Source organism: Sus scrofa, chromosome 13, assembly GCF_000003025.6.
Source record: "Sus scrofa isolate TJ Tabasco breed Duroc chromosome 13, Sscrofa11.1, whole genome shotgun sequence".
Lineage (NCBI taxonomy): Eukaryota > Metazoa > Chordata > Mammalia > Artiodactyla > Suidae > Sus > Sus scrofa.
The window spans coordinates 103,550,883-103,695,061 of NC_010455.5; positions in this window are offsets into that span (position 1 = coordinate 103,550,883).

The following is a 144,179-nucleotide window of genomic DNA, read 5'->3' on the forward strand; positions in this document are numbered from 1 at the left end:
ATGGTGCTTGGTTGCAATGCCCTCTTTTTTCCTTTTTGCAAACCCCTGAGGTAATTGGGGTCACTAGTGGAGCCCACTCACAGACCCCCATTGGTGGCTAGCAATGCCTCCCTCTGGCCTCCGAGATGACCACTGCAGTCTGTCCCTGCCACCTGTAGATCATGCAAAAGGCGCCACATTGCACTTAGCCCCCTGATGCCCTTAGCCCACACAATAGGTGCCTGGCCACTGATAGCCTGTACATAAGTGCCTGCTCTCCCCTAAATGAGCAAGAGGCTTCTCGCCACTCATAGCCTCTGCAGAGCCACCCAGCCCTCTAAGCCTGCAGGCATGCATGCTCTGGCACAGGGAGTTTCCTATGGTGGTCTGCCCCTCCCCTTCTCCCCTCCCCAACAAAGGCACCTTGCCTCTCCTGTGGCTCTGGACCGTCTCCCAGGTTCCCTCTGCCATGGTGTTCCCCTCCTTAGTCTGTGGTGCACTGCTCCTTAGCCCCTCATACCATCCCCAGTTCTCTCCCTAGGACTGACCTCCAGAACCTGAGTCTCAGTGCCCAGCCCCCACCCGAGGTCTCAGGCTATGGTGTCCAGGCCTGTGATTCACATGATCTGTGTAGCTCTCACTCTGCTTTGGTGTTCTCAGTCTAGCTGCTGAGCTTTTCTCAGTGACTTGAGGTCCCGCCTACTCAGCCAGTCTTTGGTCACTTAGGTGGCTTCCCAGGAGGTGGGTTCCTCTTCTCCTTCACAGATCCGTCCTGGGAATGCTAGTCCCATCCTGATTCCTTTTCTCTCTCTCTTTTCTTTTGTTTTACCCAGTTATGTCAGGAGTTTCTTGACCTTTTTGCAGGTTTAAGTTCTTCTGCCAGCATTGAGTAGAGGTTCTGTGCAAATCATTTTACATGTAGATGTGTTTTTTTGATGTGTTTATGGGAGAAGGTGTGTGCAACCTCTTACTCCTCCACCATTTTTCTCTGCTCCCTCCAGTTCTCTTCTTTCTCAAGATTGTTTTGGTTATTTGAATTCTTTTGGATTACATACAAATTTAAAAAATATTTGTTCTAGTTCTTTGAAAATTCTCATTTTTATTTTTATATAGGGATTGCACTGAATCAATAGACTACCTTGGGTAGCATGGTCATCTTAATATTGTTTCATTCAATCCAAGAACAAAGCACGTCTTTTCATCTGTATCATCTTCAACTTCTTTCACCAGTGTCTTACAGTTTTCAGAGTATAGGTCTTTGCCTCTTATGTATGTTATTCCAGGTATTTTACTCTTTTTGGAACAATGGTAAATGGAAACAATGGTTGTTTCCTTATCTTCCTGATATTTCTTTTTAATGTATAGAAATGCAAAAGATTTCTGTATATTAATTTTTTATCCTGCAATTTTACCAAAATCATTGATGTGCTCTCAAAGTTTTCTGGTGGCATGTTTAGGATTTCATGTCATCTGAAAACAGGGAGTTTTATTTTTTCCTTTCAAATTTGGGTTCCTTTTATTTGCCTTTCTTCTTTGATTGCACTAACTAGGACTTACAAAATTAAGCTGAATAAAAGTGATGAGAGTGAGCATCCTTGTCTTGTTCCTAATTGTAGATGAAATGCTTTTTCGGTTTTTCACTTCTAAGTATGAAGATAGCTGTTTATCACATACGGCCTTTATTAAGTTGTGGTATGTTGCCTCCATGTCCACTTTCTGGACAGTTTTATCATAAATGGATGCTGAACTTTTATCAAAAGATTTTTTTTGCGTCTATTGAGATTATTGTATGGCTTTTATTCTTCAATGTATTAATGTGGTGTATCAATTGGTTGAATTGCAGATATTGAAAAATCCTTGCATCCTTGGAATAAATCCTACTTGATCATGGTGTATGATTCTTACAATGTATTACTGGATTCAGTTTGCTAGTATTTTGTTAAGGATTTTTGCATCTATGTCCATCAGTCTTATTGGCTTTTTGTTGTTTTGTGATATCTTAGTGTGTCTTTGATATCAGGGTGATGCTGGCCTCAGAGAATGAGTTGTATGTTCCTTCCTCTGCAATTTTTTGGTACAGTTTAAAAGTGATAGGTATTAACTCTTATCTAAATATTTCATAAAATTCATCTATGAAGCCATTTGGTTCTGGACTTTTTGTTTGTTGGTTGTCTTAATTATTGATTCAATTTTATTACTGGCAATTGATTAATTGGTGTACTTCTATTTTCTATTTCTTCCTTGTTCATTCTTAGGAGATTGTACCTTTCTAAAAAATTGTCCATTTCTTCTAAGTTGTCCATTTCATTGCCATATATTTGTTCACAATAGTCTCTTATGATCCTTTGTATTTCTGTAATATTAATTGTAACTTCTTCCTCATTTCTGATTTAATTGATTTGGGTCCTCTCCCTTTTTTTCTTGATGAGTTTGGCTAAATAAAGTTTTATCAATTTTATCTTCTCAAAGAACTAGTTTTAGTTTCATTGATATCTTCTATTGTTTATTTCATTTATTTCTATTCTGATCTTTATGATTTCTTTCCTTCTACTAATTTTGGGTTTTGTTTCTTCTTCCTTCTCTAGTTGCTTAGGTGTAAGGTTAGTTTGGTTGAGATTTTTCTTGTTTCCTGAGGTATGTTTACATCATTATAAACTCCCCTCTTAGAACTGCTTTTGTGGCTTCCCATAGGTTTTGGATCATCATGTTTTTGTTTTTCATTTGTCTCCAGTTATTTCTTGATTTCCTTTTTGATTTTTTCAATGATCTTTGGTTGTTTTAAAGCATATTGCTTAGCCTCTACATGTTTGTGTTTTTTGCTGTTTTTTTTTTTTTTTCATTTTTTTTCTTGTAGTTGACTTCTTGTCTCATAGATGGACATTGTGGCCAGAAAAGATACTTGATGTGATTTCAGTTTCCTTAAATTTACCAAAGCTTGTTTTGTGTTCTATCCTGGAGAATATTCCATGTGCACACAAAAAGGATGGGTATTCTGTTGCTTTTGGATGGAATGCTCTCTCTATAAAAATTAAGCCTATTTGATCTAATGTGTTATTTTAAGTCTGTGTTTCTTTGTTGATTTTCTGTCTGGAATATCCATCCATTGAGGTAAGTGTGATATTAAGTCTCCAACTATTATACTGTTACTCTTGATTTCTCTTTTTATGTCTATTAATATTTACCCTATATATTTATATATTTAGTTGTTCCTATGTTAGGTACATATATATATGATTGCTATATCTTCTTATGGGATTAATCCATTGATCATTATATAATGCACTTCTTCGTCTCCTGTAATCTTTAAAGTATATTTTGTCTCATATAAGTATTGCTACTCTGGCTTTCTTTTGATTTCCTTTTCTGTGGAATATCAATTTTGTTTAACTTTTTAAAAAAACAGCTCTTGGTTTTATTAATTTTTTTATTGCTTTTTGAATCTCTATTTCATTGATTTCCTCTCTGATATTTATGAGTTCCTTCCTTCTGCTGACTTTAGGTTTTTGTTCTTCTTTTTCTAATTCATTTAGGTGGTGGGTTAAGTTGCTGACTTGAGATTTTTCTTTTTCTTTTCTTTTTTTTTTTTTTTGAGGAAGGCTTGTATTGCTACGAATTTCCTACTGAGCACGGCTTTTGCAGTATCCCATATATTTTGAGTGGTTGTGTCTTCATTAGTATTTGTCTCCAGGTATTTTTTAATTTCCTTCTTGATTTCCTCTTTGACCCATTGGTTTTTTGATAGCATGTGTTTTAGTCTCCATGCAGTAATTATTTTCTCATTTATTTTCCTGTGGTTGCTTTCTACCTTCATGCCATTGTGGTCAGAGAAGATACCTGAAATAATTTCTATAGTTTTAAATTTGTTGAGGTGAGCTTTGTGCCCCAGTATGTGATTGAGCCTTGAGACTGTTCCATTTGCATTTGAAAAGAATGTATATTCTGACTTTTTTGGATGTAATGTCCTTGAAAATGCTGATTAGGTCTAACTTTTCTATTGTGTCCTTTAGGATCTCTGTTGCCTTTTTGATTTTTTGCCTAGAGGATATGTCCATTGATGTGAGTGGGGTGTTAAAAGTCTCTTACTATGATTGTATTCCCATAAATTTCTCCTTTTATGTCTGCTATTTGTTGGAGGTATCTGGGTGCTCCTGTATTAGGGGCACATATATTGATGATTACAATATCCCCTTCTTGAATGGATCCTTTTATTGTTAAATAGTGTCTTCTTTGTTTTTACAGCCTTTGTTTTAAAGTCTATTTTGTCTGATATGAGTATTGCAACTTCTGCTTTCCTGTCTGGTCCATTTGCATGAAATATCTTTTCCCATCACTTCATTTTCAATCTATATGTGTCCTTTGCCCAAAGGTGAGTCTCTTGTAGACAGCAGATAGACATGTATTTATTTATGTATTTATTGCCATTTTAAACCTTGTTTTCCAGTTGGTTCTATGTTTTTCCTTTCTCCCTTTTTTTAGTTGAATGATTTCTATTTTATGCTGTGTAATTTTAAGTTTTTGTGAATGTAATGTTTAGTTTTGATTTGTGGTTGCCCTAGTTTTTAATTATGTTAACACCTTCCTGTATCTACTTGCATTAGCCTGATAGTCATATAAGTTCAAACACATTATTTAAAAAAATCTATATTTTCTTATTTTCCTTCCCCACAGTCTATGATTTTGAAGTCTTTTTTTTTTTTTAACATCTTCATGTTTGTCCTTTTGCTGTTTCTTGTGTTTATCAGAGCTATTACAGTAGTTTTTTTTGTTTTGTTTTGTTTTCCTTTCCACTTTTAGATCTGTATGTTGGCTTTTTTAATGACTGCTTTCCAATTGTGCTTACCTCCATCCTATTTCTTCTTTTTTATTTAGAGAAACCCTATCAGTATTTCTTTTATAATGGGTTAAATATTGCTGTACTCTTTCAACCTTTGTTTTTTTTTTTTGATAAATTTTTTATTTCCTCTTCTATTTTAAATGACATTCTTGTTAGACAGAGTATTCTAGGTTGCAATTATTTTCCTTTCTGAACTTCTAATATATCTTGACACTTTCTTCTGGCCTGTAGTGTTTCGGTAGAGAAATCACCTGATAGCTTTAGGGGGCTCCTTTAAAATTGATGCTTTTTCTCCTGCTGCCTTTAGAATCCTCTATTTTTTTTGCCATTTTTATTATAACATGTCTTGCTGTGGGCCTTTTTGGGTTCAACTTTTTTGGGGCCCTCTGTGCTTCCTGTATCTTGATACCACTTTCCTTTAGATTTGGAAAGTTTTCAGACATAATTTCTTCAAATATATTTTCATTCCCCTTTTGCTTCTCCTTCTAGAATTCCTTTTATACATAGATTGTCCCGCTTTATATTATCCTGTAGTATTGCAATTTTTTAAATTTGGTTTTCTGTCTGCTGTCCTGATTGGGTGACTTCCATTATTCTATCTTCCAAGTCACTAATTCATTTCTCTGCATTATTCATTCTGCTCTTTAGTGCCTTTAGCTCAGTTTGCATCTCTGTAAATGAATTTTATAATTTTTCTATGTCCCCTATATTTTGTAGTTCTTTTCTAAAGGAATCTGCATAATTGCTCATATCTGCTCTTAATTCCTTGATATTCATCCTTAATTCCTTCAGTATTTTCACTATCTCTCTTTTGAACTCAATGTCTGTCATCCTGCAGAGGTGTGTTTCATTGTTTGCTGTTTCATGTGAATTCTGTTCCTTTACTTGGGAATGGTTTCTGAGCTTCTTCATCTTGCTTATGTTTTCCTTTGTCTGTGAATTTAGGGAAGCTAAAATGTGGTCTTGGAGGGATAGTTCTATGCAGGAGCACCCCTTTGTATTTTGTGGGGGGTTACCATTTATTTTGGGTGGGGGGGGTTGAATATTTGCCATCTTTTTCTTGGTGTGAGCAGGCTATTAATACCAGGGTGCTAATTGTGTTTCCAGAGAGGAGGCAACGGGTAGGGCTAGTAGTAAGTGCCTGGTTGCTGGGCTCTTGAGAGCAGCAAGGACCTGTAGGAAGGTGACACACACTACTCCTAGTTGCAGGGCCCTGGGAAGTGGTAATGAGCCTTAGGCAGATTTACAAGGTACCCAAAGCATTTGGCACTGGCAGTGGCAGGGTGTGTGAGTTCCCAGGGGAGTGAGAGCAACAAGTAGTGTTGGATTGCAAGGCCCTTCTCTGATGTAATTGGGGCCACAAGTGGTGCCTATTCAAGGATCCCTAGTGGTAGCAGGCCACGCCCACCTCTGGAGTCAGTGATAACTGTGGTGGTTTGCCCCTGCCACCTGCAGACCACACAAGAAGCACCCCATCTCAGCCCACACAGGAGGTGCTGCACAGGCTGCTCCTAGTTGCAGGATCCTGGGAAGTGATAGAGATCAAACATGTGGGCACTTCCTAGAGCATTCCCCAGTGGCAACAGCAGGGCCAGTGTCCTCCCAGGGTGCAGAAGCAACAACAGGTGGTGCTTGTTCACCAATGCCCTCCTCTGTGGTGCCCTCTGAGGTGACTGGGGCTGCAAGTGGTGCCTGTTCACAGACCCCTAGTGGTGGCGGGCTATATCCACCTCTGCAGTCAAACCTAACTATGGTGGTTTGCCCCTGCCATGTGCAGACCACTTCAGAAGCACCTTGTCCCACTTAGCCACCACAGGAGGTGCTGCACCAGATGCTCCTAGTTGTAGGTTCCTGGGAAGGGTCAGTGATCAAGCACGTGGGCACTGCCCAGAGCATTTGGCAGTGGCAGCTGCAGGACAGATGTGTTCCCCAGGGGCTGAGCACAGTAACATGTGGTGCTCAGTTGCAGTGCTCTCTTTTTTTTACCAACCTCTGAAGTGACTGGGGCAGCAGGGTGGAGCCCACTCACAGGCTCCCACAGGCCATGCCTCCCTCTGGCCTCCAAGAGAACTGCCCTGGTCCATCCGTGCTACCTGTAGTTCACAAAAGAGGCCCCACATCACACTTGGCCTCCCACTGCCCTTAGCCCACCCAAGAGGTGCCTGGCCACCTGTAGCCTGCACAAGAAGCCCCCAGACTCCTTTAGCCCAAGCAAGTGGCTTCTTACCACCCATAGCCTGCACCAGAGCCCCCACCACCACTCTCTGAGAGCCTGTGTGCATGCACATGTGCAGGGAGATTCCTATGGTGGCCTACCCCTCCTTCTCTCTCCCTCCCCAACAATGGTGCCTTGCTTCTCCTGTGGGCCCAGAACTTCTCCTGGGTTCCCTCTGCCATGGTGTTCCACTCCCCCACCCAGAGTCCACCACTCCCCTACCCATGGCACAGTTCTCCTTAGCCCCTTAGGCTGTCCCCATATAGCTATCCCTACTCCTCTCCTAGGACCGACCTCCAGAGCCTAAGTCTCAACGCCCAGCCCTCACCTGAGTGCCTCAGGCTGTGGTATTTGGGGAGGTGGTGCAGATGATCTTTGTAGCTCTCACTCTACTTTGTCCTCCTCCGTCCAGCTGCTGCACTTTTCTCAGCAACTTTGAGGTCCCTCTGTCTTGGCTGATCTCCCTTGTCAGTTAGGTGGCTTCCCAGGGTGTGGATCCTTTTCTCTTTCACAACTCCCTCTCAGAAATGCTAGTCCCATCCTGATTCCTTTTTTCTCTTTTTTTTCTTTTGTTCTACCCAGTTATGTCAAGAGTTTCTTGCCCTTTTTGGAGGTTTAAGTTCTTCTGGCAGCATTCAATAGATGTTCTGTGCAAGCCATTTTACATGTAGATGACTTTTTTTTATGTGTTTTTGGGAGAAGGTGTGTTGTCTTATTCCTCCACCATCTTCATCTGCTTCCTTGTTTTCCTGTGTTTTGATGACCATCTTTGATATTATGTTTGAATTCTTTTTATTCTTTTTTCTATTTTGTATGTGTATCTATTATAGATTTTTGGCTTGCAATTACCATAAGGTTTTCCTTGAGCAGTCTCTCTCTTTCTCTCTCTGTATGTGTATACGATTGCTTTAACTTGTAGATCTCTTAATTTTAAATGTATTTTTAAAAGCCTGCATTTGTCCTCTCCTCCCCTCACAATTATAATTTTTGATATCATATTTTACATCTAATTGTTTTGTGTATCCCATTAACTGCTTATTGTGGATGTAGATGATTTTACTCCCTTTGCCTTTTACCACCCTACAAGCTTTGTGTGTGAAAGGTTTCGTACTTTTACTGTATGTTTGCCTTTATTGGCAAACTTTTTCTTTTTTCTTTTTTCTTTTTTTTTGTTTTCACTTTGTGGTTTCTAATTGTGGCCTTTCTTTCTTTTCTTTTTCACTTAGCAAATTTATACAGCTGGTTTGGTGGTAATGAACTCATTTATCTTTTGCTTGTATGAGAAGCTTTTAATTTCTTCATCATATCTTAATGACATCCTTGCTGTGTATTCACAGATGTAGATTTTTCCCCTTTAATCACTTCAAACATATTGGGCCACTCCTGGCCTACAGAGTTTCTGCTGAAATATCATCTGATAAACTTTTGGGAGTTCCCTTGGTGGGAGAACTTGTGCACTATAACTACTCCCCAGTTTATGAGTTGCCCAGCTGAGAAATGGGACTTGATTATATCATTAGTCTGCCCCTCCAATCCATTTCATCATGGTTCTTTCTTTATGTCCTTAGTTATCAAGTATCTTTTCCTGATGGGTTCTGGTCTTTCTCAATGATGGTTGTTCTGCAGATAGTTGTGATTTTGGAGAGCTGTAAGAAGAGGTGAGCTCAGGATCTTCTACTTGACCATCTCACCTCAGTCTCATAAAAGTGATATTTTCACTTTTATCCTGACATCTTTTTAAGCTAGTCAATTTGATGACAGATGTCAGGTCAGCCTCCTACCTAATCACTTAGCCCAGACTGCTCAGTATCTTCAACTGAGCCAATCCCAGTGTCTTTCATCTAGATCCCCTCCCCCACTATCTTCCAATTTCTTTCAACTGGGCTCCCCCAGTAGCTTTCAACTAGGGAGCTTGGTACCTGTTATATACCACCAAATAAAACTCATGATCATCAACCAATAATTGGGAGATCTGAAAACCAGGAGAGACTCACCAAAATTCAAATGGGCTCTCCAAAGAGGTAGCAGGGCATAAGAGGCCTCTGCTGGTACTAGGCTCTGGATCCTCAGGCAAAGGATAGAAGTCTGTTCTGAATCCCCTCACAGTCACCAAAAGTGTTGACTTTTTTTTTATTAAGTACTACCTACAAGTTGAGAATTATGTTTTATTTAGCAGACTTGCTTAGGACTTAAGCCCAGAAAAAAGCCTCTCAGATAACTCTGTGGGACTGCTCCAAAGAGATAAGGGAGAAGCCAGGATAAATAGGTTTGTAAAAAACCAGATGGGTTGAACATCAAAAGATTACTATTAAATAAAATATATCAAATGAATGAATTTTAGTGCTTTTCTATGTATGAGAAGATGCCAGACTCTCGGCTCACTGAGATTGTTCCATCGATATGCACATTAACTATCTAGGACCAGTATCCTGTTTTTCTCCATTGTGAATGCCCTCAGGGTGCACAGTTGAGAGTGGCTGCAGTGGATGATGGCTTGATGGCCACAACATCCTTTGTTTACTGATATGGCAGGTAACATATTTTGTCCATGCTTCCTCACATATAAGCATGCATAGAAACCCAGGGACTAGGAGAATGTATTACAATTTAAAAGACAGATTAAATAGTTTTACATGTTTCCTTTCACTGAATAAGTATCATCCAAAGATAATTTATTTTGCATCAAATTATTCACTGCTAGTCAGTGCATTTTCCCTGAATTATTTTTTTTTTCTTTTCCTGTTACAGGCTCACCAGTAGTACTACGTTAGTGTCACTGTGGATAAATTGCTATTTTTATAAACTTTAAACATAGTACTAGTTTCCCTAAGAAGATTAGCTCATTAGAAATATTTAAACATTGTTTCACATTTTAGGATTAACTGATACATAAGAGTTCCATTAATTGCTATTTACAGATTAATGATATCAATTTTATTTGACATTATGTACTGGAGGTAATTTCAACCCTAAGACTAATAGTCAACTAATAGCTAACATGCTAATAATTTTGAGATTAATATTGCATATGTATGCATATATGTGTGTGTGTGTATATATATATGATTTAATAAACATAAATACTTTACTAAAATTTAGGAAGATTTAAAAATCAAAATGACCAATGTTTCTATATTCAAAGACTAAATATGCTGCTCTCTGGTTTCTGAATATATAATAGGAATTAAAACTAGGTCATAGTAATTCTGTCCTATCAATTCTCTAATGCCTTTTATTAACATTTATCACATTTAGGCTATGCCAATCTAAAGCATTTGCATGAAATCTGAAAAATCTTAGCAAGAAATCTGTCATAGAGGAAATAGGGCATATAAAAATGATTACAAAAATTACCATAATTTTAACTTATTACCCATAAAACCATAGGCTGCTTTTCCTTAACAGATTAATTTAATGGCTTTTACTAGATTATTCTTCCTGTCTATAAAAAAAATTAGACTTAACAATATGGAACCTAACACTGTCGATTATGTTTACAGAAATGTCACATCACATAGACAAAAATAAAATGATGTATCTGTCTTGACTAAACACATTACATATTTCCTTATAAACTTAAGAAAAAAATCTAATTTTCTTCATATAATCCTCCATTCTTCAAGATTATTTACTTTGTAGCTTATTATCCTCCCATTTCTTCACAAAGACTCTTATTTTACACCATACCCAAATAGTTGCAATTTCTGGAAAGGCAAAAAGCCATGCTTTATTAACTTTTTTTTTACCTTTGTATGCGATATTCCACTTTGCTCCTTCTAGTGTATCTGTTTATACAAAGCATGTAAATTTCTGCTTAGCCTTAATGTCTCAAATCAAACATTGTCTCATCCAGGAAGCCACGCATGCTATAATTAGTTAGATATGTACTCTCATATCCTCATCCAACATTTGGCTAAGAACATACTCCAAAATTCCAAGTGTTTGTTCCCACATCTCTCATTCCAGTTAAACTATGGACCTATCAGATGAAGAACCCATGTTCAAATGTTCTTTTTAAAATTCTCTTTTCTGCCTTTCACAGGGCCTAACATTTTGTAGTATTCTTAATAAGATGTAGAAAAAGAAAATGGAACAGATGAAAAAGTTTGAATTGCTAAGTTACTTTCTTATTTGGTTCAAAATTAGAGAAAAAAGTACAGTTAATATAAAAGTTATAGCTAATTATAGTTGAAAGTAAAATTGCTAAGTTTGAGAAAATAAAAGGAAAATTTTGGAAGTTAGTTATTAAAAATACCTCAAATGGGATTTCCCACTGTGGCTCAGCAGCCTCTCTGTGAGGATGTGGGTTCAATCCCTGGCCTTGTTCAGTGGATTATGGTTCCGGCATTGCTGTAAGCTACAGTGTAGGTTACAAATGCTGCTTGGAGGCTTGTGGCATAGGCTGCAGCTGCAGCTCTGATTTGACTCTTAGCCTGGGAACTTCCATATGCTGCAGGCCATAAAAATAAAAAAATATATATAGGTAAGAAACTTGAAGGTATATGTTTCAAGAAAAAACATAACAATTCTTATATATATTAGTTTAACTTATATAGTGATGGAAATGAAGCTGCAGTATTATATAGTGATCTCAATTCATAACACAACCTGACTTTATACCAAGATTAATCTATAAAATTGAAAATAACATTTAGAAACTTGATTGCTATAACAATGATAAGATGAGGTAAAAGCTGGTATTTTTCTCTGTTTGCAAATAAAAAATAATGATGCTTAATGAAATTACAGTGTGTTCAGGTTAGTGTTCTGAATTTTACAATGTTTGAGGCAGTGGATTCCTTATCTGTTAGTGCATCACTTAACATAAATGATTATAACCATGAACCATTTTTAAAATTATAAATGTCAAAATTCTAGCTCAAAATATGTACCACAAAATTTAGAACTTCTAGGAAAAAAAAGTAGAAGCATGTTTAGATATAACATATAGAAGTCTAGTCTTGGATCTCATTTTGGAAAAATAGCTCTAAAGACAGATCATGTCTCTTCCCAGTAGCATTCCTGTTGTTACTGGCAAAGCCCATTAACCATTCCCAGAAAATAAAAAATAGAATCTAGGTATTAAAGTCTAACCAATTTTTAAAAAATTTTCCTTTGCATTTCATCTAGTTTTACTTGCTCATGGGGTGCTGCTTGCAGAGGCCTTGCATTGGGCACTTCAGATAAGAGTTCCTAGTGGCAAAAGGTTGTTCCTGATACCTCAGCTCAGTGGGCTATGTGCAGAGATGCTGCACATGACACCACAATTCAAGGTGGGCAGTGTACAGAGATGCTGCATCTGGCACTACAATCTGGAGCTGTGAGCAGCACAGCTACCCAACCAGCAAGAACTCTGCCCCCATCTCCACTGATAAGACCTCTACAAAGTTGCTCTGCTGGGGACAGTGTATAATCAGAGAAAGGGTATAATCTAGAACATGGGCTTGTGCTTCTCCATTCTTTAATCAAAGAAAAAAAGCTTTCCTTTGCTTCTGAAGCAAACTCAGTCTTGTTATATTGGCTTAAATGACCCTGGGCTGGAGGCACCTTATTGGGAACCAACTCAAGAGAGTCAGCAACAGCATTTTGGCACACCATATGGGACAGACAGTGGCCTTTTCACCTACACCTTTCTACTAGGCTTGCCTTGGCTCTAGGAGAAGGACAGCAAAGGTTTCTGGAATGTTTAAGTGAGATGACTAACTCTGGTCTATAAGTTCATTCTGTCATGTAGATTGGCAACAGCTTTTGGCTGAATTCAGAGCAACTCTGTCCATAAACCTGATACCTTGCTGTGGTGCACACACAGTCACACAGTGTAGCTCCCAGTGTCATCTGAGTGGTTCAGCCTTGAGGGGATCACACTGTTGGAGATCAAAGCCTAAGACTTACACATATCTGCCTCTGGGTAGCCTTCCCACAGTGCCAGACATACAGGGATGATGTAGACTTACAGATAAAAGCAAGCCACAGTAGTCTTGCCCACTGTCTCGCCAACAGTGCCATCCTCTTGACCCCTGTACAAGGCAGTAGCAGCTGTACCAGGGCTTTCCGCCTTCCTTTCCCACCTCCAGGGATCAACTGTATTCTCTATAGCCAGTTTTAGATTGATAAAGAAAAGTGGCCAGCCCAGTGAGCCAATAGGCAAGACTGGGAAAAGGCTAAGGTTATAGAGACCACCTGACAAAACAGAATGAGGACAATCTGAGTTCAGGAAAAGGGACCAGGAATGCCTGTGTGCAAAAGGGTCCTAAGGTAGGTATATGAACAGTGACATTTGACCTCTTCTGATCAGCTCTAGTTTTTCTGAAGTAGGATGGGGAGCCCTGTGAGCCATTTGCAAGATCAGGAACCCCATTATAAGTAAGCCCTGTGATGTGCTGCCAAGAATAGGAAATATCCACTACCTGACCTTTCCTCCCTCCTCTGCCTGTGGAGTAAACTTTAGGTGATGCATTATCAACCAAGGTTCCATGGGCTCTTGTCCCGTATCAGTTCAGAATACCAGCTGCTCCAGTGATATGGTGAGTACCTTGTGGGAACCCCTTGTGCTTTTAGCTCTTACCAAGTGGGAAATCCAGAAACTCCTCCTTTTTGGCCAAAAGAAGGAAAGAGAAGACCCCCCACCGAGACAGGTGTGCCACTCCCTAATGGACTAAGCTGGCCAGGAACTAATAAGGATAACCTGCCCAAAGGCAATCCTGTCTAGCCTCCCATGGGGCATTCTGACAAGTAAGGACTATTTTAAGTATAGGCCATTATAAATTCAAGGGAACCACCCAACTATACCTATATCAGCTATATCTATATCAGTCTCTTGGTGAATTCATTAATAGTTTGGTGCTGGTCCCAAATTTCCCAAACTAGAGATCTTATCTGGGTCAAATCTTGTGGCACTTGAGTGCCAAACTTTCAGTAGTTGGAAAAAAGTCATAGTTAAGTGTTGAGGGAAGATCCAGAGGTGTTACTGAATCTGATTAGGGGATCCCTGACCCAAGGGATCAGACCCTTGACCCCTTCTGGGCTGACATCCAGAGCCTCCTCAATGTACTCCTTAGGGTCTTTTCAAAACCCTAAGTGGAAGCAGACAAAGAGAACAGAAAAAATGCAGGTCATATTATTTTCAGACTGGGGAATCAAGTGGTTGCAGATAACAAATGCAACTGGAACCACCAAGACAATGGAGAGGGGAATGGAAGGCAGAGGCTGACCTATTATAAACACATGATCCTGAAGGGAATCTAGGCAGCAGGAAAGAAACTTGTCAACTGGAATAAGATAAAGGAAGTCAAACAGGAGCCAAGAGAAAACACTTTGGCATTTCCAGAGCACCTCAGAGAATGTCTTTGAATCTATACTACAACTGACCTTGAGTCATTGGAAAGGAATGCAATCCTGATGTTGTATTTCATTTCCCAAAGTGCCCCTAGTATCATGCATAAACTTTAGAAACTGGAAATAGAAACATAACACCACTATCTCTTGCCAGGTTGAGGTTGCCTACTAGATGTTTAGTAACTGATACATAGATGAGGAAGAGTCAGAGGATAAAAGGTACAGGAGGAAAGCCCACATACTTATTGGCTGTTGCCCTGCAATGTCATCTGGTTGGTACAGAGCCTAGACTAACTGCCCACAGAGACTCTTGAATTTTGTGAGTGATCCCTGGTCCCCACTGAAACAGAAAGCCAAGGAAACTAGCACTCAATCAGTGCCAGTGTGCCATATGTAAAAAAGAGGGACAATGGAAGAGAGAATACCCTTACCACCCAAAAAGGGGACAGAAATAGCAGATCCTGGCTACTACCCTCTAAGGCAGATGGTCCAAAGAGATGAAGAATGACAGGGTCAGGAGGCTCCTAAGCTGGAACTCCAACTGACCTGTGAGGAGCTTCAGTTGACACTGGACATGGAAGAAAGCCAGTCAGATTCATAGTTAACACCAGTGACACTTAACACAGTCCTGAACACCAGATGAAGCAAATCTGGTCATGAGAGTTGTAAAATTATGGGGCATCAAGGAAGGCTCAAGAATAGGCATTCATAGAACTATTAGACTGAAAATTGGACACATACTCATATATTCCTTTCTATATGCTCCTAAATGCCCTATACCCCTGTCAGGAAAGGATATCTTACATAAATTTGGAGCTACTATTCACCCAGTGGGAGAAAAACTAGAGACTGGCATTCCCCTACACAGGGGGCACAAGAAGATAATGTTAATGGCTGAGAACAAACCTCCCCATATAGAGCAAGTTGACCTTCCTGCAGTAAATTATAATATATGTGCTCAGGGACAGGTAAGATGAGCTTCAGGAACCAGTCTTGTGCCAGTCTTTTTAAAATTTAGACATACATGGCCCAATAGAAAATAGTACCCTCTCTGACATGAGGTATTGTTGGCATTGCCCCTGTTTTAGAGAATCTAATTGACCACAGCCCTATTAGACCATGCCAGTCAGCCTAAAATACCCCAATTCTCCCCTGTAAAGAAACCCTATGGGGACTACCTGGTACAGGAACTCTGGGCAGTCAGTGAAGCCATTGAGGCTAAACATCCTTTAGACCCTAATTCATATACGCTCCTGGCCACATTACTGTACAGCAGGACTTTGTATTCTGTATTACATTTAAAGGATGCTGGGATGGAATAAAGATGGTGGAGAAGTAAGACGCAGCACTCAACTTCTCCCACAAACACATCAAAAAAAAATCATCTACATACTGAATGAATGAATGATTCACCCAGAACATCCACTGAATGCAGGCACAAGACCTCCAAAAAGGGCAAGAAACACTCCATATAACTGGGTAGAAGAAAAGGGGAAAAAAGAGAGAGAAGAGAGAGAGAGAGAGAGAAAGGAATCACGGTGGGACCAGCATTGCTGAGAGGGAACAGTGAAAGAAGAGAGGAATCCACACCCTGGGAGGCGATCTCCCCAAGATGTAGGGACCTCAAAGCATCCTAGCAAAGCACAGCAGCCAGACTGAGCAAGTCAAAGGAGAGAGAGAGCTGAACAGACCATTGGTACCACTGATGCTAGACACCACTGCCCGAGATGCTTGGGTGGGGGCTGAGTGCTAAGACTCATGTTCTGGAGGTCAGTTCCCAGGAGAGGAATAGGGTTGGCTGTGTGAAGGCAGCCTAAGGGGATAGGGAGTGGTGTGCCACATGCTGGGGAGCAGAGCACCACAGCTGAAATAGTACTGGAGGAGGCGTGGGCCCACAGGAGAAGAAAGGTGCTTGGGGAGGGTGAGAGAAGGAGGGGAATGACCACCATAGGAATACCTTTCTCTGTGTACAAGTGGGTTTTTGGGCAGAGGGATGCCTCTTGTGTGGGCTATTGAAGTGGGGGCAAACCTCCTCAGCCATCCCAAACTCAAGGTAGATATGACCTACCACCACTAGGGGTCTGTGAATAGGCACCACCTGTGGCCCCAGTCTCCTTAAGGGTCATTGCAGAGAAGATCACTGCATCCAAGCAACTGCTGTTGTTGCTCTCACTCCCCTAGGAATACCCATGCCCTGCTGTTGCCACTGTTGGAATGCCAGCAGCTCTGGGCACTGCTTATACCTGCCTGAGGGTCACTGACACTTCCTAGGGCCCAATCACCTCTCTGCAGGTCCTTGCCACTGTCAAGGGCCCAGCAACCAGTCACTGGATATAGGCCCTACCTATTGCCTCCCTCTCCCTGGAAGTACATGCAGGCTGTACACCAGCACAACCCCTGTCAAGGGGATAACAGCCTGTACACACTGAGGAAAGAGACAGCAAGCATCCAAATCAAAAGCAGCCCTTAAACAAAAATAATGATAATAATAATGATAGTAGTAGTAGTAAGCCCTCACAAACTGCCCAGTGGCATTCTTACATATACATAGCCCTCCAAGACTACAGTAGTTGTTGTCCCTTAATTCACAGAAAAAGAAAAATATGAGCAAAATGAAGATGCTCAAGAACCATTCCCAGTTAAAATAAAAGATTTCCCCTGAAGGAGCAAACAATGAAACAGAACTCTGCAGTCTAACACATACCAGAGGGACATATCCTAGAAAAGTCTGGCACATTGATATCACTGTCATGCCAAGAGTATCCAGCAATTTCAGGTATCTCTTGGTGCTAGTAGATACATTTTCTGAGTGGACAGGAGCATTCTCTGCTAGAACTGAAATGGCAGCTGATACGGCTAAGGAATTGCTAAAAAAAAAAAATCTCCAGATTTGGGTCCCTGGGTTTCTTACAAAGCAATAATGGTCCAGCATTTGTCTCTCAAATGACAAAGGGTCCCCTGAACATAGTAAAGGTCTTGCACTCAGCCTGGGGACCCCAAAGTAGAAAGATCTAAGCAGATCTTGAAATGAGCCTTAGCTAGGCTTTGTCAGCAAACCTGAGAAAATTGTATTAAGTTTCTTCTGATTGCCCTGCTCCACATGAGGTTAGCCCCAAGGGATAAACTGAGGTTCAGTGCTCATGTATGGTAGACCCATTCTTCAAGCCTGAAAAGAAAGGACACATTAACTCTTGAAATGGAACATCTCAAATATGCCTCAGATATGAGAAACCATGAAAGCTCTCAGGGAATATGGTAAATAGATGCTGCATATACTCACTGACTTTATGCCCCTTTAGGGTAAACCTAAAATCCTGGCAAATGAGCAGCTCATAAGATTAGCCCATTTCTAAGTGGAACAGGCCTCACTTAAGGAACTTAACCACCTATTCTTCCCTGAAGTTGCAGGGATCACTCTGTGAGCACATCACACTCAATTAAGGGTAAAGAGGGCCCTCCCAACCTTCAGAGAGACAACCTGATTCTGTGACTACTTGTGTGAACCTCTCTTGGACCTGAAGCTTCTCTTCTGAAAAACAACAAAAGTGACTAGGGATATTCAGGCCATGGCAACAAGTCTTAACATCAGGGCACACTTTTAGCTAAAGGCCAAAGACATAGTTACCTTCATTTAAAAAATTTGACATGTAACCATTATTCTCTTGCTAATATTTAGTCCATGGATCATTTTTTTCCCCTTCTTTTAGGGCCTCACCTGCAGCACATAGGGGTCAAATTGGAGCTATAGCTGCCGACCTATGCCACAGCCACAGCAATACAGGATCTGAACCACGTCTGTGACCTACAACACATCTCACAGCAATGCTGTATCCCTAACCCACTGAACAAGGCCAGGGATTGAACCCGCAACCTCATGGTTGCTAGTCGGATTCATTTCCACTACACAACAATAGGAACTCCTAGTCCATGTATCTTGAAGTGTCTATTGTCCTTTGTCTCCAAAAACTTAGACAAACTGGTCGCTCAGGGACACAAACAGGGCTAAAGCCTGGTTACAAAACAAACAGATATGAAGGTAGCTGGAGAGAACTTCTGAAACTCTACCCTTAACCTTATTTAAAACAGAACCCCAAATCAGCAGGTATCAGCTGTAGAAGATGGACTTTTGTCCCTCTGTGCCCCTCAAGAATGAGGAGCAGGAAAAAACACAGAAGAGGGTTTTGTTGCTGGAAAAGCTCATTAATAATTCCCAGAAAATAAAAATAGAACATGGGTAATAAAACAAAATCTAACTTTTCTTTTCCTTTGTGCTTAGTCTAGTACCACTGCTCACAAGGTCTTCATGAGCCATTGTGGTCAATACTTTAGACCAGAGTGCAAAACAGCTGCAACAAACATTTCAGTTCAGTGGGACTGTATAGAGATGTGGCACCTGGCACTTGGATCTGGAGGCCTAAGTAGCACAGCTGTGTCCAACTCACAAGAACTCTGCCCCTTGCACACTGACAAGAACCCTAGAAAGCAGTCCTGTTGATGAGTTGTTGGGGACAGCATGTACTTTAATGAGCGCACTCCCCCCACTCCATTCTTTGATCCAAAAATAAAGTTTTCCTTTGCTTCTGAATCAAACTCTGTCTTATACTTTTGATTCAATCTGTACTGGGCAAAGAACACTTGTAGGGGACACACACAGGAGGCTTAGTAACACTGTCACTGTAATTCATAATCCCAATATTAATGTAGATTCTTCTTCTTCTTTGTCATCTCAATTCCATAACAACCTAGTTTCCAATGATCCTGTCTACCTTAACCACCTCATTACATCATCATGTTCTTTGTTCTAAATTATAACTACAAAGCTTCCTACATCTCAACTTCAAGCATTCCAAACCTGACTATAACTTTTCAGTTTTTAGTGTGCTCCTTTTTATATACCAACAATTATTGTCTCTAGGAGACATTTTAATTGATTTCCTCACACTACCCTCTATTGTCCCTTATCATACCCATAATCACTCTTCCCCTTCAAATACTTCTTTCAGTTACAACAATATGCATTTAGACTTACTTATTCCTCTTTGGTTGCTCCCACTCCACTTCAACTTTCTCTGCTGTTTTTTCCTGTCTTCCTAACAATAAATATTGGCATAACATAGCAATCGTCCTTTTGATCTTTTCTCTTTTCCACCTTAACTTGTCAAGGTGAGTTCATCAAGTTGGATAGCCTTAATTATTATGCTAATAATTGTCATATTTGTTTCTCAAGCCCCAACAAGCTCTCCTGATCTCCAGAGTCTTAACCCAACTCTCTACTCAGATATCTCTACTTGGATATTTAACAGACGTCTCACACTTTAATGTATCAAAACCAAGCATGTGATGTTCCTTCTTACCTTCATCCTGCCTTCTTCATCTTGTTTACTGGCAACTCTGTTCTACTCTTTTCAAAGCCCCAAATCTGGATTTATTATCGGCTCTTCTCTTTCCCACACATAACCCTTTCAATCTGTCAATAAGTGTTGTTAATATACATTTAAAATACCCAGAGTTTTACAATTTCATATAACTTCCATTTGGTCTGTTTCCTTCTCCTCTCCCATTCCTGGCTTTAGTTTATTCTGAGGACAAAAAACATGATGGGTCTGCAGATACAGCTCCAATTTGACCCCTAGCCTGGGAACCTCCATATGGCATGGGTGCAGCCCTAAAAGGACAAACAAAAAATGATAATCCTGAGACGTCTAGAAATGTACTTATTTTAAATAGATCTTCAGACTTCTAAATATTATGAACCACTACTTACAGCAGACAGTTGAATACCTGAAGGTGATTTTAGCAAAATATAAGGAAATAAAGTTTTAAGATTTATTTTACCTCCATATATTAATAATTAAAACACATATTGATGATGATCACTATACAACTATAAATGTAATAAAATTCATTGAGTTATTAAAAAAAAACCCATACACATTCATAATGATTATGGTTACTTCTTGGGGGGGTCCTAATTCTGATCTTCAAAAGTTCAGAAATATTTCTCAACTAGTTTATCTAAGCACTAATTTGAAGGTTTACAAAAAGTCTCAAGCTGTCAGAATTATTTAAAAATGATTGTTCTTTTTAATTCTGTTCTAAGGTACACCCTGAATACTTTCACTTAAAAATTCCTGGAAGTATACAGATTAGTAAGTAAATATTCCTTTGTAAATTACTTCATTTTGTCCTACTTAGGCTGTTTGGCACTGCAGTCTGATTTCAAAATTAGACTGTTTCAACTGAAGCTGGCTTGCCTTGGAATATAATCTAAGCTGCCATTGTTGGTGCTTGCAGGACAGAGAAAGTCCACCATAGAAGAGTCCTATTGTCAGCCTGTTCATGGTGAGATGTGGCTCCTGAAGCAATTGGCTTTTGGAGTGCACACATGCTAGGGGTAGGCCTAAAATCCAAGCCTAATGTGAGTGCTCCCTCAGTGTAGGTGAGTCCAGGACCAGTGCCAGCAGCAGCAGATATAGTTGGAGCACACACAAGGCAGAGGACAGCATCATAGAATCACACGTCTCTGGCAGACAGACTCTGGGAAGGAATATGCAGTCCCTCCTTTCCCAGTGAGGGTTCTCCAATTCTTCCTACCTCACAGTGCAGCTTAGAACCAGATTTGGGGGCTTCTACTCCAACTGGGGAGTACATCCTACCCTCAACAGGTCTGTGATATCCATAGATTAAAAAGGAAACCCTGCTCAATATCCAGTGCAGGCTCTGGTCATAACACAAAGCACATTCCACTATCAAAGGGACAACAGTCAGCACACTCTGAGGAAAGACATGGAAGGGATCCTTCTAAAAAACAGTTCTTGCACCAAAAATACTGGACTCACAGTCTACACAGTGCTGTTCTCACATAAAAGGAGCGCTTCAAGTTCACAGTAGATAACTTTATACTAAATTCATTGAGTCAGAGGAATATAAGTAAATATAACTTAAAAAGCAGAGGAACCACTCTTAATTAAAAGAACAAGAGAAATTTCCTGAAAAAACAATGAAACAGAAAACTCCAGTCTACCAGACACTGAATTCAAAACAAAGGTAATAAAATACTAAAGGAATTAAGAGAGTTTTTGATGGAAATGCAGATTACTGTATCAAGAAACTAGGAAACTAGAAACTAGGAACTGGGTGGAGGAGGCAAGATGGCAGAAGAGTAAGAGGACATGCTCACTGTCTCCCACAAACACATCAAAAAAATACATCTATATGTAAAATGACTCACATAGGACATCAACTGAATGCTGGCAGAAGAACTTAAACCTCCAAAAAGAAACTCTTGACATAATTGGGTAGAACAAAACAAAAAAAAGAGAGAGAGAAAAGGAATCAGGATGAGATAAGCATTCCCAAGAGGAAGCTGTGAAGGAGAAAGGGAACCCACACACTGGGAATCCACCCAACTGATGGAAAGATCCCAAGGTGGAGGGATCTCAAAGATGCCAAGGAAAGCACAGCAGCAGGTCTGAGAACCAAAAAGCAGATTGAGTGAACAGATCATCTGAACCACTGGTGCAGACACCACAGCCTGAGAACTTTGGGTAGGGGCTGGGCGCTGAGACTTAGACTCCAGAGGTCAGTCCCTGGGAGCAGGCTGGGCTTGGCAGTGTGGAGACAGCTTAAGGGACTAGGGAGTGGTGTGCCATGAGCAGGGGAAGCAGTACACTAAGGGTTGGGAGTGGAAAGCCACGGCAAAGGGAACCTGGGAGAAGGTCTGGACCCACAGGAGAGATAAGGTGCAATTGTTGGGGAGGAGAGAGGAGAAGGAGCAGGCAACCACCATAGAAAACTCCTTGCACACTTGCCCCCCCCCACCATCGCAGAGGGTGGAGAGTCCTTGGCACAGCACCCTGCCCCACAGGAAGCCACGGGCCACTCTGCATCACTCTGGACTGCCTCACCCCACTGTGGGAGAAGCTGTGCACTGCTTTGTGGTGCTCCAGGCCAGGCCCCAACCCACAGGAAGCCGTTCACTCTTCCCCATTTCTCCAGGCTGCCTTGCCCTGCCCCTCAGGAATCCGCATGCTGCTCCACATTGTGCTGCCTACCCTGCAGTGCTCTGGCCACAGAAGCCCCACTACCTGCTCTAGATTGTGCCTCTCTGGTGCAGCCCCTCGCAATCAGAAGTTGCTTGCTAGCCCACTGTAGACCTGGTATCTCCAGCAGTGGGAAGCCGCTTGCTAGCCCACAGTGGACGGGACCTGCAGGTGGCAGGAGCAAACCACCACAATTATCCCTGACTCCAGAAGTGCACATGGCCTACCACAGCTAGGGATATCTGAACAAAAATCACTTGCAGCCCCAACCCCTTCAGAAGGCATCACAGAGAAGGACACTACAATGGAATACCACCTGATGTTGCTCTTGCTCCCCCAGGAGCACACACATGCACTGCAGCTGCCACTGCCAAATGTTCTGGGAGGGGGCCCAGATGCTTGATCACTGTCCCTTCCTAAGAACCTGCAACTAAGAGCACCTTGTTCAGCACATCCTGTGGGGGCTAAAGAGGACCAGGTGCTTCTTGCATGATTCACATTTGGTAGAGGCAAACTGCCGCAGTTATCTCTGGCTCCAGAGGTGGCAGTGGCCCAACACCACTATGGGTCAGTGAACAGGCACCACTTGCAGCCCCATTCACCTCAAGGGCATCAGAGAGGAAGGCATTATGACCGAATCAACTATTGGTGCTCATACACCCTTGGAAACACACCAGCCCTGCTGCTGTGACTGCTGTATGTTCAGGACAGTACCTATATGCCAAATCTCTGTCACCTCCCAGGGTCCTACAACTAGGAACAGCCTGTGCAGCACCTCCTATGTGGGCTAAGTAAGACGGATCACCTCATACATGGTCTGTAGGTGGTAGAGGCAAACCACCACAGTTATCACAGAAGCTAGAGATAGTCATGGCCCACTCCAACTAGGGGTCCCTGGACAGGCACCACCTGTGGTTCCAATCACCTCAAAGGAGGGCACTGCAATCAAACACAAGCCTTTCTTGCTCTCAGCCCCCTGGGAACTCATGCACTCTTCTGCGGCTACAGCCAAATTCTATGGTCACCTTGTAGATCCTTCTACAGCTCATTACCACTGCCCAGAGCCATGCAAATAGGAATAACCTGTGCCACCTTCCTGCAGTCTCTGCTTCTGTTGAGAGCCAATGACCAGGCACTGAACGCTGACGGTACCCATTGCCCCCTTCTCCCTCAAAACACACTTGGCGTACTGGGGATTACAGACTGCTCACACCAAAGGAAGAGAAAGCAAACATTCAAACTCCAACACCAAAAAAAAATAAAAAACAAACAAACAAAAAAAATAGTAACCTCCCCCCAAAAATACAAAGGGGTATTCTTGCATAGAAATAGACTTAAAAGACTACAGTTTGGCTTCCCAAATTCACAGGGAAAAAAAAAAAAAACACACACACACACAAGCAAGAGGAATAAGCTCAGAAACCATTCCCAGTTAAAACAACAGGATTACTCACCTATAGCAGTCAACACGAAACAGACCTCTGCAGTCTGAAAGACTTTAAGTTCAAAGGGAGACAGTGAAAATACTGAAGGAATTAAGAGAGGATATTAACAGTAATGCAGATTCCTTTAGAAAGGAACTAGAAAATATAAGGATGAGCTAAGAAAAACTAGAAAATTCATTTGCAGAGATACAAACTGAGCTTAAGGCAATAAACAGCAGAATGAATCATGCAGAGGAACGAATTAGTGACGTGGAATAGGAATAATGGAAATCACCCAAACAGGACAGCAGACAGAAGACCAAATGAAAAAATATGAAAGCAATGTAAGAGACCTATGGGATAATGTAAAGTGGGCTAATCTACGCATAATAGGAATTCCAGAAGGAAAAGAAAAGACAAGGGGATTGAAAACATATTTGAAGAAATTATGGCTGAAAACTTTCCAAATCTAAAGGATAGTGATATCAAGATACAGGAAGCACAGAGGACCCCAAACAAGTTGAACCCAAATGGCCATACCAAGACATATTATAATAAAAATGGCAAAAGTTAAAGATAAAGAGAGGATTCTAAAGGCAGCAAGAGAAAAGCAAAGCATTAATGACAAGGGGACCTCAATAAGGCTATCAGCTGATTTCTCTACAGAAACACTACAGGCCAGGAGGGAGTGGCAAGACAGATTTAAAGGGCTGAAAGGAAAAAGTTTGCAACCTAGAATACTCTATCCATCAAGAATATTTAAAATAGAAGGGGAAATAAAGAATTTCTCCAACAAACAAAAGCTAAAAGAGTACAGCAATACTAAACTCATTCTAAAAGAAATCCTGAAAGGGCTTCTCCAAATCAAAGAAAAAAAAAAAAAAAAGAGGAAAATCTAGGATGGAGGAAACCATAATTGGAAAGCAGTCACTTAAATAAGCAGCATATAGATCTAAACATGAAGATTTTAAAAGAAAAAGAAAAAAAAAGACATCAAATTCATACAGTATGGTCAAGGGAAGTAAGAAAAATTAGATTGTTTCACTTTTTTTTAAGGATGTGTTTTGACTACTGACAAAAGCAAGCAAATATAGAAAGGGCTTAACATGCTTAAAAAACAGGGCAACCACAAATCAAAACTACATGTTACATTGACAAAAACTAAAAAGAAAATACTCAAGCATAAAATAAATGGAAATGATCCAACCAAAAAAAGAAAGGAAGAAGAGAGAAACATAGAATCAGCTGGAAAACAAGGATTAAAATAGCAATAAATAATCATCCATCAATTATCACCTTAAATGTCAATGGACTAAATGCTCCAATCAAAAGACAAAGAGTGGCAGATTGGATAAAAAAGTAAAAATTTTCAATCTGCTGCCTGCAAGAAACTCGCTTTAGGGCAAACGACACTTATAGATTGAAAGTGAGGGGCTGGGAAAAGATATATCATGCCAATGGGCTACACAAGAAAGCAGAAGTTGCAATACTCATATCAGACAAAATAGACTTTAAAACAAAGGCTATAAAGAAAGACAAAGAAGGCCATTATTTAATGGTTAAAGGATCCATTCAAGAAGAGGATATTAGAATCGTCAATATACATGCTCCTAATACAGGAGCACCCAGATACCTCCAACAAATACTAACAGACATAAAAGGAGAAATTGATGGGAATACAATCATAGTAAGAGACATTAACACCCCACTGACATCAATGGACAGATCCTCTAGACAGAAAATCAGTAAGGCAACAGCGATCCTAAAGGACATAATAGAAAGTTTAGACAATCGACATTTTCAGGACATTACATCCCAAAAAAACTACATGATCATTTCAATAGATGCAGAAAAAGCATTTGACAAAATCCAACATCCATTCATGATCCAAACTCTTACCAAAGTGTGAATAGAGGGAACATACCTTAACATAATCAAAACCATTTATGATAAACCCACAGCAAATATACTACTCAATGGAGAAAAGCTGAAAGCCTTCCCACTCAAATCTGGAACAAGACAGGGATGCCCACTCTCACCACTGTTATTCAACATAGTACTGGAAGTCCTAGCCACAGCAATCAGACAAATAAAAGAAATAAAAGGCACCCAAATAGGAAAAGGAGAGATAAAACTGTCACTGTATGCAGATGACATGATACTATACATAGGAAACCCTAAGGACTCAACCCCAAAACTACATGAGCTGATCAACAAATTCAGCAAAGTAGCAGGACCTAAGATTAACATTCAGAAATCAGTCACATTTTTGTGTACTAACAATGAAATATTAGAAAAGGAATACAAAAATATAATACCTTTTAAAATTGCACCCCAAAAAATCAAATACCTGGGGATACACCTGACCAAGGAGGTAAAGGACCTATATGCCGAGACCTATAGAACATTAATCAAGGAAGTTAAAGAAAATGTCAAGAAATGGAAAGATATTCCATGTTCATGGATTGGAAAAATCAATATTGTAAAAATGGCCATACTACCCAAAGCAATCTACAGAGTCAATGCAATCCCTATCAAATTACCCAGGACATTTTTCACAGAACAGGAACAAACAATCCAAACACTTATATGGAACCACAAAAGACCCAGAATTGTCAAAGCAATCCTGAGGAACAAAAACCAAGCAGGAGGCATCACTCTCCCAGACTGCAGGCAATATTACAAAGCCAGAGTCATCAAGACAGTGTGGTACTGGTACCAAAAGAGACAGACAGACCAATGGAACAGAATAGAGAACCCAGAAATAAACCCAGACACCTATGGCCAATTAATCTTCGACAAAAGAGGCAAGAACATAAAATGGGAAAAAGACAGTCTTTTCAGCAAGCATTGCTGGGAAACCTGGACAGCTGCATGCAAAGCATTGAAACTAGAGCACACCCTCACACCATGCACGAAAATAAACTCCAAATGGCTTAAAGAGCTAAATATAAGACAAGACACCATCAAACACCTGGAAGAGGACATAGGCCAAACATTCTCTGACATCAACCTCATGAACATTTTCTCAGGTCAGTCTCCCAAAGCAACAGAAATAAGAGCAAAATAAAGCAATGGGACCTAATCAAACTGACAAGCTTTTGCACAGTAATGAAACAAAAAGACAACTTACAGCATGGGAGAAAGTAGTTTCCAATGATGCAATGGACAAGGGCTTAATCTCTAGAATATACCAGCAAGTTATACAACTCAACAGCAAAAAAGCCAACCACCCAATGGGAAAATGGGAAAAAGACCTGAATAGACATTTCTCCAAGGAAGATGTATAGATGGCCAACAAGCACATGAAAAAATGCTCAACATCCTGATTATAAGAGAAATGCAAATCGAAACTACCATGAGATACCACCTCATACCAGTCCTAATGGCCATCATTAATAAGTCCACAAATGACAAATGCTGGAGGGGGTATGGAGAAAAGGGAACCCTCCTGCACTGGTGGTGGGAATGGAAGCTGATACAGCCACTATGGAGATAAGTATGGAGATGCCTTAGAAATCTATACATAGAACTACCACATGACCTAGTAATCCAATCTTGGGCATTTATCTGGAGAAATCTTTCCTTGAAATAGACACATGCAACCACATGTTCATTGCAGCACTATTCACAATAATCAAGACATGGAAACAACCCAAATGTCCATTGACAGATGACTGGATGAGGAAGATGTATATATACACAATGGAATGCTATTCAGCCATAAAAAAGAACAAAATAATGCCATTTGCAGCAACGTGGATGGATCTAGAGATGCTCATCCTGAGTGAAGTAAGTCAGAAAGAGAAAAACAAATACCATATAATATCACTTATATCTGGAATCTAATATAGAGCACAAATGAACCTTTCCACAGAAAAGAAAGTCATGGACTTATAGAATAGACTTGTGGTTGCCAAGGGGGAGCAAGAGAGAATGGAGTGGTTGGGGAGCTTGGGGTTAATAGATACAAACTATTGCCTTTTGAATGGATTAGCAATGAGATATTGCTGTGTAGCACTGGGAACTATGTCTAGTCACTTATGATGGAGCATGATAATGTGCGAAAATAGAATGTGTACATGTATGCGTAACTGGATCACCATGCTGTACAGTAGAAAAAAAAATTGTATTGGGGAAAAAACTATTAAATAAAACAAAAACAAAAACATATAATAAAAAGAAAGGTACAAATGAATTTCTTGCAGAACAGAAAAAGACTCACAAACTTTGAAAACTAACTTTTGGTCACCAAAGGGTATTTTCGAATCCAGCAGGGAGGAATGGACTGGGGGTTTCGGATTGGCATATGTACACTGTGGTATATGGAATGGCTGGCCAACAAGGACCTGTTGTATAGCACAGGGAATTCTATGCAATATTCTATGCTAATCTATATGGTAAAAGATCCTGAAAAAGAATGGATGTTTGTGTGTGTGTGTATCTATCTATCTATCTATCTATCTATCTATCTATCTATCTATCTATCTATCTATCTATCTATCTATCTATCTATCATCTACCTGAATCACTTTGTTGTACAGCAGAAATTATCACAACACTGAATATCAACTATACTTCAATAAAACTTTTTAAAAAATGAAAACAAGAGCAAGCTTTGCCACAATAGCTGAAATATTTTCTGAAGTGAGTGCAATACTAATTTCTATTGATAGTTTGAGGCTTCCCAATGTTATTAGTAGTCGAAAATTGCCTTGATGCAAAAGAAGATTTTAAGATTAATGGGGCAAATTATTAACAAAAGATAAAATGGTTCCCAAAGCATCAGGTTCTTCTTCCTTGGCTTTTTTTTTTTTTTTTTTTTTTTTTTTGGCTCTCCCTTTGGTGCTTCTCATCTCTTCTTCGGCTCTTCGTGTCCAGAAATCCAACTCCTCATCCTTCCCTTTTATTCTGCCTATGCCTTCTTTATACCATTAATTCCCCATGCCAATTTTCTTACCAAATGTTCCCTCTTCTTAGAAACTCTCATCTTTTCCTCTGAACCTGTCAGATGCTTTCCCCTATTAAAATAAACCTTCTGAGAGTCCAGAGGCTAAAACTTCTCATATATTCCCTGGACCAAAGCTGAACTGCAAGCCATTGTTAAAGATTTTTCCAACATGAATGAAGTTTCTCACAAATTTGCTGTTGATTTCAAACTAATAAACCTGGTTTCCCTGAGTTATATAAGCTTATTGACATGCTTGTCAGTGAAAGCTAGACCCAGCACTGGGTAAAAACCACAAACAGAAAGTATTGAAAGTCTCTAGCACTGTCAATAGAAGAAGAACCTGCTAATTTATCATATGATCAAGCTTGGGCAATAGGTAGGTAACTTCATCAAGCAATACTTAGGGCTCTTCCAAAGCCCATTCATTGGAACAAAATTCAGGCTTGCAAAGAAAATGTGATGAAACTATTCATATTATTAAAATTAACTTCAAATTATTTTTAAAGAAAATTCTGGATTCCTTCAGACCTTGATACCAGCTGGGTAGCTTTTAAGTCTATGTCTATTAATGATCTAAACCAGAACCTTTTTCTTGTAGTAAAAAGGACCTAGATGAAATGGGAAACTATGTCCACTTCAGATTCAGTTTATCTGGCATACTAGCTATCTTGAACTCTAGATGAGTCACCTCCAAGGATGACTGCCACAGTTCTTAATTTTCGAATCCAGCAAATGAAGGCCAATAAATTAAGTCAGAACCCTCCTTTCTTATATTATTTAAAAAAAAGGAAAAGCACTTGTTATAAATTTTAATTATTTTTTTTCTTTTTGTTATCTTTTTATGGCTGCACCTGCAGCATATAGAAATTCCCAGGCTAGGGGTTGAACTGGAGCTGCAGCTGTAGGCCTACACCACAGCCATGGCAGCATCACATCTGAGTTGCATCTGTGACCTTCACTACAGCATACTGTAATGCCAGATCCTAACCCACTGAGCAATGACAGGGATTGAACCTGCATACTTGCAGATACTATGTCTGGTTCTTTACCCCATCAGCTACATCAGGAACTACATTAATCAGTATTTTCAATGTCCTTCAAATTGTCAATGATGGTGACTTGAGGAACTATGGGGGATTTTCTCAGTCTTCCCTCTTAATCACCTTGGAGAAACATTTCTCCAGTTGGGGATGAATCTCTTCCAGTCCTAAATGAAACTAGAGTGACACTCTCAGCACTTACACTCACTACAATAAAACAGACCCTGCCTCTGAGTAGCAAAATAGTTCAAAGGATGGGGAACACTAATAAACCTCTTCCCTTTTGTTGAGGCCCATTAGAGATACATGCCCTTTTCTCCTTACTTCCCCTGCCCCTACCTATTTGGTAGGTAGAGACTTCTTAGAGAAGTATTATGCCAAAATTTATTTCTCATAAAAGGGAGGAAAAAATTCTAGAATTTTATAGCTGTCATCAAAGTAACCAACTAGGTGAACTGAATGGCCCTTTGATATATTTTACTTGTTCCATCTCTGATGGTACTAGAGTGGATTCTGGAATCACCCATCATTTGTTCCTAATGAACCAGCTACCACTTTCTTGATGGGCAAAACTTCTGATTGATATTCTTAACATTCAGAGTGTTCCTTCTATGAGGATTCAATAGGTCCCTCATAACCTCTTCCAAGAACTAATCATCGCCATCTATGTAAGAAACCCTTAAAGACATTACATTATATAATAGATTATAGGGCTCAAGGCTTCATGATCCTTTGTACCAGCTCCTGTAACTCTCCTTTTTTATGGGTGTGATAACCTCTGGGTCAAGAGTAGAAGTTTTCACAGGACCTCTGATCAGAAACAACATTGTTGAGACAAAAGATCAAGACAGCAAAGTGGGAGGATGTGGAACCCACCTCCTCCCATGAATACATCAACAATACATCCACACAGAAAACTAACTGGAGACTGGCAGAAAGTCTCCTGTTTAACTTAGGCCATAAGAAAGAACCACACTGAATTGTGTAGGAAGGGAAGAGAAGCTATTAGGATGGGAACTGTGACCCTGGGAGGGGACTCAGTAGAGGAGAAGAATTATAGATAGAGGATAAGGATTACAAGGTGGGTGGTGATCCTCCCTGGGGAGTGAGTGATTTGAGCCATATATTGAGTGCCTCAGTCTTCGCATCCAACACTGGGAAGATGAGTCCCCTTAGCGCATTGGTTAGTGGGCCAGTGGAACTAACAAAAGAGATATGGGAATCTTGGACTTCACACATGAGGAGTTCAGGCATGTCTGCTTTCACCCAAAACAAAATGGAGAGGGTAGATCAAAACTGCACTAGATGCTGGATTTTTTGGTTTGTTTGGTTGGTTTTTTTCTCTGCAACTGCCAAATGTGCACCTAAGCCTGAGTTGAGCCACATTTGCTTTCAACACAGCTCCACACTGGGGCAAGGGCTGCCATGGCTGAAGGTAGGATTCAGTTGTGAGAACAATAGCTGGCTCAGACTCTGACTAGCACCTACGCGGGGCAGTGGCAGCCATTGCTGGTGCATACAGAAGAGCAAACACAACTTAAAGGGAACAAAGCCAGTTTAGGGTCAACCCTCAGGGTTTTTGTTCCAATAATTTAGGGTCCAATGCCCACCAATAAGGTGGTGGTGTCCAGTGAACAGAGGAGACACCCTGTCTCACACCTAGCTCTGGCCTGAGCCTTTCCATTTCCAGCCCCAGCTCCTACCAAGGTGATAACTGCCAGCATACCTTTCAGAAAGATGTGACTCGTGCTCATATCAGATTCAGCTCTTCCAACAAAGCCACTGGGGACAAGCAGACTGTGTAGGGAGGCTACTACTCATGGACATACCTTTAAGATTTCAATAAGTAGCTCTTTTCCTAATTTCACAGAGACAAAAAAAAATTTAAGCAAAATAAGAAGAAACTAATTTATTTCAACTGAAATAGCAAGATAAAAACCCTGACTAAAAAAACTGATAGGAGTTCCCATCATGGCTCAGCAGAAATGAATCTGACTAGCATCCATGAGGATGCAGGTTTGATCCCTGGCCTTGCTCAGGGGGTTAAGGGTCCAGTGTTGCCATAAGCTGTGGTGTAGGTCAGCCACTAAGCTCCGATTTGACCTCTAGCATGGGAACCTCCATATGCTGTGGGCATGGCCCTAAAAATACATTTTTAAAAAACTATTAAAACAGAAATAAATAATTTACCAGATGTTCAAAGCATTACTAATAAGAATGCTAAAACTGAATTAGGGGAGATAATAGATGAACATTGTGAGAATTTTAACAAGTAACTAGAAATGTTAAAAAAAAAAAGCCTTTCATAATTAAAGAGTACAATAACTGAAATAAAAACACATGAGAAGAAATTAAAATCAGACTAGGTGATACATAAGAATGCATAAGTAATCTTTAAGGTAGAAAAATGGAAATTTCCCAATCAAATAACAAAAAGAAAAACAGATTTAAAAAGTGAAAACAGGAGTTCCCGTCGTGGCGCAGTGGTTAACGAATCCGACTAGGAACCATGAGGTTGTGGGTTCGGTCCCTGCCCTTGCTCAGTGGGTTAACGATCTGGTGTTGCCGTGAGCTGTGGTGTAGGTTGCAGACACGGCTCGGATCCTGCGTTGCTGTGGCTCTGGCGTAGGCCGGTGGCTACAGCTCCGATTCAACCCCTAGCCTGGGAACCTCCATATGCCGCGGGAGCGGCCCAAGAAATAGCAACAACAACAACAAAAAGACAAAAGACAAAATACAAAAAAAAAAAAAAAAGTGAAAACAGTTTAAGTGACCTCTGGGATAATATAATACCAAACATACCAATATTCACATTATAGGGGTCCCCAAAGTAAAAAGACAAACATAAAAGGGTGAAAATTGTATTTTATAAAATTATGGCTGAAAACTTCCTGAATCTGAAGAAGGAAATAGAAATACAGGTACAGGAAGCATGGAAGGATCCTAACAAATGAACCCAATGAGAGCCACACCAAGAATCACAATTAAAGCATCAAAATTAAAGATAAACAGAGAATTCTAAAGGCATAAAGAAGAAATATATACAAGGGAACACCATAGGGCTATCAGCTGATTTTTTTGCAGAAACTTTGAAGGCCAGAAAGGAGTAGCAGGAAATATTCAAAATGCTGAAAAGGAAAAACCTGCAATTTATTAGCAAGATTATTATTTAGAATTGAAGAAGAGATAAAAACATATACAAACAAAAAATAAAAGAGTTCATTCATATTAAACCTATCCAAAAAGAAATGCTATAGGGTCTTTTCTAAGTTGAAAAGAAAAGAATTAAGCATCTATAGGAAAGGAAAAATCCTACTTGTAAAGGCAAACATAGTGAAGGCTGAGGATCGACTACTTAAATAAGTTTGTATGACAAAAGACCAAAAAATTAAAAAATCAACTATAACTACAATGATCAGTAAAGGGGAAATATCATGAAGATGCAAAATAATCACATAAAAAATGTGGGGAAGGGAAGCTAAAACATGGACATCTTTTAGAATGAGCTTGAACTCAAATGACTGCCAGTTTAAAATGAGTATATATATTAATGGCTGAGCATATATGAACCCCCATGGTAAAGTAACCACGAATCAAAAACCTACAATAGATAGACAAAAACTAAAGAAGATGGAATACAAGCATACTGCTAAAGAAAATCATCAAGCCACAAGGGGAAAAAAAAAAAAAAAAAACCTAAAAGAAGAGGGAACTATAAAAACAATCAAAAATAAGTAACAAAATGGCAGTAAATATAAGCCTATCATAATCACATTAAATGTCAATGTACTAAATGCTCCCACTACTAGACACAGTGGGCTGATTTAACTAAAAAAAAAAAAAAGACCCTTTTATATAGTTGCTTAGAAGATATACTTCAGAGCTAAAGACAGACAGACTGAAAGCGAGGGGACAGAAAATGATATTTCATGCAAGCAGAAAAAATACTCCTATCAGACAAAATAGATTTTAAAACAAAGTCTATAACAAAAGATAAAGAGGAACATTATGTAATCATAAAGGGATCAACACAGGAAGAGGTTACTACATGCATTATCATATATAGACATAACCCAGGAGGTCCTAAATATACAAGTGAATATTAACTGACATTGAAGGAGAAATTAGAGTAGTAGAACAACAGAAGTAGGGGACTTTAAAACCCCACTTACACCAGCAGACAGATCATCCAGATAGAATATCAATAAGGAAACTGTGGACTTAAAAGATACATTAGACTATTTGGACTTAACAGATACCTACGGGACATTCCATCCAAAACCAACTGAAACACATCCTTTGCAAGTGCACATGGAACATTCTCAAGGATGGATGACATGCTCAGTCAAAAAACAAGACTCAAGAAATTTAAGAGTAGAAATATCAAGCATTTTTTTCTGAGACACAATGGTATGAAACTAGAAATAAATTAAAAATGAAAAATGGAAAAAACACAAACATGCTGAGAATAAACAACATGCTACAAAAAAAATCAGTGAAGACAGTCAAGAAATCAAAGAGGAAATCAGAAAATACCTCAAGACAAATGAAAATGATGGCATAACTTTCCAAAATCTATAGGATTCAGCAAAATTGGTTGCAAGAGGAAGTTTATAGCAACACAGATTTACCTCAAGAAACCAGAAAAAATATCAAATAAAACAACCTAACCTACTATCTAAAGGAATTAAAAAGAAGAAAGGAGTTCTTGTCATGGCACAGCAGAAACAAATCTGACTAGGAACCATGAAGTTGCAGGTTTGACCCCTGGCCTCCCTCGGTGGGTTAAGGATCCAGCATTGCCGTGAGCTGTGGTGTAGGTTGCAGACGCGGTTCAGATCCCGCGTTGCTGTGGCTTTGGCATAGGCCAGCGGCTATAGCTCCGATTCGACCCCTAGCCAAAGAACCTCCATATGCTGTGGGTGAGGCCCTAGAAAAGGCAAAAAGACAAAAAAATAAAAAACCAAAAAGAAATAGGCAATATGAACAGAACAATACTAGCAGTGAACATGAGTTTGCAATTAAAAAAAAAAATCTCCCAGCAAACAAAACTCTGGGATCAGGCAGCTTCATAGGGGAAGTTCACCAAACATTTACAGAAGAGCTAATAACTAACTATCCTTCTCAAACTATTCCAAAAAAATAAAGAGGAGGGTACACTCCCAAATTCATTCTACAATGTCACCATTACTCAGATACCAGAACCAGACAAAGATACCACAAAAATAAACAAGTAAAATTATAGGCAAATATCTCTGATGAATATAGATGCAAAAATCCTCAACAATATATTACCAAACCAAATTCAACAATATATAAAAAGAATCATATACTGTGATCAAGTGGGATTTATTCCAGGGATGCGAGGATGTTTCAATATCCACTAATCAATAAATGTAACACAATACATTAATAAAAGAAAGGGCAAAAAATCACATTATAATCTCAATAGATATAGAAAAAGCATTTGACAAATTAACATCAATTTATGATAAAAAAAAAACCTCTCATCAAAATTGGTATAGAGCATATCTCAACATAATAGAAGCCATTTATGACAGGCTCACAGTTAACATCATAATCAGTGATGAAAAACTAAAGCCCCTCATCTAAAATCAGGAACAGAACAAGAATTCCCACTCTCACAACTTCTATTTCATATAATATTGGAAGTTCTAGCCACAGTAATCAAAGAAGAAATAAAAGACATCCAAATTGGAAGGTGGGAAATAAGAGTAAATTTCTACTCTTTGCAGATGACATGCTATTATATGTAGAAAACCCCAAAGTCTCTACCAAAACAATATTAGAATTAATAAATTCTGTAAAGTTGCAGGTACAGTATTAATATACATAAATGTGCTTCTTTTCTATACACTCATAATGAACTACCAGAACGAGAACGCAAGAAAATAATATTGTTTAAAATCACACAAAATGGGAGTTCCCATTGTGGTGCAGTGGAAATGAATCCGACTAGGAACCATGAGATTGAAGGTTTGATCCCTGGCCTCACTCAGTGGGTTGGGAATCTGGTATTGCTGTGAGTTGGGGTGTAGGTCACAGACGTGGCTCAGATCTGGTGTTGCTGTGGCTATGGCATAGGCCAACAGCTGTAGCTCCAATTGGACCTCTAACCTGGGAACCTCTATATGCCGCAGGTGTGGCCCTAAAAAGCAAAAAAAAAATAAAATAAAATCACATGAAATTAGGAATAACAATCAAGGAAGAGAAAGTCCTATACTATGAGAATTATAAGGCACTAATAAAGGAAACTGAACATGATACAGAATAATGGAAAGATATCTCATATTAATGGATTGGAAGAAATTATATTGTGAGAATGTCCATACTACCCTGAGCAATCTACAGATTTAATACAATCCCTATCAAAATACCCTGGACCGTTATTTCACATATTCAGGCCAAATAAGCGTAAAATTTATATGAACCACAAAAGACCCTGAATTTCCAAAGTAATCTGGAGAAAAAAAGAGCAATGCTGAGGTATCATGCTCCCTAACTTCAGACTATACTGCAAAGCTGAAGTAATCAAAATGTTATCATACTAGCACAGAAGTAGACACATACATAGAAAAATGGGACAGAATAGAGTGCCTAAAAATAAACCCAAGCACTTATTGGCAATAAATTGACCCCCAAAATGGCAAGAATATATGGTAGAGAAAATATAGTCTCTTCAATAATTGGTGCTGGGAAAACTGGACAACTACATGTGAAAGAATAAAATTAGAACATTTTCTCAGCGTTCCCATGTGGTGCAATGGGATCAGTGGCATCTTGGGAGCACTGGGATACAGGTTCAATCCCCAGCCTGGTGCTAAAGATCTAGTGCTGCCACAACTGTGGCTTAGATTGTGACTGTGACTTGGATCTAATCCCTGGCCCAAAACTGCATATGCTACAGGGCAACCAAAAAAAACACCATTTCCTAAGGGAAAAGAAACAAAAGCAAAAATAAACAAGTGGGTCCTAATTAAAATTAAAAGCTTTTGCACAACAAAAGAAATTATTAACAAAATGAAAAGACAACCGACTGAATGGGATAAAATATTTTTAAATTATATGACAAATAAGTGGTTAATATCCAAAATATACAAACATCTCATAAAACTCAATATCAAAAAAAAAAAAAACCTGATGAGAAAACGGGCAGGAGATCTAAACAGACATTTTTTTCAAAGAAGACATTCAGATTTCCAAGCACATGAAAAGATGCTTGAAATCACTAGTCATCAGAGAAATGCAAATCACAAGTCATCAAAATCACAACAAGGGATCATTACCTCACACCTGTCAAAATACCTATCACCAAGAGTCTACAAATAACAAATGTTGACAAAGATGTAGAGAAAAGGGAACCCCAGTACATTGTTGGTAGGGAAGTAAACTGGTACAGCCACTGTGGAAAACAGTATAATGGTTCCTCAAAAAAATTAAAAATAGAACTAGCATTTTATCCAGCAATCCTACTCCTAGGTGCATACTTGAAGAACTAGCATTTGATCTAGAACACAAAAAAACTATTTAAAAAGACACATGCATCACATTGTTCATAGAAGCATTATTCACAATAGCCAAGACATGGAATCAACCTAAAAGTTCATCAATAGATGAAATATAAATATATGGTATACAGACACAATGGAATTTTACTCATCCCTGAAAGAGAATGAAATTCTTTCATTTGCAACAGTGTGGATGGACCTAGAGTGTAGTATGCTTATTGATTTAAGCCAAAGACAATATTATGTTATATATCATATATATAATCTAAAAAATAAAGTTGACTACAACAAAACAGAAACAAACTCACGGGTATAGAGAATACACTAGTGGTTACCAGTGAGAAGAAGGGAGGAGGAAGGGGCACAAAGGGGTTGGGGAATTAAGAGATACAAACTATTGGGTTTAAAATAAATATGCAACAAGGATTTATTCTATAACTAGGGAAATATAGCCATTATTTTCAACAACTTTAAATAGAATATATCTATAAAATAAAGAATCACTATGTTGTATACTTGAAACTAATATATTTTAAGTTAACTATACTTCAGTTAAAAAAAAAAGACTTAAAAAGATAAAATTAAGGAGTTCCTGCTATTGTACAGCAGAAACAAATCCAACTAGTATCCATGAGGATGTGGGTTTGATCCCTGGCCTCGCTCATTGGGTCGGGTATCTGGCACTGCCGTGAGTTATGGGTTCAGGTCGATGATAGCTCGAATCCCACATTGCTGTGGCTGTGGTATAGGCCAGCAGCTGTAGCTCCAGTTTGACCCCTAGCCTGGGAATTTCAATAAGCCAAGGGTGTGGCCCTAGGAAAAAAAAAAAAAGATAAAATTAAATAAACAACACTGTTATCCCTTGACACCCTGGTGTTCCTAAACCTCAAACATTTACTAACATTCATTTCTACTGGAAGCAAATTTGTTACTGTACTTGATATGAAGTGTATTCTTTAGTATTCCAGTTGATGCAGCTAGCCAATACCTTTCTGCCTTCACTTGGGGAGAAAAACAATTCACTTGGACAGTAATGCCTCAGTGTTTTACTAAGAGTCCTCCTTCTATCTAACAAATCCTGAAGACTTATCTATATGTTGTAACACACACCAGAGGTTTTACTCTGCTTTGGTGTGTGGATGATTTACATCTGTGTGCCCCTTATCAAGCCTCCTTATAGAAAGTCAGCATTTAATTGCTTAAGCTTTTAGCCTTAAAGAGACACAAATTTGCCAAAGAAAAACTGCAGTTTGCCTAAACCCAGATACTATATATAGAGCTCATAGCATGGACAAAACCTAGCTCTAGATAAAGTTTCTAGTGTCCTAAGTTTTCCAATACCCCCCAAAAATGATCAATTGTGTGGTTTTCTTAAGTTTGTTAGTTATTGCCAAAATTGGATTTCAAATTCCTCTCTTATGGGAAAAACTCTGTATGTTATACTAGACAATAACAACCCCTATCCAATTTTATGGGAAGAACTGGAAACACAGCTTTCAAGACCTTAATAGAGGGTTTGATGATCCCACTGCCCTTGGGCACCCCTTTTTAATTCACCACACTCAACATTTTTCAGGTAGCCAGTTCACCTCCTATGATGTCCTTTTGTTAACTGCACCTTGCAGAACTCTTTTAGGTTGTAAGGACCTTAACAGACCCACTCTTCTCCCCTGTCATTAACAAAATCCCTCATGATGGCTTAATGCCAACAAACTACCTGTTGACTTCTCGTAAGGATCTACTGGAAATTCCTTCAGGTAATCTTGATTTCTCATGGTTCACTGATGGCTTTTATGCTACTCTTTTTGAAGTTTTTGAAGCAGCATCTTTATCTATGGCCACTTTGACCTAACAGGCTGAATTATATGCTCTTACACGGGCTTGTACTTTAGATAAGGACAAAACTGCCATTATTTATATTGATGTTTTTGGAATAGTTCATGAGTTTGGAATGCTGCAGAAACAACATGGCTTCCTTACTTCCAGTGGAAATAAAATTTAAAATGGTTCCTATGTTCAGGAATTACTAAGGCAATACTTTCACCTGTTGCTTTAGATATTATTAAATTTCCAAAGGCATTCTCAACTCGACTCTGGAAACTAAGGGCAATCACCTTGCTAATATTTCTTCAAGGAATGCTGCCATTAAATGGACCAACAGCAGCCAAAGCTCTACCATGGTCCAAAGGAATACGTCCCCAAATAATAATTTAGAAAAACTGTCTAGAAATAGCCAATAATTGGTCTCAGATAAAGAAAAACAAGATGGGAAATTCAGTTGTTGGTTTGTTAAAAAAGAAACCTCTGGAGTCCCCATTGTGGCTCAGTGGAAACAAACCCGACTAGTATCCATGAGAATGCAGGTTTGATCACTGGCCCTGCTCAGTGGGTTATGTATCTGGAGTTGCTGTAGCTCAGACATAGCTCAGATCCTGTGTTGCTGTGGCTCTGGCACAGCGCTGCAGCTGCAGCTCTGATTAGACTCCCAGCCTGGAAACTTTCATATGCCACTGGTATGGACCTAAAAAAAAAAGAGGAAGCTCTCAGTCCTATTAGAGACTCAGAAATCCCCTCTCCTCACTACGGCACAGTGCATTAAACTATTGGTCTAATGACAAAATTATTGCATTCACAGATCAACATTGGTGGGGAAACATTAACAAGACCACAAAAAGGAACTATTTCACTTTTCGTGCTTGTCTTAAATACAACCCAGGAAGCCTATTAATACTGCTCCTATTTTAAACTGCCTAATGGACCACTGGAGGTGTGGCAAACAAACTTCAACAACTTCCTCTTTCATGAATGTATATCTGTATGTTTTCACACTGGACATGAACCCTTCCCTTGAAGACAGGCTACCATCTCTTATTTGGCTAAATTTCTTTGGGGAAAAAGTACCCTTACTTAGGAAACTCCTTTGAAATTTCACAGTGATCAAGGAATTTATTTTGCTGATCAGGTACTTTGACAAATCTACACTGTTTGATCAGTTTTACAACACTTTCACTGTGCTTACCACAGAAACTTCTGGTTTAGTCAAATGCATTAATGGCATTACTAAGATTCACTTGGAAAAATTGGTAGACTCTCTTCAAATACCTTGGCCAAAAGCATTGCCACTGAGCCTTCTAAATCTCAGATTCATTCGTTTTAGAATTCATAAATTCACCCTTTGAAATATAGGACACCCAATAATGCACTTGGTTTTTGCTTCTTTTGACTTACAGCTGACAAAAGGAGAGATATTCCAATATGAAATATTCTTTTAAAAATAACAATGCTTTGATAGAGCAATATTTTCACAGTATATTCTCAGGAGACATCTTAAGCATCACATCTTAAAACCTGGTGATTTTGTCTACTAGAAAAGACACCTACCAAAGAACTCTCTTCAGCCTACCTGAAAGGGCTCCTATCAGGTTCTGCTAACCAACCACTCTACTGCCAAATTCCAAGGTATATATTCTTGGATTCACATGATGCACCTAAAGAAAGCACCAAATTCTGACTGGAATGCACATCATCTGGCGACATGTAAGTAAAGATTTCACAGAACTGAAGTAGTCAACACCTGGTGAGATAGATTTCCCAAGATATCTAAACCAGGCCTGTTGGAAGTTTGCCACCATATCTCTGATGATGACATAATGTTTCAGATGACTCTAATATCTTTTGATCTTGATAATATATGGACTTTAGATAAAAGATGCCCAAGAATTCTCCCTCCTATCCCTCATTACTTCAGTGTGACCTCAATAGATTTCCAACCTGTGTGTTTTCCATCAGATATGAGATACTATACCCAGGAAAGGTCCTTCCAGGGATTGAGGGATGAAATGCCACTGAAACCAGAGGACCTGACTCTTGATCAATTACTCTTTCAGAGAAAGATCTGGATCAAACTTTTGGGATATGACTGTATTTCCAGGCAGAAAATGTCAGAATTTAGTTAATCTCTTGGGGGTGTGGAAAAAACACAAACATTGTCGGTATTCGTGTCAGAATTGACATGAAAATTGGACTACAGTTTACTTATTTTTATGATATTAACTCTTGGCAATGACTAAGGTTAAGGTATTGAACAAAAAAATTGAGTAGATATTAAAAAGCTCTATAAAAACATGTGGTCCCGAGATGGCTTGTGTTGCACAGATTTCTACCAGTCCAGCCATCACAGAATTCAGGATTATTTGAAAAAGTTTTAATAATAACTTGAAGATACACTTGAGATTCACTTATAATAGCTAAAGGAAAAAGAATGAGGAGAACACCTTCCTATTAGCACTGAGAATTTTATTATTTTTATAATAGTTTCACATATTTTAATATATACTTGATTATTCATAACTTGAACTTATAGTGATAAATCAAGTAAAACTATGCATTTCAGAGTATATGATATGGTCATCTATTTCTCTTAAATCATTCAAATATATCCTTCTTATGCTATAGATTAAAATTTATAAAGGAATAGTAAAGATTGCATGCAGTACCACTGGGAATAATTTCTAATAATCAGACTGATTGCTGATCTTTTATAAACTATAATTTTAAATTCCTGTTGTGGCACAGCAGGTTAAGAATCTGGCACTGTCTCTGAGGTAGTCAGGTTTGATCCCTGGCCCAGCGGAGTGGGTTAAGGATCTAGATTTGCCACAGCTGTGGCCCATAAACTTCCACGTGCAGTGCATGTGGCCAAAAGAGGGAAAAAAAAATTGGTAGTACTCATGAGGGAATGAAATTTGTATGATAATTAAGGAGCTACTTTTAGAGTAATGCAGTTCTGTTTATGCACATATAAAATACATAAATACACATATATAAATAATGTTTAATAGAAGAGTAGGTTGAATTAAGAAAACAAATATTTGTTTTGATTATATAAACCATTAAATAAATTCCACAAAAACAGGAATTAGAATATATTCTACACTCAGTAGTAAAGGCTGTAGTCTCTTTCCACTGGCATAAACATACCAATTTCACAAAGGACAAATGGGAGCAATCATTATGGAAAACTGTGATCATACTAGGGGTCTATATTTTTTTAAAAGAAGAAAACATTTTAAATTTCATATCCATTAAAAGGTACAGTGTGTTTTCAAAGGGCAAAATTAAATTTAGGGATATTCCATATCATTCTGTAGTGGATAAGATGATTCATTCTGATTAGGTTTCCTGTTGAGGCTGAGTGGTTTTAATAAAAGAAGGAAATCAATGAGCAGCCATTGGAATATAATGGATCTGTAATACCGTATTTTAATGAGGCAGCAATGGGAAGCCATTAGAATGAAATGGATTGACCATCAACAGTACATAAAATAATTTATTAAACAAGCTGATGTGCAGATAATAGGATCACTAAACATGTTGTAGGGATATGCAAAAAAGTGTGAGGGTATAGTTTTCTTTAAACTTCTACAATGAGGGTTATTACCAGGCAAAATGGAAAAAAACATGGCTTGCTAATTAGTATTATATATTGGGACCTTTCTAATCACCTTTAAACTTAATGTTTTATGTAACTTATGCTACAGTGACAATTCATAGTACTTTGGATAAAATCTACAAACATATGTATGCTCCTTGAAATATGGTTAACATTAGAGGGAGGAAGATGGCAAAGCAGTAGAATGTGAGGCCCACCTACTCCCCAAAAATACATTGAGAATGCATCTACATGTGGAACCACTGGCACAGAAAATTTGCTAAATGCTGACAAAAGATTCTGACAGAGCAAGTGAAGACGCAGGATACATAGTTGGGGTAAAGGTTGGTTTTGTAGATGTTTGAATTGGATATTATAATTGGTATGGTTAGAATAGTGTAGTTAATGCAACTGAGGTGAGTAAGTTTATTCTTTCATTTGGAGTTGCACCAATTTTTTGGTTCCTAAGACCAACGGATAACTGCCATCCTTTAAAAGTTGAAAAAGCCACATTTTTAGGTGTGGAAGCATGAGTTAGCAGTTCTTGCAAACTTCTTCGGTGGATAAGAATATTTAATTTTCTATTACTAGATTCATAATCTAGGGTTTTTGTTAAACTATATCTACAATAAAGGGGCCCTAGAATTATTTTAGGGTTCAGGGTCAGTAATAGTAGTGGCAGAAGGTGGAGGGCCATAAGAACATTTTCTCGTGTGAATGAGGGCTTGATATTGTTGATGTAGTGTGTATATTTTCCTCGTTGTGTTGTAATTAGTATATAGAGGGAGTAGAGGGCTGTAATTAGTATATTCAGTCCTATGAGAATAATTGGATCAGGAAAATGATGCTGTGATAATGAATAATTCTCCGATTAAATTGAAGTAAAGTAAAAATAAAATAAAATAAAATAATAAAATAAATAAGAACCACACATCAAAAAACTATAATGGATACATACATTAAAAAAGAGAAAGCAATCCAAACACAAAACTAAAGATAGTCGGTAAATTGTGAGAAAAGACAACAAATGAGGAAAGGAAGAAAAAGACCCAAAATAACAATCTGAAAAATGTAAAATTAGCAATAAATACATACTTGTCTATGCTCACACTGAATGTAAATGAATTAATAAAGGCTTCAACTAAAAGACACAGACTACTTGAATGGATACAAACATAAGATCCATATATATGCTGTTTATAAGAGACCAACTTCAAACCTAAGGTCACCTACAGACAAAAAGTGAGGGGATGGAAGAATGTATTACAGACTACTGGAATCATAGAAAAGCATAAATAGCAATACTCATAACAGAAAAACATATATTTTAAAATAAGATCATAAGAGACAAAAAAGGACACTAAATAATGATCAAAGGATCACTCCAAGAATAAGATATAACAATTGTAAATATATCAGCACCTAACATAGGAGCACCTCAATACATACGGCAACTGCTAATATCCATAAAAGGAAAAACTGACGGCCAACACAATAAGGGACTTTAACACACCACTTGCATCAATGGGCAGATAATCCAGACAGAAAATCAACAAGGAAATGCAGGCCTTAAAGGACACTCTAGACCATATAGAATTAACTGATATTTATAGAACATTCTATCCCAAAGCAGAAGAATATACATTCTTCTCAAGTGCACATGGAACATTCTCTAGGATAGATTACATCTTGGGCTACAGAGCAAGCCTCTGTAAATTAAAAAAAAAAAAATTATTTCAAGCAATTTCTCTGACCACAATGTGATGAGACTAGACATCAACTACAAGAAAAACAGCAAAAAAAACACAAACTCCTGGAAGTTAAACAATATTCTACTAAAAAACCACTAGATCTTTGAGGAAATCAAAAGATACCTAGAGACAAATGGCAATGAAGATATGGCAATCTAAAAACTATGGGACACAGAAAAAGAAGTTCAAAGAGGGAAGATTATAGCAATACAATCTTAGGAAAGATGAAAAATCTCAAATAAACACCTAAACTTATATCTAAAACATCTAGAGAAGAAAGAACAAAGCCCAAATTTAGAAGAAATCATAAAGAATAGAACACAAATTAATGACATAGAGACAATAAAAACAATAGAGAAGATCAATAAAACCAAAATGTGGTCCTTTGAAAAGAGCAACAAAACTGATAAACCTTCAGACAGACTCATCAAGAAAAAAGGGGAAGGGGTTCAAATCAATAACATTAGAAATGAAAAAAGTAGAAGTTACAACTGACACCACAGAAATATAAAAGATTATGAATGACTGCTATGAGCAACATAATGTCAATAAAATGGACAACCTAGAAGAAATGGACAGATTCTTACAAAGGCACAACCTAACAAGACTGAACCAAGAAGAAATAGAAAATATGAATATACCAATCATAAGCACTGAAATTAAAATGTGATTGAAAAACTTCCAAAAGACAAAAGTCCAGGACCTGATGGCTTCACAGATGAATTCTATCAAACATGAAAAGAAGAGTTAATGCCAATCCTTTTGAAACTCTTCCAAAAATTGCAGAGGAAGGAATGCTCCCAAGCTCATTCTACAAGGCCACCATCACCCTGATACCAAAACCAGACAAAGATACCATAAAAAAAGAAAATTACAGGCCAATATCACAAATGAAAATAGATGCAAAAATCCTCAACAAAATATTAGAAAACCACACCCAAGTATATATTAAAAAGATCATACGCCATGATCAGTACCCTTCATGGCTCAGTAGTTAACTAACCCGCCTAGGATCCATGAGGATGCCAGTTCAATCCCTGGCCTCACTCAGTGGGTTAAGGATCTGGTGTTGCTATGAGCTGTGGTGTAGGTCACAAATGCAGCTCGGATCCCTCATTGCTATGCTACGGCTGTGATGTAGGCCGGCAGATATAGCTCTTTGTTACCTAGCCTGAGAACTTCCATATGCCATGAGCATGGCCCTAAAAGAGAAAAAAAAAGATTGTACACCATGATCAATTGAGATTTATCCCAGGATGCAAGAATTCTTCAATATCTACAAATCAATCAGTGTGATACACCACATCAACAAACTGAAAAAAAAAAAAACCCACATGATCAGTTCAACAGATGAAGAAAAACTTCTGAAAAAAATTCAACACCATTTCTGATGAAAAACTCCCCAGAGAGTGGGCATAGAGTGGAATTACCTCTCCATAATAAAAACCATGTATGAGAAACCCACAGCTAACATCATTTTCAATAGTGAAAAACTGAAAGTATTTCTGCAAAGATCAGGAACACGACAAAGATGCCCACTTTCACCACTGTTATTCACATAGTTTTGGAAGTCCTAGACACAGCAATAAAAGAAAAATAAATAACAGGAATCCAAATTGGAAAAGAAGAAGTAAAACTATCACTGTTTGCAGATCGCATGATACTATACTAGAAAATACTAAAAATATTACCAGAAAACTGTTGCAGCTCATCAAAGAAGTTGGTAAAGTTGTAGGATATAAAATTAATAAACATAAATTTACTGCATTTCTATATAATAATACAAGATCAGAAGGAGAAATTGGGGAAACCATCCCATTTACCATCACATCAAAAAGAGTAAAATACCTAGGAATAAACCTACTAGGAGACAAAAGACCTGTACTCTGGAAACTATAAGGCTGATGAAAGAAATCAAAGATGACACAAACAGAGAGAAAGATATACCATGCTACTGGATTGGAAGAATCAACATTGTCAAAATGACTATACTACCCAATACAATCTACAAAATCAATGCAATTCCTATCAAATTACCAATGACATTCTTCACAGAAATAAAACAAAATATTTTAAAATTTGTATGGAAATACAAAAGACCCTAAATAGTCAAAGCAATATTGAAAAAAAAAAAATGAACTGGAGGAATCAGGCTCCCTGCATTTAGACTATACCAGAAAGCTACAGTCATCAGAACAGTATGTTACTGGCACAATATAGAAACACAGAACAATGGAACAGGAAAGAAAGCCCAGAAATCAACCCAAGAACCTATGGTTAACTAATTTATGACAAAGGAGGCAAGAACATACAGTAGAGAAAAGACAGTCTCTACAATAAGTGAAGCTGGGAAAACTGGACAGCTACAGGTAAAAGAATGAAATTAGAACACTGTCAAACACCATATACAAAAATAAACTCAAAATGGATTAAGGACCTAAATGTAAAGCCAGATACTATAAAACTCTTAGAGGAAAACAGTCACAGAACTACTTGACATAAATCACAGCAACATCTTGTTTCATCCACCTCCTAGGATCATGACAATGAAGAGAAAAATAAACCAATGGGACCTAATCAACTCAAAAGCTTTTAGATAGCAAAGGAAACCACTTAAAAAAAAAAAAGACAACTCACAAAATGGAAGAAAATCTTTGCGAACAATGCAACAGACAAGGGCTTAATCTCCAAAATGTACATAAAACTCATACAACTCAACAACAACAACAAAAAAAACAGCCCAATTGAAAAATGGACAGAAGATTTAAATGGCCCTTTCTCCAAAGAATACATATGGATAGCCAGGATGCACATTAAAAAATGCTCAATATCACTAATAAGCAGAGAAACACAAATCAAAACTACAATGAGGCATGACCTCTCACTGGTCAGAATGGCCATCAATAACAACAAATAACAAATGCTGGATAGAATGTGAAAAAAGTGAATCCTCCTTCACTGCTGGTGGGAATTTAAATTGGTACAACCACTATGGAAAACAATATGGAGGTTCCTCATATAACTTAATATAGAACTACCATATGATCCACCAATTCCTCTCCTGGGCACATATCTAGACAAAACTTTCATTCAAAAAGATACATGCACCCGTATATTCACTGTAGCACTATTCACAATAGCCAAGACATGGAAACAACAATGTCTCATCATCTATCAACAGATAAACAGCTTAAGATGTGGTACATATATGCAATGGAATACTACTCAGCCATAAAAAGGACAAATAATACCATTTGCAGCAACATGGCTGGAACTAGAGATTCTCATATTAAGTGAAGTCAGAAAGAGAAAGACAAATACCATATGATATCACTTATATATGGAATCTAAAATATGGCACAAATGATCCTATCTCAAAACAGAAACAGATCACGGACATGAAAAGCAGACTTGTGTCTGCCAGGAGGGATGGCAGGATGGACAGGGAGTTTAGGGGTGGTAAATGCAAAGTATTATATTTAGAATGGATAAATAATGGGGTCCTACTATACAGCACAGGGAACTATGTCCAATCACTTGGGTTAGAACATGATGAAAGATAGTATAAAAAAAAGAAGGTATATATACATTGCTGTACAGCAGAATTTGAAGGAACAGTGTAAATCAACTATTTTTTAATAAAACATTCTTTAAAAAATCAGTACCTAAAGATTATCATATAAAGTGAAGTAATTCTGACAAAGACAAATATCATATGATATCACTTATATGTTGAATTTTTAAAAATGATACAAATGAACTTATTCATAAAACAGAGACATACATGAAGACTTTGATGTTTTGAAGGGAAGTTTTACTTTTCTTAAATAATGAAGAAATCACTAACTTAAAAAATTCACTTCAAAGAAAACTTAAATATAGCTCACATTCCTTTCATACATAATCCATTCTTGGAGAGAAAAGAATTTTAATTAAAAATTAATTGAAAATTCCAAATAAAGATAACATAAATTTAAAATTTAACATAAATTTAATCTTTTATTAAATTTAAAGATTAAAGATTAAAAATTTAATCTTTAAATTTAACATAAATTTTAAAAAGACTTAAAGATTTTGAAAATATATTTTCTATGGTTAAACCCTGATTAATTCAGTTAACAAATATGCTCTTAAAAACTATTATATATTTAATAGACTGATAGGTGTTGAGGCTTCAAAGATGGCACTACAATCTTGAGGAAAAAAATCTTATTTTATACATATACACATTCAATACAATATAATAACCACTCCATCAAAGATGTGAATACAGTGCTTCTTGAAACCCATTCAGAGGCACACTTGATAGGAAAAAAAAAAAAAAAGAGAGAGAGAGAAGCTACGGCAAAGTCAAGGATGAATAGAACATAATTTATATAATTTCTGAATGGAAAGAACACCCTCACACAATCTTTCTTATGTTCATATATGTATTCACACAAGTAATGGTATATTTGAGTAATTCCATCTTCTCTGTTCTAATGCAGATTTAAAAGACTGAAAATATGCTCATAATTATATCATGAACTAAATCAAACACATACTACTAAGATTAAAATATAAGAACCAATTCGAAATATTAAATCATTTAAATATACATAATAGATAACTATTAAATGGGTCGCATGACTAACAGAATTTGCTATTTTGAATGAAAGTAAACTCAATGCAAATTAGGAGGAGGGCAATAAGTCAGAGTGGCAATATATCATCTTCTTAGATGCATTAGTTCCCTGCACATGACTCAGTAAGAGGTATCTGATCAAATATTAAGTGGTAAAAGGATGCTCAGATTACACATCATTTTTCAATTTTATGTTACTTATCATTTTACCTAGCCATATTTCTTGGTTTGTTCCTCCCAAATTAAGATACTAAATTATGTACACAATTAAAATGTAGAATATATGCTATGAATATAGACTATGAATGAAAAAGTGGAACTATTATTAAATAAGTACATTTTATAAGAAATACAAAAATTTTTCCAAAGAGTTATGATTTTCTTCCAGGCTAGTATATCTTTTCTTTGCTTATGACTTTTTCAAAGACAATGACAATGGAAAATTTTTTGACGTTTATGAAACAAAAATCTGGTCATTTTAGCCACAAAATATGGTCTCAGCCTTATAGTTTGTCAGGTTCTATATAACAGGCACAGCTTCCAAATTTAAATTCACACTTATTACCTCTTATGTTCCTCAGGCCTGATATAGGGGGTTGCCAGTAGAAGGGGAAGTTATGTGATCAACTTCTTTCTTCTCTTTGCCTTTCTTTATCAGCTTACTCTTTCACAGCTTCTGGCCTGCTGGCTATGGAGCAGGTGGAAACTGGTGAAAATCCAAAGAGATAAGGAAGAAATAAGGCAGCTGCATCAACTCAGTTGTATGTAATGGTAATTAGAAAGGTTTACAGGAATACCGAAGGGAAAAGTGAGGTGTTTGACAATATATTCTGCAGGCCTTTCAAAAAGCAGATTGTAAAAATATGAGTCTTGAACTCCTCACATTATTGACTACAAAAGATAAGGTTGTTAGGAACTATAGGAAGAAATATTTGAGAAGTACTTGTTTGGAGAGAACTGCATAGTAACTATCACCTTGTTTAAAAAGGGAGCCTTGGGGTTTCCCTTTTAGTGTTACCATTCAGAAAGCTTTTGTCTGTATCCTGTGATGTTAGTGGACAAGATGTTAATATCTGTCTAAGAATAGTGGAGAAAGTTGCTGCATGAGCATCAGCTGAATCTGAGTGTTTATTACTTAAAATAATTATAGGACTTTTGATTATCTAAAAGTACCTGCTATAATTTCAAAACCTCCTGAAGTGTTTATTTGGAGTTGAGAAATGTATCACTCATTTGTTAAACTGTGAAGGGGCTGTGTGTGAAAGGATAACTATAATTGCTTATCATTTCCATTCTTGAGTTCTGCTTTGGTGTTTATGGTTATGCTTAAACAGCCTTTGCACAAGTCGTCTGTTGGTGCAAGAGCAACAGAAGGGAAAGAGTATTTGTACATCATGTTCACAATTAAGATGAGTTATGGATCATCAGTTCCTCTCTGACATTTTGTGGCCTAGCCTAGCTCAATAATGATTTTTTGGACAATAATACTAAAATTATTATTTATGTCCTGTTGCATTTCATTTAAAAGTCAATTCTCAATATCACAGGTTTCTAACTGATGTTTATGTACTTTAACAAAAAATTTCCTTAAAAAGATAATATATTAAGTAGGACTTTAACATTTTTGTTGTATTAATGACAATTATCAATGTGTTTAAGCATAAAGTATTTTTTAACTGACCCCAAAGTTTTGACTGACCTCATTGTTGAATAGCTTAAAAATATTATTGACTTGAAATTACATTGGGGATTTACTAGAAAAATAAACAGTATTCTAGACTGGTCATTATAAATTCCACCAGCATAATAAATGCCCAAGTGAATGCACAGCCATTTCATCAAGAACTGGAGAAGGAGATGCAAAACATTACATGAAAGAATTCATTCGGATAAAATCATTCAACTTACATATACAAAGATGTCGCCTTCATTTTCAACTTCCTTCTCTTTGCTTTCTGTACAAGATTTTATTTCAGTTCCAGTGTGAGCCACCTTGTTTGAAATGACTACCTGACAATATCTAGGCTGTTCTAAAAATTAGAGATGGTTTTTGCTACGCTGTCTCAGGGGATGAAACTGCCAGCCATACCAAGTCCAAATTCCTACTGCTTGCTGCACAACAGGCCAATTAATTGATAGTTGAGGCAAGGGACAACTTTATTTGGAAAGTCAGCTGGCTTAGAAGATGGCAGACTAATATCCTAGAGAACTATCTTCCTGGAATTAGAAGTGAGGCTTCTTTTAATACTAAAAGGGCAGGGGGAAAAGTCCTGGTTCAGGCCAGACTTCAGAGGAGATGTGTTAGGTTTCTTCCTTTCTCCAGCTATCACAGGTGGGCCTGGTCAGGATGTTTCCTGTGAGATAACCAGAGTTATTTTCACTTAACACTCATTACCTGGCAGGCAAGATTACAAAAGAAGGGTTATTACATATAATTTCAGATTATAGGCAACATTCCTTTAATTATTAACTTATAATGGAATACAAAAGTTCTTCCTCATTATAATAGTGCTAGCTAGTGGTCGTTCAAAACAAAGCAGATTGGATAACAAAGTCATCTATTTCACCTCCTTAGGACTTACTCAATTCCTTCCTTCTAGCTAAAAGTCACTGTTTATAAAATATTGTAATGTTGTCCTTTTTTATTAGTTGGCCAGCAACTAGGATCGCTTTCTTGATCTGAATATGACATGGGCATTTTTAGTCCTTTTATTTTCCTTATTGCTGCTAGCTGTATCCTCTCTCTTTTAGGTCTTTATCTACATTCACTATGGTTTTGCCTTCTGGTCTGCCACTGAGAAGTAAATCCTGACATTTTTGGAAATAAACCTCAACGATCCTATCCATATCTTGCTCTTTTGAGGCAGCAAACACTCATTCTTTGTTTATGATTTCCCATTCTTTTAAGTTTACTTGTAAATGAAATTTGGAATATTGGCTATTGCTTTTCCTAAAGTTTGCCCTTTGAAGAAAAAACTAGAGTTTAAGCAGTTTTCATTAATTATAAGAAGTAGGCTCATTTATATCAGTCTTTACATGCTCTTTTAGAGCATGCTCTATTTTATAGGCTTGGGAAATGGTTTTGTTAGTATATTTTTCTTGCAGGTTTTTTTTTGTGCGTTTTTTCATTTGTTTGTGGGTCTTTTCTTTTCTTTTTTTTTTTTTTTTTTTTTTTTTTTTTTTTTTTTTGCTTTTTAGGGCCTCACTGTGGCATATGGAGCAATGTGGGATCCAAGCCACATCTGTGACCTACAACACAGCTTACGGGAATTCCTATAGTGTCTCAGCGGAAATGAATTTGACTAGTATCCATGAGGATGTAGGTTCAATCCCTGGCCTCACTCAATGAGTTAAGGATCCAGCATTTCCGTGAGCCGTGGTGTAGGTCACAGATGGGGCTTGGATCTGGCGTTGAAGTGGCTGTGGTGTAGGACAGCAGCTACAGCTCTGATTTGACCCCTAGCCTGGGAACCTCCATATTCCATGGGTGTGGGCTTAAAAAGACAAAGCAAACAAACAAAAAACCAAAAAAAAAACCCCAAACAACAACAACAACAAAAAAAACACAGCTCATGGCAACAGTGGGTCCTTAACCCACTGAGTGAGGCCAGGGAATGAACCAGCATCCTCATTGATACTAGTTGGGTTTGTAACCATATGGGAACTGCCTTTCTTGTAGTGTTACAGTATGTTGGCTGTAAAATCATTCTGATTGAAGTCAGTTGAACTCTGAAGTTAGTGACCATTTAAAAAGCTGTAATTTTATAAAATTCAAGCAACTTATTTTTAATGAAAAACATTTTAAAATTATGAATTTGACATACCAATCCTTTTCAATTTAATTTCTTAGAAATATTTAAATCTATATCTCCAAGAAATACATAATTACATCTGTTATCTATATATATATCTCTACATACATGTTTACTTATCACTTAATTTTTTTTACAAGATCCTAAGAACAAATCAGTCAGAAGCAAGATGACACAAGAATTCCCTCACTAATGAAATCTGATACGGTAATCTGTGTCTTGAACAGATAATCACTAAGTATTGTTGTTAATTTGAAAAAAATCTAGTGTTACATTAGCATTATTTTAATAAAATTTTCCTTCATATATTGTGCATATTACCTTAAAAATTAATGATATATATTCATAAATGAGAAAATAATAATAGTCCAAGGCAGTAGTCCATAATTAATAAATTGTAGGTTTATAATTGTAAGTTTATAAACACACAGTGTTTTGCAGTGTCTAAAGACCATGAAAATCTGAATTTGGGCAACCGAAAGAAGAGCCAAGGTGTGATGGGTAGGTCAGACATCCCTTTATTAGCTTCACAAGCAATGTTAGAAACGAAAAGTCTCATCTCTTTTATACCAGTAAAATCTGCCATAGTATTACATAAAAGGTGGTTGTCATCCTTCCCTACTGTGCATGCACCTAGGTAAACATTGTTATATAATGGTTGCTAAGTCAGAATGACAGGGCTATCGACCGGGAAGTTAAGTGAAAAGAGCCTGAACAACTCCACTTTTCCCACACATAGCTACAAAGAAACTTAGAAAATGCACTAGTGATGGTTACATTAGGGGCTGGAAATGAAGATGGTTAAAATGTAAAGCTGGTTACGTTATGGGCTGGAAATGAAGATAGTGGGGTGTAGGAATGAAATGAGTAACTTGGTTTTATCTATCTTCAATTTTTTTATGAAAATATAGTTGATTTACAATGTTGTGCCAATTTCTCCTGTATAGCAAAGTGACCCAGTCATATATATATGCTCGTATCATCCCCCATCATGTTCTATCCCAAGTGACTGGACACAGTACTGTGCTATACAGTAGGACCTCACTGCCCATCCATTCTAAATGTAATAGTGTGCATCTACTAACCCCAAATTCCTAGTCTAGTCCACTCCTTTCCCTCTCCCCCTTGGCAACCATGGGGAGCCAAGGTTTGTTCTCCACATCCATGAGTCTGTTTCTGTTTTACAGATTGGTCCATTTGTGCCATATTTTAGATTATCATATAAATGACATTATAGGATATTTGTCTTTCTCTTTATGACTTAGAATGAGAATCTCTAGTTCACCCTAAACATTTTATTATTATTTTTTAATTAGTGGAATATAGTTGACTTACAAAGTTGTGTTAATTTCACAGCAAAGTAAATCATTTATAAATATACATATGTCCATTTCTTTTCATATATTTACTCATACGTTACCATAAATTTCCCCATGCTATTACAAAGCAGTTCCTTGTTACCTGTCTATTCTATATAGAATAGTGTGTATATCAATCCCAACCCCATAGCTTATCCCCCCTCCACCCAGTGTTTCCACTTTGGTAAATATAAATTTGGTTTCAGAATCTTTGAGTCTGTTTTATACAAGTTCTACTGTATCATTTCTATCAGATTCTACATATTAGTGATCTCATATGCTATTTGTCTTTCTCTGAATTAGTATGATAATTTCTAGGTCCATCTTAGAATTTTTTTTGGCTGCAGCACAACATATGAAAGTTCCTGGACAAGGGATTGAATCCACAACTCTGGCAATGCCAGATCCTTAACCACGGTGCCAGTGGGAACTCCTCTATCTTTGTTATGATGTAGTTCACTTACTAGAGCATGAATGTTTTATAGTATTATGTTGAAAACCAACTTCTTATTATGCAAATACACTGTTAAAATTTTTAAATGAATATTTGAGAATTTTGAATATTTTAGTAAAATAATTTTTATTCTAATGATATGAAATGAATAAAAACTTATTTTTAGCCCAGTTTTTTTCTTTTTTCTTTTTTGTAATTATTATTTTTTAAAATAGTTATTTCCCAATACATTTTTTTTAATAGATTATGAGAGAGAATGGGTATGTGTATATGTATGACTGGGTCTTTGTAGCATAAATTATCACAGCCTTGTACGTTAACTATAATTCAAGAAAACTTTTTTTAAAAAGCCTGCTTTTATTTATAGTTCTTGATATAAAAACTTAAATAACACGATTAATGAGCTATACAATTTAATAGTTTTCATATTTAGAATTACAACATTATAATTTTCCTTATTTATTTACATCAACCAATGCATTAAAGTCTAAACATCTGCCAGTAAACATATGCTTCCCAATCACACTAGCTAATTGTTTTTGTGAGAGTTCTCAGGAACAAATAATTTGCATTGAAAGAGTAAAAGGTGCTCAAATATTCAAATCAATCCCAGTGGAATGAATCATAAATATTCTCTACTCATGCTAAATTGACCATTAAATCCTAAATCAGAGTGCATGGCTGTTATTTGTGACATCTCTCTAACATTTTTCAAGCTAACTTCCTTTATTTTATTGTAAGAATTGTTCGAATTTGCTGCATGGATTTTAATAGTTTGTCCAAAATATGACTGAAGTGAAGGAACATGACAGGTTAAATCACTGTGAAAAACATCTAGTAAAGACAGTAAGCTGAATATATTAAACCTAACTCACTATTGATTTTCAAAGACACATTTTCTTAAAAAAATAAGGGTATCGAAATGTTTAGACATGTTGAACATTACCAATATTTAGAAACATTTATCTATGGTTTTCTTCCCCCCCATCATATTGTAGTAGAAACTATGAAAAAGGGAAAGAAGAATTTGCTTAACTCTGAAAATAAAAATTGGGGGACTACTACTGGTACTTAAAAGAGTTCCTGTGTTTAGATGGTAAAACAAAAACAACAAATGTCACTTCATTTCTTGAATGGAGAATTTCAACATACCAAAAAGCTAAAATTTTGTGCATTTTCGCTATTGTTACCAGAACCTTAGGTGAATATAGAACTACTCCAGATCACCAGTGAGTGAGACCCATTTTTTTTTTTTTTAGTCAGAGAATAGTATAGGCTATCAATACCTTAAATGTAATTAAGTCATATGACTTGTTGATATAGGGAAATCTAAATTTGACTGTGTTTAAGATTGAGTATGGCTTGTCCCTGTTTCTGTTATGAAAAATGGTCCTTCTGCATACTGCAGAATAAAGCTGTTTCTTGCAGACAAATAATCAGTGAGACATGGTCTTATACTTTTGCATAATAACTAATATAAAAACAAAACAAGAGAAAAACATTTTGAGACAAACACATTTCAGAGAAAATGAGAACACTGGAAAAATTACACTATAACATTTTAAGCTTAGCTAGTAATAATGTTAAAGTTGCCACCCTCATTGCTTACTAAAAATTATAGGTGAACTCTCTGTCAAAAGGCATAAAAATCAAATTTTAAATACATAATTCAAAACTCCAATTCACATTGCAATTCACTTACCATGGAATAAATTTAATTTCTTATTGCAGCATTATATTTAAATAATCAACTTCTGTTTATCTAAAAGTCAAATGAAGAATAATTAAACTATGGTTACTTTGTGCTTAAGCTTTGCCTTCAATAATAGTAATATAAATAGTAGATAGCTAAAATGTTCACCGTTCATGTTCAGCCAAGAATAAAATCCTTCAGTAATACAAGTGAGCGCTGACCAATTTTCTATACTCCAAAATTTGTTTAGACATAAAATGCTATATATAGACACCTAATTTTCCATTAATATACAGTTGGTCCTCCATAGCCACTGATATCTCATCCTTGGATTCAACCAACCATGGATCAAAATGTCTAGAGAAAAAAATTCCAGAAAGTTTCAAAAATCAAAACTTGGATTTGCTGCAAATTGGAAAAATTTACATAGAATTTACATTGTATTTGTAACTGCTTATATAGTATTTACATTGCATTAAGTGTTATAAATAATCTATGGGGTGATTTAAAATATACAAGATGATGTGCTAGAATATATACAAATACTACACCACTTTATATAAGGAATATGAACACCTGCAGGGGTCCTCAAAATAATCCCCCTTGGATACTGAGAGATGACTACATATTGAAACACTAGTGATGCATTATTACAGGAAATACATTAATTCAATAACATAATTTGGAATTCTCTTGTGGTGCAGTGGGTTAAGGATCTGGAGTTGTCACTCCTATGGCTCAGGTTGCTGCTGTGGTGCAGGTTCAATCCCTGGTCTGGAAAATTCCATATGCCACAGGTGTGGCTAAAAAAACCCCACAAAAAACAAAAACCTCAATGACATAATTTAATCACTACCTTCATCTAAGGGATGGATGGAGAAACTATGATTCAGGGCAACAATGATTTAAAATCAACTCCTACATCCAATAGAAGAGATTTCAGGCTATAGTTTATTTTTTTATACCTGATTTTCAATTTCTAAAATATTAGCATTTAGGAGTTCCCGTTGTGGCTCAGTGGTTAATGAATACGACTAGGAACCACAAGGTTGGGGGTTTGATCCCTGGCCTTGCTCAGTGAGTTAAGGATCCTGCATTGTCGTGAGCTGTGGTGTAGGTTGCAGACACAGCTTGGATCCTGAGTTATTGTCGCTCTGGTGTAGGTTGGCAGCTACAGCTCTGATTAGACCCCTAACCTGGGAACTTCCATATGCCACGGGATCAGCTCTAGAAAAGACAAAAAGACAAAAAAATAAAATATGAGCATTTAGACTAGACATTCCACTAGGTCCTTTATCTCTTTAATGCTCTAATATTTTCCAAACCAAAGCTATGATTGGTGGCATGCTGGGAGCTTATAGTGGTCACAGACTATGATGACCCTTCCATGAGTCAGTTTCTTGTATAATTCCCTCACTTTGAGTTCATGTGGAATCTACAAAACTTTTTTAACCAATAGAAAATGGCAAATGTGATAGGACATCACTTCCATGACTGTATCATATTGAATAAGACTCCATCTTTAGAGACTGGAATGTGAGATTCTTCTGTTAACCTTAAAGAAGCAAACAGCCATGTGAACTTTCTATGGACATGGCCACATGCCAGGAAATGGCAGATGCCCCCTAGGAACTGAAAATGGTTTTCATTCAAAAGCCAATAAGAAGCTGGGCTCTGTCACATAGCTGCTTGAAAATGCATTCTTCCGACAACCTCAATGAATTTAGAAGAGTATTCTTCACTAAGCCTGCAGAAGAATGCAGCTCTGTTGACATCTTAATTATAGCCTTGTGAGACCTTGAGCAGAAGACCCTGCCCAGAATCCTGACCCACAAAACAGTGAGATTATATGTGTTGTTTAAAAGAACTAGATTTGGGGCCATTTGTTACCCAGCAATAGAAAATGAATACAGGTACATGATAAATAAAAATCCTAAAATATTTGAAAAAAAACAAAGAAAATGAATATAGGAATATAGTCTCAGATCTGTTGTCTCTTTGGAAAATTGCTGATTAGCAAAAATAATAACAAACAACAACAACAAATGAAAGAAACGAGCATGCAAAAAATTCACCTGAGTGTGAAGGAGTCATATTTTTGCTTATTCCAAAGTGGAATTTTTGTACCTTCTCTCATTTTTTTTGCCTAATAGTTCAGCAGAGGAGCAAGTAATAAGAAGGGATGGGTAAATGTTGTACCTCTCCTAGTAGGTAAACATTTTTAGTGTTATAAGCATAATCTTGATATAGAACTGTTTTCCACTTTTGGCTCAGTTTTATAAAATTAAGAATGAATGACAGAAATGCATTACTTTCTTTGCTTAGCTATCCAATCCCTGACCAAGTGTTAGAGTCATAACACTTGAAACTATAACGTTGTCACTTTTCATAATTCCTTACGCGTGGCCAAAAATGCTTTGAGTAAATTCCCAGTCAGTTAGAACAATCATCTGAAGAGGTCAGTCTCAATTACTAACAATCATGTTCACACTTAAAAATTACTCTCTATTTACATTTTCATTATATGCAGTATTTCTAGTTAGACGCTAAGCTAAGAGCTTAGAGCTAGAGGAAACTCAAGAGAGCAGCAATAAAACCATCTCATTTTATAGGTGAGGTTAGTTTCTCAGGAAAGTTGAAACAACTGCTCAAGATTAGTCATAAATAATATCATAGAATTAAGAGAAGCTCATGAGACTTGGTATTTGTAAAATATATTTGAACATTCATATAGTCACCTAATATTTTGCAAATGTTTTAAAATTTAAATAATATTGAGAAATGTAAAATAAAATAATAATCACCTGTATTCCTTCCATCTAAAATGAAGCATTGTTAGCACCTTGACTAATTGCTACCATTTTTTACAGACAATTACTATATTGCATTGCACAAATATGAACTATCAAAAATGGAAGCATAAAAGAGTTATCACAAAATACATATCAAGAAAATACTACCTAATGCAGTTAAAAAAATAACTTTTTAATTGCCATGGCTTTGAAGTGACAAAGCAGAGATGTGAATTGAACACAACCACGTTGATTCTTGAAGCTAATTCTTAATTCTGTAACTCCTTAGGAGGTTCACTTATAAATTTAAATAAGTCTAGCCTTCATTAGGGAGGTGTCCTTTGAAAGAATTGAGGTGATGGGTTCACTTCCTTGAAAAGAACACTGTAAAACATGGAACAATCTGTTCAAAGTCTCTGTGGTGGAACAATACCTCCTATAATTTTTTTATTATTTTTTATTACTCAAAGAATTTATTACATTTATAGTTATACAATGATCACCACAATCCAGTCTTAAAGGATTTACATCCCACAACCCCAGAGCATCCCCCCACCCCCCCATCTCCTTTGGAAACCATAAGTTTTTCAAAGTCTGTGAGTCAGTATCTGCTCTGCAAAGAAGCTCATTGTGTCCTTTTTTCAGATTCCACGTGTCAGTGAAAGCATTTGATGTTGGTGTCTCATTGTATGGCTGAGCATTCCCTTAGCATAATTTCTAGGTCCATTGATGTTGCTAAAAATGCCAGAATTTCGTTCCTTTTAATGGCTGAGTAATATTCCATTGTGAATATGTACCACCTCTTCTTGATCCACTCCTCTGTTGATGGACATTTAGGTTGTTTCCATGTTTTGGCTATTGTAAATAGTGCTGCAATGAACACTGAAGTACATGTGTCTTTGTGAGTCATGGTTTTCTCTGGACAGATGCCCAGGAGTGGGACTGCTGGGTCAAATGTTAGTTCTATTTTTAGTTTTCTGAGGAATCTCCATGCTGTTTTCCACAGTGGTTGCACCAATTTACAAACCCACCAACCGTGTAATAGGATTCCTTTTTCTCCACACCCTGTCTAGCACTTATTGTTTGTAGACTTTTTGATGATGGCCATTCTGGCTGGTGTAAGGTGGTACCTCAGAGTGGTTCTGATTTGCATTTCGCTAATGATGAGTGATGTTGAACATCTTTTCATGTGTTTTTTGGCCATCCATATGTCTTCTTTGGAGAACTGTCTGTTTAGATCTTCTGCCCATTTTTGATGGGGTTGTTTATTTTTTTGGTCTTGAGCTATAGGAGGTGTTTATAAGTTTTGGAGATTAATCCCTTGTCAGTTGATTCATTGCAATTTTTTTCTACAATTCTGTGAGTTGTCTTTTCATTTTGTTTAGGGTTTCCTTTGCTGTGCAGAAACTTTTAAGTTTAATTAGGTCCCATTTGCTTATTTTTGTTTTTAGTGTCAATACTCTAAGAGGTGGATCAGAGAAGATGTTGCTGTTGTTTATGTCAGAGGGTGTTTGGCATGTTTTACTCTAAGAGTTTTATAGTATCTGGTCTTATATCTAGGTCTTTAATCCATTTTGAGTTTATTTCTGTGTATGGTCTTAGGGAGTGTTCTAATTTCATTCTTTTCCATGGGGCTGTCCAGTTTTCCCAGCACCACTTACTGAACAAGCTATCCTTTCTCCATTGTATATTCCTGCCTCCTTTGTCATAGATTAGTTGTCTGTCGGTGGGTGGGTTTAAATCTGGGTTTTCTATCCTGTTCCACTGACCTATATTTCTGTCTTTGTGCCAGTACCACATGGTTTTGATGACTGTTGCTTTGTAGTATAGTCTGAAGTCAGGGAGCCTGATTCCTCCAGCTGCATTTTTCTTTCTGAAGATGTCTTTGAATATTCTGGGTCTTTTGTGCTTCCAAACAAACTTTAAAATACTTTGTTCAAGTTCTGTGAAAAAGTCCTTGGTAATTTGATAGGGATGGGCATTGAATCTGTAGATTGCCTTGGGTAGTATATTCATTTGGATAATATTAACTCTTCCAATCCAAGAGCATGTTATATCTTTCCATCTGTTTGTGTCATCTTCGATTTCTTTCATCAGTGCCTTATAGTTTCCAGAGTACAGGCCTTTTGTCTCTTTGGGTAGGTTTACTCCTAGGTATTTTATCCTTTCTGATGTGATGGTAAATGGGATTGCCTCCCTAATTTCGCTTTCTGATCTTTCCTTGTTGGTATAGAAATGCAGTCGATTTCTGTGTACTAATTTTGTATCCTGCAACTTTGCCAAATTCATTGATGAGCTCTAACATTTTTCTGGTAGAGTCTTTGGGATTCTCTAAGTATAGTATCATGTCATCTGCAAATAGTGATAATTTTACTTCTTCCTTTCCAATTTAGATTATTTTTATCTCTTTTACTTCTCTGATTGTTGTGGCTAGGACTTCCAAAACTATGTTTAGTAGTGCCTAGAGCACACATCCTTGTCTTCTTCTTGATCTCAGTGGGAATTCTCTCAGCTTTTCACCATTGAGAATGTTAGCTGTAAGTTTGTCATATATGGCTTTTATTATGTTGAGGTAGGTTTCCTCTGTGCACACTTTCTGAATAATTTTTATCAGAAATGGGTGTTGGATTTTATCAAAGGCTTTTTTCTGCATCTATTGAGAGGATCATATGGTTTTTATTCTTCAGTTTGTTAATACAGTGTATCACACTGAGTGATTTGCAGATATTGGAGAACACTTGCATCCCTGGGATAAACTCCACTTGAGTATGATGTACAATCCTTTTAATGCATTGTTGGATGCGGTTAGCTGGTATTTTGTTGAGGATTTTTGCATCTATGATCAGCAGTCAAATTGGCCTGTAATTTTTATTTTTTTGAGGTATCTTTGTCTGGTTTTGGTATCAGCGTGATGGTGGCCTCACAGGATGATCCCTTCCTCTGCAGTTTTTTGGAATAGTTTCAGAAGGATAGGTATTAACTATTCTCTGAATGTTTGACAGAATATGCCTGTGAAGCCATCTTGTCCTGGACTTTTATTTGTTGGAAGTTTTTTAATCACAGTTTCAATTTCAATACTTGTGATTGGTCCATTCATCTTTTCTATTTCACCTTGGCTTAGTCTTGAAAGATTGTACTTTTCTAAGAATTTGTCCATTTCTTCTAGATTTTCCATTTTATTGGCCTATAGTTGCATATAGTAGTCTCTTATGGTCCTTTGTATTTCTGTGATGTCTGTTCTTTCTTCTTTTTTATTTCTAATTTTATTGAATTGAATCCTCTCTCTTTTTTTCTTGATAAGTCTGGCTAAGGGTTTATCAGTTTCGTTGATCTTTTCAAAGAACCATCTTTTCATTTCATTGGTATTTATACTGAACGGCTTTTGCTGCATCCCACAGGTTTTGGAGTGTCATTATCTTTATTGACATTTGCTTCTAGGTATTTTTTAATTTATGCTTTGATTTCTCCTGTGACCCATTGGTTGTTTCTCCATGTGTTTGTGCTTTCTGCGGATTTTTTTCTTGTTGTTGATTTCCTGTTGTGGTCGGAAAAGATGTTTGATATGATTTCAATTTTCTTAAAGTTACCGAGGTTTGATTTGTAGCCTAGCATGTGATCAATCTTAGAGATTTCAATTTTCTTAAAGTTACCGAGGTTTGATTTGTAGCCTAGCATGTGCACTTGGGAAGAATGTGTATTCTGTTGCTTTTGGATGGAATGTCCTATAAATATCTATTAAGTTCATCTGGTTTAATGCATCATTCAGGGCCTGTGTTTCCTGATTGATTTTCTGTCTTGTTGCTGTAAGTGCGATGTTCAAGTCCCCCCCTCTTACTGTGTTATTGTTGATTTGTCCTTTTAAGAGTAGTCCCCCACTATTACTGTTATTGTCGATTTGTCCTTTTAAGGTTGTTAGCAGTTGCCTTATATGTTGTGGTGAACCTATGCTGGGTGCATAGATATTTAAAATTGTTGTATCTTCTTGGATTGATCCTTTGATCATTATGTACTGACCTTCCTTGTCCCATTAAATTGTCTTCATTTTAAAATCTATTTTGTCTGATATGAGTATTGCTCCTCCAGCTTTCTTTTGATTCCTGTTTGCATGGAATATTTTCTCCCATCCTCTCACTTTCAATTTGTATGTATCCTTAGAAGTGAAGAGGGTCTCTTGAAGACAGCATATGTATGGATCTTGCTTTTTGTATCCATTCGGCCATTCTGTGTCTTTTGGTTGAGTCATTTAGTCCATCACCATTTAAGGTAATTATTGATATGTATGTCCTATTGCAATTTTATTAATTGCTTTGGATTTGTCTTTGTTTCTCTTTTTGTTCCCTTCTCCTCTTGTTCTCTCCTCTTCTGGTTTGATGAGTATATATCTTTAGTGTTGCATTCGAGTTGATATTTCTTATTTGTATGTATATCAATTGTAGATTTTTTGCAGTTATTCTGATGTTTTGATATAGGAATCTATATATATACATGAGATTGTTTTCAATTTTTGGTCTCTTAATTGCAAGTGCATCTCCAGTGTCCTGCATTTGTACCCACCTCTTCACATGATTTCTGATTTTGGTGGGATAATTGTGCATGGATGATTTTGTATCTTACTGTACATATACCTTTACTGGTGAGGCTTGTCATTTGTGGTATTTTTGTTTCCTATTGCAGCCTTTTCTTTTCTGCCTAGAGAAGTTCCTTTAGTATTTGTCGTAAAGCTGGTTTAGTGTTGCTGAATTCTCTTAGCTTTTGCTTATCTATGAAGCTTTTGTTTTCTCCTTCAAATCTGAATGAGAGCCTTGCTGGGTAAAGTAATCTTGGCTGGAGGATTTTTCCCTTTCATCACGTTAAGTATATCATGCCACTCCCTTCTGGCCTGCAGAATTTCTGCTAAAAAAAAATCTGCCAATAAACTTATCAGGATTCCCTTGTATGTTATTTGTTTCTTTTCCCTAGCTCCTTTCAAGATTTTCTCTGTCTTTAATTTTGGTCATTTGATGAATATGTGTCTCAGTGTATTCCTCCTTGGGTTTATTTTATATGGTACTCATTGTGCTTCCTGGATTTGAGTGAGAGTGGTTCCTTTCCCATGTTAGGGATGTTTTTGGCTATTATCTCTTCAAACATTTTTTCTGTCTCCTTCTCTCTCTCTTCTCCATCTGGCACCCCTAAAATATGGATGTTGGTACTTTTAATGTTTCCCAGAGTTCTCTGAGACTCTCTTCATTTGTTTTCAATCTTTTTTCTCTTTTCTATTCTGCATCTGTAATTTCTACTAATCTGTCCTCCACCTCGCTTATTCATTCTTTTGCCTCCTGAATTTTGCTGTTAGCTGCTTCTAGTGAATTTTTTATTTCAGTTATTGTATTTTGCATCTCTTCTTAAGTTTTATATCTTGTATCTCTTTGCTCAGTGTTTCCTGTCAGCTATTCATCTTTGCCTCCAATTTATTTCCAATGTCTTGTGTCATTTTCAGCATCAACAGTCTAAAGTCTTTTTCCTGGAAGCTGAGAATCTCCTGATCACTTAGCTGTTTTTCTGGGGTTTTTTCTTTCTCCATTCTGAGGTATAGTTCTCTGTGTTTTCATTTTTTTAGGTTTTTGGTGTGGTGACCTTTTTATAGATAATAGAGGTGTAGGCTCTCTTACTTCTGGTGTCTGTCCCCCTTGTGGCTGAAGTTGGTATGGGGGCTTGCTGTAGGCTTCCTGATGGGAGGGACTGATGCCTGCCCACTGGTACATGGAGCTGATTCCTATCCCTCTGGTGGGTGGGGCTTTGTCTCTGAATGTGATTAGGGGTGGCTGTGTGCCTGAGGGGTCTTTAGGTAGCCTGTTTACTGAGGGGAAGGGCTGGGATCCCACCTTGATTGTTGTTTGGCCTGGGGCTTCTCAGCACTAATGCTTGGGGCCAGATTTTCCCAAAATGGCCACCTCCAGAGAAAGGCACCCTGCTGAATATTCCTGAGAGCTTTGCTTCCAATGTCCTTCCCTCACAACAAGCTACATTCACCCCTGTTTTACCAGGAGGTCCTCCAAGAACTGCAGTCAGGTTTGATCCAGATTCCTATGGAAACTTTGCTTTGCCCTGGGACCCAGAGCCCATGAATGTCTGTGTGCACCTTTTTTAAGAATGGCGTCTCCATTTCCCCCAGTCCTATGGAGGTCCTGACACAAGCCCCACTGGCCATCAATGCCAAATGCTCCAGGGGCTTTCTCCCAGTTCCAGATCCCCACATGTGGGAGTTTGATATGGGGCTCAGAACTCTCACTCCTGTAGGTGTGTTTCTGCGAACAAGTTACTTTCCAGTCTGTGGGGTTTCCCACCCAGGAGGTATGGGGTTGCTTATATCACATAGTCACCCCTCCTACCTCTTGATGTGGCCTCCTCTTTTTCTTCTGAAGTAGGATATCTTTTTGAAAGTTTCTAGTCCATTTGTTTGAAGATTGCTCACTAATTCATTGTAAATTTTGTTGTTTTTAGGAGAGAATTTGAGCTCAAGTCCTTCTATTCTGCTATCTTAATCCCATCCCCTCACCTTCTATATTTTAAAAAGGAGGCTGCTGGGGCCAGCTCAGCAGGATGGGGCTGAAGAATGGGTGCTGTGGAACTTAAGGAAAAATAGTTAACATAAAACAAGACACAGAGACATTTATCTTAAGTAAAGGTGGGAACCGGGGGACTCAAGGTCTCAGGGACCAAGAGCACTCTGCCTCAAGAAACCACACTGTTTTTATTCTGAGATCAAGTGAGGAGTGGCTATGGGTGGAGGATACAGGGTTTGTTTACTATTATATAAGTTCTTTTACTATTTAAAAAGCCACTTAGGTGGTAAAGGGTTAAGCTCTTACTCTGACCTCTAGGCACATAACAGTACTTAAGCTTAAGTCACTTATGCCTTTAGGTCTTTGCTCTTAAGCTTAAGTCATTTACCAGCACTGTGACTGTTTTTCCAAGAAGGAAGATGGGATAAAGTAAGACAAGAAGATGGGATAAAGTAAAGAAGGGCAAGATGGAGTTTTCAAGGAAACATGTCTTGCAACAGGAGGCCACTGTGGTGGATAAAGTTTATCTTATACTCTACAGAATAAAATTTAACCAGTGTTGCACTTTTATTCTGGTAAATAAAAATGAAAGATGGTTGAGGGAGTTTAGTGTATATGCAGTGTATATGAGTATAATGCCTGACTAAGGAGTTTAAATACAATGGAAAGAAATTACATTAAAGGTGGCATACTTCCAATGGCTGAAAATGTATTGGAATTAAAAAACTGGTACTCACCACTGAGGAAAACAGTTTAGGAGTCAACAAAGTAATAAATAAACTAAGTAGAAAATAGAAGGTGTTGAAGACAGTGAGATGTGTGTCACATCAGAGCTGGCATGTACTGGTCATGATAAATTTAGGGTAATGAACAAAGGAATGAAAGCCTGGGGTGTAGTGGAGGAAGATCATAGGAGGAAGAGTGCTTCTCTGAGATTAAACCAACTAGCACTTGAAAGGGATACAGAGGAATTGGTGTTGTCAGGATAGTAGATTTCCATAAATGCAAGAACATTCAGGAAGGATACATTCATATAAAATACTATATACATAGAATTTGATGGTTTGTGAATTCCAAAAATGACAGTGAGGATGTTTTTAAAAAAATGAAATGACATGAGAAATGTGAACAAAATAAGGTATATAGAGAAACTTAAGAAATTAGAATTCAAGATGAAATTAGAATTCAAGACATGAAGACAAGACTTTGGAGTCTTGGAGCTTTCATGTGGTGAATGGATCTGTATGGATAAAGAACACAATGCGATTCATATCAGACAACTCAAGGAAGATAGTGCTAATGATATTTCAAGTAGTAGGAAATAAGAGAACTGGGTATCTGGAGTTTCTCATGACCCCTGACAAATGCTGCAAAGAGACTGACTTTTGGGAAGGTGTGTGCTGCTCTGGGTACATGAGCCTCCATTGACTAAAATGTTATCAGTGTTGAGTAGAAGAACTAGGTCACTACAGTGTTTGATCCAATAAAGGGGATCTGATTTTGATCCTTGTTAGAGAACTGGAAAAATTACTTGGAGTTGCTCAAAGTTCTACATTGACTACTACTGATGGAGTTGACAGTGACCAGGGACGCTTCATATGATTTGGGAACATAGGACACAACTGATTCCTACAGACCATTATTGAAGACAACATGCAAAGTAGTATACAGATAAAGTGGTTTTATAAACTATATAAAGACAAAATTGCAGTTGTATTTTTATAATAACTACGACAAAAACTGAATCAGTGAGGCTAATTAATGAGGTTTCAGTACTTTAGCCTATTCTAACATATTCTTTTTGAACATTCTCCTCCAGTACAGGAAATAACTATGCTTTTAGATCTTAAACTATGCCATATACTAAAAATCTCCATTCTTTACATACTGCTATAGAACAATATTTATAAAATGTAAAAGCTTAGGCTCAAATTAAGATTCCACTTGGTAACAGCTTTGCCACACTGGGCAAATCACATAACTTTATTGAACTTGATTTCTTTTAAAGATAGCAGTGCCTTTTTGAAAGTTTTCTTGATCCATGGCCTGTTTTTGTTGCTTTTCTCTATTGTCCTATAATATCCAGAGCACATTTATATTACAGTTAAGGTAACTATACAACCCATCTTCTAAACTATGGTACTTTTGAGAGAATGAAAGCAGATTCTAGTTATGAATACAGAAATTTATTAATTATACTTAAAGATAATATCTAGTTTTCATCACCCCTTTTTAAAAAATGATAATACTTCACTTAAAAAAAAAGAGCATCACTATGGTATAGCTGTGTCTTGAGTACTCAGGATTCTACAACTCTAACTTCAGGAAGCCAATAGTTTTCTACTGAAAGACTGGTGGACCATGCGATACAGAAGAGAGTCACAAGGGCTATAATGGAGTAAATTAACAAAATCTATGCTTTAACATGAGCAAATTATCATTAAATTTTAACTGTTTATAATAAACATTTGACCAATTTTCCATTAAAACATGGCAAAGTTGTAGGATATTATGGGAAAACTGACTCTGAAATTAGGAAATCACGTTTTGATGTTACCTGTATGACCTTGGGAAATTTTCCCATTCTCATTCCAAGTTTTTTTACTGTAAAATTTGAACTTAAAAGCCCAATTTAGTGGGTTATTGAAAGTATTGTGAAAGTTTCCAGCATAGCATCACACAAAGTAGGCTCTCAATTAATGTTGGTGATTCTTCCCCTTCCTTTTAGTATTAATATCATACAAAAACCTTAAAAATATATAAAAGTTACATTTTATTTTCTGGCCAAACAGAAAATAATAAATCTTTTCTGTGTTTTTACAACTTTAAATTAGGAGACAAATGCATGGAGTTAGCTACAAATGAACTTTTATAGAAAAGAGCAGTGGTTGCAATTAATAAGCGATGATAACCAACCTTACTTTTATCTCTTAAGCAGATGGTCATTCTTTAAATATATATGTCTTTAAAAAAAAGTAAAGATAAGCCTTAAACCTTATCTATGCCAATAAATTGTAGGGACTTTTTTCTTAGGTACTTTTGAGACTAATTTCCTATGTTTCTCATTACTTAACCAATTTAATACAGGTGATTTCCACATAAATTGTGGTCTAATATTTCAAGGTTAGAGACTTTGTTTATATATTTAAAATATAGGCAATGAAAAAATCATTATGTTTAAATAAATATATTTGGGAGGAGAAGTCTAAAGAATATTAAACTTAACTATGAATAAAATAAATATAAATATAATATCTCTGAGGGAGGGAAACAAGGAACCAAAAGGCTTTTGGTAGACAAAAATATCAATGATTTTCCATAGACATGGTGAAAATACAGTCAACAATTTCCAGGGTAGACTTTATTTCATGCAAAGTAAAATTTTTAAATGTAAAAAATATATACATTCCAATTTCTCCATTTATAAAATTTCTGTGTAAACAGATTTTGTTAGCATATTTACATGACTTTTTTGGATCACAAAGTAACATCACTGAAAATGTGCTTGTCCCTAGTCTACTGGTTTTCTTCCTATCATAAATTAACCCTTCTCTACTGTCATATATAGTTTATACTTAGCTAATTGTTTTTCTAATGCTGAAAAAATAACCTGAAAAGAAGCTAATTAATGACATGTTTGATAATTCATGATGAAGAAAACTTCTATACAGGGTCCTATGGTGAGTTCAAATATTCCACTCTTCCTTGAAGAAATTATTTTAATTCATTATGTATAAATTGAAAAGTCAGTTTGCAAAAACCAGTGACTCAAGTGTCACACCTATGTGGATGCATTCTATATAGTCTACTATATCTGAATATATCTGGAAAAAAATGTATATATGTATACACACATATATGTATGTAAATATGTATATTTATGAGATGCCATAGGTTCTACCCATATTATGTACATCTGTGTATGTATCTTTTCTTTTAAAATTTGTAAACAGGGAAATCAAGACTTAAATCTTAACTGACTTTTAATAGAATTTTGATTTTTTCAGTAATTATATTCCACGGTGACAGTCTACAGTGGATCCAATATTTCCCAAATAAGTCTTTTTAGTCCACATTATATACACATAAAAACATATAATAGAAGATCAGAAATCACTGCAGATCTAGCTATATCTGACTACTTTAAATTTAGTATCTGTAGTATATAATGGTTAATGTATCAATTTTAGAATTAAATTGACCAGAGAGACAATCTTGTCTACAATGAGCATAACATTGGACAGGTTACTTACCTTTTCTAACCTTCCTAATTGGAATTAACTGAAATTGAGAAACTTTGTTGTTCTTAGACTTCTTTGTTAAGGTCTCAGATATATATTCGCTTTGTACAAAATTTCTGCACTATGAATACTTACTAAACTACAAATGTACAAATCTAGGTTCATGTGATTATATATATATATATATATAATAGTACACTCTGTGTATGTGTGTGTAAGAGTGTATAGAAAGATAAAATAATGCACTCAGGTTGTGAGAACAGGAAAGGGAGGGAACTGCAATCATTTAGTATGAGTTCCAATTGGGGGATTTAAAAAATGATACTGATAAAATAAGGTTAAATTCACAAGCAAATTTAGAAGAAGATACAGGTTTAAAACAAAAGTTTCATGAATTCCATTTTATTGTGTAAAACTCCTTAATGTAAAAATTTAAAATAAGTAATATTTATACCCTAGAATATTACAGGCATTTTCTTAAGAGATCCCACCTTTTTCATACACATTTTCTTTGAAATATAATATGAAATGTGACGGATTCACTAACTAGTAAACTGGGAATAATCCAAGATAAGGCAGTCACCATAAACTTTATGTTCAAAAAAAAAAAATACTTAACTGTCTATTTCAAATCTCTGGAATTACATTTAATATACCTAAGTTTTCAGACTCAAATATATCCTTTACTCCATTCTCAGGTTTTTCCAATTTCAGTGAATGAACTGAATGATATTACCATCCATTCAAATGGCCCATGGTAGGAATCAAAAAAATCATCTTTTTTGTTTGTTTGCTTGCTTGCTTGCTTTTCAGGGCTGCACTTGCAGCATATGGAGGTTCCCAGGCTACAGGTCAAACTGGAGCTGTAGCTGCTAGCCAGCACCACAGCTGCAGCAACGCAGGATCCAAGCTGCGTCTGCAACCTATACCACAGCTCTTGGTAATGCGGGATCCTTAATCCACTGAGCAAGGCCAGGGATCGAACCTGCGTCTTCATGGATGCTAGTCAGATTGGTTAACCACTGAGCCACAACAGGAACTCCAAAAAAATCATCTTTTCTTATCTTTCCTCTATTTTCTTTGCTAATCCATAAACAAATTATGTTTATTGCATCTTCACTGATGACATCTTGGTTGAGGCCACTATTGTCTTTTGTTGGACTAATGAAACAGCATTTTAATTTCTGTCTTTCTTTTGCCTTCCTTCAGTCCATTCTATATTTATTAGCGAAGAAATCTTCAAATGCAAATCAGATTGTCATTTACTCACTTGATATCCTTCACTAGAATCCTACTGCACTCAAAGTAAAACCCAAAAATCTTTTTATAGTTTAGAAGTCCCAGAACAACATGTTCTTCCTAGTCCTTTGGTTTTGTGTCTTCTATCTTTTTTGGCTTATTAAGCCACAGCCACACTGATACTGTCACTCCTTTAAACATGTCAAACTCTAAACTCTTTCTCACTTCATGGCTTCCTCATGTGCTGTCCCCGTTATGTCTGAAATGCTGTCATCCTCATTCTTTCCATCATTAGTTCCTCTCCATTTCAAGCACAACTTCTGACTATGAATTTCTATAAGGCCTATCTCACCACGATATAGCATGTTCTTTTATTCCCATAGCTCTCTCTCTTCTTCATATCATGGCCCATAACAACTTAAATGTAATTTATTTTTCATTTTTTGCTGGATTTTAAAATGCCCATCCCATTTGAACACTCACAAAAGCACAGCAGAATGTATCTTACTTGTTTACCACTATTTTATTTGTACTTAATATGGTGCCTGACACATGATAGGTTCTAAATATATACCTAATATATTTATACAAGAATTATTTTTCAGATTAGGCATCCATCTAATTTTTGCTGTGAAAATGTTCCTTAACAAAACAAAATATTTAGCTCCAATAAAACTGCATTATGATTCTAAAACTTTTGCAGGAATTAATCCTCTACATTATAGAAGTTTCATAATCTATACTTTGCAGAAGTTCTAAGCACAGAGTTAACTGATGGGAGAAGCATCTGAGATCATTGGGTTTCCAGTGTTTGAAAGTTTACTTATGTCTATCTAAATTCCTTTTTTACTATAATATGGATTTTTTTTTTTTTTTTGTCTTTTTAAAGTCACTCCTGTGGCATATGGAGGTTCCCAGGCTAGGGTTCAAATTGGAGTCTGTAGCCTCCAGCCTACACCATAGCCACAGCAAAGCCAGATCTAAGCTGCTTCTGTGACCTATTCCACATCTCATGGCAACACCAGATCCTTAATCCAATGAGCAAAGCCAGGGATCAAACCTGCATCCTCATGGACATTAGGCAGATTTCTTTCTGCTGAGCCATAAGAGAATTCCATAGTATGGCTATTTTTAACCCCCATTTAGAGTTAGAGAAAGTACTCCTCTGAGTAGTTTATAAAAATTTCCCAAATCATTACTACTTATGAATTGGAAAAGAATGGAATTTGGACATAAGTCTCCTTATCACGGTTCATTAATTTCCTTATATATTTTTCTATATACATATAATTGCTCATAGTCACAAGAATTAGTAAGACAACACAGAGGATTTAAGCCCAAGAGCTGAAACTCTAAACCATGTAGTCATTCCACTATAATGTAGCTGCTTTATTTATACCAAATCTACACAGGTATACCTTGGAGATACTGCAGGTTCAATTCCAAACCACCTTTGTAAAGCTATTATCACAATAATGTGAGTCAAATTTTTTAGATTCTCAGTGCATATAAAATATATATTTACTCTATACTCCAGTTTATTATCAGTTCATAATGTTTCTAAATATAACAATGTAGATACTTTAAAAAAATATCTCATTGTTAAACATGCTAACATCACCTGAGCCTTCAGCAAGTTCTAATTTTTTTTTGCCAGTGGAGGCTTTAAAATACAGCCAAAATTACCAAATGTGACAAAAGGACATGAAATGAACACTTACTATTGGGAAAATGATGCCTATAGACTTGCTTGACATAGAGTTGTCACAAGACTTTAATCTGTAAAAAGAAAAAAATGCAGTATCTTCAAAGTGCAATACAGGAAGTAAAATCAAATGAAAGTATGCCTGTAATCTGAATAAGTAACATCAATGACCCATATATAAACATATTACATATTTATATTAATTTGAAAATTAGGATAGTTGCAAAATTACTACCATTTTAGATGATGTAATAGTCCTGAAGGATTCAGGACCCAAGCATGACAAATGACAACCACATAATTAAAATAAGTATTAAATAAACATACTAAGTCTTATGTCTTCTGTGAATATGTTGGTTCCAACAATATACTACTAGAAATGGAAGAAAAAAAGACTCACAAGTTTATGAAATAAAAATTTCATCAAATAAACTAAAACTAGAGGACATAGATTTAATTACTAACATGCCTATATTCATTCTTTCCTATAATATGTAAAGGATCCATCAAGATAAGCTACATTTATAAATGCTAGAGAAGAAATTTTTTTCTAAACGAAAGTGCAATAATGTTCTGTAAAGGAAATATTTAAACTAAATTTGGAATATTAAAATCAAAATACTCACATCATTAAAGAAAATCATTTGTGCATATCTGCCAAAAGTACATTAGCATTTGAAGAAATGCCACTTGTAAAAGTAAAAGCTGATAAAGAAACAACAAGCTACTTGATGGAAGCACTTTTCAAAAACTATAAAATCATTGTCATTCTGAGAAATCTCACATAGCCTAATAAAGCTCTTAAATGCTACCTTTTTTAATGTCAGCACTTTTGATAATTGTAAAAATAGGAAAATTATCCATCAAGATAGAAGAGAAGAAATAATTTTTATAATGTGTAAGGTTTCTACTGCTACATTTTAGCTATTTTAAAGAAATGTTTTAATTTCTCTAATAAAATTCAAGTCCTCAAAGTTTATGATTTTGATATTTTTCTGGAGTATAAATTATGAAATTTCTATTTGAATTAATTTTGTTTCTCCATGAAACAGCAACAAAAAAACATTTTTCTCCTTCTTTTGAAAATTTTCTATATTAATATAAATATGTCAGATTATGAAGACATTTCACATTAAGCTCTTTTAAGGTGGTGTACAATGTACATTATGCTTGGTTTCTTATTGACAAAAATTAAGGAAAAGGTAGTGATTCATTGATATAATGTGTATCTGCTATTTCTTATATAAATTCCTGATATAAAAAGGAAAATGCCAAAAATAAAAATAAAGTTCCTTATACTTTTGTTTCAACTGGTATTAATGACACATGTTTGGCCCATTCCTTCGTATGTGGCAAAATTCTTACTAACATAAGCAGAAAAACATCATCTAATGTCAACATCAAAACTGCATCATTGGAAAAAGTGCATTGTAAACACATGACTTGTTCTTCAAATGTTAGAACTTAAAAAAAAATTTGTTTTTATTACTAATATAAAAGCCTTGAACAGAAGTGTAAAACTGTTTTCTACATTTCAAAGTAGAAGAAAATATTACTTAACTTGGAGAAAAGAAATTTCTGTTTGTTTATTTTTGTCTTTTCAGGGCCGCGCCCACAGCATATGTAGGTTCCCAGGCTAGGGGTCGAATCAGAGCTGTAGCCACCACCCTACTCCACAGCCACAGCAACGCGGGATCCCATCCATGTCTGCGACCTACACCACAGTTCACGTCAATGCTGGATCCTTAACCCACTGAGCCAAGCCAGGGATCGAACCTGCAACCTCATGGTTCATAGTCAGATTCATTTCCACTGTACCATGCCGGGAACTCCCAGAGAAAAGAAATTTTGAATATCATGGATTTGTTTTGTATCTTAGAAAAGTGAGAGTCATTGCTTCAGTCATTCTACCATTGACACTGTTCACTTCAAAATAAACATTTCTTCTAACATTTTGAAGTAGTTACTAGCAGCTATTAGATTTGTCTTTAACATACAATTAGATGAAGCCATTGATCTGACATTGTATAACATCTAGATTTCAGTTTTAGAAATCACATGAGGTAGGAAATCCCATTGTTAATGGCTATTTGTACAAATGTTAAGGTCATCTGAGTTTTCAAAATAGTGAAATCTTATCTTTGCATGGAAAAAATTTTCAATAGGAAAGTAAATATTGATAGTCTCTGCAAAGATTGAGCATCTCTATTGCTCGGGAATACATCAATTTTGCCGTTTGGATAAGAAAAAATCTTTGCATATGTCTGCAACTCAATGTTTTCTATATGGGAATTCAGTGGCTGTCAAAGACTTTCAAAAATACTGAACAGATTGTCTGCTTTGTCTTAGCTAAGACTCTGAATCATGCTGTTTTAAAAGGTTTTGTTAAGCAAAATGAGCAGAATATGTAGTTGCAGTTTATTTAGATGATTGCTGGATTTTAAGGTTTGTAGTAGAGCTCTTTTAATTCAACTTTTGCATGGATATTTTCTCTATTTTGAGTGAAGGAAGTATCAGCTCAGAAAATCAGCTTCATGTCAAATGGATATGTGACATTCAAGTTAATTGGAAGACATTTTATTGATACAATGATGTACATCTTTCAATTCAAGATCTTAGAGTCACCACTGTAAGTGCTGCCATTCTGGAAGAAGGGCCTGATAATCACTCAAAAGTTTCCAGTGTTAAAGAAATAACTTTTCTGGCTAAGTGTTTATCCATTTCTCTAAAAGCAGACATTTGCAGAAGTGGAGATACTGTAGAATTCTTGGCAAACTTCAAAAACATATCTAGTTGTATAATTTTTTATATATTGTTGGTAGAGAAAAAAATTTTCAAACTTTTCCAGAGATAATCTCACTGGTTTGGAAAAGTAAATAAGTAATAAAATTAAGGGCTCTGTTTAAGATTCTCAGAGAATTTTAGTATTTCCTGACAAGAGACCACACTGATAGACTAAAGCATACTAATGGAGTTATAACTTCTTTGCATCTGTGTCTCTTTCAACAACTACCAGAAAAATATGAGTCTAAAATTAATCAAACTTTAAAGTTAATTTATGCTTTCCCATGTTAAAGACTATTCCTTAAACAGCTGTGGTACATTTTAATTATGAAGTACTTTAAAGAATTATTTGTTTTAAAAATAATCTATTAATTTTTATAAGAAAAAATATGAATATGAATCTGGTTAAGATTTTTGCTCTCTGTGAAGAAAATCCATTTCAAATGTAATAATAAATTTTGCAAGTGTTGATGTGTGTGTTCATTTAGACACATTTTCTCTAGAAATGGGCACCATAAGTTTCATCCATTTGTGAAAGCATCTTTGACCAAAACTACTGTATGTATTATAAATAATTTTAATTATTTAGCATGAGAAGGCTAGGTAACTTAAAGAAAACTTGAGAAGTAATTATTCTTTAGAAATTATACTGTCAAAGTATTATGAGAAGTGATTCAATGTGTACAAGAGAATAAAATATGGTAGAGAGTATATATTTTAGTAATGTAAAAATTATACCATACCTGACTGCTCATTATGTAATAATACATAACATTTTTTTAGTGCTTCACAGTTTACAAAGTACTCTAAGACATGTTATTATTATTTTTAATCCTCACAACTATAAAAGTTACCCTGGGATAATTAATCCTATTTTCTTAAAATTTGAGACTCATGTACGCTTAGGAGAATGCCAATAAAAATATGAATGACTTCTCAAAAAAATTTGAGACTCAAATAATAGATAACAAAATTATATTTCTTTGCAAAGGCTTGTGGTGGGTGTCCATTGAATTTTTGTCTCCTTTTCCTCTTGGGAACACGGTTATACCTTATATCATTGGCTTCCTTATAATCTAATTTGACTGATGTTTAAGTAATGGAATATGAGTGGAAATGATGTGTGCAAATTCCATAAAACTTCCTGTGCCAGCTTCTTCATATTCGTATCCTTACTCAGCTGGCTTGAATGGCAATGCCCACCTACATAATGGAAATAGTAGAGTTTCCATCATCCTGAGTCACTGAATCTCTGTGGAGCAGAGCTTATTACTCCAGCCTCCACCTTGTATCCAGCCCAGCCAATACGAAACTACCTTGGACACTTTTGTGAGCAAAGTGAGTTTATTATAGCAAGCCATTATTTGAGCTGAACATTAGGAACAATTTAATGCTCTCTAATATACCTATTAGTACCCAGCAGCGGAGTAATTCTCTCACCAAAACCTAAAATACATGGCTCTGACTTAGCAATTTGGCAGTTGGAATCAAGGAAGGATACTGCCAATTTGAAAAATTTGCTGTGGCAAAGCATTTGGTAGAACTGTTAACTGTTATAGCTTGGAAGACAGATCATAAGACATTCTTATACCTCTGGGCTGAGTTAGAAAATGCTAGAATATCCATTTGTAACTACAGTTACTGCTGTTAGCAAGTTATTACAGAAAAATAAATAAGCTCAAAAAGTGGCTTATTTCTAAATAAAGAATAAGGAACACAACAGTATTGCAGAAGCTCATTGCTTCTAGACCATAAATAGTCAGAAGTCAGATTAAAATATGCTTAGAAAGGAAAAGGATAAAGACCTCTCAGTTAACAAAGACTCAGCCTTTTTAGCAAAAAAAAACCAAAAAACAAAAACAAAACATAAGGATGTTGCTACCTAATAAATCTATTGTTTCACATGGCCTTAGCATAGCCAATATTAAATTAGTTGGGTAGGGGAATAAAACAGAACTAAGAATTGTGTAGTTAAGGATTTGGATTGTGGTTATTGACACAGGAAATGCCCTAAAACCAAATATCACATCTCATGATTCTAAGATGTCCTACTTTCACATTTTAACATACCTGAAAATTGATGGGGTTTTATAATTGCTAAAATAATCTGGAAGTAAACAGTGTAACACTTTTTTAAGCCCTTGGAATGTTTTTGGGGTTTTTTTTTTTTCAATTTTTGGTAGAGGGAGGGAGAGGAGGTAAATAACACTCCTAAAGCAGGAGGAGTGTTAAATATGAAGCCAGTTTAAGAACCTAGCACCAACGGCTTTAAGTTATTTTATATATTTCTTCTCTAGTGCTCCTTATGATAGAGGGGATGTCATTGTGTTGAAAAACTTTATTATAAATGACCTTGAATTGACAAGCAGTTGTAAAAGTTGAGTTCTGAATGTGAAGGCAGATGAAAGAACACTCTATTTATTTGCTCATATATTTTTTCTACATATGTACAGGAATGACAATGGTAATGGTTCTCCAAGTATGATTCCAGCATTAGTTGTATATACATCATCTGAAGCTTATTAGAAATTCCTATCTTCAGATTCCCACCTAGACCTAATGAATCAGAAACTGGGAATTAAACCCAGCAATCTATGTTCTAACAAGGCTTCTGGGTGATTCCAATATAGGATAAAGTTTGAGATCAAAAGATTATTTCAAAGCATATCAATGCATGTTAAGTAAACATTTAGCGCAATGAGTAAACTAGAGTCCTTAAGGATAACTAATGATATAACAGAAGATATATTTCAGGAAATGTGGTAGTGCCGAAGCATAAAGTATTTAACCAAAGAATTCATGAGCGCAGCCTCAGAAAGTATTTAATTCTGTGAGCAAGGCAAAAACCCTTGTGCCACAAATTTATAGCAGGAGAAAATAGAGCTATTAAAGCTGTAAAATACTATGTAGGACATATTAACTATAACCTGATCAGTTGTGGCCATGCGGGATAACAGGTAAGAAAGGACTTTCCACAGGTTGGAAACAGGGGCATGGAAAATGAATGGAAGTTCACCCCTGAGAATAGATCCACTGCCAGTAAAGGAGTCTTCATTGTGCTAATTCAAGAGGATTCCATTATTCCTATGGAATAATAAACACACCTTTTTCTTCTGAATGGAAGGTTTATAATTTAGGTATCTGTTCTGTCCTCCACAATTATTGTGTGTGTTTGTGCTTGGAAGAACAAGAGACATTTATATATTCATTTATATATATAAATTGCTGGATTATAGGAAGATGCAGCTAGACCACAGATCCTGAACTTTGATCCTAATGCGGTAACTGGATGGGGTTTGGGCTGTCATGCTTTGGGAGGGACTGAGTGGGTTCTAAATGTGGGGGAAAGGGTAACATAGATATCTGATGGGAAAAAATGTCAGATTATGATAGAAGTGCTAGCTGGCCCTTAAATTTTCATTCTGCCCTTTCACCCTGACAAACAGTTAACTACCTTTATCTTTTTTTTTTTTTTTTTTTTTTTTTTTTTTTTTTTTTAAAGGGCTGCACCCACAGCATATGGAAATTCCCAGACTAGGGGTTGAATCAGAGCTGTAGCTGCCAGCCACAGCCACAACTACAGCAATACTGGATCTGAGCTGCATCTGTGACCTACACCATAGCTCACAGCAACCCTGGATCCTTAACCCACTGAGCAAAGCCAGGGATCAAACCTGCATCCTCATGGATACTAGCCGGGTTCGTTACCAGCTGAGGCACGATGGGAACTCCATTAACTACCTTTTCCACATTCTTTCATTTAGGTATTGTCATGTGACTGAGATCTAGTCAATGGAGTATGGACAAAGTGACTGGAACTTTCATGCTGTATCATTTTCCCCTTCCTCAGGTAACTGGAATGACAATGCTTAGGGTTATCTTTGAAGCTACATATATAAGACTGCAGAATATCCTGGGTCATTTAACATCTTCATGGAATAAAGCAGACACATCGTAACTAGTCCTCGTCTCTTTAAATCTAGAATCTACTTAGACTGCTATGAGCAAAAAAAATATGTGACTATTGTTTGAGGTGTAATATTTGATAGTTGTTTGCAAAAGCTGTTTAGCTCATATGTAATAACAGAGCCTAAATGTAATATATATAATACAATAGCACTTTGCTGAACTCAGGACCTCAGAAAATAATTATACATTTTTCCACTACACTCTTCTATGTTTTGTTTGTTCGTTTTGGCCATGCCCATGGCATGTGGAAGTTCCTGGGCCAGGGTTTGAAACCTGTGCTACAGTTGTGACTGCACCATAGTTGTAGCAATGCTGGATACTTAACCCACTGTACCACAAGGGAATTTCCAACTACACCACTTTATTATCACTTTTAAAAAGTAAAAATTCCAACATAAATGTTATTATATCTTCTTTTTTTTTTTGCTTTTGACCTCCTTAGGGCCACACCCATGGCTTATGGAAGTTCCCAGGCTAGTGGTCTAATTGGAGCTGTTGCTACAGGCCTATGCCCACAGTAACGCCAGATCCAAGCCACGTCTGTAACTTACACCAGAGCTCACAGCAGTGCTGGATCCTTTAACCCACTGAGTGAGGCCAGGGATCAAACCCGCAATCTCATGGGTCCTAGTTGGATTCATTTCCTCTGGGCCATAACAGGAACTCCACAAGTGTTATTATTGACATACACATTTCTCCATGATTGCATTTATCCCCAGCAGTACATGGGTATATATTTTTATCCCTTTTATTTAACCCCAAAGAATATTAATAACATAATTGCTTTCTATTAAACTCTAAGGGTTTGGAAAACAATAAAAAGCTGTTACCTTCAGGTAACATCATATGGTTCAGGGACCATGCTGGTGAAGCTTAAGCCCAGTCTCCATTTATATGAACATAGGGGCTTCTTCATAATAATATTCTGTGCAAGGAATTTTAATCATTCATAATATATGCATATTACTAAATAGAATGAAAAATGAATTCCTAATTATTTTTTCCCTTTTAGGGCCACACCTGTGGCATATGGAAGTTCCCAGGCTAAGGGTCCAATAGGAACTGCAGGTGCTGGCCTATGCCACAGCCACAGCAATGTGGGATCTGAACCCCTCTGCGACCTACACTACAGCACATGGCAACACCATATCCTTAACCTGTTATAGGCTTCAAGTCCCCTTCAAGGAGATTAAACCCAAAAGCCTCTGGCCATGTCTCATTGTAATGCCCCTTCCCCTACCTTGACCAGCCCAGGCTGCTCACTCCCTGGGAGGGAAGGAATTACCCACTCCTCACTCTGCTTCTATATAACCTGTTTCCCATGCCAATAAGGTATCCTGCCAGAAACCATCAGAGATAAAACAACACGCAGCTCATTAGCAAAGCATAGGAGGCTGGAGCAGGAGAGTTTGGGTCTCCACTCAGGTCTGCCTCGGGGAGGGGGGAGGGTGATATAAGAACAAATTGTAAACTTAGCCCCTCTTTTTAACCTGCATGCATGTGAGTCCTCTCTCTCTCTCTGAAACTGTACTTTCGCTTTAATAAATTTATAAAACATCCGCATTTCCAATGCTTTGCTACAGCAAGATGGGAACTAAGGAAACTGTGATCCTATCAAACCCATTTAGCAAAGCTAGGGCTCAAACCCACATCCTCATGGATACTAGTCAGGTTCATTACCGCTGAGCCACAATGGGAACTCCCTGAATTCCTAAATTTTAGTCTGGTTCAAATAACTTGGAAACTTGTTCAACTAACCAGGTGCTTTAGGGAACTCCATACATCTTTTCCATTCATCTTTTTCCTAATTTGTAAAATGTGAAGAATGGAAGCATGATCAAGTTCCTAGCATTCCATTGGCATGAGATCAATATTTCTCATGACATTCAGTATGTTGCATCTCTATACACATTTGTGTAGGTTTATTATTTATCCTGAATTCAATAAGCAAAGTGCTTGTATCTTTTTCATCTTCATATTGCCAACACAGACTCCATTCTGGACCTTATGAAATTGTTCAGTAAGTATTTGCGGAATTAATAAATGGTTCTTCTGCTGTCAAATTCTTTGCTAGAAATCTCAATAGGAATGTATATAAATTAGCATGGGCCTAAAATCTACTTCAATTTTATAACAAAGGATGGTAGTGATGAGTTGCCTTTGAGAAACATATAATTTGTCTATAATAGGCTAAGGCAATTCAGCTAGACTTTATATATTTGCAAAGGGTTTTTTCATATGCACTTTCCTATTCACATTTTTTTAGTATCTACTTTTCAAGAGGATGATTCATTTGACAAAAAGTAACTAAATACAAATTTACTTTGTATTTTTACATAGAACAAGTAAAATATTCAAGAAATCAGCTTCAATACAAACTGAAACACTATTTTTAAAAGTTCTTCTCTATCTAGTCATTGACCCAATAGAGATTTGATTATTCCTGGCCTAGAGAAATGAATGTTTTCCCAGTTAACCTGACCTTTATGGAGTAAGGTTGAGGATATTCCTATTTACATTTTAATTCAATAAACTTACATGAGTCAAACAAAGAAGAAAATAATGATAACACTAGCTAATATATATTAAATACATTCTGGAGGTCCTTAAACAATTAAGCACAATAGCATGGGAGAATGGCAGAGATGCTGCACCACAAAGCACAGTAGTGAATGCTACTTATTCCAACTATCATTAAAGTCCCCACTAAAAATCCTTGTCAAATGTTTGAGCAACATTTGACTTGAGTTTCATTTAGAAGGACATCTATCATTTAGGGCTCCTGCATTCAGAATTCCAACCTAGAATACTATTTACTAATGAAGGCAAAGCTAATAGAGATAAAATTCAGGAGTGGTGACTGAAATCCAGAAGGAGGAAAGAAATTATGTATTTAATTTAGAAAAAAAATATGGAACTACATGCTTATATTTCTGTGAAATCACTCACACCTGCGACTTATTTATATAGCAATAAACACACCGCAGAATCTACTGCCAAATTCAAAGTTAATGACTGAATTTTTAACTCCTTTGCCCCCTTTCTGAAAAACAAATTAACAACATAAGTCCTATACTCATTTTTTTATATTAGTGGTTATATAAACATTCACACTGTTTCCCAATGAAACCCACTTATATTCAAGTCACCATTTGAGTTTAGATTTAAATATGTTCAACTTAACTTTCATAAATAGAAATAGTCATCCCTTTTTAACAAGCTAGTTTACAATCACAGGATGCAATGGGAATATAATACATTGTAGAACAAAGACTTTGGTTCAAACCCAGCACAACTGTCTGTAACATTATGGGAATTAATTACCCTTATCTGAACTTGATTATGTTCTATTCTTTGGCCATTTAGAGAACATATGGCTAGAGTTAGCACTTAAAAATGTTATTAATTTATTTGTGTTAATAGTAAAGTTTTCATTCTTTAGTCCAGGAATGAACCTTCTCTCTGTATGAAATTATGTTAAATACATTTGCTTTTATTTAAATTACTAGTTGTTGCAAGTTCTGTTCCCCAGGAAGCCAACTTGGACAGGATAAATCTGGTTTCAGTGCCTCAGTTGAGCCCATGCAGAGCTCAAAACTATAGAGTACTTCATAGTTGTCCCCCACTATGGTGAGGAAGTTGAGCACAATACTGTTTACCAGTTGGCTCTGGGAAGGTAGGATGATCTTGAGTGAAGCAGTTCTTTCAAGTATAGAATAATTTCCAGAGGGCCAAAATGTCCCACAGCTAGGGAAATAAATACTGTAATCTCAGAAGAAAACCTTTTGGTATATAACATCAGTATATTGGAAGATAATATGTCTTAGTAATTAAAAAACAAACATCTGGAGTCAAAATATTTGGGGTTAAGTGATCATAATGATATTTACTATGTATGTGATCTTAAATTGCTAACTATATTTATGCTGAAGAGTCTATATTAGGGAAATTAGTATTATCTAGCTCACTGATTACTCTAAGAATATTTTTTTTTTCTTTCTTGGCCACATTCACAGCATACAGAAGTTCCTGGGCAGGTGATCAAACATGCACCACAGCGGCAACCCAAGCCACTATAGTGACAATACCAGAGCCTTAACCCACTGAGCCATAAGAGAACTCCAGAATTAAATTTTAAAAAATATTATCCACTTACCAACATGCTTGTCGGATAATAAGTCATTATACCAATTGCTATTATATATAATACGTAAGTACATATTGTATGATGTCAGTTGTTATACCTATAAAATGCTTGACATCTTCTGCTTTGTTTTATTAAAGAGATAATTATGCCTGGGGACTTTAAAAGAAATTCACTGAAAATCAGGTAACTGGAAAAGTTTACAGTTAACCTGCCTCAGTGTAATAGATATACTGAATTTACAGCATCTCTTGGCACTGAGAATGTATACATAAGCCTGTTTTGATTTTCCAAGGATGGAAACTTCTGAAAGGAAAGAAAATAATCAGAGTGAGAAGGTAATGCCACAACCCAAGCAAGCAATCAATAATTGCTGGGGCCTTGGATTGTGAATGCCATTGTGATTGATTAGGTAACCTGAGTAATACAGGGTATAGGGGAAGAAGTGTATCAGTATGTCAGTTAAGTATCCTATCAGAAAAAAAGAATCTACATTTGGTACTTAAACAGAGAGAATTTAATTTAAATATTGGTTAAACAGGTGGTAAAGGACTGAAAAAGCAGAAATGGAACACAAAGGTAACACAGTAGGAAAAATGCCTGTAGGAGATAACAACAACCCAAAGGGCTTACGGAAAAAAAAAAAAAAAAAAAACAGTTTTAAAGGCATCAGAATCTAGATTCTTTGAAAAGAGACTCTACAAACTTGGAACTCAGATCTCAGAAGAGGGTTTGATGATAAGGGAGTACTGGTTCCTAAGGAGCTTGAAGGAGGGACCCACAGAGTTATGACCCAGAATGATGATAAGGATGGAGCACCCAGCTGGTGATTCCTCAAGAACTCAAAGGACACTGCGTAGCTAAGGCTTGAACATTCTGGGATTGATTCAGGTACAACCAAGGATTCATGATACAGCTGCTCCTCAGAGAGCAAGAGCAAGCACCTAACTGGAGACTAGAACCAACTGCCCCACAAGGATGAAACACGACTGTTTAGAGTTACGTAGACTAGAAGAGAAGCTCCCTAGGGGAGCATGTGAGCTTCATACACATGGGTAAAAGGGATAGGTCACCTCTGACAGAAGCAGAAAAGGACTTGGATTCACTTACAATGTACATTGGCAAATATGACAAGGTACTGCCTTGCCCTTAAGGAACTTAAAATTGAATTTGAAAAGAGAATGTATTAAACAAAACTGAGATTCAGAAATCAACACTGAACTACTTTAAATGAAAAAAAAAAAAAGTGCCCAATCTGTGAGGGTTTTGGTGCTAAGAGAAGATTAAAAGGCTATAGGGGCTTAATTAACAAATAACAAATAAATGGCTATCTTAATTATTATGAGTTATAGCTATTTTTTATATTTCTATATACATTTATCTACTACATTTTTTGTTTTGGCCAGAGGTAGAATTAATGTTACATTTATTTTCCCTATCCAGTTTAGTCCCTTGAGAATCCTGAGAAGTTCTGCAAAGACAGCATTGACAGATCTCATCAAGTCAGGTGCCCAGATACCTTTTTCTTAAAGTATCTATGCTGGAGGGGAATTCAATGGAAATTTTACTCTTCAAAGAAACAGTTCTTACTTGAACTCCTGCTCAGCATGCCTGGGACAGACTGATGTTTTATGTCAACCCAGTGGAGATTATGCGAGAAAGGAGATTTAAATCAGTCCTTCAGATACTCAGTTTTTATGCCACTCAAAAGACTAATATCTAAGGGTCAGAACTTTGAATAAGGAGGATACATTGAATTGAAAACTAATTTAGAATTCAAGGGAAATCTTTTGGCCTCTGGTTTGTCTTTCCTTTCTAAGAAATTTACTAAAGTATTGTTTCTTAATGATGTCAATAACATCTGCCACTTCCATCCCTATAGAAGTGATTAATTTGCAGAGGTAAATTATATATTTTAATATGGGACATAACTGTACTTTTAATAATTTGATAGTTATTTCATACAATCCATATTGAAATTTTCCATACCATACTGAAAACTATCATATTGTTGTTACTATTCTTTTATCATTACAGTATAATTATTTGAGAAAATTAACTAAAAATGTATATAGTAACTATTAGCATGTAAAAAGCAGTCTTAAAATGAGCATGAACTATCTTAAATCTATATAAAATATATTCTATTAACCTTTCTTTGATTAAAGAACCATAGTTTAGTCAAAATTTCAGGAAAGTTTTAGAGGCAATGGAAATTCCTAAACAAGGAGGAGAAGTAGAAAACATAGCCTCTTCTCTTAAGGAGGCCAAATTCGAGCCAACTAATATCAGAGTTCATAGTATGAAGAAATAGAAAACAGGAACATGATTACCTGGGTAAAAAGAATTTATATAAGGAGGTTACATAAGTTGACTCAAAGATGAGATAAGAAAGTGGGTAGGAGGTATTACCAAAACATAGTCTACCAGCAGGTAACTTAGTTAATTCAAATAGAACATTAAGAAAAAAAGAATGAAATCCAGTAGTATACTAATTGGGTTATTTAGTACTACTACTATAAGCAGTAACAACAGCAGAACAATGGTGAAAATCTGAGATTCGATCCTATTCTGCTGAAAATACTGGTCCTATTTCTGCAAACTTTATTGCAGAGCTTCCAAGTGATATAAAATGCTCCTGTTTCAAGTGTAGAGATTTCTGATAATTGATAAGGAGATAAAGAAGAATAAGAGAACAAATAAAATAAAAAAAAGTTATGTTATAAATATCTGGGGCTAGAGAAAGAAGACCTAGAGAGAAAAGGCAAATAAGAAAAAAATGTTTTGTGAAAACACATAACAATTAAAATATACTAGTATTTAATATTCTTTAATTTACCACTTAGTAATGCTTACAAGCAGTGACTATGTTTTAATAACAGGACAGAAAAATAGCTTTAGATATATTTTTCAGAATTTATGACAGAAAATATTTTATATTAATATGTGGTATTGTAGATTATTACCTGTAAAGCTATTCCCAGAGGTCAATGCAAGGGAGAGAGAAATGCAGTAAGAACTAAATTAATTTTTTCTAATTTCTGTCTCTTTACTTGGCAAAGTAGATTGTTATATATCTTTTAGACTGAATTTAGAATATCAACAATCACTAGCGCTATCTTTTGAATTATATTGTTTAAAGTAATTTATATATTTGATATTTTTTTAAAATGTTTACAATTGCTAGAGAAACACAATTTACATTTACCCAACACTGACCTCTAAAAGGAAACACAGATTCTCACCCTGTATCTCCCTCCCTTGATTTCATTTGTTTGAGAACTGACATGTGTCATAGGGTCAAAGTGCCAGGAATTGGCAGATGAAAGAAGGGCATTCTAATCTCCTTTTTTTTCTTCCTGAAAACAGGAGATTAAAAATTCCCATGCCAAAGATGTCTTTCCTATACCAGGAGAAAAAAAACATTCTTTGATGGTGGCAAAGGCAAGAGAATTTTGCACAGACCTTGCTCAAATAATTCTTATCTTCCTTTAACTACCTCACCTAGTTTATTTTTCCACAATTGCCTCTCTTTATTCAACCTAATATAAAAGCAATTAGGTTTTGCCATTTCTTTGGGTCTTCATTTTCTTATGAGAGTTCCCTTATCCTGTAAAGCTTATATGCATGTCTATGCTTTTCTCTGTTCATCTGTTTCATGTTAATTCTCAAGCCCAGCCCCAAATATCTAAAAGAATAGAGTTAAAATTTTTACCTTCCCTATACCTTATATCTCAAATTTTCTCCAGTTCAGATAACTAAGAGAATATGTTGGAGTTCAGGCCAAAAGCTCTGACTTACAATGTACTGACAGTTCTCTCCAGTCCACTGGGTTTCTATCACAGATGGAGCACTAAGTGATAGTAGGCAGTCTGTAACAATTCAAGAGTGCTGGGTCAGTCATTTCTTTGTCTGCCTCCATAAGATATAGGATCATCATATTGAATATTTTGACATTTGACAACTCCATCAACTGGCCACTGCAAGAGAGAAGATGAAGAATGATTAATTGATCCATTTCTGCATCAAATAATTCTTTTATAAATATTTGTTGCATATCCAGCACTTTTCTAAATTTACTGAAAAAAAGAAAGAGAGGAGAAAAGCTCAAGTAATTATATTCTATTTAGGGTAAAGAACCAAAATAGTTAAGAAACTGTATTAGCTAGTGCTTATGAATATAAGTTTTATGAATAAATATTGCAGTCAGGGACCATTCAGGGTGTGGAATTAAATAGAAATAAATAGGATTATTAAATTAAGTGATTTCTATATCTTATGATCCTTATACTCTCTCTAGAGTGTTTTAAGACGTCACATTTTGTATTGCAGTGACATCTAATGAGAGTCAAATGTAACGTGAAAACTCATCAAAGTCATACTTAAAAAGAGCAATGCAAAGTTAATATAAGCAATTTAATTAGCATATACCTTTCTTTTAAAAGGAAAGCATACACTGTATTTCTCTTATTACTATCTAGGGTATCTAACATACCATTCTGCTTATGGTGAGTAAATTGAGTGCCTCTTTAATACAAAGAGTGTAACATTTGTTGTTTTTATCTAATTCTAGGGCCTACCTTATATCTGATAGAGAAAACATTTAATGATCATGTATTGAATGCATGAATGGATAAATGAAAGTAAAGATGAATAAATAACTGAGAGAAAAGTATATAATAGCCTTTGGAGTTATGGTTGATAGTATTCCATCTAATCTCATCACTCAAAAAACCTAAACATATAGGTGTAATACATATAGAGAGACACATATATACATACATATTCATTTATGCATATATGTCTTAGGCAGAAACTAATGAAGGCCTAAAAAAGAAAAGTCCACACTACTCATTGACCCACTGAGACCCAGATTTGCAGTTTCCACTTTATTGGACCTCCACAGGCAAAACAACCAAGCCCCTGAAGTGGCTCACTTTCAAAGGACAAAGATAGCCTCAAGGAGAAAGTTAAATTTTTTATATCATGATCTCAGCCACCTTCCCATACCTAAAGAACTCGGCACATGACCCCCTGACTATAAAATCTGATTCTATCCCAATAACAGGGGAATTGGGGTGGGGGTGGGAGCCTCTGAGTTTCTCTTGCTCAGCGCTCCCAGCCACTCTGCTGGTCAATAAATGGTGCTTAAGATCTCACTGCTCCATTCATCTTTCTTTCCCTGGCACTCTAACAATATGTAGATATACAAGTTTGGAGGTTGATATCTACATAAAAAGGTTACAAAGTTATTGTGGCTCTAATTTGGGATTTCTTAAAAAAAAAATTAAGAATTTGCTAAATGTTAATTATGAATGGTTGACTTAACCAGGCTTAAGATAATTTATTTTTTGAATTATTTTAACTCTCTTAGTAGGTATAATTTTAAGTTTGGTTCTAGAAGGTGATAATAATCAGGTCTACTCTAAGCTTATGAAATGTTTATCCATATGAAAGTAAGCTACTACTAATGCCAACTTTAAGCCATGAATAAACTGAAACCTAAGCTTTCTTGGTATTTTTGCTATTTGCATTTTATGATAAGGTGTCTCAGGGTTTTTAAATTGTTACTTTCATTGTGGCTCACATCTATGCCTCATCATAGTTTATAATATAACAATAAAAGAGCATTTAGGAACATGGGGGTCTGTATATTCCTAAATCCATGTAATTAATGTATTAAAATAAATATTAATAATGCTTAATCTCATGATTTGAAGAATCATAATAAAGCTTCTTTTGTGATGTTGTTCCTTTTGACTTTGCAAAGTTAAAAGGGTAATGCTGATTCAGTATTAGCATATTTAGGTGCCTTAGGGCTTTTTCCATGAAGAAAGAATACCTTTTGGCACTTCCCTTTCTTGTTCCTCTAAAATCTCTGTACTGATTTTGAGGGACATGGGGTGAGACCCATCTGTTTAATCAGATTTCTGCTTGATAATGCAGGTAGACTGAAAAGTTGAAACTTAACTATACATTCCTTTAAGTATTGTAATTAGCCTTTTATATCTGCTCAGAAGCTAAGTAATGAGCATGTTTTAAAATGCAGATAATAGCAGAATGTAAGTTTTGCTTGCTTAAGCTATTTCAAACTCCCCAAGGGTTGAGTGCCTTCCTTCAGCCAAATTGGATCAGGTTGGTTTAACATGCCCTAGTATATCACTAAAGGATATAAGCCAATTTATCAGCTTAGATGCCAGGAGTTATACCTGAGTTGAACAGAGTCATTATTCAAAGTCAACCATATACACACATACACACACACACACACATATATATATATACACTCATATATGCATTTTTCATATATATGTATTTTACTTAATTGTTCAGGTTCAGAGTGAGCATGGGCATTCTTATGCCTGTATATGACACAGGGGGACAGCTACATGGATTTTGCCACAGATAGGTCTTTTAGGCATTGACAACGTAATAGAAAAATGAAAAATATAAGAGAATTTTCTTTGAGTCTAAGCAGAGTGAAGTGTGGGTGGGGGATAAGAAAGAGACTTATATAATAATTCCTTTGAGTAAACAATCTAGATTCTTAACAAATTTTGGAGCAGAAAAATCAAACTAGATCTATGGCTAATTCTAAAATCTAGATAGTTAAAATGTGTTGATTTAGAGGAAGGAATTTATAGATTCTCTAGAACCATGTTGTCTAATACTCTAGTTGCAGGCTACATGTGGCTATTTAAATTCAAATTAAAGTTACACTAAATTAAAAATTAAGTTCCTCAGTTACAACGCCAACATTTCAAGTGCTCAACAACCACATGTGCCTAGTGCCTAAGATATAGAGCAGCTCAGATATAGAAAAGTTCTAACACTGCAGAAAGTTTCGTTGGAATGAGCTATTCTGGAGTAATGAGACTAAGGGAAAATTGTCCTCACTGTTTAGTCCCAGTGGGTCACAAATCCAGATAGTAGCTGCCATCAAGCTGAAATTTCCTGCCCAGATGGCCAGAAGCTACCCTTGAAGTGTTATTTTAAAATCGCCTTGGTCTGCTTTTAAGACTCCTCAATATTAGCTAATCTAATCTTTCCCTATATATTTCTTTCTTTTTTTTCTTTTTTTTGTCTTCTTGCCTTTTCTAGGGCCGCTCCCACAGCACATGGAGGTTCCCAGGCTAGGGGTCTAATCGGAGCTGTAGCCGCTGGCCTACACCAGCCACAGCAACACGGGATCCGAGCTGCATCTGCAACCTACACCACAGCTCGTGGCAATGCCAGATCCTTTAACCCACTGAGTAAGGCCAGGGATCGAACCCGAAACCTCATGGTTCCTAGTCAGATTTGTTAACCACTGCGCCACGATGGGAACTCCATCCCTATATATTTCTTGTATCACCATCTAATATCATTTAACTGTCCTTAATCTACAATAAATATTACGTTAATAGTAAATTTAACTGAAATTCTTTTACCTAATCTTCTTATAAAAAACTTTTGAATTTGTGACATGCATGAATTAATTTTATTTTTGCATTTGTTTCTTCAGTATCACCAATTAAATTTATCTAGTATATTTTATCTGATTTCCATATTGTATTTTATATCATTGATTTTGCTCTATTTGAAATATAATAAATTTGATTATAATGTCCTCTACTGTTATTTCACTCATACTGATTTAATTTTTCTGATTATTTCCTATCGGACTTTGACACTCCAAATTATTTTTCTAATGCACTTCCTAGATTTGAATGGCATTCTTTTCTTGTTCTTCTATTCTAAAAATCCTCTACTTTAGACATTTTTATATACTCTTTGATAACTTTTAATTTTTCATTATTATTAAGAAAAAATCAAAAGTATTTCAAAGTAAAGAATATTGTATAATGAGTCCTATGGATCTCTCACCCAGTATTCATGATTACCAAGTCATGATTAAAATTTTCATCTATACCGTCACTTACTTACACCAACACCCAAGTTTCTTTGAAGTAATTCAAATGTGATATAATGTTATATAATTTATATAAATTCTCTAAAGGACAAAACTATAGAGATGGAAAAAAGATTAGTAGTTTCTATGGGAAAGGATTGGCATGAGGAATTCTTTTGTGGTCACAGAACAGTTGAGAACAGTTGATTTTTGTGTTGGTTGTACAAATTACATAGAATAAAAGTGCTTAGGATTATACACATATACACACAAATGCAGGTTAAAAATGATGAAAATTAAACTAGGTCTATAATCAAGTTAGCAGTGATGTACCAACATTACTTTCTCGGTTTTGATATTGCACTGCAGCTATGATAGGTCTTCATTAAAGGAAGCTTGACACTTCACACTATTTCTAAAATTCTGAGTCTATAATTATTTCAAAATAAAAAGATTTTTAAAAATAATTTTAATAGAATTAATCTACTAAAATACTTAGTAACATATTGAACAAAATAAGTGAAAGATCTGTATATGCAAAAGTTTAAAATATTTCTCATAAAAAAAATCTAATTAATTGGAGAGAAATGCCATGCCTATAGATTTGGAGTCAGCATAGAGTCAATATTGTAAAAATGTTAGTTTTCTCAAACTTAATCTATATATTTAAAGTAATCACAGTCATAATTCCAGCAAAATTTCTTATAAAAACTAACATGTTGAATCTATAATTTATATGGATGTACAAAAACCTAAAAAAACTATTATAAAATGATAATAATAATATAGCCATATTGGCATGATGATAGGAAAAAATATCAAAGACACAGACTAGACAGTCCAGAAATAGACCCATACATATCTTGTCAATTATTTTTAACAAAGATGCCATGGCAATTCAATAAGACCTTTCAATAAATTATATTTAAAATATTACATATCCATATCTAAAAAGGAGGATCGACCCCTACCTTACACGATGTACAAAATTTAATTTGGCGCAGAGTCATATCTAAAAAGCAAAACTATAAATCTTGTAAAATGTGAGTATACTTGATGATTTAAGAAAAGGTAAATTATTAGACACCAAAAATCCCTTAAAATTTTAAAAGATTAAATTAAAAGCTAGACATCATTAAATCCAAAAATTCTGGTTGTCAAATGACAGTTAACAAATCAAAAAGCAAATCATGTTTGTAAAACATTTATCTTACAAAAAAAAAAATCAAATATATAAAAATTCCATGTGACAATAAAGTGACGCACAACCCAGTAAGTAAAAACGGGCAAAAGAACAGACATGTTTCAAGGGAGATATAAAAGTAGGTGCAGGAGTTACCATTGTGGCTAACGGGTTAAAAACCCTATTATCCATGAGGATGCGGGTTTGACCCCTGGCCTCACTCAGTGGGTTAAGGATACTGCATAGGTGAAAGCTGTGGTGTAGGTCACAGATGTGGCTTGGATCCCATGTAGCTCCAATGCGACCCCAATCATTACAACTTCCATATGCTGCAGATGCAGCCCTAAAAAGGAGAAGAAAAAAAAAAGTGGGTACAAAAAAAATGCTAAGTAAATGAATATTAAATGTTATCAAGGAAATTCAGGTTAAAACCACAATAAAATATCAGTGCAAAACTATTAAGTTTATCTGAAATTTAAGTTTGAGACACTGAAGCTTGTTTACTAGAGAGAATAATTGGAACACACACATTTGTGGTGTGTGTGTAGAACTGCACAACAATGGAAAAGGCTTTGGCAATGTATTTATTTACTTATTTATTTTTTATTTTTTGGCAATGTATTTTAAAGTTAAACATACAGCTGTCTTAGGATATAGGGATTCCACTTTCAGGCATATATCCAAAAGAAATGAAAATATATGCCCATGAAAATGTATGTAAGAACACTTATTAACCACTTTATTCACAACAGCTAAACAGTAGAAATAACACAAATTACACAAAATTAAGAGAATTAGAGAGTTGATAAACAGATAAGTATATTTATACTAAATTATAAAAAGAACCACTGAAGCATGTGACAATATGCATGAGAGAAAAAATCCCACACAGAAAAGTACTACTAATAACCATTAGTCCTTAAACACTAGGCCACCAGGAAACTCCCATATTTTGTTTGGTGTGAGATTAAAAGGTGAGTGCCATTTGCATGAAATTTTAGAACAGATACTGATAGATAAAATTAATATATAGTAGGGAAAAAAAAAAAGCAGAATGGTTGCTTTGGGCAGAGTGGTTTTGATTGGGAAGAGAATGAGGAAACTTCCTGAGACTACATTAAGTTCTATGTCTTAATAAGGTCTACAAGCATACTCCTTTTTCAAAACTCGTCAAACTGTACATGTAAGATTTTTACATTGCACTGCATATATATTTAAACTAAAACCATTATAAAAATACTGAATCTTAGTTGGTTTCCCAAATTAGCTACTTTATATAGAGAGATACACATACTTTGTCATATACAAGTGTACATACACAGAGAGAGAGAATGAGTAATGATTATTGAAACCATATTACTAACCAAAAATTACACACTGGATGAAACATATTTAATTTTGCATGAGCGTCCTGGAAAGTTTTTCCTAATATAAGCCATTTGTGTAGAGCTCTGCTGGAGACTAAGGAATGAGTCAAGTTTTAATACAGAAGAAGGGTATTCTAGATCTGAGGAACAACCGCCTGAAATAGGTGGTATGAAATAAAAAGTCTGATGTGCTAAAAGCTGAGGAAAAAAGGTCAGTGTGGAAGGAATACAGTCAGAAATAATTTCAGAATATTAGTGGAGTGCAAACTATTATAAGGCCTTGCAGGTTTTTGTAAAGATTATTTGATCTACTCTGATAGGAATGGGGAGATATGTAGGTTAGAGCTAAGGACTGATATGTGTTGTGAATAGACTGTAAAAAGCCAATAATGGAAACAAAAATCCCTATCAGAGATGACAATGACTTAGTACAGGATGATAACTAAACAGATGTGGCACAAGTGGTTGGATTTTAGACTCAGAAATTTAGATTCACTCATTTTAGTTCTACACTAAATATACAACTTAGGTTTTTGATATTTAAATTTAGATAGATCTCTCACAAGGTGTGCTCATTTAAATAATCAGTCAGAAATGTGTTTGAATTTCAGGACAGTGATTCAACTGGAGAAGTATGTTTGTAAGGTATCAGTGCAAGGTTGTATATAAAGCTATGTGTTTGAATACAATCATCAGGAAAGTTAAGTAGACCAAGATGATAAGGCCTAGGCTGATTTAGTGGCACTCCATGGTTTAGAGTTTGAGAGATAAGGAGGAATTTACAAAGCTGAATTGAAAGCACCATACAGAGAGCCAAGAGTAGAAAGGAGTAAGGTCATATGCTAGAAGCAAGAAGAAAAGGTTTCAAGCCAGCAGAGTATCATTTCTATTAATGATTGCCAATAGTGAAAAAATGTGAAGACTAAAGTTTTGTCTTTGGAGTTATTGCTGACACTAGCAAAAACAATGTTTTTGGCTGCACCCACAGCATATGGAAGTTCCCAGGCCATATACTGAAGCTGCACCACAGAAGTGACCCAAGCCACAGCAGTGACAATGCTGGATCCTTAATTACTAGGCCACCAGGAAATTCCCCCCAAAAAATTTTGTTTAGTGGTGAGGTCAAAGCCTAATTAGAGTGTCTATAAGAAATGACACACCAGGGAAAGCAAGTCTAATTTTGAAAGAAGAAAATTTATTCCAAAGATAGTAGAAACATGAGATCATTGCTGGGGGAGTTGTAAGAACAAGGTAGAAGAAACTGCAACTAATGAGTAAGATCAATTAAGAAATAAAATATTTGGAGTTCCCATTGCGGCGCAGTGGTTAATGAATCCAGCTAGGAACCATGAGGTTGCAGGTTCGATCTCTGGCCTCGCTCAGTGGGTTAAGGACCCAGTATTGCCGTGAGCTGTGGTGTAGATCACAGATGCAGCTCAGATCTCGCATTGCTGTGGTTCCAGCGTAGGCCAGAGGCTACAGCTCCGATTAGACCCCTAGCCTGGGAACCTCCATATGCCATAGGTATGGCCCTAGGAAAAAAGACAAAAACAAACAAAAACAAGAAAGAAAATATTTTAAAAGGTATGAAGGAGAGGGAAGAATTTCTGAGGGAATGTTTTCAAATAAGCAAATTAGATGGAGTTATTACTGGGGAATATCATTAAAGACAAAATCTTCAGCCAACTCAAAAAATCTCTCAACAAAAGTAGGAGAGACTGAAAACAGTTTTATTACTAAGTACGTTTTAAACCAGAAAGTTCACACTTCAACAGGGAGTTCATCCTTTTATACAGCCAGCAGACACAATCCATTGACATACATGTTTTCAAGATAAACAATAACCAGTTCTCAAGTAAGAGGACTTGACAGCATCACTTGTCTGTCACACACATTTTATTCTAGTTTCACCTGATACTTGGGGGTAGCCAGCTGTATTTGCTAATAAGCTTTTTCCAAAGAAAAATAAACTTAAATCTTTGTGAAAGGAGGTACTTTAGCAACTTAGAGTCAGGGGTCCACTGAAGTTAGACTCAATAATCCCTCCAACAGAAACTGGGATGCTATCTTCCTTGATAATTACATTTTACAGCAATGGCTCTCAGGTATTTGAGAAAGACGTTGCTTGGTCTTAAAGCTGGCAAGAAGTTTATTTAGCTTTTAAAAAGATTTACACATGGATTTCCCGTTGTGGCGCAGTGGTTGATGAATCCAACTAGAAACCATGAGATTGCAGGTTCGATCCCTGCCCTTGCTCAGTGGGTTAACAATTGGGTGTTGCCGTGAGCTGTGATGTAGGTCACAGATGCGGCTCGGATCCCGAGTTGCTGTTGCTCTGGCGTAGGCTGGAAGCTACAGCTCCGATTAGACCCCGAGCCTGGGAACCTCTATATGCCATGGGAGCGGCCCAAGAAATGGCAAAAAGCCAAAAAAAAAAAAGATTTACACTTTTTTTTTTTTGCTTTTTTAGGGTTGCACCCACAGCATATGGAAGTTTCCAGGCTAGGGGTCAAATTAGAGCTGTAGCTGCTGGCCTACACCATAGCCACAGTAACACCAGATCCAAGTGCATCTGCGACCTATACCACAGCTCATGTCAACACTGGATCCTTAACCCACTGAGCAAGGCCAGGGACCGAACCTACATCTTCATGGATCTTAGTCAGATTCATTTCCACTACCCCAAGATGGGAACTCCAATATTTATATACATTTTAAAAAGAAAATGTTCTAAGAAAAGGGAGGAGGTTTTTAATTTGTATTTGCTCTTATAGTATGCATAAGGGAATACAGATCTCTTATAGGAAAAAAATATCCTTCACATTATAGAATGTAAAATGGATTCAAATAAGAGGTCCACAATCCCTTATTTATTTCTAAGACCTTTGTAGCTAGATATGCTACAAAATATGAATTAATTTGGACTCAGACAGGTAATGCTGTGACTAGATCCTTCATGGATTAGGAAAAAAAAAAAACCAGTGAAGTCTTAAGTAACACCTTGTAATCAAAACACTAATAGGTCTGTAGAGACTATTCGCACTAATTAGAATAAAAAGATTATAAATAGCTATACATTAATTTCAATCAGTTTTTGCTGCCAAGTGAATTAGGTCAGATCAGGTCAAGTTCTGGAACCAGATAAAATATAAAAGCTTTCAGTTTCCAGAGTCTTTTGAATTTGGCTCGTGGATAAAAGATTTGGGATGTATGGTGGGAGTAGGATAATAAATAAACGAAAAATAGTATGATTCATGAAAACCATTAGGAGAGTTCATATGAAGCCCTTTAAATTTAAAGAGACAATAATAAGCACCTCTACTGTTTCTCTTCAACTACAATCATCTGTTATTTAACATCTTAAAGAAAGGAGGAAGTTAGACGGAAACAGGCCTAGTTATGTCCAGGCAAATTGTGAAAGAGGGCAAAGGAAGTGAGTATAACATGAGAGAATGACTATAATGATAAGATCTAGATTCTACATTAGGTAAGGAGGAAAATGAGGTTTCAATGAATGTACCGCATGAGGTAGGTGGAAGAAGTTGGACTGAAATACTCATAGTGTTCAATAGGCATAATAGTAGGGTTAGTACAGGTAAAAATAAGACATGGAGTACAGAATGGGGTTCAACGTTAAGACTGTGAAGGAGTTGTCAGTATGACAAGATCAGTAGAATATCCATGGGATATAGTAACAGAGTCAAAATGGAGAACAAGTTCATTGGAGCAGAAAAACTTAAGGTTATTGGAAAGAACTTGCATGGAAATTTAAACTGCAATAATTATAACAGAAGTAGGGCTGGAGAGAGAAACAGTAAGCCAGGAGCCAAAATAGGGAAAGAGGAGAATGACCCTCTGAACACAAATGAAAAATTCTATTGCCCACATTTAATTTTTCTTCCTTTCTTACGTTTCTATTTTAGAAAGCAAAGATATTTCTGTTTTTAATTGGCATGTTAATTTAGCTTTTACTGAAAATGAATTTTTTCTGGTAAGTTATTTCAGAAAGGTTACTAAACTATGACAAAATGTTTGAAACAACTAAAAATCACAAATCAAAAAAATTAAGAAATTTAAAAATTAAAATTAAACCTATTTTTATAAATATATAATAATCCAATTTTTATAATATTCAAGGTGATAGAAATTATGCAATGTACATAATTAACTAATTCTGCATTTTCCAGGTTTTGTCTTTGTTTTTGTTTTTTTGGCCATGCTTGTGGCATGTGATAGTTCCTGGGCCAATAATTGAACCCACACCACAGCAAGTGACTTGAGCCACAGCAGCAATCCCCAACCCATTGAGTTACTGTGGAACTCCAGGCTTTTAAAAAATGTATAGCAAAAACAAGTTCCTCTCAAAGTTTTATACCAGGAAATATGAAGACTGATAAGAAAGTTTAATGAGCAAGATTAATTTAATTCTTGAAATCTGCATGAATTGTCAAGGTATACCTTGATGACAGATTTTTCCATTATTGATATTTGGTATAGAAAGATACGCTCATTGTTGGTTTACTTCTTTTCTGAATGGCCTTCATGAAGATAAGAAATCAGGTCAGATAATGAATTCCTAGATCTGTCATCTTTTTGTCAAATAATTAAGGAATTGCTTTTTTTTTTTTTTTTTTCTTATGGCATGGTCCTCCACGGGCAATATCTGAAGCATTATATTGCTTACAATTGCAGAATTAAGACTTATCGCAATGCTAATCTCATTAGACATGCATATTTGCAGAAATAACAGAGCCAACCAATAGTCTCTTTAATAATGCATTCTCAAATTTGGTTTTAAGTTAAGGATAACATTTACATATTGATCATGATGCATTATCAACACATGGAAAGCACTTGGCTGTTTGCATCTTCTCAGTTAATTTTGAATAATTCAGGAGGTTATGAGAGCTGTGTTTATTTTCATTAACTTTTTTCCATATACACCTGACAAATAGTGACATATAATTAGCAACATCTAGTTATGAGCACAGTACCATTATTTATCAATTTTAAAATTTATCATGCCTTTCAGGCACAGCATATACAATTCTTTTAGTACATGCTTAGAATTCTCCTACAGTATTTAAACTGTACCTTTTACTGTGTGATTGGTTATAGAACTCTTTTATGAATTTTCTTTTTTTACATTAGGTAAACAATATATACTCAACATAAAATAATTTCTGTATAATTGGCAAAAGATGCATTTCTTTAGACAAATTAACTTTTCCCCATTATGTTATATTATTGTCATTGCTATTTTTAAAATGTGGAATGAAATTTAAAAATTATTTTGACTGGGTTTTCAATAAAAGACAGTCTTAAAAAGAACAGAACTGGGAAGTATTTAAGCATAATTTTATGAAAATAGACAAAAAGTGGTACTCTACTTTTTATTTTTATTTTTTAATTGTTATTTCCCCAATACAATTTTTTTTCTACTATACCACATGGTGACCCAGTTACACATACAAGTACACATTCTTTATTCTCACATTATCATGCTCCAGCATAAGTGACTAGACATAGTTCCCAGTGCTAAACAGCAGGATCTCATGGCTAATCCATTCCAAAGGCAATAGTTTACATCTATTAACCCCAAGTTCCCAATCCACCCCACTCCCCCTCCCTCCCTAAGCAACCACAAGTCTATTCTCCAAGTTCATGATTTTCTTTTTGGTGGAGAGGTTCATTTGTGCCGTATATTAGATTCCAGACATAAGTGATATTGTATGGTATTTGTTTTTCTCTTTCTGACTTACTTCACTCATTAGGAGAATCTCTAGTTCCATCCATGTTGCCGCAAATGGCTGGTTTTGTACTTTTTAAGTAAAACACCAAACCCCAGGGTACTGCCTTGTAATTAAGCAGGCAAGCAAAGCTTCCAACCCAAAGGAAAGCACAGGGACCCATTTACACAGTTACCATAGTCATACACAGAATAAGAAAGGTGATGACTGAATTCTGGTCCAAGTAAATACTTCTTAATTTCTAAAATTAAACATGCATTTAAAAACACACATTATAAGAAGATCCAGTTGTGGCTCACCAGAAACGAATCTGATTAGTAACCATGAGGATGCAGGTTTGATCCCTGGTCTCACTCAGTGGGTTAAGGATCTGGCATTGCCATGAGCTGTAGTGTAGGTCACAGACGCACCCTGGATCTGGCACTGCTGTAGCATAAGCCAGGGGCCACAGATCTGATTTGACCCCTAGCCTGGGAGTTTCCTTACAATGTGAGTATAGCACTAAAAAGACAAAAAATAAATAAATAAATATTATATAATTTATACAATTTGAAGCTAAGTCTTCTCCAGATAATTCTTACTATCCTGGAACAGAAACTATTTTGGTGAAACACATTAAAATAAAAAATTTCAAAAATACACTAGCATTTTTTTCAAGGTTTGAATATTAATAAATATAAAATGATATATCAGGAGTAAGTTTATGTTGTAAACTTGTAATAAAAGAGAATTTTTATGAAGAGCTATGTATTTTTTTTAATTCTGTATTTTTTAAAATTTTGGGGGGACTACTTGCAAAGGTAAAAGAAAAGTACTAAAAAAGTTAGAAATAAATTATGATAATGATAATTCACATCTTATTACTTTTTAATTTGAAGTATTATCTTGAATGCTATTTTACTCACTGCTAAATTGCATGAAGAGCCTCTTTTTTCATTTGTTTTTATCCAGCTACAGAATCAGTTAATGTGTCATATTATAATAATATACTTCAGTCACTGCTCTAATTCTTCCATGAAGTATTTCAAGTTATTTTAACCAAAATCAATTTGTCTTGAATTTGTTCTATAAACAAAGCAAAACAAATAAAAAGACAAACATCTGGTATAAAATAAAATTGCAGGAGTTTCAGTCGAGACTCAGTGGAATGAATCTGACTAGCATCCATGAGAACACAGGTTCGATCTTTGATTTTGCTCAGTGGGTTAAGGATCAGGCATTGTGGTGAGCCATGGTGTAGGTCACAGACACAGTTCAGATCTGGTGTTGCTGTGGCTGTGGTGTAGGCCAACAGCTACAGCTCCAATTTGACCACTAGTCTGGAAACCTCCATATGTCATGGGTGTGGCCCTAAAAAGACAAAATAAATAAATAAATAATTAAAATAATATTGCATATTATATGTTGGAATCATTCAAATTTCTACAAAAAAGTAAATTATACTTCCAAACTATTTATGAACTTCTCACTATCATACAATGTGTCCTAAATATATAAGAAGAAATATTGAGAAAAGTGATCTTTCTCATTATAGATGTGAAAACTAATAGTTTTCAAGTTTTATTTGCTGATACATTAGACATACTCCCATGAGTAAAAGATGATCTGTGAATTCTGGCTCTCATGATCTTGCTTCCTTTTTTTTTTTTTTGATAGACTGGTGTAGCCTGAGACTTCTAGAGCCAAAATTGTATGGAAACTTAGAAAAATTCCAAATGGATTAAAATCAACTGATTATCAGTTTCAGACAGTTTATTTCAATAAAATTTAGAGAACTGCTTTTACATACTTTCGTTTTTTGTCTTTTTTTGTTTGTCTTTTAAGGGCCATACTCAAAAGTATATGGAAATTCCCAGGCTAGAAGTTGAATCAGAGCTGTGGCTGCAGGCCCACTCACAGCCATAGCTACACCAGATCCTAGCCACGTCTGTGACCTATACAACAAGCTCCTGGCAATTCTGGATCCTTAACCTACTGAATGGGAGCCAGGGATGAACTTGTGCCCTCATGGATATTAGTTGGGTTCATTACCGCTGAGCCACAATGGGAACTTCACTTTTACAAATCTTTTGAAAGAGAAATCAAATTGGAAAAAAAGGTCAGTCAGAAATGTCTTATCACTATAAAATTTTTGCTCAGCTTCATTTACATCCATAACTTCATCATTAGGTTTTTATTTTTTTAATTTTTATTTATTTTATTTTATTTTTATTTATTTATTTATATTTATTTTATTTATTTAATTTTTAATTTTTATTTATGTTTTTATTTATTTTCACTTTTGGCTGCCCCATGGCACATGGAGTTCCTGGACCAGAGATCAGATCTGAGCCACAGTTATGACATACGCTGCAACTGCAGCAATGCCAGATCCTTTAACCCACTGTGCCAAGCAGAGATCAAACCTGTGTCCTGGTGCTGCAGATAAGCCACTGATTCCATTGTGCCACAGCAGTAACTCCATTATAAGATATTTAGAGGCTTTGTTTCTACTTTCAATTTTAGAAACTACCATATGTATAACACTTTATGTATGTTCTTAATATATTATTAAGAATAATGGGAGAAATAGCAAGAAATAAAAATTCAGTTAATGACATACAAATCCTGAGGAATTCACCTTTGAGCCCTACTTACATATAAGCAGCTTTACTGAAACAAAGACATAAGGAGGTAGTGATCTGCCTTAGCTCAAAAACCTTGTGGATGACTGTTGAATTCATTTTTCTATTGCTTTTTAAAAATCACAATTGTTGATTGAACAATGGATGTACTTTGGGTTGTAGTGATGTTATAGAGTTGTATTTGACAAATGCAGAAAATGTTTAACTATAAACATTATTCTAAATGTATATGAATATTCAACTTGAAAATTATTTTCTGAACAATTAGGAATATTTCCAGCTCTCAAATAAAATTTTTCAGAAAATATGAGGTCTTAAATGACATATGTCAAAAGGATTCATCTATATTTATACATAATTAAATAAAAATATAATTGCAGAGAGACAAAGGATCCTCTTAAATTGTACATGTGCACTGTCATCAAATTTATAAACATTAGGTTGCAAAGTTAGTGATGGCATCAATATGTAAATATTTTCAATGGCCTGTTTAGGCTATGAGAAATATGTGTTACCAAGCTATGGAAGAAATCAAAGGTAATGATTATTACTATCTTTTCTTACAGGAATATATTAGTTTTTGTAGTGCAATGCAGCCATTTACCATGCATCTGTGAAATATCACAATATAAAACTATTAACTTTAGCCCTTAACTATCCAAATTGAATGTTTAACATAGTGAGATTCAAAAATATTTGGTATTTTTAAAGTAAATTTATATCTTTGAAAAGAAAAAATGGTTCAAAGCAGTGCTATTAAGGTATTATTTAAAGCAAGCTTTACAAAATTATAATAGGGTAGTCATTTGGAAGTTCAGCATGGAACTTACTTCCTGTTGAGGAGCCTAATTACCAGACATTTTTGCTCACATTGTCTGAAGGTTATGATTAGAACACATTAAAAAACCAGCAGATTCAGATCTAAGTGAACAACAGGGTACATAAGGTGAGAAAAGGTCTCCCATGAAAGCATAAGGCCATAGCCATTATGTATTTCTATGAGAGTAAAATTATTTAGAAATCAATGGAAAATATTTTAGACTCCATGTTCAGTAAAACACAAATAAAACTGCCTGGAAGAATGAGAGCTTCTGAATTTTGTATGACTAGAAGTTACGTGGAAAGTCATAGGGAGGAAAAAGACTTGAGTATCTAGATTTGTAACAAATATAGTTGTTTCAATACTTTAAAGTTATTACTGATCATTGCTGCAAACAATATTATTTTGTTTCTAATATTAAAATTTCAATTTTATGTTATAATAATGGTAATGGATGTACTTATTGACGAGTTAGTAGAAATACCACAATGACTTTATTTACAAATTTAAAAATATTTTAACTTTCTAGATAACATAGATAGGATTAAGCTATAGAGATGAATAGATCAACAGAAAAATTAGAGTCTAGAAATAGACATACACATATAAAAAATGATTTTGACAAAAGTGTGAAAGCAATTGAGTGGAGAAAGGATAGGCCTTTCAGCAAATAGTGCTGGAATAGCTGTACATCCATACATAAATAAACTTTGATTCATACCTTGCACTACATACAAATATTAATTTTAAATGGATCATAGATCTAAATGTAAAATCTAAAGCTATAAAACTTCTAGAAGAAAACACAGAAGAAAACATTTTGGCCCTATCTTGGACAAAGAATTCTTAGCTACATCATCAAAAGCAGAATCCACATAGAAAATGTGATAACTTCTGTGAAAATTAAAAATGTTGCTCTTCAAAATAAAGACTAGGGAATTATTATTTATAATAAGTTATTTATATATATTATCAGATAAATTACTTGTCTTATCAGAACTTGTATCTAGAATATACAGGGTACTCCCAAAACTCAGCAGGAAGAAAACTCAAATAAAAGTGGTCAAAATATCTGAACAGATAATTTATGAAAGAACATTTATAGATGACAAACTCATAAAAATACATTCAATATTATTAATCATTTGGAAAATATAAATTAAAATCACATCTAATACTAAATTCCTACAAGATTATCTTTTAAAAGACTAACTACTACAAGTGTTTATAAGGATGTGAAGTAACAGCAATTCTCATATATGGAGTGGGAATGGAAAATGATAATACCACTTTGGAAAAAATTTGGCAGACTCTTAAATTTTAAATTTATACCTATCATGTAATCCATGTGATACCACACACAGGTAGTCCTCCAAGACAAATCAAAGCATATATCCATATTAAGACTTGCACATGAATGTTCACTGCAATATTATTTGCAATAGCCCCAAACTGGAGACAATGTAAATATCAATCCTCACATGACTAAAAAAATGTAATTGAAATATATATATATATATAATAAAATATAATATATAAAATTGATATATATACATATATATACATATGTATTCCATGTATCTTAAATTCTAGAAGATCACACTAATGTATATTGACAGAAAGCAGATGGGTGGTCACCTAGAGCTGAAGAGGAGGGAGGACAGCGTGGAGGGATGAGAGGGAAAACAAAGGGATAAAAGGCAATCTTTGGGAGAGGTGAGCGTGTTTATTATCTTGAATGTATTCATGATTTTATGGTACATACATATTTCAAAATATCAAATTTTACAATTAAAGTATGTGCAGAGGATTTTATTTTAAATATAATCCAATAAAGTTAGGTTAAACAAAAAGCTATCACCCTCATTAGTTTTGTGAACAAAATTCTTAAAAAACAAAACAAGACATAGAAATCATAACAACAATGATAATAATAATGAAGAAAAGAGAACATGTCACAGTTAATTTTAAGATGCTCCAAACAAGCATAACAAGCAAACCGCCAAATATCTCAGCATGAAAGAGGTTTTGCAAATCATGAAATGATTTTTTCTGTATCTACTACTCTACCTTCCACCACAAATTGTTATCTTCATCTGAGGGATGAAAAACTACTGTAAAAGTAGAACAAGGGACAATATGGAGAAACAAGTCATTACACCCCCAAGAATTATTTGGGAATGGGTTTTAAGTTATTTTACATAAAATATTGAAAACACCTAGGAAGCCAGTGAGATGGCTTCTGGGGAATTGGCTTCGAGTTTTTCATGCTGTACATCCCATGGGCAAGTAAACCTTCACTGAACAAACTAAAATTAGATAAACTCTGATTGCCATTTTTATTTTGGGGAGTCAATATTTTTAATAAATTCACATAGAATTCATTACAATCTTAATAATGTACAGACATAGACCACTTTTTCTAAACACCAGTAGACATGTGAAAAAAAAGTTCAAAGTAAGTGTACCATGCTAAGAAAGCAAAGCAACAAATTCCCTCATAAAACAGAATGAAATGTAAAGAAAATATAATATTAATTACAAGATTTGTGATATATTTTCCCAAATAATCATGGATCAGAAACAAGCAGTTTCTGATGAAAGATATGTTGTACAATGCAACAGGCAGTAAGTGACACACTGGCTAATATTTGACAATCTTTAAAAAAAATTTTAGAATTTTGAATAAGGAAAACAAAAAAAATACTAAGCAAAAATAAAGCAGATATGTAATTCATGATCTATATTCATGAAACAGCAATTCTGAGTGAGAAGAGAATAGCCAGAGGAGAAAAAACAAAGTAATGAAACAAAAGATTCATGTGAAGAATAAGCATGAGATTTTACAATTAAGGGACTAAGAAGTACCACTGATATTAATTAAAATACCATACTTTAACATTATTAAAGTTATCACTTTATAAAACTTAGATAAGCCACAAGAGTCTAAATGAAGGAAAAAGAGTTTTCTAACCTACAAAAAAATAATAATAAATTAAAAAATTAGGTTAGAATTAAAATAGACAAGACAAAAAAATAAGATTTGTTTATAAGAATGCAAAAATGAGTGAATTCCAAAGGAAGATTCCAGGATGTCTCTGGCTTTTCTGTAATGAGATGAAGGTAAACAGCATAAGGGACTAACTTGTGTCTAAGATTACATAAAATGATTTAAAGTGCCCATGTTGACTCGGTGAGTTTTTTAGGCTGGGATTACCAAATGTCAGATTTAAGCAGTACTTAGGATATCATAAAATTATGTATAGAAAAAAATTAATATTTTTCTCAAACACTGAAATTTTAATTTATATTTAAATCCTTAATTCATATTAATTTTTCCATTTATCTAACATCTATTCTATAATTGACTAATTTTAATTCTTTTATTAAAATACCATCTCGTTATAAAATTTTATGGTAGGTATTACTGTCCCCATTTTTTGCTAAGGAAGCTGACACTCCAGTGGGTTACTTTGTGTAATACAACATTTATTAATGCTAGAGCCCAAGCTTTGACAGTCTTCTAACTGGCCGTCCTGCCATCAGTTAGTCATTGCTCCCCAATGCTGTTTTCACACTGAAGCCTGGGTGATGTTCCCCCTGTCTTCAAGACAAAGTCTGAGCTCCACTGTTGGCTTGCTATAACCCTTTAGAATCTGACCTTCCTCATTCTTAGTCTTCAATACATCTCTCTCCACAGGAACCTCAATCTTAGATTGACAGATTCTGCAGCTTTGGCTATACTTTCGCACCCCTTGAAAGCCTGTCTTTTCTATTATCCCCAGGCTAATTTCCCCTCAGAATTCAGGATTTGCAAGGATCATTTCCTCAAAGAAGTGTTCTTACTCTCTTCAATGTCCTGTGTTCCCATTTCCACTCTGTTCATAACTGTCATTTCACTTTTCACATTACTATTCTCACTACTACTATACTTTTTACTACTGTTCTCTAGTTTTCTCTGTTTTCTTTTTCTCCATCAGTACAGCTGAGATCCTTAAGGCTATGTTCTATCTCCAGTGTCTAGCACATTGCCTGACATAATAGAAACTCGGCATTTGCTAAATAAATAAGTAAAGCCATAAGGAAAAAAAATAGATAAATTGGGAGTTCCCGTCGTGGCGCAGTGGTTAACGAATCCCACTAGGAACCATGAGGTTGCGGGTTCGGTCCCTGCCCTTGCTCAGTGGGTTAACGATCCGGCGTTGCCGCGAGCTGTGGTGTAGGTTGCAGACGCAGCTCGGATCCTGCATTGCTGTGGCTCTGGCGTAGGCCGGTGGCTACAGCTCCGATTCAACCCCTAGCCTGGGAACCTCCATATGCCGCGGGAGCGGCCCAAGAAATAGCAACAACAACAACAACAAAGAGACAAAAGACAAAAAAAAAAAAAAAAAAAAAAAAAGATAAATTGATAATACTAAGAAGAAAATTAAGGAGTTCCTGTCGTGGCACAGCAGAAACCGAATCTGACTAGGAACCATGAGGTTGTGGGTTCGACCCCTGGCCTCACTAAGTGGGTGAAGGATCTGGCATTGCTGTGAGCTGTGGTGTAGGTCAGAGACGCAGCTTGGATCCTGTGTTGCTGTGGCTGTAACACAGGCCAGCAGCTGTAGCTCTGATTAGACCCCTAGCCTGGGAACCTCCATATGCCACAGATATGGTCCTAAAAGACAAAAAAAAAAAAAAAAAAAAAAAAAAAAAAGAAAGAAAATTAAGAAATTGGAAAATGCACAATTAAACTAATGTACAATTAAGTAAATGCAAATCAGAAACATCTGTAAAAATATTAAAAGTTAAACAGAAAACACAAAAGTATTTTCACAAGTAAGCAAGTTAAATATTTTATTATGATAAAGACATGAATTTAAACCGAAGATAAAAAGAATAGCAAATTATATGAAGACAATCACAATTACAAAGTAAAACATTTTGTAAATAATATGTATAATATTCAGCTTCATTAAGAATCAAAAGGTATAATTTCTATCAACTCAGCAACTATTATAACAAACGTTATTTGTTATAATAATGCACAATAGCAAGGAGCTCTTTCCATGAACTTATAGAGGGACTGTAAATAGGAATGGATGTGGTATAAATAGTATGACTGCATCCAGATCATTAAAATACCACGATCTCTAGCCAGCAGTTTTATCTTAGTAATGAATTACTTTTCAAAAGGCAAGCATGAATACCAAATTACAGGGACAAACAAGATCATCACTGAGTTATTTATAATAAGAAAATTAGAAACCACTTATATATTTAATATCTGCAGAACTACTAATAAATTATACATGTGAAGTACCACAATACTATAATTAATATCATAATAGATATAATGTGAAAGTAATTTCTAGAAATTCTCTTATAGAAAAATTGCATATATAATATACATTTATTAAAAATACGTATGCAAAAAATACTGAAAATTATATCTATAAAATAGAGGGATTATGAATCCTTATTTCATTTTTTCATTTTTCCTTCATTAATCATATTTAATGTTCAGAAAGAGTAAGCATATCACATAACTAAAATAAGGTGAATTACAAAAAGCAGCAAAAGTTAAATAGCACGAATTATGAAACATCTTCATGTTTTATTTTTTAATTAATTGATTGATTGATTGATTGATTTTAGGGCCTCACCTGCAACATATGGAGGTTCACAGGCTAGGGGTCTAATCAGAGCCACAGCTGCCAGCCTATGCCACAGCCACTCCAGATTCGAGCCGAGTCTGTGATCTATACCACAGCTCACGGCAATACCAGGTCCACAACCCACTGAGCAAGGCCAGGGATTGAACCCACAACCTCATGGTTCCTAGTCAGATTCATTTCCACTGAGTCACGATGGGAACTCCCATCTTCATGTTTTAAATGCTAATTTATCAAACAAGTTCTATGCTTGCCACTCAGAGAAATGTTGTATATATAAAATCAAACCACTCAGAGCCACTAATGTTCATGTTTTTAGTATCTGGTTGATTATACATGTATAGAAAGGAGGGATTATAAAACTACTGAAATCATCTGTCAACCTGAAAATTTTTTCTAAATGGATTAATAAAGCCATGTCCATTTTGGAAAATAAATACAGCTACATCATTTAAATATGAATACATATATATGAAAAGCCCAGTGGTCAAAAAAGCTATCCACAAAGATTAGTTATCACCAGCAAGAAAACACCAGGAAATGACAGATATACTCTGCCAATAAGGAGGAAAATGTTATTCCAGGTTATGTAAGGTTATCATACTGCTTGCTCCCACAGAAAAGAATTCTGCATGGAATTCTATATTATTCTGACAACTGATTAGCATTTTGATGTTCTCAAAATTTGTTCACATGGAAATGAAATATTAAGGCAGACAGCAATTCAAAGTAATAGACAAAACTATTGCACACAATGTTTTTCTATATTTTTAGATAATTGGTTGCCAAGGAATGAACTCAAGATTGTTTCTACCTTCTGTGGTTATCACAGAGATAAAACATATAACAATAATTAGATTTATATATTGGGCTAAAAATTTACCTTCCTTGGCTTTAGTCTGTTAAAAATTAGTGCAAACCAGGAGCTATCATTCTTTTTAGTAAATGATGATAAAATATTATGTCTCAGGATTACTGGAGAGTGTTGAGATTCAATTTTCTATTTTATATAGTTAAGGAAAAAAAATGAAAATATCATTAAATACATTGTCAGTATTCAAAGAGAACTTATCCTGAAATTTGTAAATGAGACTTCTACAAAACTTTTCCAATTTGTAACATTTCATACTCTATTAATTGCTATCGGAATGTTACTTTAAACCAACACTATATGAAAACACATGGTCATTCTTGATTATGCTCAAAATGTAACTGTTGTTTACCTATCTTACTGAAATAAAAATGCTACATTAAGGTGATGAAGATTTGAATGGTCTCTTTTTTTAAAAAAATGCATATTAAAAGTAAATGAGAAGTAGGTGAAATGTATATAAACTGTGCTTGCTCCCAATTGTGAGAAGGGAATACCAGCTTCCATTTGGGATATTCATTTGCTCTTTCAGTTCACAGTCTGTTTAATCACAAACTCTTCTAATGCAGGAAATGTTACTACCATGGCTCATAAGTGCTAATGTACGGCCACAAATTGGAAGTCCCCAATCCCTATGCCACCTCACTCCTCTAGTATCAGGCTTAGAGGTCCACTGTTCATTCAATTTTCAGGATATAAAAGTAGCCAAATATCATCAACATGTTTTTTTGTTTTTTTTTTTTGTATAAACACAAAAGAGTTCAGTTCCCCTTTCATCATTCAAAATAACTAGACTTGGGGATCTCTTAAGAGGCACACAGTAAAAATTTTGTACAAAGAGGAATTTTTATTCTTTTATAGTACTGCATGCAACGAACATATTTGACTTTAAACATGCATTACAAAAATGAATTGTAATGTATTTGGTATTATCAGCTTCCCTTTTCTTTTGAATTTCTTAATTTGCTCATTTTTTAAAAATGTCTCACACTGTCTAAAATACAGAAGATCATTGTCATCCTTGTATTTCCTAAGCCTCTGGTTTTCCACAATTTGAAAAGGAAACCATAAGATAGTGCAATCTAGTCACTTTTGAAAAAATGTATATTTTATGATCTTATAAGGTATTCTGTTGGCAAAGTTAAGGTGAATAATGCTTATTAAGACCAACAATATAAAAGCTCACATAGAACTCTGAGCTGCTGCTGATAGAAATACTTCTGAAAATAAGAAGCCCAATTTGCTGTGTAATGAATTGAAACAACCACCAAACATATACATTTATAGGCAGCATGTTTTGTTTATTAAAGAATATACTTTATTTCCCAAGTTGTGGAATTTAATTAATTTTATTCTTGTTCTGAATGAGAATTTTAATGTTTTAATTTATAAGGTCTCTGAAATTATCCTCAGCAAGCATCAGATAAGGAAAAACAAAAACAAAAACCTAACTTTACCTAAGAGTTGTCAGAAAAAAAGATTCTGACAAAACAATTTGCATCCCAATCAAAATTCACAATTTTAAAGAGCATTTTTCATCATTTTAATTATACACATGTCCTGTATAATTTCCAAAGGATTGATGGTCATCAAAGTGTTCAAAAGTCATCTTACATACTTTCAGGACATTAAATCCAAAAAAATATACATTTTTCTCAAGTGTACATTGAACATTCCCTAGAACTGGTCATAGTGGGGCACAAAACTAACCTCAATCAATTTAAGAGTATAAAAATAATTTCAGTTATCTTCTCTGAACACAATGGCATGAAACTAAAAATCACAGGAACTTAAGTGAGGAAAAAAAACTGACTACATGGAGACTAAACAACATGCTACTAAAAAACCAACAGGTCAATGAGAAAATCAAAAGTAAATTACAAAATACCTTGAGACAACTTACAATGAAAACACAACCATATAAAATTTATGGGATATTGTAAAAGCAATTCTTAAAGGGAAGTTCATAGTAATACAGGCCTTCCTCAATTAAAAAAAAAAAAAGAAAGAAAATAAAAACTCTCAAATCAGCAACCTAACCTACCAACTAAAAGAATTAGAACCCAAAGTCATCAGAAGGAAGTCATAAAGATCAGAGAGGAAATAATATAGAGATTTAAAAAAAAAATTGAAAAACCTCTGGCTAGACTCACCACAAAGAGAGAACTTAAACAAATAAGAAATGAAAAAGGAGACTCTCAACTGATCCTGTGTAAATACAAAAAAAAAAATAAACCTAAGATAATGCTATGAACAATTATATGCCAACAAATCTGAAAACCTAGAAGAAATGGACAACTTTCTACAAACATACAGCCCACCAAATTGAATCAAGACAAAGATCATTTGAACATACTGATCACTAGAATAAAGCTGAATATGTAATTTAAAAAATTCCCTAAAAATAAAAGTCCAAGACCAGATGGCTTCACAGGCAAATTCCACCAAACATACAAAGAAGAATTTACACCCATCCTTCCTAAAGTCTTCCAAAAGACTGAAGAAAGTACACTCTCAAAGATATACTATGAATCCACCATCACCCTAATACAAAACTCAGAAAAGAAAATTATAGGCCAATATCTTCAATGAATATAGATGCAAAAATTCTCAACAAAATTGTAGTCAATTGAATCCAACAACATATAAAAAAATCATACATCATGACCAAATGGGATTCAAAGTTCACCAGGATGGTTCAATATATACAAACCAATTGACATCATACACCACGTTAACAACAAAAAAAAGTCAAAAACCACATGATCTTCTCAATAGATGCGGAAAAAGCATTTGATAAAATACAACATCAATTCATGATAAAAGCTCTTACAAAAGTAACCATAGGGGGAACGTATCTCAGTATAATAAAAGCCATTTAACAAACCCACAGTCAATATAATACTCAATGCAGAAAAGCCAAAAGCCTTCCTGCTAAAATGTGGAACAAGACAAAGATGCCCCACTTTCACTACTTTTATACAACACAGTATTGAAAGTCCTAGCCCCTCAATCAGACCAAAAAAAAAAAAAGTATCCAAATTGGAGGGGAAGAAGTAAAATTGTTACTATATGCAGATGAAATAATACTATATATAGAAAACCCCTACACTATTCAAACTGATCAAAGAATTTAGCAAAGTAGCAAGATAAAAGATTCAGAATTTTAATCTTCGGAAATTAGTTGCATTTCTGTATACTAACAATGAAATATTAGAAAAGGAATATTAAAAACACATTTTAAAATCACACTGCCCCAAAAATAAAATACCTAGGAATAAAACTGACCAAGGAGGGAGTTCCTATTGTGGTGCAGCAGAAATGAATCCAACTACTATCCATGAGGATGCGAGTTCAACCCCTGGCCTCACTAAGTGGGTTAGGGATCCAGAGTTGCTATAAGCTTTAGTGTAGGTTGCAGACATGACTTGGATGCCACAGTGCTGTGGCTATAGTGTAAGCTGGCAGCTACAGCTCTGATTCAACCCCTAGCCTGGGAACTTCCATATGCTGTAGGTGTGGCCCTAAGAAGCAAAAAAAAAAAAAAAAAAAAAAACCACCAGAAATAGAAAAATATCTTATGCTCCTGGAAGAATTAATATTGTTAAATGACCATGCTACCCAAAGCAAACTACAGATTTAATGCGATCCCTATCAAATTACCCATGACATTTGTCACAGAACTAGAACAGATAATCCAAAAATTTATATGGAACCATAAGAAAATCCAGAATTACTAAGGTAATCCCAAGGAAAAAAGAAAAAAAAAAAAGCAAAACAAAAAACAAATCAGGAAGCATATCTCTCCCAGACTTCAGAAAATATTACAATGCTACAGTAATCAAGACACTATGGTACTGGTACAAAAACAGACATACAGATCAAAGCAACAGAATAGAGAACCCAGAAATAATCCCAGACACCTATGGTCAGTTTATCTTCAACAGAGGAGGCAAGAATATAAAATGGGAAAAGACTGTCTCTTCAGAAAGTGGTGCTGGGAAACCTGGACAGCTGCATGTAAACCAATGATGCTAGAACACACCCTCACACTGTGCACAAAAAAATAAATTCAAAATGGCTTAAAGACTTAAACATAAAACTAGATACCATAAGACTCCCAAAAGAGAACATAGGCAAAACATTCTCTGACATAAATCATACCAATGTTTTCTTAGGCCTCCCAAAGAAACAGAAATAAAAACAAAAATAAATAAAATGGAAACTAATCAAAAACTTACAAGCTTCTGCACAGCAAAACAAACTATAAACAAAATGAAAAGACAAGCAAACTATAAACAAAACGAAAAGACAACCTACCAAATGAGAGAAAATATTTGCAAATGATGCACTTGAGAGGGGCTTAATCTCCAAAATATACAAACAACTCACACAACAACAACAAAAAACAAACAACCCAATTGAAAAATGGGTAGAAGGCCCAATCAGTCATTTCTCCAACGAAGACATACAGATGGCCAACAGAAACATGAAAAGATTCTCAAAATCACTAATCATTAGAGAAATGCAAATCAAAACTACAATGAGGTACCACTTCACACCAGTCAGAATGATCATCATTTAAAAAGTCTACAAATAACAAATGCTAGAGAGAGTGTGGAGAAAAGGGAACCCTCCTATACAGTTGGTGGGAATATAAATTGGTACAACCATTATGGAGGTTCCTCAAAAAGCTAAAATTAGAGTTGCCACATGATCCAGCAATCCAACTCCTGGGCATATATCCAGATAAAACAATAGTTCACAAAGATACATACATTCTTAAGTTCAGAGCCGCTCTATTTACAATGAAATGGAAGCAACCTAAATGTCCATCAACAGAAGAATGGATTAAGGAGATGTAGTGTATATATAAAATGGAATACTATTTGGACATTAAAAAGAACAAAATAATGCCATTTGTACCAACATGGATGCAACTAGAGATCATCACACAAAGTCAAGTCCATCAGAAAGAGAAAGGCAAATGCCATGTGTTAACACTTGAATGTATAATCTAAAGCATGGCATAAATGAACCTATCTATAAAACAGAAACAGACTCACAGACATAGACAACAGACTTGTGGTTGCCAAGGTGGAAGTGGGAGGGAGTGGGACGGACTGGGAGTCGTTAGTAGATGCAAATTATTACATTTACAATGAATAACCAATGAGGCCCTACTGTACAGCACAGGGAATAGAGCATGATGGAAGATAATAGAAGAAAGGCAATGTAGTTAGGTAGGTAGGTAGGTAGATAGAGATATGCATAACTGGGTTACTTTGCTGTACACAAGTAATTGACACAACACTGTAAATCAACTATATTTTGTTTGTTTGTTTGGTCTTTTTAGGGCCACACCCATGGCATATAGAGGTTCCCAGGCTAGGGGTCAAATCAGAACTATAGCTGTGGGCCTACACCACAGCCATAGCAATGGCAGATCCGAGCTGCATCTGTGATCTACACCACAGATCATGGCAATGCTGGATCCTTAAACCACTGAGCGAGCCCAGGGATCAAACCTGAGTCCTCATGTATGCTAGTCAGATTCATTTCCACTGAGCCATGATGGAACTACTTAGACTTTAAAAAATCACTAAAAAAAAAAAAAAAATCTTATAATAAAATTATATATATGCATTGTTTTAATGTACACAATGAGACATTTTGAAATATGAACAATTTCCTATCCCCACTTTCTGAAACATCAGTGGTGGTTTTATATATTAATTAAAATTTGCTCTATTTTATGGCTTTACTTTCCATATAACTTTAAGCACCTTAGCAAGACTGCTGGTATTCTAAAAATAAAAATGTGGTATGTAAGAGAACCACAAATATATTAAAGATTTGAGGTAGATTGCTTGAAGTACTAATAAACTGGATTAAAAATAATGATTTTAAGGATTTGCAAACAATTGTACCGAATGCATATATCACACATATTAACTTGGCTTAATTATGAGTGAAAATCTAGACATGCTTTCTTTTTATTTTTATTGTTTGGGCTACTCCCACTGCATGCAGAAGATCCCAGGACAGGGACTGAACCAGAGCTACAGCAGTGACAAAGCTCCTAGGCCACCAGGGAATTCCTAGGCATGCTTTCTCATAAGTACAATAATTTTAAGCACTCTGGCACTAATGTGATTTCACATATACAGGATACATGTTAGATTATTACGACATACAATATCATGCTCAACTATGGCTAATAAAATAAATTGTTCAAGATATCACATTATTGTTTTATGGATTTATTTATTACAGATTTATAACTTTTTAAAAATATTTTTTCTTTTTATCTTTTTTGACCACACCCATGGCATATGGAAGTTCCCAGGCCATGAATCAAACCTGTGCCACAGCAATGACCTGAGCTCCTACAGAGACAAAGCTGGATACTTAACACACTATAACATGAGAGAACTCCAATGCACAACTTTCAAAATACGAGATTTGCAATCAAGAAAAATGTCTTTATGAAAATATATTTCAAAATGGGTAGATACTTTCAAAATTCATTTGTATTTTTTGATCTTTATAGAATACATATAATGTTATTAAAATATATATCACATGAATAACAACATATTAATTTCCATCTGGCTAATTATGTAAACTAATCACAATTACATTTTACTGCACTAATTCACATGTACTAATATATGTTTACAAGTTATTTTATTTTTACAAATATCATTTGTGACCTCCTTCCTGAAAAAAAACCCAAAACACTAATTTGGGGGACAGAATACATTTTAAAAAATGAGCCCATGATCAAAATTCACAACTAAAGAGTGAGCAATCTTCAACCAAATGGACCAGAAACCTTCAAAAAGATATCCTACTCCAGAAGATGAAGAGGAAGCCACATCAAGAGGCAGGAGGGCAATTATGTGATATAAGCAACACCATACCTCCTGAGTGGGAAGCTCCACAGACTGGAAAGTAGCTTGTTCACAGAGACTCAGAGTGAGAGTTCTGAGTCCCACATCAAACTCCCACATGTGAGGATCTGGCACTGGGAGAAAGAGGCCCAAGAGCATCCAGCATTGATGGCCAGTGGGGCTTGCGTCAGGACCTCCATAGGACTGGGGGAAATGGAGACCCCATTCTTAAAAGGCACACACAGACTATAAAAATGAAAAGACAGAGAGCTATAACTCAGATGAGGGAGAAAGGAAAAACCCCCAGAAATACAGCTAAGTGATCAGGAGATGCTCAGCCTCCAGGAAAAAGACATTAGACTGTTGATGCTGAAAATGATACAAGACATTGGAAATAAATTGGAGGCAAAGATGGACAGCTGACGGGAAACACTGAGCAAAGAGATACAAGATATAAAACTTAAACAAGAAGAGATGCAAAATATAATAACTGAAATAAAAAATTCACTAGAAGCAGCCAACAGCAGAATACAGGGGGCAGAAGAATGAGTAAGCAAAGTGGACAGATTAGTAGAAATTACAGATGCGGAACAGAAAAGACAAAAAGAAATTGAAAACAAATGAAGAGAGTCTCAGAGAACTCTGGGACAAGGTTAAATGCACCAACATCCATATTATAGGGGTGCCAGAAAGAGAACAGAGAGAGAGGGAACAGAAAAAATACTCCAAGAGATGATAGCTAAAAATTTCACTAACATGGGAAAGGAACCACTCTCACTCAAATCCAGAAGCACAATGAGTACCATATGTAATAAATCCAAGGAAGAACATCATGAGACACATATTAATCAAACTGACCAAAATTAAAGACAAAGAGAAAATCTTGAAAGCAGCTAGGGAAAAGACACAAATATCATACAAGGGAACCCCAATAAGGTTACCGGCAGATTTTTCAGCAGAAACTCTGCAGGCCAGAAGGGAGTTGCATAATATACTTAATGTGATGAAAGGAAAAAACCTCCAGCCAAGATTACTCCACCCAGAAAGGCTCTCATTCAGATTTGAAGGAGAAAGCAAAACCTTCACAGATAAGCAAAAGCTAAGAGAATTCAGCAACACTAAACCAGCTTTACAACAAATACTAAAGGAAATTCTCTAGGCAGAAAAGAAAAGGCTGCAACAGGAAACAAAAATTTCACAAATGACATGGCTCACAAGTAAAGGCATATATACAGTAAAGATATGAAATCATCCATGCACAATTATCCCACCAAAACTAGAATTCATGAAAAGAGGTGGGTACAAATGCAGGACACTGGAGATGAACTTGCAATTAAGAGACCAACATCTTAAAACAATCTCATATATATAGCCTCTTATATCAAAACTTCAGAATAACTGCAAACCAAAAATCTATAATTGATACACACACAAATAAGAAACATCAACTCAAATACAACACTAAAGATAGTCATCAAACCAGAAGAGGAGAGAACAAGAGAAGAAGGGAAGAAAATAGAGCAACAAAACAAATCCAAAGCAATTAATAAAATGGCAATAATTACCTTAAATGGTAATGGACTAAATGACTCAACCAAAAGACATGGACTGGCTGAATGGATACAAAAACAAGATCCATACATATGCTGTCTTCAAGAGACCGTCTTCACTTCTAAGGACACATACAAATTGAAAGTGAGAGGATGGAAGAAAATATTCCATGCAAACAGGAATAAAAAAGCTAGAGGAGCAATACTCATATCAGACAAAATAGACTTTCAAATGAAGACTATTTAAAAGGACAAGGAAGGTCACTACATCATGATCAAAGGATGAATCCAAGAAGAAGATACAACCATTTTAAATATCTATGCACCCAACATAGGTTCACCACAATACATAAGGCAACTGCTAACAACCTTAAAAGGACAAATCGACAATAACGCAATCATAGTGGGGGACTTGAACACCCCACTTACAGCAATGGACAGATCATCCAGACAGAAAATCAAGCAGGAAACACAGGCTCTGAATGAAGCATTAGACCAGATGGACTTAAAAGATATTTATAGGATATTCCATCCAAAAGTAATAGCATACACATAGTGCACATGGAACATTCTCTGAGACTGATCACATCCTGGGCTACAAATCCAACCTCGGTAACTTTAAGAAAATTGAAGTCATATTAAGCATCTTTTCCAACCATAATGCTATACAACTGGAAGTCAACGACAAGAAAAAAAAAAAAAAACTGCAAAAAGCACAAACACGTGGAGAGTAAACAACATGCTGCTAAACAACCAATGACTCACTGAATAAATCAAAGAGGAAATTAAAAAATACCTAGAAGTAAATGACAATGAAGATACGACACTCTGAAACCTATGGGATGCAGCAAAAGCCATTCTAGGAGGAAAGTTTATGGCAATACACATCCACCACAGCAAACAAGAAAAAGCTCAAACAAGTTAACTTTACATCTAAAGCAGCTAGAGAGAAAACAGACAAGACCTAAAGTTAGTGGAGGGAAAGAAATCATAAAGATCAGAGCAGAAATCAATGAAATAGAAACCAAGAAAACCATAGAAAAGATCAATGAAATGAAAAGCTGGTTCTTTGAAAAGTTCAACAAAATTGATAAACACTTAGCCAGACTTATCAAGAAATAAAGAGAGAAGACTCAACTCAATACAATTAGAAATGAAAAAGGAGAAGTAACAATGGACATCACATAAATACAAAGGATCATAATAGAACTAGACGCAACTATATGCCAATAAAATGGAAAACCTAGGAGAAATGGACAAACTCTTAGAAAGGTAGAATCTTCTAAGACTAAACCAAGATGAAATAGAAAAGATGAATGGACCAATCACAAGAACTGAAATTGAAACTGCGATTAAAAAACTGCCAACGAACAAAAGTCCAGGACCAGATGGCTTCACAGGCAAATTCTATCAAACATTTAGGGAAGAGCTAACACCTATCTTTCTGAAACTATTTCAAAAAATTGCAGAGGAAGGGATACTGCCAAAACTCATTCTATGAGGCCGCCATCACGCTGATACCAAAACCAGACAAAGATAGCACCAAAAAAGAAAACTACAGGCCAATTTCTCTTATGAACACTGATGCAAAAATCCTCAACAAAATACTAGCAAACCACATCCAACAATGCACTAAAAGGATTGTACATCATATTCAAGTGGGGTTTATCCCAGGGATGTAAGGGTTCTTCAATATCCACAAATCCATCAGTGTGATACACCACATTAACTAACTGAAGAATAAAAACAATATGATCCTCTCAATAGATGCAGAAAAAGCCTTTGACAAAATCTAACACCCATTTCTGATAAAAACCCTACAGACAGTGGGCATAGAGGGAACCTACTTCAAAATAGTAAAGGCCATATGTGACAAACTTACAGCTAACATCATTCTTAATGGTGCAACCCTGAAGGAATTCCCCCTGAGATCAGGAACAAGACAAGGATGTCTGCTCTTGCCATTACTACTCAACATAATTTTGGAAGTCCTAGCCACAACAATCAGAGAAGTAAAAGAGATAAAAGAAGTCCAAATTGGAAAGGAAAAAGTAAAATTATCACTATTTGCAGATGACATGATACTATACCTAGAGAATCCTAAAGACTCTACCAGAAAACTATTAGAGCTCATCCATGAATTTGGCAAGGTCCCAGGATACAAAATTAATACACAGAAATTGATGGCATTTCTATATACTAACAATGAAAAATCAGACAGAGAAATTAGGGAAGCAATTCTGTTTACCATCACATCCAAAAGAATAAAATACCTAGGAGTAAACCTACCTAAAGAGACAAAAGATCTGTACTCTGAAAACTATAAGACACTGATGAAGGAAATCAAAGATGACACAAATCGATGGAAAGATATACCATGCTCTTTGATTGGAAGAGTCAATATTATCCAGGTGAGTATACAACCTAAGGCAATCTACAGATTCAATGCAATCCCTATCAAATTACCAAGGACATTTTTCACAGAACTCGAACAAAATATCTTAAAGTTTGTTTGGAAGCACAAAAGACCCAGAAGAGCAAAAGACATCCTGAAAAAGAAAAATGGAGTTGGAGGAATCAGGCTCCCGGACTTAAGAGTATACTACAAAGAAACAGTCATCAAAACCATATGGTACTGGCACAAAGACAGAAATATAGATCAGTGGAACAGGATTGAAAGCACAAAATTAAACCCACACTCCTGCAGCCAACTAATCCATGACAAAGGAGGCAAGAATATACAATGGAGAAGAAACAGCCTGTTCCATAAGTAGTGCTGGAAAAACTGGATAGCCACATGTAAAAGAATGAAATTAGAACACTTCCTAACACCATACACAAAAATAAACTCCAAATGGATTAAAGACCTAGATATAAGACCAGACACTATCAAACTCTTGGAGGAAAACATAGGCCATACTTTCTCTGACAGAAACAACAGCAAAATCTCAGATCCACCTCTTAGAGTAATGACAGTAAAAACAAAAATAAACAAATGGGACCTAATTAAACTTAAAAGTTTATGCACAGCAAAGAAAACCCTAAACAAAATGGAAATACAACCCACAGAATGGGAGAAAATCTTTGCAAATGAGTCAACTGATAAGGGGTTAACCTCCAAAATTTATAAACACCTCCTATAGCTCAATACCAAAAGAACAAACAACCACATCCAAAAATGGGCAGAAGGTCTAAGCAGACAGTTCTCCAAAGAAGACATATGGATGGCCAAAAAACACATGAAAAGATGTTCAACATCACTCATCATCCGAGAAATGCAAATCAAAACCACTATCAGGTACCACCTTACACCAGCCAGAATGGCCATCATCCCAAAGTCTACAAACAATAAGTGCTAGAGAGGGTGTGGAGAAAAAGGAACCCTAGTACACTGTTGGTGGGATTGTAAATTGGTACAACCACTGTGGAAAATAGTATGGAGATGCCTCAGAAAACTAAACATAGAACTACCATTTGATCCAGCAATCCCACTCCTGGGCATCTATCTAGAGAAAACCATGACTTGAAAAGACACACATACTCCGATGTATATTGCAGCACTATTTTCAATAGCCAAGACATGGAACAACCTAAATGTCCATCAGAGGAGTGGATCAAGAAGATGTGATCCATATACACAATGGGAACGAAATACCAGCATTTTTAGCAACATGGATGGACCTAGAAATTATCATGCTCTGGTAATACAGTCATACAATGAAACACCAACATCAAATGCTATGACTTACATGTGGAATCTGAAAACAGGACAGACTGAACTTCTTTTCAGAACAGATGCTGGCTGACTCATAGACTTTGAAAAACTTATGGTCTTCAAAGGAGACAACATGGAGGATGGGGGGATGTGCTGAGTTTGTGGGTTGGAAATCCTATAAAATTGGATTGTGATGATCATTGTATAACCATAAATGTAATAAATTCATTAAGTAATTTAAAAAATGAGCCCATACCATTTTTAACTTTTAGTTAAAAAACTCATGTTGATTCTGGTGTTCCAAGGTTTACTTAAGGCAATATTTTGTATAGATGCACATATTAATCTTATTTTAATGTATAAAGTTTGAAAATACATTTATCCAGTATATTTTTCTTAGGAATCAATCAATTTTCAACTGACATTTTCCTCACCGTATCACTGAAATACATATATTCAGAAATTAACTCAGTTCAGTCACAAAATTGATACTCTTTCCTTGAATTTTCAAAAATATTTAGAACTTCCATTAAAAGCATATAACATTGTTTCTCTGATATCTACACAATGAACTTTTCACATTTGTAACAATCAAGAGAACAGGATGACAAGGGTATCTATGATTGAGAGACTATGTCAGACAGTAATTTGTATTGATTCTTTAGCAACAGCAACAGGCTATTTAGAAGGCAAGATTTTCCATAATTACTTGAGAAATTTTTTACTTACTTTGATGTCTTGTATAAATTGTGCAATACATTGACACAGATGAAAATTCCCCAGCTCTTCATAAAAAACTGAAATTCATTTGTTTAAGTACTCTGGATGAAGAACAATTAAAAAGTTACAGTTTTTAACTGCCAAGAACATGGAATTTAGCAACTATTTTTCCATAAGCATTTACAAAGAGACTAGGAGTACTGGATGATTAAAAATGCTAGTTTGTACTTTTTATTTTTTTTTTTTGATGGTTTAATTTTTTTTGATTTGTTAAATAGTTATTTCCCCAATACATTTTTTTATACTGTACAGCATAGAGATCCAGTTACACATACATGTACACATTCTATTTTCACACATTATCATGCACAATCATAAGTGACTAGACATAGTTCCCAGTGCTACACAGCAAGATCTCATTGCTAATCCATTCCAAAGACAACAGTTTGTATCTATTAACTCCAAGCTCCCCAACCACTCCACTCCCTCCCCCTTGGCAACCACACATCTGTTCTCCAAGTCCATGATTTTCCTTTCTGTGGAAAGGAAAATGTGCCTTATATTAGATTCCAGATATTAGTGATATCATATGGTATTTGTCTTTCTCTTTCTGACTTACTTCACTCAGGATGAGACACTCTAGTTCCAACCATGTTGCTGAAAATGGCATTATTTTGTTCATTTTTATGGCTGAGTAGTATTCCATTGTGTATATATACCACTTCTCCCTCATCCAATCATCTGTTGATGGACATTTGGGTTGTTTCCACGTCTTGGCCATTGTGAATAGAACTGCAATGATCATTCAGGTGCATGTGTCTTCTTTAAGGAAAGTTTTGTCTGGATATATGCCCAAGAGTGAGATTTGGTGGGTCATATGGTAGTTCTATGTATAGGTTTCTAAGATACCTCCATACTGTTCTCCACAGTGGTTGTAGCAGCTTACATTCCCACCAAAAGTTCAGGAGGGTTCCCTTTTCTTCACACCCCCTCTAGCATTTGTTATTTGTGGACTTATTAATGATGGCCATTCGGACTGGTGTGAGGTGGTATCTCGTGGTAGTTTTGAATTGCATTTCTTTAATAATCAGGGGAATTGAGCACTTTTTCATCTGCTTATTGGCCACCTGTACATCTTCCTTGGAAAACATGTCTATTCAGGTCGTCTGCCCTTTTTTCCATTGGGTTGTTGGCTTTTTTGCTGTTGAGTTGTATAAGTTGCTTGTATATTCTAGAGATTAAGCCCTGTCCATTGCATCATTTAAAACTATTTTCTCCCATGCTCTAAGTTGTCTTTTCATTTTCTTTTTGGTTTCCTTTGCTTTGCAAAAGCTTGTCAGTTTGATTAGGTCCGATTGGTTTATTTTGCTCTTATTTCTGTTGCTTTGGGAGACTGACCTGAGAAAATGTTCATGAGGCTGATGTCAGAGAATGTTTGGCCTATGTCCTCTTCCAGGCGTTTGGTGGTGTTTTGTCTTATATTTAAACAAGCTATTTTGAGTTTATTTTGGTGAATGGTGTGAGGGTGTGTTTTAGTTTCATTGATTTGCATGATGCTGTCCAGGTTTCCCAGCAATACCTGCTGAAAAGACTGTCTTTTTTTCCCATTTTATGTTCTTCTTTGTCCTTTGTTAAAGATTAATTGACCAGAGGTGTCTGGGTTTATTTCTAGGTTCTCTATTCTGTTCCGTTGGTTTGTCTGTCTGTTTTGGTACCAGTACCACACTGTCTTAATGACTGTGGCTTTGTAATGTTGTCTGAAGTCTGGGAGAGTGATGCCTCCTGCTTGGTTTTTCTTCATCAGAATGTCTTTGGCAATTCTGGGTCTTCTGTGGATCCATATAAATTTTTGGATTGTTTGCTCTAGTTCTGTGAAAAATGTCATGGGTAATTTGATAGGGATTTCATTGAATCTGTCTATTGCTTTGGGTAGCATAACCATTTTTACAATATTATTTTTTCCAACCCAAGAGCATGGAATAGCTTTCCATATCTTTACATCTTCTTTAATTTTCTTGATCACTTTTTCTTTATAGTTCTTGGCATATAAGTTCTTTACCTCCTTGGTCAGGTGTATTCTCAGGTATTTGATTTTCTGGGGTGCAATTTTAAAAGGTATTGGATTTCTGTATTCCTTTTCTAATATTTCATTGTTAGTATACAGAAATACAACAGATTTCTGAATGTTAATCTTATATCCTGCTACTTTTCTGAATTTGCTGATCAGTTCAGGTAGTTTTTGGGTTGAGTCCTTAGGATTTTCTCTATATAGTATCATGTAATCTGCATACAGTGACAGTTTTACCTCTTTTCTTCCTATTTGGACACCTTTTATTTCTTTTGTATGTCTGACTGCTGTCTCTAGGGACTTCCAGTACTATGTTGAATAAGAGTGATGAGAGTGGGCCTCCTTGTCTTGTTCCAGATTTTAGTGGGAAGGCTTTCAGCTTTTCTCCATTGAGTAGTATATTTGCTGTGGGTTTGTCATAAATGGCTTTTATTACATTATGTTCCCTCTATACCCACTTTGGTAAGGTTTTGGATCATGAATGGATGTTGGAGTTTGTTAAATGCTTTTTCTGCATCAATTGAGATGATCATGTGGTTTTTGACTTTTCTTTTGTTAATGTGATGTATGATGTTGAATGATTTGTGTATGTTGAACCATCCTTGTGTACCTTGATTGAATCCCACCTGGTCATGGTGTATGATCTTTTTTATATGTTGTTGGATTTGGATGGATAAAATTTTGTTGAGAATTTTTGCATCTATAGTCATCAAAACATCGGCCTATAGTTTTCTTTTCTGGTGGTATCGTTGTCTGGTTTTGGAATGAGGGTGATGGTGGCATCAGAGAATGTCTTTGGGAGTATTCCTTCTTCTTCATCCTTTTGCAAAAGTTTAAGGAGGATGGGTATAAGTTCATCTTTGTATGTTTGGTAGAATTCACCTGTGAAGCCATCTGGTCCTGGACTTTTATTTTTAGGGAATGTTCATATGACATATTCAATTTCATTTCAAGTGATTGGTCTATTTCTTCTTGATTCAGTTTTGGCAGGCTGTAAGTCTCTTGAAAGTTGTCCATTTCTTCTAGTTTGTCAAATTTGTTGTCATACAATTGTTCATAGTATTCTCTCAAGGTTTTTTGTATTTCTATAGTATCCAAGGTGACTTCTCCTTTTTCATTTCTGATTTTGCTTATTTGGGTTTTTTTTTTCCTCTTCGTGGTCAGTCTAGCCAGAGCTTTGTCAATTTTGTTTACCTTTTCAAAGAACCAACTCTTGGTTTGATTGATTTCTTCAATTGTTTTTTTTTAATCTGTCTTTTATTGATTTCCTCTTTGGTCTTTATGATTTCCTTCCTTCTGCTGACTTTAGGTTTTGCTTGTTCTTCTTTTTCTAAGTCATTTAGGTGGTGTATTATCAATTTGAGATTTTTCTTTTTTGAGAAAGGCCTGTATTGCTATGAATTTCCCTCTGAGCACTGCTTCTGCAGCATCCAATAGATTTTGAGTGGTTCTGCCTTCATTATCATTTGTCTTGAGGTATTTTTTAATTTCCTTCTTGATTTCCCCATTGACCAATTGTTTTTTTTATTCTTTTTTTTGAAATTTTATTTTTATTTTTTTACAGAATAAAATACATATATTTAAACACAATTACATTCATACAGATTATTATATCATTGATCTTAAGAAACAGATTAAGTGACTCCCTCTGGAGAAGTGGAATGGAAAATATGCTGAGACAAATGGGAAATCTATTCTATACTTTATCCCATTTTGGATAGCTTTCATCTTTACTATTTAGTATTATCTATTACATTCAACTTTTCCTTAAAAATTAGCATTATATTAAAATTGTGTATATTATGCAACTAAAATTTATAAAGAAAGCCTTATATACCATTAAATATTTTATATAGCATAATAAAAAGAATAACTGGTAAGAATAGCAAAAATAATACACCCTCTGAAAATAAGTAAAATATAAAATGCATAAATTGGTTAAAAAACAGTATTATATCTTATTGATTCTTCAATATAGGCATTACACCATTCTAGGTGAGGTGATAAACAAGACATTATAGACCTTACATTTTACCATGGAGAGAAATGGTTATTAACAATGCAATTGTAGAACTGTATTACTTCATTGTACAGTTGCATTATTTAATTATAATTATCATAAATTCTTTGATGGAGAGGAAATCAGAATCAGATGTAAGAAGACTTCAGCATTCCAAGAATGATGTCAAATGACCCCCTTCATGGTGGATTATGCACTTACTTACTATGAGATATATTTCTGCTCCAGAGATTCCTTGTTTGCGTATCCACTGTAGATTTTTGGTTGCAGTTATTCTGAAGTTTTGATATGAGTCTATATGTGTACGAGATTGTTTTAAGTTGTTGTTCTCTTAATTGCAAGTGCATCTCCAGCATCCTGCATTTGTACCTACCTCTTCTCATGATTCCTGATTTTGGTGGTATAATTGTGCATGGAAGATTTCGTATCTTTACTGTATATATACCTTTACTGGAGAGCCTTGTCATTTGTGGTATTTCTGTTTCCTGTTGCTGTTTTTTCTTTTCTGCCTAGAGAAGCTCCCTTAGTATTTGTTGTAAGGCTGGTTTAGTGTTGCTGAATTCTCTCAGTTTTTGCTTATCTGTGAAGGTTTTTACTTTTCCTTCAAATCTAAATGAGAGCCTTGCTGGGTAAAGTAATCTTGGTTGGGGGTTTTTCCCCTTTCATCACGTTAAGTATATCATGCCACTCCCTTCTGGCCTGCAGAGTTTCTGCTGAAAAATCTGCTGATAACCTTATTGGGGTTCCCCTGTATGTTTTTGGTTTCTTTTCCCTAGCTGCTTTCAAGATTTTTTCTTTGTCTTTAATTTCAGTCAGTTTAATTAATATGTGTCTCATGATGTTCTTCCTTGGGTTTTATATGGTACTCATTGTGCTTCCTGGATTTGAGTAAATGGTTCCTTTCCCATGTGAGGGAAGTTTTTGGCTCTCATCTCTTGGAATATTTTTTCTGTTCCCTTCTCTCTCTTTTCTCCTTCTGGTACCCCTGTAATACGGATGTTGTTGCATTTCATGTTGTCCCAGAGTTCTCTGAGACTCTCTTCATTTGTTTTCAATATTTTTTCTCTTTTCTGTTCCACATCCATAATTTCCACTAATCTGTCCTCCACCTCGCTTATTCGTTCTTCTGCCCCCTGTATTCTGCTATTAGCTGCTTCCGGTGCATTTTTTATTTCAGTTATTGTTTTTTGCATCTCTTCTTGTTTAAGTTTTATATCTCGTATCTCTTTGGTTAGTGTTTCTTATAAGTTATCCATCTTTGCCTCCAGTTTACTTCCAATGTTTTGCATCATTTTCAGCATCAACAACCTAAAGTCTTTTTCCTGGAGGCTGAGAATCTCCTGATCACTTAGCTGTTTTTCTGGGGGTTTTTCTTTCTCCCTCATCTGAGGTATAGTTCTCTGTCTTTTCATTTTTATAGGTTTTTGGTGTGGTGAACTTTTTACAGATAATGGGGTCGTAGCCTCCCTTTCTTCTGATGTCTGTCCCCCTTGTGGTGGAAGTCAGTATGGGGGGGTGGCTGTAGACTTCCTGATGGGAGGGACTGATGTCTGCCCACGGGTAGGTGGAGCTGATTCTAATCCCTCTGGTGGGTGGTTCTTTGTCTCTGGATGGGATTAGAGGCAGTTGTGTGCCTGAGGGGTCTTTAGGTAGCCTGTTTACTGAGGGGTGGTGCTGTGATCCCACCTGGATTGTTGTTTGGCCTGGGGCTTCTCAGCACTAATGGGTGGGGCCAGATTTTCCCAAAATGGCCACCTCTAGAGAAAGGCATCTGCTGAATATTCCCAAGAGCTTTGCCTTCAATGTCCTTTCCTCACAACAAGCCACATTCACCCCTGTTTTCCCAGGAGGTCCTCCAAGAACTGCAGTCAGGTTTGACCCAGATTCCTATGGAGACTTTGCTTTGCCCTGGGACCCAGTGCACCTGAAAGTCTGTGTGCACCTTTTAAGAATGGGGTCTCCGTTACCCCCAGTCCCATGGAGCTCCTGTGCACAAGCCCCACTGGCCTTCAATGCCAGATGCTCTTGGGCCTCTTTCTCCCAGTGCTGGATCCCCACATGTGAGGGTTTGATGTGTGGCTCAAATCTCTCACTCCTGTAGGTGAGTCTTGTGAACCAGTTAGTTTTCAGTCTGTGGAGCTTCCCACCCCAGAGGTATGGGGTTGTTTATCTCGCAAAATCGCCCCTCCTACCTCTTGATGTGTCCTCCTCTTTTTCTTCTGGAGTAGGGTATCTTTTTTAAGGTTTCTGGTCCATTTGGCTGGAAATTGCTCAGTCTTTAGTTGTGAGTTTTGTTGTTTTTAGGAGAGAAGTTGAGTTCCAGTCCTTCTATTCTGCCATCTTAATCCTGTCTCCGACCCATTGGTTTTTTAGTAACATGTTGTTTAGTCTCCATGTAGTTGGTTTTCTCTCATTTAGTTCCTGTAGTTGCTTTCTACTTTCATGCCATTTTGGTCAGAGGAGATACCTGAAATAATTTCTATACTCTTAATTTGCTGAGGTTAGCTTTGTGCCCCAGTATGTTACTAAGCCTTGAAAATGTTCAATTTGCACTTGAGAAGCATGTATATTCTGATTTTTTGGATGTAATGTCCTAAAAATGTCAATTAAGTCTAACTTTTCTATTGTGTCATTTAGGATCTCTGTTGCTGTACTGATTTTCTGTCTAGAGGATTTGTCCATTGATGTCAGTGGGGTGTTAAAATCTCCTACTATGATTGTATTCCCATCAATTCCTCCTTTTATGTCTGTTAGTATTTGTTGTAGATATCTGACTGTTCCTATATTTAGGGCATATATGTTGGCGACTGTAATATCCTCTTCTTGAATGGATCCTTTTAAATAGTGGCCTTCTTTGTCTTTCTTAATGGCCTTTGTTTTGAAGTCTACTTTGTCCGATATGAGTATTGCACCTAACTTGCAAACTATATGTGTCCTTTGCTCTAAGGTGAGTTGCTTGTAGGCAGCAGATTGAAATTTTTTGCTTTTTTATCCTATCTGCCACTCTGATTTTGATTGAAGCATTTAGCCCATTGACATTTAAGGTGATTATTGATAGATATGTATTTATGGCCATTTTCAAGTTTTTCAGTTGATTCTATGTTTATCTTTTCTTTTTTGGGTTGGATGGTTCACATTTATTTTATTCTTGAGTACTTTTCTTTTCAGGTTTTGTCAATGTAATGTTTGATTTTGATTTGTGGTTGTCCTGTTTTTCAAACATGTTAAGCTGTTCCTATATCTGCTTGCTCTTGCCTGATAGTCAAGTAGGCTCAAAAAAAAAAAAAAAAAAAAAAGAATCTATACTTTCTTACTTTCCCACATTGTATCATTTTGAGGATTTTAACATCTTCATGTTTAGATCTATATGCTGGCTTATTTAAGGGATTGCTTTCCAATTGTTGTTTCCTCCATCCTAATTCTTCTTTTTCTCTCTTTTCTCTCTCTCTCTTTTTTAATTTAGAGAAGCCCTTTCACTCTTTCTTTTAGAATGGGTTTAGTATTGCTGTACTCTTAGCTTTAGTTTGTTGGAGAAATTCTTTTTTTTTTTTTTTTTTTTTTTTGTCTTTTTGCCTTTTCTAGGGCTGCTCCAACAGCATATGGAAGTTCCCAGGCTAGGGGTATAATCGGAGTGGCAGTCACCGGCCTACACCAGAACCACAGCAATGCGGGATCCTAGCCACGTCTGCAACCTACACCACAGCTCATGGCAATGACAGATCCTTAACCCACTGAGCAAGGCCAGGGATCAAACCTGCAACCTCATGGTTCCTAGTCAGATTCATTAACCACTGCGCCACGACAGGAACTCCTGAATTATTTCCCCTTCTCATTTAAATGATTTTCTTGCTGTATAGAGTATTCTTAGGTTGCAAATTCTTTCCTTTAAGCACTTTAAATTTATCTTGCCACTCCCTCCTTGCCTGTAGTGTTTCTGTAGAGAAATCAGCTGATAGCCTTATTGAGGTTCCCTTATAATTAATGCTTTGCTTTTTTATTGCTGCCTTTAGAATCCTCTCATTAACTTTTGCCATTTTTATTATAATATGTCTTGCTGTGGGCCTGTTTCGTTTCAGCTTGTTTGGGGCCCTCTGTGCTTCCTGTATCTTGATATCACTATCCTTTAGATTTGGAAAGTTTTCAGCCATAATTTCTTCAAATATATTTTCAATCCTCTTGTCTTTTTCTTTTCCTTCTGGAATTTCTATCATGCATAGATTGGCCTGCTTCATATTATCCCATAGTTCTCTTATATTGTTTTCATATTTTTTCATTTCATTTTCTGTCTGCTGTCCTGTTTGGGTGATTTCCATTATTTTATCTTCCACCTCACTAATTCATTCCTCTACATTATTAATTCTGCTATTGCCTTAAGCTCAGTTTGTATCTCTGCAAATGAATTTTCTAATTTTTCTTGGCTCCTCCTTATATTTTCTAGTTTCCTTCTAAAGGAATCTGCATTACTGCTCATATCCTCTCTTAATTCCTTCAATATTTTTAATACCTCCCTTTTGAACTCAATGTCTGATAGACTGCAGAGGTCCATTTCATTGCTGACTGCTTTAGGTAAATTCTCCTGTTCCTTTAACTGGGAGTGGTTTCTGTGCTTCTTCATCTTGTATTCTTCTTTGTCTGTGAGTTCAGGGAAGCTAAACTGTAGCCTTGTAAGGCTACTTCTATGAAAGAATACCCCTTTGTATTTTTTTTTTTTTTTTTTTGGTGGGGTTACTATTTATTTTTGGTGTGGGCGATTGAGTATTTGGTGTCTCTTTCTTTGGTGTAGCCTGTTGTTCCCAGGATGCTCAGTGTGTTTTCAGAGAGGAGGCAATGGGTAGGGCCAGCAGTCAGTGCCTGGTCATTGGGCTCTCAGTAGCAACAAGGACATGCAGGAAGGTGCCACAGGCTATGCCTAGTTTCAGGCCCCTGGAAAGTGGTAATAAGCTTGAGGCAGATCTTCAAGGTGACCAGAGTATTTGGCAGTAGCAACAGCAGGGTGCATGAGTTCCCAAGGGACTGAGAGCAACAACAGCTTGTGTTTGATTGCAGTGCCCTCCTCTGAGGTGACTGGAACTGCAGGGTGCCTGTTCAGGGAGCTCTATTGGAGCAGACCATGACCATCTCCAGAGTCAGTCATAACTGAAGTGGATTGCCCCTGCCATCTGTAGACCATGCATGAAGAAACCTGCCCCACTTGGCCCACATATGAGATGTTGTAAAGGGTGCTCCTAGTTGCAGGATCCTGGGAAGTGACAGAGATCAGGCATATGCATACTGCCTGGAATGTTTGGCAGTGGTGGCAGTACGGCAGGTGTGTTCCCGGAGGTGCAAGAGCACCAACAGGTGGTGTTCGATCACAATGCCCTCCTCTGTGGTGTCCTTTAGGTGAGTGGAGCTGCAAGTGATTTTTGTTCACATATCACCAATGGCAGTGCACCGTGCCCAACTCTGGAGTGGTAACTGTGGTAGTTTGCCCCTGCTGCCTGCAGACCATGCAAGAAGCACCTGTTCCACTGAGCCCACACAAATGGTGCTATACCAGTTGCTCCTAGTTGTAGGGTCTTGGGAAAGGACAGTGACCAAGTGTCTGGGCATCACCCAGAGCATTTGGCAGTGGCAGCTGCAGGGTGGGTATGTTCCCAGGAGAGTGAGAGCAACAGCGTATAGTGCTTGGTTGCAATGCCCTCTTTTTTCTTTTTTGTGAACCCCTGAGGTGATTGGGATCACTGGTGGTGCCCACTCACAGGCCCCCCAGTGGTGGCAAGTCAAGCCTCCCTCTGAAATGACCACTGCAGTCTGTCCCTGCCACCTGTAGATCATGCAAGAGGCACCACACCACACTTAGCCCCCTGATGCCCTTAGCTCACAAAATAGGTGCCTGGCCACCTGTAGCCAGCACAAGAAGTGCCTCTTCTCCCCTAAATGAGCAAGAGGCTTCTCCCCGCCCATGGTGTCTGCAGAGTCACCCCGCCCTCTAAGCCTGCAGGCATGCACATGCTCAGGCACTGGGAGATTCCTATGGAAGCCCACCCCTCCTCCTTTCCCCTCCCCAACAATGGTGCCTTGCCCCTCCTGCAGGTCCAGCCCTTCTCCTGGGTTCCCCCTGCCATGGTGTCCCCCTCCTTAGCCTGTGATGCACTGCTCCTTAGCCCCTCATGCCATCCCCAGTTCTCTCCCTGAGACTGATCTCTAGAGCCTGAGTCTCAGTGCCCAGCCCCCACTTGAGTGTCTCACATCACTGGCTGTGGTGTCAGGGCCAGTGGTTCAGATGGTCTGTGTGGCTCTCACTCTGCTTTGGTGTTCTCAGTTCAACTGCTGCACTTTTCTTGGTGACTTTGAGGTCCCTCCGACTCAGCCGATCTTTCGTTAGTTTGCTTCCCAAGAGATGGGTTCCTTTTCTCCTTCATGGCTCCCTCTAGGGAATGCTAGTCCTGTCCTGATTCCTTCTCTTTTTGTCTTCTGTTCTAAGCAGTTATGCCAAGACTTTCTTGCCCTTTTTGGAAGCTTAAGTTCTTCTGACAGCATTCAGTTGCTGTTCTGTGTGAATAGTTTTACATGTAGATATGTTTTTGATGTGTTTCTGGGAGAAGGTGTGTGCAACCTCTTACTCCTCCACCATCTTGCTTGGATCCTGCTAGTTTGTTCTTGACATGAAAGAAAAACTTCTTATATACATAAAAATCAGTATTGGGTTTTTGGTAAAAAATAAAAGCCAGGGGCTATACCTAGGTTTCTTTGGACTTCTTTATACTCCAGGAATAATAGATCAGGGATAATTAATAATCATGATGAGTAATTTATAAGGTAATTAGAAATCCTGCAGTTTCCAGACATTTTATACACTTATATAAACTACAGAAGGACTGTACAATAAATTACTCATATTGAAAATTAATAATAATAATAAATTATCCATTTAGGAGATGCTCATATAATAGAAAAATTTTACAATAAAAATGTTAGACTAAAATAAAATGTTAGAATAAAATAAAAATAAATTTTGAATAAAAAAAGAAAAGCTTTGTTTTATAAATTGAAAAATGAATTTTTGTTTCAAATTTTTCGAGTTCAAATGCTGATTTCTATTCTTACTACTTGCTGGACTTAGAGCAAGTTTTTAACCTTATGGAACATTTTTTATTCATCTGCCAAGTGAGATAATAATGCCTTACAGATTTGCCTTAAGAATAAATCAGCTATCATGCATGGCTCTGTGGTAACAAACCCAACTAGTAACCATGAGGCTGTGGGTTTGATCCCTGGCCTCACGCAGTGGGTTAAGGATCTGGCATTGTCAAGAACTGTGGAGTGGGTCACAGACAGCTAGGATCTGGCATTGCTGTGACTGTGGCGTAGACCGGCATCTGCAGTTCTGATTCAACTCTTAGACTGGGAACTTCCATATGCCAGGGGTGAAGCCCTCAAAGACAAAAAAAAAAAAAAAAAAAAAAAAAAAGAAGAAGAAATGACATATACATTTCTTACTCTTAAACACCTTGAAATATAAGCTATTAAGACGTTTCTTAAATACTGTGTTGGCATGTGAAAAAAATCAATTTATATGAATCAGAATCCTAGTGCTAAAAAAGAAATTAATAGTAATATAACTTACCCTATTATAGATGCTTACAAAAATCCAGAAAAAATGCTGTGACAAAATGTTACTAAAATTCTGGTTTCTTATACTCAAGATGAAGAGACAATGCCCAACACAATAGTGTTCTAAGCAAAGACAATAAAAGATATATTCTCAATGGATTTGAAATACAATTGAATTATTCATTCAGTAGAAATAAAAGTAATTTATCATGGCAAGAAAAGAGAACAGTTTGACTGAAAAGTTTTATGCCACTCCATATGCAATATTTAATTGCAAGCCTAAATGGAGAATTTTATGAATGCTGAATCATTCATTGAAAAAATTAAAGTGATTATTTAAGCTATCCATTTGTTTTTTGAAACTAAACTGAAAACCTATTTTTAAGATAACTCAATTTTAAAAATGCTAATATTTCTATCTATATCATAATCTTAGTATAAACTATTACACAAATTGATAAACAACTGCTTCCTTGTGATGACCTCAAATTCTTTGTGCTATAAATCAGTCTTTTCTAGCACTCAGTGAAAAATGGAACACAGTTGCTTACCATCTTCTTCCTGATAATTGATTTTTTGTTATTTCCCCAATATAATTTTACCCTACTGTACAGCACAGTGACACAGTTACACATACCTGTATACATTCTTTTTTCTCCCATTATCATGCTCTGTCATAAATGACTAGACATAGTTCTCATATTGATTTATGTGATGACTTTGATTAATTTCTTTTTTTAGACCCTGTCCCAAGAATGTCTCTCCATCACAGACTGAAAGTTTAAGAGTATATCTTTGGCTAAGTACTAATTTATAGAATCCACGCTAGGCTTATCCGCTCTAAAACCTCTCAGTGTTTCCATCAAACAAATGGAACAGTAAATGAAACAAATATTATTGTAAACAAAGTCAAGATTTTTCTGAGGAAGCATTTTTGAGACTGCATTAGCATACAAAGACATGTGTAATCAAGTTACTCATTTTCTACTCCACAAAGCATGGCCAAACAAAGTAGTCACAGTTTGTTTACAAACTATTGTAACATGACAACTTACAAAAAAATCTGAATCATGAGCACTTAAAATTCTTTTTTTCACCTAATTGAAATTTCATCTTTATCATAATATAAATCCTAATCCATGCATGATTTTATTATTTATTTTATTTCTCTATTTTTTTCCATTGCCCCATGAATCTAATTCTGAAAAAATAGTAGTTGAATTGGAACTAAAGGTGATATGAGCTCAAGATACTAGAGTAGAATAAATCAGGATCTTATTTAGCTCCTCACATTCAATGTATGTTAACAAAAATGTACTGTGTATCTCTGTTTCTACTATATCCTCTTTAAACAAAACCAATACTTAAAAATTCTAGAAAAACTGTAGAGGGTGTTATTGGTCTAAATAATCATATCTGCAAATGAGTTAAGATGAAACTAGGATCTCAGACTTTAGAAAATTGTGATACGTTCAATTCTAGGCCTAGGGAATACATATTTTGGCAGAATAGAATAGCAAAGTTAAGAGCAGGAATTCAGAAGGGAATGAAAATCATAGCCAATTAGGAGAAAAATCACCGTGAATCAGTGATTGAACTAAGGAGCAAAAAGAAATGTCAGTTTGATGGAAGTTCTTTGAAACCTACTTTTTAAAACCTTGTTTCTCCCCACTCTTCCCTTTTCTCTTTACTTTCTCCCTTCTTTTATCTGTCTATGTCTGTCTATCTATTTACCAATCTTTGGTTTTTCATCAATCTATCACTTCTGCATCAATTCTCTGGGTTACAAAATTACTTCCAAAGGCATCTTTATTAAAAGCATTTATATTTCCACATGGTCATATATACACATAGCCACACATCTTTCTGGGTGAATGGTCAAAATACAAGTATGACCAATCCTCATCAATGAGTAGCTGAGGTTGCATATGTGCCACTCAGTTTACTAACTGAAAATGGTAACCTGGCTCTCAGAATTCCCATTGAACTATGCTATTAAAGAAAAGTGTTAAAATTTCCTAACACTTAGGAATGTTGTGGCTTTATACTTAAAGGACATATTTTCTTTCATATTTTTAGTCCTAATTTGAAGAGTCTGATTCTTGATGAAGTAGGAAAGATTCTGTGCCAAAAGAGAGACAAAAACATGTGAAGTCTTCTGTTACATTATCCTTGAAGATATGGACTTATTCCTTGTGCAAAAACTAAACAAATATACAAGAGAAAGATAAATAGATTCAGTACTGAGCTCTCATAAATAGACTACAGTTCATGGAGATATGGATAGAGGTAGACAAAGAAACTAGCAAGGAGGTAATAAAATTCAAAATCCTAGGAGAAATCAGAAAAAGATCACTATCAGACAATACTGTAGATTCAGAAACACAGTACAAAGTAGACATTCGCTGAATATTTTTGCATTTAAAATTACTTTGAGAAGGCACTTCTGTGCCATGCCTTCTCCTTGCTACACTTTAAAAGCACCATTCAGCTCCCAAATTTATTTTCCTCATGAAACAATACAACTTACCAATGTGTAGTATTTGCATGCATTACTTTTTTTAGAAAGCTACATACCACAGAGAAATGCCCAACTAAGCTGCTAGCTTTAATCTCTTTCTCTTTCATATATACAAGACAGAGATTAAAGCCAGAAGCCTAGCTGGGCACATATATGTGAGTGTGTATGTGTGTGTGTGTGTTTACATGTACATATATATACACATACACACATATACACACACAGGCATATATATATATGTTTATTATAAGTATATCTTTGATGACTACAAAATAAAGATGCTTATTTGATTCTTACTCATGAAAATATTAATCAAAAAATTATTTAAAGAGTTTATTTTGTCAAAGTAATGATAGAAAATATGATTTCAGTTGCACAGCACTGTGCACTCATAACATATATAAAATATTCAAAGAACTTCAGTAAAAAAGGAATTTAGGAAAAGGTAAATGATATATCTTCTTTCCTCTTCATAATTTAGAAGAGATGTTGATTGCAAATACACAATTTTTAGCCGCTCCTTTATAGTTAAGTTTCTATAATCTATTCTAGCATCTTGAATCCAGCTAAATGTATACAGGTACTTATCAAGTTAGGCAACCCATTTAATTGCAGGAATTATTTTTGTTGTTCTTGCAATCAGTGTGCATTTGAAATCAGCTAGGAAATCTAAATATAACTTGACTGCCCTCAGTATTCAAGCTTCTCATTTTGGACTTTCTTAAGTATAACATAGGACAGAAAATAACATCTTTTCTAAAAAGACAAGTTTATAATAATTTTTAAATGTCTATATTTCAAACCTGATATACTCTAACACTTTGAAACACAAATTAATCATTCCTTGGGCTATGCTTCCATATAATTACTTATACGATGAAAGTATTTTATTTTTATGATATAGAAAAAAAGTTTTGAATGAAAAGCAAAATAATACCTTCCATTTGAGTGCTTACAATGAAGATGCTTTGCATTTATTATCTCATTCACATAAGAGCCATGAAAGGTGTTGAAATTATTCCAACTCTATGGATGCCCAGTGATACAAGAAATGCTAATTATACAAGATCACAGAAACAATGAATTATTCTGGATTTGAATGTCAGGTTTATCTAGTTCTGAGGCTAAGGTTAGAAAGCAAAAAGTATTTGTTTCATACACTTTATTGTGTTGGAATATAATAAGCTTTACCTGTGGAGACTATTGGTATAATAGGTTGCTTGCATGTAAGAATTACATTTAGGAACTTTGGAAAGAGGTTCCCAAAAATTAGCACTTTTAAAATCAACTTTATACATTTGTGCTCATAGGTCTCAGTTAATTACAAACAGGTAATCAACTGGTTAGATTTCCAGATATGAGCGACTCTGTTATACTTACTTGAAATAAAAAATCACAAAGGAATATAGTATCTTACTGGCATGTTTTGTGACAGAATCTGCCAATACTCATTAATGAAGAAGAAATTGAGTTATTTCTGGCAGAAGCTTGTCTTGGTATAGTTCATAATATAACCTTAGGTCGCATTTGATTCTTCACTTTCTAGAATAGTTTACCAAACACATCAACAACAGATAAAAATGTCCACTAGGTGAATATATTTTAAAGACTCTACAAATATTATTTATATCCAAATAAATGAGAGGTATAATTACTTCACTACAATTTCCACCTTAATTTAGGTATGATGCATACTTTAATATTTTATTGTAAGATAATCTATTCATGCTTCACTATTTTAAACAGTACTAAGAATCTCAATCATAAGTTTTTTTTTTCAAAGTCTGATTTTCAGTTTTCTTTGGGGCCCATGATAAAAACATATATATATATATATATATATTTTTTTTTTACTGCCACACCTGTGGCATATGGAAGTTCCTGGGTTAGGGATTGAATCAGAGCTGCAGCTGCAGGCCTACAACACAGCCATAGCCAATCTGAGTCACATCTGCAACCTACACCACAGCTTGAAGCAACACCAGATCCTTAACCCACTGAGCAAGGACAGGGATGAAACCCACATTCTCATGGACACTATGTTGGGTTCATAACTCACTGAGCCACAATGGGAACTCCAAAGCATGTGTTTTTAAGGAGATTTCCAAAGGAAACATTTAAAAAATGTTAATGGGATCAATTCATTTTATAGCAAGTCTTTTAGAGGATACTAAGATTTCATAAGAAAAAGACAAACTTAGCTTTTCTCTCTCTCTCTCTTTTTGCTTTTTAGGGCCACACCTGTAGCATACAGAGGTTCTCAGGCTAGGGGTCAAATCAGAGCTACAGCTGCCAGCCTACACCACAGCCACAGCAACACAGGATCCGAGCCGCATCTGTGAACCTACACCACAGCTCACTGCAACAATGGATCCTTAACCCACTGAGCGAGGCTAAGGATCAAACCCATATCCTCATGGATCCTAGTCAGGTTCGTTAACCACTGAGCCACGAAGGGAACGCCCAACAAACTTAGCTTAATGTTATTCTTTCATAAAAAGTTAACCTTGAATTCTATACAGTTATTAAGTTGAGACGATATAATTTTGGAACTGCAATTGCCGTAAACTGACAGTATTTTAAAGGTGTGGGGGAAAAAAGAAATTGAAATGTCAAGACAGAGTAAGAGATAAAACGTGTATGTAACATGCATAAATGGGAAAGGCTAACAGAATATACATGTAGTTAATTCACTAAACTTTTATATAAACTTCAAATCATTTAATATTTTAAAGAAAATATTTTTAACCAAACATCAGTGAGTATAGGATTTATGTAAGTTATAAGTAATTCTCATTATTTCAATGAATCAAAGTAGGTATTGGCAAAATATAACAAGTTCTCTAATTATGCTCTGGTATGTGTATGCATGTTTTATGTGTCAAACCAGCATAGATATTTGTCTTTTAATATATTAAGGATATTAAAAGGTGTAGCTATTTACTGCATTAAATATTAAATAATTTAACATGTGTTTATAATATGATAGAACATCAAAATCAATGATCATAGACAAACATCTTCAGATGTCTCTTCATAGAACATCTTTACCTAACAATGAAAAATAACCATATAAATGTCGCAATTTCTACTGATGCATTAGATTTTCCACATTTCTATAAAAAGTTCAGCACTGGGTATTCACCGCAGATCAGGCCTGAAAGTAGATGAGGTGATCAAAAAGCTTAACTTACTAATAATGATAGAGATGATGGAACCTGAAAAGAATGCAGGTCAAGTGAAGAGTTCTAGCCACCAGAAGCCCACAGGCCAACAATGACCATAACGGCTAAAAAGGCTAGATGTGTATCAAAAATGTTGACCTTCAGAGATTTGTGAAGTTGCCTAATGGAACATGGTGGCCCTGAGGACAAAAAAAGACACACTCAATGAGGGTAAGACATAATATCTATAATAAAAGAAGGCATTAATGGAAAAGCAGGAGAATGAGGGGGTAGCCTCAATGAAAAGACAAAATTCCTTCCCCCATTTCCAAATATGAGCCAATTTTCAGTTCCAGATGCCACTGATTCAAAAACTGGCTGGGTTCCCAGGATAAAAGACCCTGTGACACCACACCAAGCATAAATTATAATTCATTCTGCAATCTCCTTCTAAAGGACTGTCATGATATTAACTAGGGGAAAAAGACTATCTGAATGTTTTGAGGACTATTGGACACTGTCTTAGTTGATTTCGGGAACTGTAAGCAAAAACTAGGTCTATGACCCCTCTGTTAGTGAGAGTATGTACATGGCTGGGTAATAAATGCTTGTTAAATTTCAACTTACAGTAAATACACTGAATCTGCAGACTCATGCACCTGTCCTTTTTTGTTGATTGGTTGTTTGTTTGTTACAGGCTGTGTAATTGGGATTGACATAACCGGAAATTGGAATAATCTCCACATCAGGCCCTTTGCCTCTGACGTAAGAAGCGTCATAATGGGGAAGGCCAAGTGAAATCCTTGAAACTCTTTTCTTCTCTGGCCAGGAGTGTAAATCAAAAACCATATTTTATCTAAGGGGGAAAGGCAACACCCCTAAGGATCTAAGGTGGTATTGCCTATCATAGCTCTGTTCCACTGGTCTGACACATGCAAAAACTGGATGGATCCCACAGAATGACTAGAAACTATAGTTCATCAAAGCAATAGCCCTGATCAAAACTGTGATGTATTGTGCTGTTATCATAAGGTTCAATAAGTACTCATGGATATGGTATGTTATGACTGATTTAGTAAATGTATTCATTTCTATACTCATGGGAGAGCTGACCAAAAATAGTTTGCATTCATATGGAACACACAATAATATTCACTGAGAGTTTGCCTTAGGAATATGTTATCATTCCTATCTATCATAATATGATAAAAAAAAATTTGGATTTTCTGTAATGCTTTAGAACACTAAATTGACTCACTACATTGGTGACCTCAGGATGACTGGACAGAATGAGCAAGCCTCCTTACTGAGTCTTTAATTTTTCCAAAAGGCCCAACAATTCCTTCTTTCCTCCCAAGCTATTTTCACTACTGATCTCAAACCAAATTATGTGAGGAAATCTTCTTCATATAAGGACCATCTCCTTTATAATCTTGCTGGATTAAAATACTAACTTAATGTGAGAGAAAAACATGACAGAATAATCAAAAGGTTGCATGAAACTAAAGAACTTTAAAATAAAATTTGATAAATGTTATTACAAGGTATGACTTTTTTTTTTTTTTGGCTGCACTTACAGCATAAAGAAATTCCTGAGCCAGGGATCAAACCCAAGCCGCAGCAGTGACCCAATCTACAGGAGTGAGAAAACCAGATCCTTAACCTTCTGAGCCACCAAGGAATTCCAGGGTGTGACATTTTTGAATCAAAACTTCTACAATTTTCCTAAGTCTACAGAAGTTCTTGACATGTTTAACCAACTATCATGTTTCAAGCACTCTTAAAAATGAATGTAGTGTGGTCTTTTTAAAACAAGACTGTGATCTTGTATATAATTACAGAAAACATATATGTGATCATATATTCTATTGTGTATTGGAAGTTATGTGTTTAAGTTGATAATGGTGAATACTGGTCATGAAATACACACCCTAATTTTCTGTGAATTGTCTATGAATTGATTACCTATTATATATATATATACAACTCCATAAACAAATGGTTCTCCTGATTGTTGTAATAAGTTTGGTTTTTTACTAAATAAAATAACAAGTACACGGTATCTTTTATATAGAGTTATACAGGTTATAAGCTAACATTAATATCTATAGCTTGCTAATATTAAAAATTACATTTGTTTTATTTTTAAAATTTTTATTTTTGATTTGTCAAAAATGTTACATCACTGATCATATGACAAACGCTTATCTAAGTAATTTGCCAATATCAGCTCATTCCATTCTCATAAATTCTCTATGAAATAATAACTGTCATTATCTACAATCAATGTATGAAGAAACTGAGGCATAGAGAGGTTAAGTAACTTGCCTAGTGTTACACTACCATTGAGTGTATGAGATAAGATTTGAACCTAGAAAGTCTAATTACACAATTTGTATAAATTCTGGGAAAATGAATTATATGTACACGTGTTCTCAATTCCAAGTTATCATAAAAGCGACCAAAATTTTTTTAAAGATGAAATATTTATGTGAGTATTAAATAATAATTTTCAAGTATTTGTAGAAGACAGAAAGTTGATATGATTTAAGGATAAAATATCTACTGTAGGAATTTCCATAGAGGCTCAGCAGTAATGGACTTGACTAGTATCCATGAGGATGCGGGTTCAATCCCAGGCCTTGCTCAGTGGGTTAAGGATTCAGTGTTGTTGTGAGCTGCATGGTAGGTCACAGACACATCCTGGATCTGGCATTGCTGTGGCTGTGGCATAGGCTGGTGGCTATAGCTCTGATTCAAACCCTAGCCTGGGAACCCCCATTTACTACGAGTGCAGCCCTGAAACAACAAATAAAAAAGAAAATATCTACTGAAGATAAAACATAGGAAATTTTATTTTCTTCCATGAGAAAACAGAAGAGACTCCAAATCCTTTTAAATTATGAAAGCAAATATGATACAAAAATAAATAATTTTAAAAATGAAACACTTGTCAGCTAGAGCATTGAGACTGAACACTCTGACATATGACTTATATATAACTTAACTTGCTCCCTCACAATCACAAACCCAGAGTAAAGCTTAAGAACTACCTTTTAGCTAAAGTATATGATTTACCACATTTACCACCAGGTTCTGCTGGTTAGGAGATTGGGGTCTTGGTAAGAGGCAGAGCTGTCTGAAGGATTGAAACATCCAACTCTTAGAATTAGGCTCTCCAAACTTGGCTTTTAGTGAACACTCCAATCTGCTAATCTCATTATCATTAAGCTACTATATAGGAAATGTTACCCATCAAAACACAGTAACATTTTCCACAGGACCAGAGGAATATGCTTGCATTTAAGAAGTCTGTCCAGATGCAGACTTATGCATACCATGTGTTTTTAGGCTGATGAGACACCACTTAAGTCTCCTGTATACAGGACTTAGTCATGACAGGAACAGATGGTTTTAAGATGAGAGAGAATCAGAGATTTTTCATTTCTTTCTTTTTTTTATTTTTGGCTTTTCAGGGTCACACCTGTGGCATATAGAAGTTCCCAGGCTAGGGGTGGAATTGGAGTTACAGCTGCTGTCCACAGCCACAGCCCCAGCAATGCTGGATCCGAGCTGTGTCTGTGACCTACACCACAACTCATGGCAATACCAGACCCTTAGCTGGATCCTTAACCCACTGAGCAGGGCCGGAGATCGAACCTGACTCCTCATGGATACTAGTCTGGTTCATTACCACTGAGTCATTATAGGAACTCCAAGAGTTTTCATTTCTTGTAGTGGCTTTAAAGAGTTCAAGAACAGAAAACCAACATTAAAAATTCTTGTCACACATTTTTGACATTCATAAACCACAGGGGGAAAAAAAGAAAGATTTTATAGGGAAAATGTTATATAAAAAAGAACAAAATAAGACT